The sequence below is a fragment of the Ruditapes philippinarum genome, unplaced genomic scaffold (assembly GCF_026571515.1).
Source record: "Ruditapes philippinarum isolate M1 unplaced genomic scaffold, ASM2657151v2 ctg900_1_1_1_1, whole genome shotgun sequence".
In the NCBI taxonomy this organism is placed as follows: domain Eukaryota; kingdom Metazoa; phylum Mollusca; class Bivalvia; order Venerida; family Veneridae; genus Ruditapes; species Ruditapes philippinarum.
Genome location: NW_026861770.1, coordinates 75,110 through 219,288, shown reverse-complemented (window position 1 = coordinate 219,288; position 144,179 = coordinate 75,110). Strand labels below are relative to the sequence as shown.

At 32.2% G+C, this 144,179-nt stretch overlaps 8 protein-coding genes across 9 annotated transcripts; 6 read left to right on the top strand and 2 right to left on the bottom strand.

Annotated features, from left to right (window-relative positions):
• Positions 1-44,230: 44,230 nt before the first annotated feature.
• LOC132716756 (vitelline membrane outer layer protein 1-like) lies at positions 44,231-47,128 on the top strand. The gene is made up of 3 exons (XM_060700085.1): positions 44,231-44,466; positions 45,568-45,771; positions 46,767-47,128. The coding sequence occupies exons 1-3, from the start codon at positions 44,281-44,283 to the stop codon at positions 47,040-47,042; spliced, it is 666 nt and encodes a 221-aa protein (XP_060556068.1). The 5' UTR covers positions 44,231-44,280; the 3' UTR covers positions 47,043-47,128.
• A 7,938-nt stretch (positions 47,129-55,066) lies between these two features.
• Positions 55,067-57,650, top strand: LOC132716755 (uncharacterized). The gene is made up of 2 exons (XM_060700084.1): positions 55,067-55,920; positions 56,444-57,650. Exons 1-2 carry the CDS (start codon positions 55,174-55,176, stop codon positions 57,158-57,160), a joined length of 1,464 nt encoding a protein of 487 aa, XP_060556067.1. The 5' UTR covers positions 55,067-55,173; the 3' UTR covers positions 57,161-57,650.
• Positions 57,651-62,745: 5,095 nt separating this feature from the next.
• On the bottom strand, positions 62,746-71,021 carry LOC132716762 (uncharacterized). The gene is made up of 6 exons (XM_060700097.1): positions 70,865-71,021; positions 69,530-69,717; positions 67,550-67,711; positions 66,161-66,362; positions 64,661-64,856; positions 62,746-63,946 (listed from the first exon to the last, which is right to left on the bottom strand). The coding sequence occupies exons 2-6, from the start codon at positions 69,698-69,700 to the stop codon at positions 63,730-63,732; spliced, it is 948 nt and encodes a 315-aa protein (XP_060556080.1). The 5' UTR covers positions 69,701-69,717; positions 70,865-71,021; the 3' UTR covers positions 62,746-63,729.
• Positions 71,022-71,275: 254 nt separating this feature from the next.
• On the top strand, positions 71,276-78,208 carry LOC132716761 (U11/U12 small nuclear ribonucleoprotein 25 kDa protein-like). Its single transcript, XM_060700096.1, has 5 exons — positions 71,276-71,651; positions 75,371-75,494; positions 75,662-75,767; positions 76,967-77,041; positions 77,662-78,208. Exons 1-5 carry the CDS (start codon positions 71,532-71,534, stop codon positions 77,717-77,719), a joined length of 483 nt encoding a protein of 160 aa, XP_060556079.1. The 5' UTR covers positions 71,276-71,531; the 3' UTR covers positions 77,720-78,208.
• Positions 78,209-79,778: 1,570 nt separating this feature from the next.
• Positions 79,779-112,333, bottom strand: LOC132716760 (translation initiation factor eIF-2B subunit delta-like). 2 transcript variants are annotated; one of them, XM_060700094.1, is made up of 12 exons: positions 112,186-112,333; positions 94,643-94,840; positions 90,954-91,078; positions 90,240-90,484; positions 89,485-89,599; positions 88,487-88,563; positions 86,634-86,736; positions 85,350-85,477; positions 84,639-84,730; positions 83,878-83,963; positions 81,611-81,791; positions 79,779-80,815 (listed from the first exon to the last, which is right to left on the bottom strand). In XM_060700094.1, exons 2-12 carry the CDS (start codon positions 94,836-94,838, stop codon positions 80,607-80,609), a joined length of 1,557 nt encoding a protein of 518 aa, XP_060556077.1. In that variant the 5' UTR covers positions 94,839-94,840; positions 112,186-112,333; the 3' UTR covers positions 79,779-80,606. The 2 variants fall into 2 exon arrangements, with proteins under 2 accessions (XP_060556077.1, XP_060556078.1); XM_060700095.1 differs by having other exon boundaries at positions 112,182-112,323.
• Positions 112,334-116,664: 4,331 nt separating this feature from the next.
• On the top strand, positions 116,665-124,288 carry LOC132716754 (sodium-coupled monocarboxylate transporter 1-like). Its single transcript, XM_060700083.1, has 2 exons — positions 116,665-117,356; positions 121,208-124,288. Exons 1-2 carry the CDS (start codon positions 116,747-116,749, stop codon positions 122,434-122,436), a joined length of 1,839 nt encoding a protein of 612 aa, XP_060556066.1. The 5' UTR covers positions 116,665-116,746; the 3' UTR covers positions 122,437-124,288.
• A 2,604-nt stretch (positions 124,289-126,892) lies between these two features.
• On the top strand, positions 126,893-128,564 carry LOC132716753 (acetylcholine receptor subunit alpha-1-A-like). The gene has a single exon (XM_060700082.1). The coding sequence runs from the start codon at positions 127,037-127,039 to the stop codon at positions 128,336-128,338; it is 1,302 nt and encodes a 433-aa protein (XP_060556065.1). The 5' UTR covers positions 126,893-127,036; the 3' UTR covers positions 128,339-128,564.
• Positions 128,565-140,835: 12,271 nt separating this feature from the next.
• On the top strand, positions 140,836-142,900 carry LOC132716752 (acetylcholine receptor subunit alpha-1-A-like). Its single transcript, XM_060700081.1, has one exon. The coding sequence runs from the start codon at positions 141,287-141,289 to the stop codon at positions 142,598-142,600; it is 1,314 nt and encodes a 437-aa protein (XP_060556064.1). The 5' UTR covers positions 140,836-141,286; the 3' UTR covers positions 142,601-142,900.
• The last annotated feature ends 1,279 nt before the right edge of the window (positions 142,901-144,179 follow it).

Genomic DNA, 144,179 nt, shown 5'->3' with positions numbered 1-144,179 from the left:
AAACACACGTAAAAGGGAAAATTTTTTATTTTTTTAAAAAGTGAGTTTTGGGTTTGCAAAAATTAAAACTTAAAATGATTAAGTTTCCCTTTACACCTTGTTTTTCAAATTTCAAAAATTTTTTTTAAGGGCCCAATTTTTCATTCCCTCATTTTTAAAAATCAGTATTCCTTGAAAAAAAATATAAAAAACTTTTTTGCCTTTTTGTATGTTTGACCTGTTTTTTCCTGGTTTTTCCACATTCCCATAACAAAAAACCCTTAATAAATGCAATATTGAACACTTTAAAACCCCCCAATAAGTTCTTGGGGATAATTTCTTTATTTCCCAGGGGTTGTTTATTGCGCTATATACAGCATGTTTAACGTTTATACTTTTTAAATTAAGGTTTTTTAACCCTTTTTTAAAATTTTAGTTCATCACCCCTCTCCCACAAACTGAGGATATACGTGTAAAAATTTTATCGAAAAAATGTTTGGTTTTTTTTTTTAGATAAAAAAGGGGGCCATTTTTAAGGGTTTTTATAAAATATTGAAACTTTTTTGGAACAAAGTTTTTGGTAAATTTATCCGGGTTAAAATTCTTTTTTTAATTATTGTAAAAGGTTAAAAAAAACAAACAAAAAATTAGCGGGGAATAATCTCCATCCTATTTTTCTAAAACTTTCAAACTTAAAAAAACCCTCAAATTCCGATCTCAAAGGAAAAAAATTTGGAGGCCCCCCCGGGGTTCGACCCAACTAAATTTGACAAAAATTATTGTTGTTTGGGTTAAACCCAGGGAGTAGCTGAAAAAACAACGGCACTTTCAGGCTTTTTTTGCTTTGGGGTTTAAGCCTAAATACTGCTAAATATCGGTGGACACTGAATAGTATTATAAATGTAGATGATAGTCTATAAACCTTTTCATCCGTTCCCAGACTTTTCGAAAAAAAACATCTATTTACCCAAATTTTAAAGTGAAAGGATGATTGAAATATATTTCAAAATGTTTACAATTTTAAATTGAATAAAAAAATTTGGTGCTTTAAACGTGCCGTGTTTTTAGTGCAAAAAACATATAAAAGAATTGGGCTTTCCCGGCCAATGACCCAAAGTTTTTATAAAAAGGAAACAGGGAAAAGATACGAACATAGTTTTCACTCTTTCCCTTGTTCAGTCAAAAATTCTTAAAAAAGGGAAAAAAAATTTTGATATTTATTTTTTTGGTTCTTGTTTTCATTTTAAACCACCACTTTTAAAATAATTATGAGGACCAAGATTTAAGCCATTTTTTAAAAATTTTAAAAAACATTAATCCCCAAAAAGGGTATCTAAAATATTTTAATCATCAGTATATAACAAAACAAACATTAAAATAAAAGTATTATTATAGTAAGTTTACATAAAATATATCTGCCAAAGCATGAGAATTGGAAAAGCATTATTTTGCAGATTTGGACTCGGGCAGATGCTAATTCAAGATTCAGATGAACATGAAATACGAAAGAACTTGATAAAATAGTAGCTTTGTATCGTGATATATTTTCAGAATTAACATTAATATTGTTAACATCTGCGTATCATGGTATGACTCTTATCACAGAATTTCGTTTGATTCACCATTTCTTATAATAAATAAATAACATCCTTAATTACCATTTTATTGCTTTGTTATAAAAATGTAAAAGGGGAAATCAAGGTACTAATAAATGCGTTGAGACACATGTCAATCACACTTTGCACTTAACTTCTCGAACGAACACGAACAATTTCAATCCCCATGATATAAAGGACTCTTTTATAAAGCCAAAATAAAGAGCCAATAATAAAGACTGGTGTAAGCATAATAATAATAATAATTTCAATAAACAGGGTTATCTTAAGTGTATGCTTTTGTTATAACGAAAGATAAGTTCAAACCATATTAAAAAGCATTCACTTATAGATTATCATATCAACTTTTTAAGTCAAATAATGAAATGTTGTTTTTAAAGTCATGCATCCCAACAGGAAAATACAGCCTGGTTTCAAATCAGGTATTCTTTTTGTAAGCAATAATATTAAAAAAAATATTTATCTTAAATAAAACAAGACGGGATATATAAATCATGAAAGAGATAAGTTAGTTAAAATTAATATTGTCTTTCAGGTACCAGTATTATAAGTTTTTTAAGTTATAAGTAATAAAACGTATTAATTGAACTCAGATTTGTTATATTTTTCTGGTCGTTCAGGTTCACTGATTCCAATTCTACCAGTGTTTACAATATTAAATACCATTTCAGGGACGGTGTTGGCATTTAGAGTTTGAAATTTAACTGTTTCCCCAATTTTGCGAAAAAATTTTAAAAAAACCCATTTATTTTTTTGAGCCCATTTTGTCTTTTTTGTTTTTTTTAACCCCTAAAGGGCCCCCCCTTTTTCCCCACAATTTTTTAACTTATTCAAAAGAAAATGCTTTTTTTGGTAAATGTCGAAATCCCTAGGGGTTTTAAAATTTTTTAAAGGGAATAAAAGGAAACATGACAAAAAAAACTTAAAGAATAAATTTAAATTTTACAAAAAAATGATAACAAATGGATGGGGGTAAACATTTATTTTTTTTTCAATTCAAAAAAAAAATTTTTTTAAAAATTTTTTGTTTGGGGAAAATTTTTAAATTCGGGCCAACGATTTCACAAAACGAAAAAGTTAAAGGGATTAGGGTTTTGGGATGGAAAAAAAAAATTTTTTTAAAATCCCCAAAAGGGCTGCTCCTTTTGAAAAGATCTGCGTATTGTTAAAATTAAAAATTTAAAATTTAAAAATTTTTGCTGGCAATTTTGGTTTTTATATTTATATATTTCCTTTTTTAAAAAAAAAAAAGTTTTTTTGAAACAAAAACCACCGAATGTTTAAAAAAATAAAAATTCAAATGAGAGAAAAATTTTAAAACCGGGAATACAGGCCCGGGGGAAAAAAAAGAAATAAAGGGGGAGGGGAAAGATCTTCATGTAGGGGGTCGCATTTTTAATCCGAAAAACACTTAAAAGGGTTATTTTGGTTAAGGCCCCGTGGGGGTTGGGGGTTGACCCTTACTTTTTAAAAGTAAAAACATGTTTTTTAAAATTAAAACATTACCCATTTGGTTATTTGTAGTAAAGGCCCTCGACAGTCGTTTAAAATTTTAATAAAATTTTTTTTCGTTGTTGTTTTTTTTTAAATAATTAAACAAAGACTAAAATCTTTGCATATGAAGATACATGTAACTGTAGCATGTGGGATTTCATTCCACCAAGTAATGTTTTTTAGGCTCTTATCTTAAGGACGGATTCAATACTGCCATGTTTCTAAATTCTTTATTTATCTATTATATTAGATACCTGTTTAGTGCCATTGAGTTTAATCCTTTAATATTATACAATTATTGACTAGTGAGCCATTGAATATGATGTGATATTCACCGGCAGGTGACATATTGACCGAAGCGATAGCGCATGATGAATATCGCATCACTTTCAATGGCTCACTAGTCAATAATTGTTTTATTATATGAATAGGCTAAGAATTTTTAAAAAAACACACAAAAGTACAACCTGGTACACATGTACAAATTTTGCCTCGTTGAAGCGCGGGGGAAAAAGACGCACGTGTTAGGCGTGCGACTACTCGAACGCTGCGCATTAAAATTATAAAGTAATTCAAGTTTATGCTCATCATTTCGGTGAAGCCTTTAAGTATAATAGTAAAGTAATGATATTTTAATCGAGATATATGCCATAAAGAACACAACGCAACAATTACTTTTAATTTACACGCCTAATTAAAAGTCTACGGGTGTATGGTCATTGGATATGAGTCTCAATCTATTTTTAGACTGGAAAAATCCAATTAGCAAGTGAATATATGATACTACACCAAATGAATATGATTTTATAAAAAATTCTGTTGACTACTGATTGTATCAATGAGATTGCAGTTATATTAGACCACATAATAAAATATGTTACATATGACTTTTACATATCCTCTAATAAACAGTGCGACTAAAGATATCCATTGTTTTAACATTAATAATCGTTGACGATTCAATTAATCTGTATTATTTTGTCTTCTAACATAAGTCAAACATTTTGTTTTATTACATTGTTATCAAATATACTCTGAGATTTTATATCATATTGTTTTTTAAATGCTTGGTTATATTTCAAAAATATATTGACATGTGGTCAAAAACAATATCTTGTTGGCTCAATTGTTATGAGTATGTATTGCTGCGTAATAAACATATGTAGGATATGAGTCCGTAGATAATTGAAAGGCTCCAAAAAGTTAAAAGATCATCTGGAAGTTAACAGCTTCTGTAAACACTGCCACAAAACACGCCAGCTGACGTCTTTATTGCAACAGATATCTTACCTAAATTTGTTCGCATCGTTATGTAAAAATTGATCTTGACACAATATTCTTTCTAGTGGTTCTTTTTAATTTTATTCATGCTAATTTTGTATACAGTGTCAAAATTTGTTAGAAACTATGTATTAGTTTTTATATCATTGTTTGTCAAGTACAACACGAATGAGACATAATTTCACTTACTTTCTTTTCTATTTGTTGGTCAAATATTTATTTGACAGCAAACATGAAGGCTCTCATCTCTTCAATTAGTTCTTGAAAATGACATATACATGTGATGTTAACCCAGGTATATATAGTAATGCATTTTACGATTATTTTCTAAACGTTTTTGGCATCTATTTATGAGAATTTCCTTATTTGGCATCATTTGTCGTTATAATGATTAAACAGTTCACCAGAGATTTTATGCTTAAATACAGATTAAAAAACTGCCATTGAACATTTCTTCTGGTATTTATAGACCAACAAGATTTTGCTAGGCACCAAGGTTTAATTCTGCTTATTTCGTGCTTCAAAGTGTCATAAACCCATTTATTTTATTATTTAAAACTATTTGTATAAATGAAAAAAAGTGTATAGTTTATTTTGTCACTTGTTGTTTTACTCTTTCTACGACTTTTCAGTGGTTCTTAATATGGGTGATTTATAAATGGTTGACGTCAGCACGACGCGAACGCGATCTCCCTAGTCCAAAAGCAAAACAAATAATCCAAAAGGTCATTGCTTTGCAATACAAAAAGAGAGACTGTAACAGCCTCACGGTTTACGCAATTGATTTATGTTTTGTTTGTGTTAAAACATACCATCGTCTCTAAGACTTGTTATCTCGAAGTAAAGTCGCTTAAATCCTCGAAAATAATTTTCTAGATGACGAAATTGCGAGATAAACGTTTATAAGATAAAGGAATAAAACATTGAGAAATTGAAATAAACAACCGTTTATTTTTAAACATAACATTATTAAATAAATGTAAAAAATGAATTACTAATTCATTGTCATTACTGGTTGAGGATCTCTGTTTATTAATTGTAATAGGTTTTATATGTTCTTGAACATGAACAATGACGATAAAAGATTTATACGAAACAAAAAGACCGTAATATACAGTTAAATTTATCATGTTTGTATAAATCTATTTCTGCTGTAATATGTTTGCAAATGGTTTGTTTTCAAATGATGTCTCACGATGTTCCTCAGCACAAATTCTAACGACACAAGTCAAATATTTTTTCTCTTTACATACCAAGCTGTATTATTACCCTCAATATTTTTTAAATGTTTTTTTTTTATTTCCCATGGGCCAGTGTTTTTTCCTCCTGTTTATTCAAGTGTAATATGTAATTAGAAGTTTTGTACTGTTACGTATGTAACAATACTTTTTTCACAGCAAAATTCTGAATATAATCTATAGAAATAGTATCCAAAAAAAGTATATGTGCAGGACAATAAGATACACATAGGTTTATGAGTAACAACATCAAAATCACCATCTGGAGTAACATTTCTAATTTATGTTGACTGTAATTCACGGACGTATGTGTGATTTATATTACTGTCGCCTCTTGTTTTTTTTATTTAATATTGTAAAAAATAGCATATTAATTGTTATAGAGTTGGCTTTACTGTGCATGTATTATATTTACATAATTGATGATAAGCTGTAAAAACTTTTAAATTAGTCAAAATAAATATTCTGTTCTGTTCTGTTCCTATCATGCATTGATGAAATGAATAGTAACAAAGTTCAAAATGATTCATTAGATTAGATTTCATTCGAAATAATGCACACTCAGTATGAAACATAAAATGATGAAAAAGTAACATGTACAGTGAAAACTTATTTTTAACACATAATTACGTAGAATTTACGAGACAGAAAACTTTATCTAGTAATTTTTACATAAACGTTGAAACTATTTTTCAAACATTAAATGGCAAACTGTAGATTGAGTGTATTTCTAAGAATTAACAAGACATTGAAATATTAATTTTTCTATGAATCCTTATTTAGGCTATTTAATCATAGATTCAGATAAAGTCTCTTTTAATTTAATAAGAGTTTGCCAAATATAAATCACTGGTAACATCATTTAACTTTACATCATAAATAGGAGAATGTCATTACTTTACGCTAATTGGATTAAACCATCATACGTTTGTGGAAGCTCTCTATTTGTCATGTTTCCATATTTGGTATTGCCATGTATCATCCCATTCATAGGGAAGCATGCTTGATTAATGTTCAATATCATATTTTAAATGATTAAAATGAGATTTTCACATTCCTTGGAAGCAAGTGTTCTAATATTGAATGGTTTGTGTGATATTTAAATGTATCTTTTCTTTGACACTTAACAAATAACGAAACATTCTAACAGTGTATTTATTAACTTCAGTCACTGTTCGCTACAGCATTCCTATATATAATTAGTAATATTTTTTACTACAATCGTTGCTTTTTTCAACCAGTGAAGATATTTTAGTTACTTATTTCACAAATTCACGTTATTGTGTATTTAAATTTGTCTACCGTAAAATTGATTTGAAACTTGGAAATTTAGGCTATACATGTCAGTAAAACAACATGGCACATTAAAAAAATCATGCGATTTTTCAAAAGAACTTAAGTTTGGTCCCTTCCCCTTTTTGGGAAAAGTTTATAAAAGAAATTTATAAATACTATTTTAAAACCCTTTCCTTTTCTCCTAAAAAGTTGAAAAGGAAAAAACACAAATTTAAATTTACTTTGAAACATTTTTAAGCTTTCAAATTTAAAAAAAAAAAAAATCAAAAAATTTAAATTTAAAAAGATTTTAAGAAAGGGGGAAATTTCATTTAGTCCCGATAAGTCTCGTATAAAAAAAAATTTAGTGAGTCACTTTTAATGGGGTGAAAAAATTTTTTGGAACCCTTTAAAAAAGTGCAGCAAAGATTTGTTTCCCCGATGATAAATTTAGCATTGTTTTTCCCATTTTTTGCTGGGTGAAAAATGACAAAAATGAATTTGGGTTTTTTAAACAGAACAAAAAAACCTTAAAGCGATTTTTGGAACAAACTATATTTTCAAACCCAACAGCCAGCTTATTGTCAAATACGCCTCAAACCTACTTTTACACATAAGTACAAATAAAAATGATACGAGTTTATTTGTACTAAAACAGTACAAATGTATTCACCAATCTAACTCAAAAATCTTTACGTTTTTTAAAATAATATATTATAGCTTCTCTTATAGTGACTTTTTCTCAATAACGACCTTAATATTTATTAAAAAAAAATTCAATGCTCAACCAGAAGGGAACAACAAAAATTCCAACTGGATGAATGTAAAAAAAATGTGCTTGAATATAATGTACTTTTGTAGTTGGAATAAAAGACATTTTATATAAAAACATGCTAACATTTTATCTTTCAAAAGCCTTTATAAGTAAATGTTCTTTTACAAATTATTTCAGCACGTTGGTTATCGTTGACCATACGGCCAAACCATTGTTTGATTTTGATCATAAAGTTAATTTGTTTGCAAGACAAAATACCACTTCACTTTTATGGCAAGTTATTTTACATTCAAAGCTCCTTTATCAACGTAATGTGCATCTAACATGCTGAAGAAACATTATTAAAGCATGATAAAACGCAGTTTTGCTTTTCTTCAAAGAAAAAGTTAAAATGTGCACTCTACACAATACAATCAATTACAAATTATTTATAGAATTTTAACTAGTGTGTTTCTTCTTGAACAAGAAAATTATTCTATACTTCAATCATTCTCAGTTTTCCTATTTCAACAAAAATAACTAGAGCTTGCATTTTTGTATCAACGCGATTAAGGCAAATAGCTTCTGTGTGTACCTTATCAAGATATAGAGGATATTTGTTTGTTTGTGTGTAAGATGAAATTTTATTTCATCGAGTGGGCTTTAAAAACAGTATTCTCACGAGTGGCGTAGCCACGAGTGAGAATACTGTTTTTAAAGTTCACGAGATGAAATAAAATTACATCTTATACAACAAACAAACAAATTTTCTTTTTATTTTATGCTTAAAAACAAGTTAAAACGAAATTTCCTTAATATTTACGTTAATATTGAAATCTGTTTTTCCCATTGAGAGCCTAAAAAAAGTCAAAATTTCTCATTAAATACAAGAAGTCATGGGCTGAAAAATAAGTTCCACAATCAACGTTAAATGGTGGTGATAGTATTCATTTTATTAAAAAAATAAGTCTGATTGCTTGTTTAAATAATAAAAACAAACAATTCTAGTAGGAAAGAAAGTCCAACCATCCATCCATATTTCTGTTACTGACTGCGAATTCATATTAGACCTGGCTTTGTTAAATGTAAACGGCTGCCATTTTTAAAGTTGTGTATTTCACTTGAGGAAAATAATTGTGTTTGATTCAGAGGGATATCATTTGGATTTCATAGTCATACACCTTTTTAAAAAGAAAGAAAACTTATTCTTATTTGAGGATTGTATAGACAATAAATAAGTGTTGACAGATGTGTAAACATTCAAAAAAGTGGATAGGAAATTGGAAAACTTGGAAGTCTTACGAACGCTGGGTTGTTTACATATTCTTCGACTGAAAGCTGCCATTGCTTTTCAAGTTTTCATAAAGCATACGGCAGTTATTGCTCGTAGGATACTTAAATATTCCCAAATGTCATCAAGAGCAGTTTTGCATGTGGAAGGAATGAATTTTTCAGACTGTAAAAATGAAACAAAAAATTAAAGAGACGATATTTGGTGATTGGTAATTTGATTGAATACAAGTAACTTACTGTAAGTTTTCTTCTTTTAATTACTTTTGATATATATTATCAATAGTTATTTATCAATTTCAGCTTTGCTTTTCTTTAAACAGCCTAACATTGTCGGAATAGTCAGCAAAAATAAAATTGAGGTACCACATGGGGAAAATCGGAAAAAAAGTAGTTTTGTCATTGAAAAGTGTGAAATTATATTTTGATAATTTTCACTGTGAAATTATCAAATATAATTTTCATAAATCAGTAATCCACTGAAAATCATAAAATAAACATATTTATTTGTTATTTTTACAATCAAACCACAATATAAATTCTTCATAAAAGGTATTGTTTGTCTAAATCAGTTAAATGTGAGAAGAAAGGGCGGCATTCCTTTAACTTTCAATAAAAACAAAACAAACAAAAATTAATGTTTGAGTGGAAGTGAAAACTCAAAAAATTATATAGATTATATATTATAATTAAAATAACTTACAATTTTAGTTCTTCTTTATTAGAAAATATGTAATTTGAAGAGACAATTTTCGTAAACAGATTTTCGTTACTATATTATAAATGACAATTCAAACAATTTCTTGTAAACAAAAATATAAAATAGGGCTGGTAAATTGTAAAACATAATTGTGTTATGTCAAGAAATTTACTTATATAGCAACATCTTAATTATTACATAAGTTTACATATGTAATAAATATGTTAGCTCGTTAAAAATAATTCAGCTAAAGGCTTACTTACTTTATTACTTAAAGATATACTATGCTCATCCTTGAGCATACACATTTATTAAAATATATTAAATTCCTGCTAAATATGTCTGATATAATAAAAGAATGAATTAACACTATGTATTGGAAGCTGCGTTCCCTATTACAGTAGAAATAAAGTTGGTAATTTCTTAAAAACAACAACCATTTAAACTGACAGTTTTTAATGACCCTGTAATTCATATTGTGACCACCTATAATGTGTGTGTATAATTTTAAACATAACATAACATAACTACTTGGTGTTTATATTATATTTACAAAGATACTATGTAGCAATTATCAATATTTTCTAATATCAAATTTGAGCATAGTGTATCGTTTTTAAACCTGAATATATTTTAGTCAGATGTAATAAGCTAACAATAGACCATAGTATCTTTAAGGTAGATACCTTTCTCTGTATTTATTTCTATAAAAGATAATATATACACATTGTATTCATCAATCCATTTTTAGTGTAAATAAGATTATCTCAAGCGTCTAGCACTAAATGCAAGATGCTATCTTATACTCATTTTTTAACACTGATCTGTCCTTATTTGTCAAATTTTCAAAACTACACAATACGGTGCGAGTACAATTGTAGTTACAATAATGCTTGGAAATGAAGTGTACACGGTTTACCCTTTTGTATTGTCAACAGGTGAATAATAAAACTTGCTGGTCTGAGACTAGTTTATCTTTCATTGGAAATACTGTATAAATGTTGATTGATATGGGTTAGACTTATCATTATGTGCACTGCATACCTCCTCAATTAAATACATTTACCTTTTATTTTTCTTGATATCATTAATAATTCGAGTCAGGTTTCAGATATAAAAATCCTGTCAATTTACCTATTAAAGACGGTTAACATCTCAAATACTTTTCAAGATACTTCGGACAATCTAGCATGCAAAGTAACAAAATAAACAATCATGATTAATATCAATGGGCAACACATTCACAATTATGAAAAGAAAATTACTGCGCACTGCATTCCTCGTTTCACCACGAAGTTTTAATGTTGATTTCTCAAATATTCCTTGAATAACGCTTCAGACAAAGATAAGAGATAAAAAATAACAATTGGCAATAGTATAATAATTAATAAACGTTGAGGTATCATTGTTATTTATCTTGCAACCTGCACTCCTCCTGGGTGAGATCTATCCACCTTATATCACGTTCGAAGTTGCTAACACATATACCTTTCAAGTTATGCTCCGGGAAAAAAATATAATCAATAACTAAAAATCGTGAACGATACAGTTTTACGAATGCATTTGAAAACACATAAAAGAAGAGATAAATTACATTAAGTAAAGGTCACCATGTTTATTTCAACTTGAAATGTATATTAATCAAATGCATAAAATATATCACAAAACATTGTCTTGGGACAGCTGTTGTAAATTGGTTTTGAAGTACGCGATGAAGTCTTAAATATAGTAAAGGTACGTTCGGAAGCAAAAGGACCGGGGATAGTGTAAAAAAAGTAATTATAGAAAGAGATATATAGTTTATATATAATATATTAGAATTACTTTTTTACACTATCCCAACACTGTGCCGGGTCCCTATGTTCGGAAGTCTGCTGCCATTTCCGGCCATATTACTTATTTCATCCACTTTTCATATCAATGGAATACGTCTGACTATTTGTCTTCACTCAAAGTGTCTGCTATGTATCGATATAAATTTCTGACAATTGCACTTACAAAACCATACTTTCTAACAAAAAAGTGAGAAAGAAAAATAATGTAAAAATAACAAATTATTAAACGCGTTTATGTGGAATTCTTAAGGATTGCAGACAGATCCATTTTCCTTACGATATGGTAGAATGAGACGTTACTCAAGTGTCTTAATTGGTTTGAAGCCTTTCAAATTACAGTATGTGATATTACAAAAGTTGGGTTTCTCTGTGATTGACGTTTGAGTATGGTGTTATTTAAGCCTTTGTTATGTTTAATAGAGTTTGGAACTTAAAATAATCATAATGTGAAATGTTTACTGATCAAAATGTTTCCGTGATTGCTTATTCATAAAAGATGATATCTTTTGCAAAGAAGTATTATTTAAAGAACATGCCTTAAATGATCATGTAAAGATCGTTTACGTAATCTTCGTGTGAATTAAAATAATCTTAACTAATCGCATCAGTCATTCGTTTCAATTATATCATCGCATACATAACATTCCTGACATTGTATTTTTATCAAGAATAAGCGAGGGGGTGATTTTTTATATGACTTAATTGTGTAAATTAAATTAGTATCTGTTGTAAAATATTATTTTGGACGGAAAGTTAATACTTTTGATAAAATACCTGTATTTTTAATCGAAAATTACTCCAATATTGGAACCATTTATTTACAATCCTTGAAATGTGCGAATCAAATTATATTAGAATATTTCTACAAAATGTGTGCGCATAAATATTGTTAGGAATATTGACCCGAGACTCATTTTTTCGGGGGGTTTTTTCCGTTAGTTCCCGTGATATGCGATATGATTTACGTTTAGCATTAAATAATAATAATACAGATTTCGATATTAAACCAATAAAACTGCTCGATGGCCCCGTGGTATGTTGATGGAGTTGTGATCACGTAGTTGCAATTTCAATTCTTGAACAAACCGTTTTGCAGTTTTCATAAACTGACTTTTTATAATTAATTTGCTTAATATTTAAAATACGAGTTGATAAATTGTTATTATAATCGAATTCATAAGTTAGAAAAATGAAAATAAATGATACAATAAAAAATTCATTTGACTCGAGCCTATAATCTTCAATTTGAAACTAACATCTTGTCATCGAGGCTAGTAATGGTTATACATATACTGTTGTACCATACATTAAAATCCGTATATTTCACTCAAGAATCCGATAATTACCCACTAAAGGTCATTGAATATTTAAATGTCTCTGGTCAACATTGCAAAACAATATGTTCTATGCATTTCACTAAATATTACAAAGTAATGAGTCCTGAAATATATTATAACTAGATCTCTGGGACGATAATATAGAAGTTTGACATAAAGTATGATCATTGAATCGTATCCACCAAATACATTTTGTTTAAAATAATGTTGCACAAAACAACACTAAATATAAACAATACCAAATCCAATTAACCCTTAATAGATGCTGGAATCGGATTACAGGTTTATTATTTTATATAATTCCAGACTTAAACCTGTATCTGTGTATTGTTTAATCTATGACATGTATGATATAGGTTAGAGTCAAATGTTTATTTTCAGGGGAAATTAATGTGCTGACGCTTCTATTGTTATTGGTTGATAACAATGTTATGCAGCAAACGTCCTCCTCTCAAATAGTGGAACAAGATTCCCATATTCGATATGAACATGTTATCATAGAGGAATACACGCACTGTGGTGTTACATAATATATTTGCTTTTCTAAAGACAATTTTCACTATTTTTCACCAACTGCAAAAAAATTAATTCTCACAAATACTATTAAGTCAGAGACTTCATTCCCGAGAAAAAAAATCTAGAAATTACTAATTTATTTCAAGTAAACTTACAATCTGCATTTCTCACAATAGTAAGTGTGTGAAAATATATATGGAAAAAACGCATTAAAAGTCGCTTCTGACTCCAGTTATGAGATTTAAACAGAAAGATAAGCGTTGATCTGCGTGAATATCCTATCCAGATATGAAGAGAGTTTCCATTGGTGATTAACAATTATTTATCTGGCAAGTTATAAAACAGTACTCTCTAGGATAGGGTGCCATATTTCTTACACTTAGTTGAATACTTGAAGTACTCCACCGGCTTTAAAGACATTTTTTAAAGTTTTAGAAAAAAAATAATCCTTTCATAGAATTGTCTAAATATTTTGTATGATAAGTAAAATTTAATGGTGAATTCATTTTAGATAGAAAAAAATATGTTAACGTGTTGGATTTATTGCAAAATGGCTGTTTCCATGGTAACCGTATATATAAAAAAAACTGTCAAAATAGCCACACTGTGTATTAAAAAAATAAAACATGACAGCTTAATACACACAACAAGCACAAATTTATACAAAGATAGCTTAATCTCATGATTTTGTATGAAACAAATGATAATCTGATAATATTCCTTTTTAATATGAGTTTTTCAAGCTTCTTACCTAAACAAGAAATGAGAAAAATAAACATGAATTCTGTAAATAATTAAAACTATCGGAAGATTTCTAACCGTAAATATCTCAAATGTGTCAAAATAGCCACACTGTTATAAAACAATATATTAGACAGCTTATTTCACACATCAAGCGCACTTTTATACAAATATAACTTTATCCAACAATTCTGTATGAAAGAAACGATATTCTGGACATATTTCTTTAGCAATGAGTTTTTCATGCTTTTTAATTAAACAAAAAATGATAAAAATTAACATGAATTTTGTAAATAATAAAAAAAATATTGAAACAGTTCTTTCATAGAATTTTCTACACTTTTGATATATCAAGTGAAATTGTATAGTGAATTAAAAAATAAAAATATATGTTGTCGTTTTAGATTTTTTGTAAACATGCAGTTCCCATGGTTACCGAATATGTCAACTGTCACAATAACCACTTTTTCCTAAGAAATGTCAGTGTTCTATCAGATGCATTTACAACAAAAACATGTCAATATATAAATTTCTATTTCTTTTGATGTTTGTATATAAAGTATAAAGTATATTATTCTTAAAATGTTTTTAAAACAAGTTAAATAAGGTCATATTATGTCTTTACTCGACTAACATACGAGAACAGTTAAATTGTATTCAGAAAAAAAAATAAAATGAAAATTGGAACATTTCGTAAATATTGTTTTTGTTTTTGTATTCAACTTTTGTTAAATAGTTATTTTAAACTTCTTTGTCTACTTGTCTGCTAGTAATCAAATGGCGACTCACTTTCGTCACTAACACTAGTGGGTGGGGTAACTCGCGCGGAATCGTCATCAATGTTGTCATACAAATGGTAGGATAACTCTTTTATCTGATAGTGTCTTAACGACCCTGTTATTCTTTTGACCTGATCTCCTCCTGAACATTTAGAAATATTTATTCTGTAGAAATTACTCATTATTTGTTTTGTAGCCGAAATTTAATACTGTTATCCGAGTTCTACTAAACTTTTTTTTTCTTTTTGAAAAGTAAATATTTGTGATTATCTCCATTGGATGCGCATTACGATGCGCACAAAATACTACCGAAACGTCTTTAATTATTAAGGTAGGTTCTACTAAGGCCATAATTTCTATGAAAGCTGTGATCAAACCCGTATATAAACGTTAAATCGTGTTACAGTATCTTATTCTTTATAGTTCTATTTTGTCAAGTGGTGTGGAAGGTAATTATTGTAAAAACGTTTTGTCTTAATCACACTTTTGTTAATATTTTCATTTACCTTTAAATTTTCATGGCCCGATTGTTTAATTTGTCCGATTTTATATATCGATATCATCCATGACTAAGTCATATATGTTCAAATGAGATAAGTTTATTAGATTAAGGCTTGCATTACCATGTCTGAAAATGTATAATAATAATGCATGCAAGTAACTTCAATGATACTTCGTAATTTAGAAATAGTATGATCACAAAATAATCAAGTAAACTTTGAAAATGAAATATTCAAATAGAAATGCGTGTTATTTCAGTTTCAAAGCTACCAAAGTGTGTTGTACTAAATCTTATTCATGAAATATAAGACTAAATACGATTACCTCAAATAACATATATCTTTTCTTTACTTGTGTTTCTCTTTGTGTCGATCAATGTCAAAAGAAAATGAATGTTCAGCCAAACTTACGTTAAGTGCATTATTTATCCTGCAACACACAAACTCATTTCTGAGAAAACAAGATTAATCATAAAGTTTAACCGATATCTCTCATAAAATGGCTTGTAACATGCTTATACCTAGACATAAATCATGAATATTTTGTATCAATGCTTAGAAAGCTCTGACACGTTAAACGCTTATAAAGTTTAATCAAAGCAGATATCTGACAAAACTGCCACCCATGGTGCTTGAATTTATTTCGGAACAACATTTTTAACGTGAAAAATAACATAATTTGTAGATTTGTTGCCTGTGCGTTGACTTAACTTCTGTGAGAGAAAAAGAGAAAATAAGGGTGTTATTCAGTGAAAAAGATTGCATTTTGAGCAGTTATTTACAAGTTTTGTAAGGAAAATCATAGATTTAGTTAAGCGTGAAGATTTTGATCTGCCAACTCTGCCCTTTTGTCACGTGAGCTTAAGATAAGAAAGTATTTTGTATTCGGACCGCACGGCAGGCTAAAGATGTATTCGGGGAAAATGTAGCATTAAAACAATCAAGGAAATAATGACACAATATTTTGATTAGCATGGGCACGTATTTCAAATGTCTACAAAATATGTGGATACCGTCCTTAAATGTCTGAAAGCCAATAAATGTGTTGAACGATCATATAGATTTGCCTTAAACCGATTTATCTTCCAATTTTGGTTACTTTTCACAGCATCGGCAATCTGTCAAAATAATGTTTATCAGATGCAGTATACAATATCTTAATTTATTTTATTTGTCACTTTTAGACTTTCGTAATTGTGGTTAAATTAAATTCATAATTTATTTTGTTTAAGGAAACAACGGCTTGTTGTCCCTGACGGAGTTTGATACCGCACAAATAGCGATACTGAAATTTCTAGTCCGACGCGTTAACCAATTGGCAATGCCGCCAGAGTATTTTTAGATTACAAAACTGAAATATTTTCAAATTTGATATAGTTCGGTATAAGGTCCTAGCAGGAACTTTTTTATTATAATTTTAAGTAAAACGATGGTAATGCCATAATTGTACGTGCACATTAACTGTGTTGCACTCTCACCGTTTTGCCTTGACCGCTACTTATATTTTCATCAATTAAATCGTTATGTTACAGTAGAGGAATCGAGACTGCAACAGAAACCGGAGAAATTAAATCCGATCTGATTTTCCAGAAAAGATCTTGAATTAGCGCTATTTCAACAGGAAAATACAAAATATGCATATTTGGTTGATCATGATGCATATCTAAATGTTTAAAAAATCAAATCAAAACGCCGATCATGAAAAAATGAGGGACAATATTCCGAAGCCCGGACCGCACTTATCCTAGCGAATTTCGCGAAAATCAAAACAGGCAAATTTTGTAAGACTACAGGTTTTTGGATAAATGATTATGAAGTTTGCACAAATTTCTTGGGATATTAATATTTTCGGTAGCTGTTTCATCTTGTTTCATTTTGCTATATGTCCACATGTATATGCAATCCTTGAAGAAAACCGAGTCTGTAATATTCATCAGCTTGCCTTGTTTCAATACTCGCGATAGATCAGCCCTCCTCAGATTTTTACACAGTTATTAAAAAATGAAAATACTTTCCGGTACATATTGTATATGATAATTATTTTGACAGGTTTTCATTTAAAGTTATTATCACTTAAAAATTAAATCCAGTACTTTTCATAAAAATACAATAAACAAAAACACAAAAACACACACAAAAATAGACAAGAAAAGATTGCAAAATATTGCCGTTCCGAAAATATTTAAAAAGTTAAAGACATTTCAACCACAAACTATGTGATTTGTTCCTATTTAACTTTGTGTATTACAAATGGTAACAAAAAGACATAAGTTTGAAAGCTATTTATGTAAAAGCAAATGTTTAATAACAATGCATTTGATAAACTCATCTTTGCTGGAAAATATGTCATACATTTTATACAGTCTTTTAAGGAAAAAATATACTGAGCCTTTTTCATTTGATTTGGCGAAGTCCCGTATAAATACGACATTTTATAATGGTATATGATAATTGTAACATAAGATAATTAGCATTTAAAATGTTATTTCTATAACCATTTTGTGTACTTGTAGGAATAAGTAAAGCACAAAACTAACAATACATTAATTGCATTTATTAGCCATTTTTTACTATAACAGCCAAAAATACCAATAAAACAGGAATTAGTCAAATATAGGTCTTCATCATTTACGACCATGAGGTAGTCTAAAACAATATATATTTCAAAATAGATCATACATTTTGAATATAAACCTATTTTTTAATAACAATAGTATAGAATTCAATGATAAAACGCTACAAAAAAGCAGAATGCCTCCAGGTTTATGCTAATTTTCATGAAAAGTCTTAAGATGTATTTTAAAGTAAAACATTATGAAGCAAGAAAGAAAGTAATTAACACATTTCAAACGGTACTAACAATCCACTTTAATTACCAAAAAGAGGTCAAAATACACAAAAATATTCCTTCTGCGTTAATTTCGCAATATAGTTGTGGTGATAAATACTGCAAAATCAGTCATTATTCAAACATAACATGTAAATTTTTACTTGGATCTTGAATAAGTGTTACTTTTCTTGAAATATTAGTACATTTTCTCAAGTTTTAAAATTTAAGAAATTTTGGAGGAATGAAGCTTTAAAATCTAGAACGATTTTGAAGCATTTAACACACTTTAGGGAAAAGGCCAAAGTCGAGTCTTAAACATTTGCGAAGCAATCCAGTGAGGCATTATACATTGTTTATAAACGATAATATGCACGCATCCAAACAATCCACATCGTTTTATTACAATGCTTTGCATATCAATTAACTCTATTTTAAAAGGTAACATTTTTTCAGATTACTTAAACCGTCGCAATTGCATTGAAGGGTGTAAAAATACACTTGTTTGCCTGAAAATGCACTAATTATTTTAGATAACAAAGAGGTAGGAAATGTTGTTTTAAATCCTACTAGGCCTTTAAATTAGTAAAATAACATGTTATGCATAGACTTTTGCCTTGTCTGAAATGTGTGAAACGTTACAAAGCGTTTCGATAGTGTGACACGTTTATTACGATATAACCAAATGCAACAGGATTGTTTTGAATTTCAAATTATTAGAAAAATGATTGATTTAATAAATCAATTTATAAAGTTTTATTCATTGAAAAAATATTATCCGATTTGAAGTTACCTAAGCAGCAAATGATTATTTTCAATGATTATAATAAAAGCAAAAGTTACACGTGATTTGAAATTAAAACATCCACTCAAAGACATTTTATTGCAAGAACGTAAAACATATATTAAGGAAAAATAATCAGAAAGCTATAAAACATTTTCTTATGTAGCTAATGAATTGGTGAAAATCATTTATTAAAATTGTTTCCAGTTCTTGAAAATAAATGTTTTACCAAAACAAACAAGTATACGAACAAAGAAACATATACATATTTATTTTCTCTATTATCATGTTGCATTTGTAGCAAGAGGCAATTGGATAATATAACCAATGTCATTTTGTCAGCATCATATTGTGTTATGTGTAATGTTATTTGAAAGACCGTACTAAAATCATTAGTAAAATTTGATTTTTATTTTCTGGAAAAAGCTGATTAAAATTATACTTATGATGTAAAATGTTTTTAGACGAACATTCATTTGTCGTTTGTTTCACATTAGCTTATTATGCGTTGTTATATAATGTTTTGTCAAATAAAAAATTAAATAAATGGATCAGCAAAATGAACACAATTTATTCGTTTTACTACATGTATCTTAGTGTGTTATTAAGCAGAAACATTATTAAAATCCCATTTATCTTGAAAATTGCTGTTTCTGCAGAGTAAAACTATGTTAAAACATTAATGTTCAGATAATTACTGCTTTAGAAATGACGTATGTAATAGACATAATGAATATGATGCACAATATCAACTTTGAAACATTGTTATCAATTTATCAACAGTATACATAATTGTCCTTTTTAAAACACCGGATATCTATGATACTGAACACTGTATCTTTATTCGCATTTTGTAACATTTTTGTGTTTGCGGAGGTTTTGCAGAATGTCAATACACTGGCTTTTTTAAGCATTGAGCTTTACTTCGTTTTTACAGAATTTATTTTAGTTCGATTGTGTAGGGAGGTTTCAGCTTATAGAAACACGTTCGAATAAGAGGTTAATCATTGAGCTTTACTCCTTTATACATAATTTAATTTAGTTCGATTGTGTAGGAATCTTTAAGCTTATAGACACACGTTCAAATTCGTTCCTGGAATCAACCAATACATAGAACGAATCTTAAGTAACATATTTTACCCTAAACAAACAGACATTTTCAAATAAGGGGACAATGAGGAACATTTTGAGTGTTTAATTCATTCCCTTGTGTTTCATGAAGTTATTTCATTAGAATTAATTCACACGTTTGATAAGAAAACATTTTTTAATATCTGACGTTATATAAATTTATTAAATTGCAATTAATAATGTTTCCTGTCGACGGTACTTTTTACTCGTTTTCTTATTTCATACTCTCGGATACCCCATTGATAGCTTGACAATATTTCACTTCTAGAAATATTACATCTATTCAGAAATGTTAATGAGCATAGTAAATCAGATATAAGAAGAACATTTCTGAATTTTATAATCGTTGTATTAAAACTATAATAGGAAATACATTGAATGCTTTGTTACATAAATATTAGGCCGGGTAGCATAGGTGTAAACCCGGGTTATAGTCGCACTGAATGTCGGGCGGCGGGCTGATGTGTAGGCGTCGGACGGGCGGGGGTATTTTTGTGACAGTTTTCTCAGCAACAACTTATCATAGCCTTTTGATATTTGGTATACATCATTTACATGTGGTCTCATACTGTGGTTTTCGATTTCAGATTTGTAGCATATCCACTTCCTGTTTACTGACTATGCGAAATGTTCGATATTAATGGTCAATGGTAGAAATTTTCGATACATCACAGCCTCGTTATATTTGTATACAAATGCAACCAGCTATTTCTGTCTTTTACACATTTTTAAATATATATTAAAGGCATTTATTTGATGAAGCATCTAAAATGATACCAACAGTAATAAATAAAACTTCCATACTGTCATAAAATGTTTATATGTTGAAATTTTACTTTGATATTCTAGGAGTTAATTGTCTTTGCGAAATTAAACATATTTTCTGTCTGAAATAACCTTCGGTAAACATGATTTACAAGCTTTCTGGAACTACAGATTCGTTTGATTTAATGTGCACAACGTAACTTCATGACTTTAAGCAATTCTGGAAACAAAAGTGATTTTTGGAATCTGTCTTCTCGCATGCTGTGAATGCTACGAAACACTTTATTACAAACTTGTAATAAATTCGGTAAAAGCGAACCTTTCCTAACATCATAAATATATCCACGCATCCTATTTTATAATTTTGTATTTATGAGCTGCGCAGTCTGCATCTTACTATTCTGTAGGTTTCTTGTCTCAAACGAATTAACTTTTTAGAATTCAACACAAAATGAAAAAGAGATCAAGAATTATATTATAAAAGTAGCATGTAAAACAAACGTTCGGTTATGAAATTGTTGACAATATATAAGTATTATATATTAATGAACGAATGAAATGTAAAGAAACGTTTTGAATTCTTCCTTAGTTATATCTGTCATTCTAACAAATTAATTCTCAAATAAAAATAAAAAAGGTATTAAGCAAATTCAAAACTATTTTGATTTTTCAAATATTTGCGACATAAATTTCAAAAGTATTCCCTGAATTTTTCAGGGTCCCGAAATTTCTCCTTCTGTTTTTTATGTAATGAATACCTCTGAAATCCGGAACGTCTAAATTCTGAATTCCGAACGATTTTCCGGTATGTATTTAATTAGAGAAGAATACCACAATTATGTTAAATTCAAAAAGGTACATGTATATATGATGAATGATGTTCCATAAAGTTTAAGCTACCTATGTTTGCTCGACTTGCCTGTTAATCCTTGAGTATAGAAGTCAAAAGGCCACTTTGTTTTCATTTTGCTACCTTCATAAAAATTCATTTCTTAAGCGTAATTATCTTCGGGTAATAAGGATCTCATCTCATGTGTGCTAACTCCATTATAACAACATTATAAAAAAAGAATATGTTCGCCCAATTTACTTGAAGACTATTGGAGTTATATTAACTCCAGATGAGTTGAAAGAAACTGTCTAGAATTGAATACAATCAATGACACAATTGTTCACACACACATGTACCTATCTGTATCTACGTTGTTGGTGAATTACAAAAAATGAACTTAATGTTGCTATTATTATGATTTCAAGTATAAACTCTCTGTTTTCAAAATGAAGCTTTACAAGAGTACTCAGAAAATTATTCATCTGTAACAATGCTAAATCTACCGCTTAGTTTTTGTACATTAAATACGCGTGCTTTTGTAATAACTATTCGTATGATAAACCTGAAATGTAATTACTGGAAAGTAAAAACAATAAGAATGTATCACATTATTACAATTTTATTCTTTTCTGTTCATTTTTCATTTGTGTTTTTGCTTTTTCCATGCTATTAAAACGTCATTATTATAGAAATTAAGTACAACATAATGGTTTAATCAGGTCCTTCTTATTACAGTTTTGACAAATAATGAGATTTTAATGATGTGAATTCACTAACATGATAATGACAGAATAATAAAGTTAACTAGAAACTTACGTTATAACGAGTTGGACGACTTTTTTCCATAAAGCACTTTAATTGACCTTGAACTAGTTAGAATATGAAAATGACATTTTTTGTGTGATAATTTCATTCAAAGCGGTATTGTTTTATTTTTGGCAGATTTATTTCAAAACATTATGTGACATTATAATTTTAGCGCGTCAGTGAAGAAAGAATCACAAATTGGCCAAAGATATGAAGCAGATAACATCAAAACATATGATTTCATCCAGAACCCTTTAAACTCTGAAATAATAATAAGATAGACTAACTGACGTTTATTTCTTACCAAATGAAAATAGTTCAAAGTATATGTATTTATCAGATCACTTTAAGATTTGTAAGCTAGTGATTTGATATCATACTTTGTCTTTACCTTACCATTATCTTAATTGTGTCTAGTCGAGACATGCATTAACCACTGGTTAAATTAAGTCCAGTCTGCAACATTTTTCAATTTGACGACATTTTTTGTTTCCATTCTTCTACTTTATGGTCACATTAGCGTTTTTGTGTTGGTTGAGAGGCTGTAACTGAGTCAGAGATATTAAATTTTCACACTTTTAAAACTTGAGGGTCACAGGAGGTATAGTAAAAATCCGGCCTGAAGCAATAGTTCCACAATTATGGCATACAATCTGATAAAATATACGACGATAAAAATAGAATAATACTCTTTGAGCTCCTATTAACATTTGAACTATTGGAACAAATATAATTCCATGGGCTTTTTGTTACACATACATGGTAGAGTGCTCGGGAAACTTTAGAACTGCCTATGACATCGTCGATAAAGTAATAAGTTTTTTTCTCTTTGGTTATGGGGTCATTAAAATAAGTCAGTTTAATGGTTCAAGACATGTATTCCCATCGTTACATACGATATAATTAACGTTTAATTGCCTTTAAGTGCGATAAACAATCGACACAAATATATATTATTAGTTTTCTCTATGTATCTAATACTATTCCGGCCTCCTACCGTCATACCGTTTTGGAAACCTGCGCGACGGAAATCGACGGAATATAACGAAATCAACGATTACCATAATGTGCCTCTTAAGCATAAAATTATTTTGTCATGTTCAACCTAAACTAAACTATTGAACATTCTTGTCAAAAGTTTGACAGAAAGGGCCAAGTTAAACCCTTTACCAAGAAAAAAAGAAAAGGTCCTGAAAATCTATTTTAATGTGTAAAATATGAGTATACAGGTTTTTTTCTAATGATTTAAAATATGAAACTGATTAATGAAAAATAACTTTGTAATTATTTATACAAAATTACAATGGTTTGCATCATATCAGCCGCCATACTTTTTTGCCAACCATTAACAAGTTACCTGTATGTCTTATCAGCAATCTGTTACTCTTAATAGATTTTATAACGATAACATACAACGTGTAGTCACGTGATTCCTACAAAATAGCAGGGAGGATTTGTTTATAATTAGATAAAATAATGAAATATAATAGATCTCATAAAATATAAACAACCAAGTTATTTAAAAGTGTCATTTCAAATATCATTTATGTATGATTTATACATAAAATAGCAATGCTTAACATAAAGGAAAAAGTAAAAGTATCCCTACATTCAATGGCTGATACCTAGGGATACATTATTGATTCATTTTATGAAAATTGTAATGTTGCTTTTTAAGATGTCAATATGTGTACATTTGTATATTTCATTTGATTGAGCAAAATTATCATATGTTTGAATTTTTGAGATTACTGAAAAATAATTGTGGTCTTTAATTGTTCAATAATTGGTATGCTTTTATTTTCAGATTTTAAGGGCTTTTCCTACCAAAGGTATAATATTAAACTTTTATATAGTAACATAGTTATATAGTAACATAGTAATAGACTAATAACTATTTAGTTCTTTTTAGAATGAACAGAGGTATGGTGCCCGTATTTGTCACATGCGATGAAAACTCTTTTATTAATGCATCATAAGTATCCTTATTACGTTCTAGCTGCAAACTTTGAAATTTAAAAACCAAATAATATCAAGTTAAATACAATAAAATATTTGAACGGCGTAAAACGCGAACGAAAGCGTTTGAATGCGAAACACAAATGCGTAATTTTTCGAAACAAGAATCGTAGCCACGCGAATAAAGCTGTAATAATGCAAAACAGAAACAAACGTTGTATTGCGAAATAAATCGCAAAATAACGCAAGGGGGTTATAATGCACTTCATAGCCCTTTAAAACTGTAAGGGAATAGTGTGAAACGTGTTTGAATTGACCTTTATTCACGTGACTACGCCTTTTGTTGTGCGTAAAAAATATGCTTTTTACTTATTCATTCATTTATTGTCATCTTTATATGAGAATAATAATAAAGATGTCAGTCAGGGAGGTAATACCTGCTTTGTGAAATAATTTATCGTTATCGTTGATGCTAGGTGTATTTGTTTAAAGCAAAACAAGAACCGGACAATATAAAATTGAAATTGAGGTAACTAGTCTGTTTCTCTTGACAAAGACTTGCTGCAATAAATTTGTTTTAACGCCAAACCTTAATCACACAGGTTTATAATTTGAAAGCATCCTATAATCCTATTTTATTTTTAAAAGACATGTGTTGTGGTAGGATATGCTTTATATCTTTAAATTATACAAAAATGTATTTAAATATGTTTAAGTTAAAGGTTACAATTCATGAGAAATTATTTTAATCAACGCTTTCTTTCAAACATAATATTTAAAAACTTAAGTGGAGAAGTTTTTGGTCAATTTATGTCATTAAAACGACAAAAAGCATAATTGAATATTTCTTAAATGACTTTTAATCTTTTAACACTGTAATTTTCAGCAATAAAATCTTAAAATATTCAAATGAGCATTTCATTTCTAAACGCTTTAATTTGCCTTGGTTGTTGGTCGCTTTCAATGCTGACTGGAAAGAAGAAAAACCATTACGACTTTTTGTCTGAAGTTTAAATTACCTTAAAATGAATGAATGGTTTATTTTGCATGAGAAAAAGAAGAGATTTATTTTTTAACTTTCTTTCTACACTACTATAGGTGATTGTTAAGGGTGCAGCAAATATGTTACGTTTTATCTAGTTAAAGGCACATATTTCAATGCAGAACTTATTCATGTATTAAGAAAAATATGGTATTTTAAAGTTAGAACTGTCCTTGCAAAGGACAAGGAACAAAAAATTAAGATATATTTGAGTATCATAGTTTAGAGACCTATAGAAAATGTGTTACAGTTAATGCACTGTGCGTTACCTCGAGTGGAGGTATTAATTACATGCGATGCCTGTCGGTGATAAAACTACAGCATGCTTGTTGATTGGCTACATTTTTTCTGGTGTTTACTTATTGTGACGACAGGTATATGAGTCATATTCAGATGCTCGTACATTGATTTCTTTTTCCTGATGTTTCATATTGTGACGACAGGGAATTCCCCATTAAACGTAATAAAAGGAGTATCGAAACACGGGGTAATGTGATTTGTACGAGGGGGCGTAGCCGCTAAGAAAAAGTCGGATTGCCGAGTGTTTTGAGTGTACGATTTAACTTTACTTAAAAAACATAATGGTTAATCAACATAAAATTTAACTATCATAGTAATCATTGCAAACACACAGTTTATATACATGGATAGAGTAGTCAATAAATAATTTTTTTTGAAGTAATATAATAGTCGTAGTTCAGTTTCAAGATTATACACAACGATGATGAAAATTACAAAAGTGATGAATTACGGTATTGCCACTAAAGATTCTTTAAATATATCTAAGTGACATGGGATTAAGACTTTTGTCACGTCTATGAATTGCAATTCTCATAAAACACATAATGCTTAAATCTCTTTTATTGTATTATACATTCATTTGTAAGTAATTTTAACACATTTTTAACGTTCGTTCATTTTAGTTTCATTCTACCTGTAAGTTTTGCTAGTATAGTGCTTCCTGACATGCTTTTAATTTGTACTTTTAAATTGTTAATACATGTAATAACATGGAAATGAAGCTCTTGAGAACAAAAAAAACAACAACTCATTGTTTCTTCAATTTTGCACAAAATACGAAATGAATGATACAACATATAACATGTGATGTCAAAATATCTTTAAGTTACCTGATAAATACCAAATGTTTTTTGGTCACGATTGCTGAGGAGTGGGTACAAATATCATGTAAATATATAAGGTAAACCATACACGTCCAATAATTTGTGAAATATTGTGCTTAAGAAGAATTGTTCCATTGTTCGGCACATTGTTCTGCTTTCGTCGGATATTAAAGGGTTAATGTACTTTTTGTCGTGCATTAATATCTTCAGAAGCACGAGAACGCAATATAACCTGAGTCTGCACTGTATTTGGTACAAAGAAGTCATAATTTCCATGTGCTAATGAGATAACTCGTTACAGTGACGATTTGATAATAAACATACTTTGGCATTAAGCTGTGTTTTCATTTCGCCCTGAGTTTTGCATATTATAAAGTGCAATATCGGCACGTGTGGTCAATAACGGCACGTGGTAATATTGAACCTTTTTTACCCTTTCTTGAAGTACATTTTTCTGAAGTTTGTTTTTGTATAACATTTTCGGCTTTTTTTTGGAGGAATGGAGCTTTAGAAACTTAATGATTTAGAAGCAGTCATCATCCACAAATGAAATTTATTCCCGTGAAAAAAAAACTGAATGTTTTGAGAAAAATATAAGATATGAAATATTATGTTAATTCTTTTTAGCTTAAAATTAGTAAAATAACCTGTTATGTATAAACTTGTATATGGTGTGATGCGTTTATTATAATAAGATACAACAGGAATGTTTCAAATTTCACATTATTTAGAAAAATGAATAGAAAGATATAATAAATACAATTTAGAAAGTTTTATTCATTGACGCAATAGGGTCCCATATAAATTGACTTAAACCGACAATGATTTTATTTCAAACACGATAAAAGCAAACGTTGTACATGCTTCGAAGCGCTCAGTTATTTTATTTTTTTATTGTGATTGTGTACAGATTGTTCAGATATTGAGAAAAATGTAAATGTCACTATAACAAATGAATAGTTAAAAATAATCAATTCAAGTGGTTTCAAGTTCATGAAAAGAACAGTTTAAACAAGACAACCGAGCAGTCAAACAAAGAAACAGACATATTTTTTTTCTCTATTCTGTTCCTTTTTTAAAAAGAAGTAACATACGTCGCTTTCTCAGCATAATATTGTTTTATATACGAGTAGTGTTATTTTAAAGACCTCACTAAAATTATGGCTAGTGTCTGTAATTATTGTGGATAAAGCTGATTTAAATTATACTTATAATGAAATGTTTTCAGACGAACATTTATTAACAGTTTGTTTCACATTAACTTATTAAATTTTCGTCAAACAAATACAAAAAAATAACAGTCAAAAGAACATCATTTATTTGTTTACATTTCTATCTCAGTGTGTTATTAAATTGTTACATCATTCAAATCTCATTTATCATGAGAATTGTTGTTTCTGCAGAGTAAAAACGATGTTGAAACACTTAAATTCAGAAAATTGCTGCTCTATAAATGACGTATCTAATAGACAGAATAAATACGATGGAATATTCACTTTTGAAATATTGTTATAAATCGAAAGTATATATTATTGTCCTTTTTAAAAAAAATGGAGATTAATAATATTGAACACCATAACTTTTTTCTAACACTCGATTGTTTAGTTTAACATGTTAATAAATAATTGTTTCATAGAAACACATTCTTATCAGCAATTGAAGTGCATGTTTTATCTTCAGTGATTCATTTTCACATCAGAAAATTGTTTTTATTTTAAACCTTGACATAAGGATGTCTCTAATTTTTTTCAGCTGAAAAAATGGATCAATTTTAAGTATTTTGCTGCAGAACTGGTATTATATAAATGGTTATCAATTGAAAATAAGTACAAATCCTGAAACCTGTTGCAATCAGCAATCTATTGAAAAAGAGTATAGAGGTTGCTCTATTGGTTAATATGTTTGCCTTTCAAACTCACCGAGAATCGTGGGTTCGAGCACATTTACATATTATTAAGTACGTAACAACGAAAAACGGGCCGCGGGCGCGGAGTTCTCACGTACGATTTTTACTTATTTATATTTTTTGGCTAGGGCTTGGAGACTTAAATTTCTGTAAAGGTGACTCTGCAAGCTTGTAGAAAATCGAATCTCTAACGAAATCGTACGGGCGGTGTCGAAGCAGTGGACTCTTTGTGTTTTGTACGTTCATTTTCATAATAAGGATGAAAAAACATAAAACGGGCCCGCCACGAGGAGTTTTCAGACGCTAGGACTTTAAGCCTTACATTTCTGTACAGGGGAGCTTTCACACTTGTACAAAGTAAATATATCATATTTATTCAGAAATGTAATAGAGCGTCGTATATTAGATATTAGAAGGAAATATCTGAATTATAAAATCATTTTGTTCATACTATCATAGGAAATATTTTGAATGCTTTGAACCATTGAATTTTTAATCATATATCAATATATATATATATATATGCTGAATCATCACAAATGGTGCCAACAGTAATAAATGAAACAACCATGCTGACATGAAATGATGATTTGTTGAAATTTTACTTTGGTATTCTAGGAGTTAATTGTCTTTGCGAAATTACGTATATTTTCTGTTTGAAAAAAAACCTAGGGTAAATATGATTTTTCAAGCTCTCTGATATAACAGCTTCATTTTAATTAAATAATTCAGAACAAAGACCGTGATCTTATGTCCACAAGGTGACTTTAAGCAACTCAAATTTTGAGGAAATGTCATCTCGCATGCTGTGAAACACTTTGTGAAAAAAGTGTAATAAATTATAATAATGATCAAGAACACTTCACCAGTAGGATCCTACTTGTGTGATCACATTAAATGTGTTGCGATTATAACAGATGATAAATAGCATACTACTTGTGCAAACCTCTGAGAGAGAACATACGATGCTGATGACACTTTGGATAAGAATCAACATCAGGAATGATTTGCAAAACATGTTGTTTAAAAATAAGGAGAAAATAATCTTCACAGGGAAAGTGTTGTAGCATTAAAAAAAACAATAAGTCATGTCGTTAAACCGATCCCTAAATGTATAACTTATTCATGGAATACAATAAAGATGCAACTAAGAAATTAGATGAAATACATTAAGGTGTATTTAATTCTTCCATCTGCTTTAGAATATGTTGGTATCTTAACAAATATGAAATTTGACGTTCTAAAATACATTCCATTTCTAAAAACAGAATCTTAAATATTTTACTACAGAATTTCATCAGGCCAAATCAAAACATTATATTATAACCGATTGTTTGAAGATGAATCTGCTTTGGTACAAACCTTGTTATAAAACTATATAAATCACCTTATATGAGTAGATCTAAATAAGAAACCAGAATATGTACTTTTCTGCATAGGTTCAACTTTCTTCTATCCAGTCAGGGGCTTTTCTTTCTAATGATTTTTGTAAAGTAATAATGGTTTAATCAAGTCATACTTGTAACAGTTTTTTTACAAATAATGAGATTTTAATAATGTGAATTCACTTACATTGTAATGACAGAATCATAAAATTAACTAGAAACTTACATTATAACGATTTGCAAAATCTTTTTTCATAAAAACTTCAATTGAGCTTGAAGTTGTAAAGAAAAAGAAATGACATTTAGTGTATGATAATTTCATTTAAAGCGATATAGTTTTATTTTCAATTGGCAGATATAATTCAAAACATGATAATTATATGCGTGTCATTTAATAAAGATGATAATTATATTTTTCATGTTTATATTGTAGCAGAAAACTATTGGTTTAAAGTATATATTCTATTCACATTAACTCCCATCTTCATAATCACTTGAAGTTGTTCAGAAAGATCAAGGTCAAAAGGAGAAATTATCTAAAGTCTGTAAACAGTGAAAGTAATGGCCATAACAAGTTTATCGTAAATCCGATGGCTAAAGTATGTCCTGCCTTTTAAGTATTATCTAAAACACCTCTTCAAATATTATTTACAAATTTATGAATTGTATTACCACAACTCTTATTATTAATGTAGTGAATGTAGTTATTAAGTATATTGAATATATGTTAATATATATACATTAGTATACGAATTGGCCATATATACGAGAGAGATACCAAACAAAAACATATGATATTATTTTATCCAGACCCCCTTGAAGTCTGAAATAATAATTAAATAGACTAAATGACGGTAAACCGTTATTATTAACCAAAGGGTGATCTGGTATCATACTTTGTCTTTACCTTACCATTCATTATCTTAATTGTTTTTAGTCGAGACAAGCATTAAGCGCTTGCTAAATTAAACCTAGTCTGCAACATATTTCAATTCGGAGAAATTTCATGTTTTCATTTTGTTTTACTTTTAAGTCACATAAGCGTAGTTTGTATGTGTTGGTTTGGAGTCTGTTAAAACGACCAGTAAACTTAAATACAATATATTTCCTATATTCGAAGGTCACACAAGGTATAGTTAAAAGCTCTCTGAAGTGATAGTTCCACAATTACGGCTCAGAATTTGATAAAAATATATGATAGTAATTTAAAAGATAAAATATTACTCTTAAAGCTGATATTAACATTTTAACTATTGAAATAAATATTATTTTACGTGGCTTATTGTTACACACACACATGTGAGGGTGCTCGGGAACTTTGGATATTAATTTGACGTTGTCGAAAAAGATAATAAGTCGTACTACACGTCTTTTTAAACTGTTAAGTATAATATGGTAGCCATTCCTTTTCATGTGTGGTAGAGACGAAATGTGTTTCCAAGCCTTAAATAATCTTTGGATTCGCGGTCATTAGAAGTAATCACAGTTTCGTTTGTTGTGATAATGTGTGCTAAGAATATCTCGCGGTCTTTCTATCACTTGAAGAATTCAGTCGAAACCCAAAACATTAAAGTATTTGCAATAGACCTTTTCATCACTTGTCAAAAGCCGATGAACTCACCAGGTGCACAATCTATTTAGAATACCATGTACGGCTATATTGACTCCATGACTGAAAACAAGAATGTCAGCAGTACCATCAAAACGTAGTCAATATTCTGAAATAACGTCGTTTACCCGCAAATCGTTGTTCCACTGCTTAGATCTGCCTGTTCTAGAATCGCCCACAATCATTTCTTTACCCTCGATGAACATTTATGTCAGCGGAAACAAACACAATTTTCACAGCAAAACAAGCGAGCATATGAAGAATGAAAAAGACACATACAATGTATTTTCTTTCTCTATTCCGTTGCATTTGTAGCAAGAGGCACTTAAAATAAAATAACAAACGTCGTTTTCTCAGCATCATATTGTTTTATATACGAGTAATGGTATTTTAAAGACCTCACTAAAATTATGGCTAAAGTCTGTAATTATTGTGGATAAAGCTGATTAAAAGTATACTTATAATAAAATGTTTTGAGACGAACATTTATTAACAGTTTGTTTCACATTAACTTAGTACCCTTTGTAATAGAAATTTTTGTCCAGAAAAAGGAAAAAGAAAAAAAGAAAAACTAAAAAAAAGAAAAAGTAAAAAAAAAACATCATTTATTCGTTTAATTTACAATTTCTATCTAAGTGTATTATTGAGTCGTTGTATTATTACAATCCCATTTATCATGAGAAATATGTTGAAACACTTATGTTCAGAAAATTGCTGCTGTAGAAATGACGTATGTTATAGACAGAATAGATATAATGTACAATGTCAACTTTTAAAATACAGTTATTAATTTATCAACAGTATAACTATGTTATTGTCCTTTTTTAAACATTGGATATCTATAATATTGAATACCGTATCTTTATTTTTATTATCTAACAATAAAATAGTAGTACTCGTTTTCGACAACAATCTTTTAAAAAAGATAGAGGTTGCCCTATTTGTTAATGTGTTTGCCATTCAAACTCACCTAGGATCGTGGGTTCGAGCAAACTATAGTCAAAATCATGTTTCCTCTTATGTCAACGGTACCGGTTTGTTCTTGGAGGCAGACTCGATAGTCGTTCAAATAAGATAGTATAATTATTTCTTCATTATTGGGTTTAATATATTAAACGTTATGTATCCTTATGAAATTCAGTAAGGTATTTTTCAATTGCCAGAGTATGATATTTATCTCTTCATTAGCGTTTCCGTGTAATCACTTTATTTAGTACTTTTTAAATATACTATTTTTCTTGTCTTTGAAATATTGTCATAACGTTTCATTAGAATTGATTCATGTGTTTGCTAAGTAAATCTTTTCCACTTTTGACGCAATATGATTAAATAGTCATGAAAAAGATATCCTGTCAACAGTTTCTTTTACTCGTTTTCTTCTTTCATTTTGTCGAATACCGCGCTGTAAGCTGGACAGTATTTCACCTCTAAATATACTTATTCAGAAATATTAGTGAACATAGTATATTAGATATAAGACGGAAATGTCTTATAAGAAGAAAATAATACAATCGTTTTGTTTAAACTATAATAGGAAACAGTTTGAATGCTTTGTACCATTGAATTTGCTTATGTATATAAACGGCATTTATCTGCTGAATCATCACAAATGATACCAACAATAATAAATAAAACAACCATGTTGACATGAAATGACATGAAATGATGATATGTTATAATTTCACTTAAGTTTGATTTTTGGTGAGTTACTTGTCTGTGCGAAATGGCGTAGATTTTGTGTCTGAAAATAACCTTCGGTATATATTATTTACAAGCCCTCTAGAATAACAGATTCCTTTTAATTAAATAATTCAGAACAAAGATTGTGATCCACTGTACAAAAGGTAACTTCATGACTTTAAGCAACACAATTTTGAGAATCTGTCTTCTTGCATGCTGTGAAAAACTGTGAGAAAATTGAAACAAATTTGGTAACAAGCAGATCTCGTCTAAATTCATAAACATATCAACAAAACCATTTTTATAGTTTTGTATTGACATGCTCCACAGTCGGCATCTTTCAATTTTAACATTTCTGTAGGTTTCCTGTCTCAAACGAATAAACTACATGTACTTGAAATTCAACGGAAATGAATAAGATATCAAGAATTATGTTATAGATGTAAAATGCATAACAAACTTTCGGTTTTGGTTATTGTTCTAATTGACTTATTGTTCTATTAATGAGAGCATTAAATATATCAAATAGTTTTGAATTATTCACTTGGGTATATCTGTCATTCTAACAACGGAAATGAATAAGATATCAAGAATTATGTTATAGATGTAAAATGCATAACAAACTTTTGGTTTAAGTTATTGTTCTAATTGACTTATCGTTCTATTTATGAGAGCATGAAATGTATAAAATCGTTTCGAATTCTTCCTTTGGGTATATCTGTCATTCTAAAAAATAATATCATAAGTAAAAATAAAAAGGGTATTAATCTAATTCAAAAAATAATAGCAACGATAACTTAGAAACATATAATAAAAAGCATATGTTAAGTAGACAATACAACAAACTTGAATTCAACTCTGTATATATGATGAATGATATGCAATAATATTTTTGTAACTAATAATAATGTTCAAGAACATTTTACTAGTAAGATCCTACTTGTGTGATGACATTAAATGTTTTGCGATTTTAACAGATGATAAACAGCATACTTCTTGTGCAAAACCTTTGAGAGAGAACATAAGATGCTTTTGTCACTTTAGATTAGAGCATCAGGAATGATTTGCAAAAAATGTTTGAAAGTAATTAAGAGACAATAATCTTCACACGAATTGTGTTGTAGCATTAAAAAAACAAAAGCCAGTTGAACTGGGTGATGCTCCCCGAATAGTTTTTGGATACAGAAAAGTATGCCTCTTTCAATTTTCAGAGTTATGATGCACTAATTAACTAATGCAATATTTCCAAAATAAGGCAAGGCAGAGTAACTGTTTCTTTTGCACTGCATTTATCTGTCCTGGACAATAAATAAAGTATAAAAATGAAAAAGGGCAATAACTCCAACATAAAGCAATGTTGATATCTCTTATAGTTGCAGAGTTATGTCAGGGAAAAAAGTTAAAAGTGTTTAAATGAACAAAGGCAATAACTCCAAACCTAGGCAAGGCAGAGTTATGGTTCTCTTGTACTGCACTTCAAGGCAATAAGATCTATCTACCTACAAAGTTTCATTTTGATATCTTTAATTGTTGTATGGTTATGTCCCGAAAAACGTTCACCGTGTAAAAATGAACAAGGGCAATAACTTCACACTGGGGTAAAGCAGAGTTACGGTTTTTTGCACTGAACATCTACCCAAGGACATCTAACTACCTATAGAGTTTCATGTTGATAGTCTCAGAGTTTTTTCCTGGACAAAGTTCAAAGTGTAAAAATGAACAAAGGCAATAACTCCAAAATTCGGCAAGGCATAGTTATGATTCTTTTGCTCTGTACTTCTACCTAATGAGATCTATCTACGTACAACGTCATGCTATTAAAAAGTCATTATAATAATTATAGAAATTAAGTGCAACAAAATGGTTTAATCAGGTCCTACTTGTAACACTCCTTACGAATAATGAGATTTTAAATATGTGAATTCAGTTACATAATAATGACAGAATCATAAAGCTAACTAGAAACTTACGTTATAATGATTTAGAAGATTTATGTTCCATAAAACACTTCAATTAAACTTGAACTAGTAAGGACATAGAAATGACATTTTTGTACAATAATTTCATTTAAAACGATATTGTGTAATTTTGGCAGATTTATTTCAAAACATGCGGTGACATGATAATTTAATGCTTGTCAGTCAATAAGGAATAATTATATGTTTCATGTTTTGTTGCAGTTAAAATATGTTTTTAACTCACATTAACTTCCGTCTTCATAATTTTTGATGGTTTATTTAAGGTTTGGCGAAATTTTGTCAATGGTTGGTGAAGAAGATAAGAATTAGAAATATGGGTACGAATTTGCGTATATGTTTCATGTATGCCCTGACATCGGCCACATAGTGTTATGGTAGAATATGCCTGAATCAAAAATAATATATTTATCACCAATATTTGAAGATAAATAATTATTGTTTGTTTTAACAGATAAAGTCAAAATCCAAATTTACGTGCACAACTGTCAAATTAAAAATCATAACGTGTTAAATTAACGTCAGCGCCGACAACGGAAGGTGACAATGTCTTTGGCTTTATAGTATGCACATTGGACTCGTTTTTAAGCTGAACATTACTTCTTTCACAAACACGAAATTTTCATTTGCAGCCATTGCGACCAACCTGAAACCTGAAAAATACACTTTCGGCAGCAACATCACTTACTTCTGGGAGAAATTGCGTGGTTATAATTGTATAAATGTAAAAATATATCTAGATAAAAACACCAATGAACAAATGTCGGCGTTTTCTATCAGAAAAAGGACAGATACCACGCCGCTCAGTTTCTTATATAGTTGCCAAAATTAACTCCTTTAAATTAAACCTTTAGCGATTGAACTGTATATTATATAGGAATTTTGCCGGGACTGAGCGATGACTTCGAGCGAAGAGAGGAATTCGAGCGATCCGAGTTCGAGCGAAGAAGTTTGACTTAAACTTGTAAAGAAATATCAAGGTGAAAGGACAAGTATCTGATGTCTGAAACAATGAGAGTGATGGTCATAACTAGTTTATCGAATGTCCGGCTGGTCAAGTCTGTCCTGCCTCTTAGGTTTGGTTACTAAAAGACCTCTAAAAATATATTGTACAAATTTATGAATGTTAACAAAACTCTTATTATAAATATATTGAATGTAGATATTCAGTACATTGAATATATATTAGTCTAAATATATTTACAGTATATACTTTCAGACAAATTGGCAATAGATATGAGAGAGATAACAAAATAACATATGATATTATTTGATCCAGAACCCAGAAGTCTGAAATAATAATATGATAGACTAACTGACGTATATTTCTTACCAAGAAGAGTTTTGATATCATACTTTGTCTTCACTTTACCATTAGCTTAAATTGTGTCTAGTTAAAACATGCATTTACCTTTTGTTCAATTAAACTTATTCTGCAACATGTTTCAATTTGGCGATATTTCATGTTTCCATATTTCTACTCTTTAGTCACATTAGCGTTGTTCATTTGGTTGAGAGGCTGTTATAAACTACCCATAAAATCTATTAGAGATATTATATTTTCGATACCTGAGGGTCACACGAAGTATAGTAAAAATTGGTCTGAAACGATAGTTCCACAAATATACACAAGAATTAATAAAAAGAAATATGAAAGTAAAGATAAACTATTGCCCATTTAGTTGCTATAAACATGTGAAAACAATGCATGGGTCTTAATATTACAAATACATGGTAGGATGCCTCGGGAATGTTTGAATATTCATTTGACGTCTTTAATAAAATAGTAAGTCGCCGACGTTACACTAACTTCAAGTATGTGTTACGTTCAAGGATGTCTAATTAGGCCTAGTGTTATGTTGTGGTTGAGACAACTTGTGTGTCTAAACTATAAATTCTCTTTGGGTTAGGGGTCATAAGTGTCGCGAGAACGCGCGTTAAGAACGCTCGACGTCCTTTTATCGCTTCAGTCGCAACTCTTACCCATAAAGTATTTGCAATAAACGTTTCATTACTTGTCAATAGTCGATGAACTCACTAGCTACATATATAATTTATTTAATTGTCATATACGGTTTCGTGTCTGAAGACAGGAATATAAGCAATGTCATCAAATGAAAGTCATTATTCATCTGAAATAACGTCGTTTACCATCGAATTGTTGTTCAACTTCCTAGATTAGTCTGTTACAAAATCGTTCATCCTCATGTCATCGAAATCATACTTGATTGCTATGTCCGCATTTATTATATTTTACAACGTATCTGTTTGTGTGTGATATCCATGTTTTCTATAAAATTGATTATCTTAGCGTTGTTCAAAATGCCCCGTGCGCGTCATTTTTTCAAACTATTTAGTTTTATGAGAAAGAATAGAGGTACGATAGAGGTATGGTGCCATTATTTGACATGTGCGTTGAAAGCACGTATATTTAACATCAAACGTAACTTAATTACATTTAGCTTAAAATAAGTCAAATATATCAAGTTAGATAATTCAAGATATCGGAAAGTCGTAAAAACGCAAATAAAAGTGTTTGAATACGAATAAAATCAATAAATCAATACATGCGTACATGCTCGCGTTATTTAACATAATATTCTAGTATGAATTTGTTTCTCGTGGCGGAATCCTTCTTTTGCATGGGATTATAAAATGAATTTCATCTTCAATATCATTACCGCAGAAATATCACCATCTTTCATTTCTTGGTTTCCGATTTCGCCCATGTGTAAAAGATTCTATGAAAGTATATGCGACAATAGCAGTCTTGTTATGCTATTACGTAATTGAAACGAATTATTTTAATTAAGTAATAGCGTGAAGCATGTTATAATATGCCTTTATTTGCGTGACTACGCCTTTTGTTTTGCGTAAAAAGATTATAAAAAATAAATACGCTTTTTTTTTTATTTATTTATTTATTTATTTATTTATTTATTTATTTATTTTCATCTTAATTTAAGAATAATAATAAATATTGCGACCATGAAAGGTAAATATTTTTAGCAAAACAAGAACTTGACACATTCAACCACACACACTTATCATTTGAAGCATGTTATTATCAAATTTGTTTTAAATGAAAATTGCTGTGGTAGAACAAGCTTTATATCTTTAAATTTAATGAAAATATTTAAATGTTTTTTAAGTTAACTACTTATTAAGAAAACATTCAATCACGGTGACCATGTATGAAAAGTGGCTTTATTCCGGATCTTTCAAATTCTATTTGAAAGGCCCTGTTTTATAAAACAACTAATTTCAAACACTTGATTGGAGACGGTCAAATTTTCTGTTATTTTAAAAGACAAAAAGCATTATTGGATATTTTAAAAATGACTTTTAATCTTTTAATGCTGTAATTTTGAGCAATAAAATCTAAAATATTCAAATGAGCGTTTCTAAACACTTTAATTTGCACTGATTGTTGGACACTTTCAATGCTAAAAAAATAAAACACTTGTTTTGTTTGAAGTTCAAAATAATTGAAAATGAAAGATTGATTTAGAATCTATTTGGTGTGAGAAAAGAAGAAAAGATTTTACTAACTGTTTATCTACACTGCTATATGTGATTATTAAAGATGCAGTAAATATGTAACGTTTTATCTAATTAAGTCATGTTTAAATGCAAAATGTGTTAAGAAATTAGACTGTTGAGGATTTTCACTATTTTGAAGATAGAACTGTTCCTGCAAAGGACAAAGAACAAAAACATGAATAAATACGAGTATCATAGTTTGGAGACCTATCTTTTGAAAGTGTGTCAGAGTTAAATGCACTATGCGTTAACTCGAATGGAAGTATTATAGCTACCTGCATTCAAGTTATCACACTGTCATCTGGGGATAAAACTATAGCATGCTCGTTAATTGAATATTTTCTCTGGGGTTTACTTATTGTGGCAACAGGGAATTCCCTATATTACGTAAAAGAAAGAGCATCGAAACACGAGGCAATGTCATTTGTACAAATTAGATTGCCGATTAAAGTGTTGATTAAAGTGATGAAATATTGTCAAAATATAAATTTAAAACTAAATAATAAACAATTTAGTGCTGCGAAAAATAATATGTTGTATAAAGTTTAGAAATTAACACATTTGTCACGTCTGTGATTTGCCATTTCATAAAATATATTATGCCTAAATCTCTTCATTATGTTATACATGCATTTGTTAATGATATTCTGCGTGCAAGTTAATGATAGTTTTGCTACTATGATATAGTATAATGCTTCCCTTTCACAAAAATGAATATCTAGAGATTTTGTTTTCTTTTCAATTTTGTTCGAATTAAATGATACAAAATAAAAAGAGAGATGTCGAGAATAACTTACTTGATAAAAACTAACTGTTTTGTACACAGTTACGATGGCTGAAGATGGAGTACATATATATTATGCAAAATATTTAAAGGAAACCATACACTTTCAATTATCTGTGAAAAGGTGTTCTAAAAGAGAATTGTTCCATTGTTCAACACATTGTTTTTCATTCTTCGGATAGTGGAGGCTTAATGTGCCTTTTTCGTACATTGATATCTTCAGAAGCTCGAGAACACATACTAAGTCCGAACCCGCATGGCGAGGGATTTAATATTAATGGCTCTATTCTTGCACAGAAATTTACCTTTCATTATCGGTAATTCCACGGTATTTCGTATAAAGAAACCATTTCTTGCACCATGCTTTCAACTAGCCAATGAGGTATTATTTGACTGTATGATTTCATAATAAACCTTCTGGTGCCATCATTGCATTAACCTGTTCTTACAATTGCGCTCTGAGTCAAGCATATTAAAAAGTGCAATATCGGCACGAGGTCAATAAAGGCACGTGGTCATTTTGAATAATTTTGTTTACATTTCTTGAAGTACATTTCTCTCAAGTTCGATTTTCTTAAAAAATGGCCCCTCTAAAGGAATACAACTTTAAAAACTAAAACGATTTAGAAGCAGTCATGACACGAAAATGCCAAAGTTGACGAATCAGTCAAGTGAAGAATTAAAAAAAATTATAACATGCACGCTTTCAAATAATCCCATTCGTTTTATTCAATGGGTTGCATGTCAATTTACTTAATTTTTTAAAAGTAACATTTTTCAGATTACTTTAACTCTCAGATTTAAATTGAAGTGTGTAAAAACACACTTGTTTGCGTGAAAAAAGACTGGCTTTATAGGAAGTGTGTGAAATTTTACAATACATGTCAATGCTGCGACGCGTTATTATGATATTATCAGATACAAAAAGAATATTTTTTTAGAAAAATGAATAGAAATGTATAATAAATAAAATGTAAAACGTTTTATTCATTGAAACAATAGGATTCCACATAAGCAAACGTTTTCGTGTTTTTAGGCGCTGATATTTTGTTTGCAAGATAAAAGTAGGTAAAATACATTGAGATTGTGTACAGATTGTTCAGATATTGAGGAAAATACACAGTCATTATCACAAATGAATAGTTGAAAACAATTTATTTAAGTGGTTCCCCGTTCACGAAAGTACAGATTTTAAAAGACAAGCAAGCAAACATAGTAACAGACATATATTTTCTTTCCCTATCCCGTTGCATTTGTAGCAAGAGGCATTTAGAACAAAATAACAAATGTCATTTTCTCAGCATCATATTGTTTTATATACTAGTAATGATATTTTAAAGACCTCACTAAAATTGTAGGTAAAATCTTTAATTATTGTGGATAAAGCTGATTTAAATTATACTTATAATAAAATGCTTTTAGACGAACATTTATTAACAGTTTGTTTCACATTAACGTATTACCCGTTGTAATTGAAATTTTCGTCCAAACAAAAATTAACAGTAAAAAGAATATCATTTATTCGTTTGCTTAACCATTTCTATCCCGGTGTGTTATGTTTCTTAACATTATTAAAATCCCATATATCATGAGAATCGTCGTCTCTGCAGGGTAAAAACTATGTTGAAACACTAATGTTTAGAAAAATGCTGCTGTAGAAATGACGTATGTTATAAACAGAGTGAATACTATGTACAAAAATTAACTTTTGAAACATTGTTATAAATGTATCAACAATTTAAAACATTTGATATATATAATATTGAACATCGTATCTTTCCTCGTATTTTCAATTATTATTCGATAGTTCCGTTTATTGTGAAAATATATGTAATGCTTTTACAGAAACAAATTCTATTCAGTAATTTCAGTGCATTTCTTATCGTCAGATTTTATTTTTCAAAAAACGGTTACATAACGAAGACATCTGTAATTTTTTCAGCTAATGAAATTGAATCATTTTCAAGTATATTGCAGCAGACCTGGTTTTATATAAATGATTATTAAAACATCAGTAAAAATTCTGAAAAATGTTGCAATCAAGTTGGAAGGTTATCTACTTAGAAAGAGTATAGAGGCTGCCCTAATTGGTTATTGTGTGTGCCATTCAAACTCACCTAGGATGGTAGGTTCGAGCAAACTGGAATCAAAGTTATGTTTCTTCATGTAAATATTTGTTTGACATACATTTGTCACCGGCTAGTTTCCGGAGGCATACTCAATAAACGTTAAAATTAAGTATAATTATTATTTCTTCATTATGGGTTTAATGTCCGAAATGGAATGTTTCCTTATGAAATTCCATAAGGGCAGAGTAAAATAATTTTACATCTTTTTTATGTTTACTTCTTCTAAATTAAGATTACTGTGTAACGTTATCACTTTATCTAGTACTTTTTAAATATATACGCAAAAATGAAAAGTAATTGTCGTTTTGTGGTTTGAAAAAATATTGTCGTTTTGTGGTTTGTCAGACTATCAATATACAGAAATGTGTTATTTAATTTGGGGTCATGCATTGAGCTTACTTAGAACAGATTTTAGAGATGTTTTCTTTTTCTTAACAATCCGACATTGTGGGGACAAAGAGGAATATTTTTGAAAGTGTTTGATTAAGTCCCTTTTCTTTGAAATAGTTTCATATTGTTCTTTCATTAGAATCAATACATATGTTAACTAAGTAACCTTTTCTACTTTTGACGCAATATGTATTGAATTGCAAAGAACTAAGTCTCCTGTCAACGGTTCCATTTACTTGCTAGATAACCCCATTGTTAGCTTGACAATATTTCACTTCTAAAAGTATCATATCTTTCAGACATTTTAAAGATCCTGTATGTTTTAATTAAGTATGTAACAACACCTACATGTAAATAATTATTTTTCTAAAACAATTTCCAAACATCATAGAAAATGTTAAATATATACTGCAAATGTTTATGAGCAGTATAAGTAATCATTAACATATAATTATTTTTAAAAATGACTTTGACTATATCGAAAACAAATTTCTAATTACCTCCCTTTATTTACTATAAATGTAAATTCGGTCATATCTTTGCAAATAATGCTTTTTTGAACTAACAATATTGATAAATATTCATTTTAGCATCTGATTTATAATCTAAAAACTATAAAAACATTTGACTAACAGGATCTTTAATGAGCATAGTATATCAGATATAAGAAGAAATGAGTCTGTATTTTACAATCTGTGTTGTCATATTATAATAGAAAATACCTTGAATGCTTTGTTACATTGATTTTTTTTAAATATTTACAAACGGCATTTATTTGCTTAAACATTCAATTGAAACCAACGGTAATAAATAAAAGAAGCATGCTGACATGAAATGATGATATGTTGAAATTTTACTTTGATATTCTATGAGTTAATTGTCTTTGCGAAATTATAAATATTTTCTGTGTGAAATAACCTTCGGTAAATATGAATTTACAAGCTCTCTGGAATTACATATTCCTTTTGAGTAAATAATTCAGAAAGAAGATTTTGATTTAATGTACACAAGGTAACTTCATGACTTTAAGCAACACAATTTTGAGAATATGTCTTCTCGCATGCTGTGAAACATTTTGTGAGGAAATTGTTATACTTTTGGTAAAAGCAGATTTTCTATCGCCGGATTCCCTGTTTCAGTCACAGCCCAGTTTTAGTGACTTTTATATAAAATGCTGCCAATTTGAAAAGCAATGTTTTAAATTGTTTAACTGAATCAAACCCAGTCTACAATTTTCATATAATTTTGTTGTGATTAATGCCTCCGAGGGATCACTTTGTTTCCAGATTCCTATAGTTCACAACAGCAGGTGTCAAGTACCGTGTGGCAGCTGTAAGAAGTTGCCCCGTACTTCACTTCAGTGTTGTTTTATTTTTCATGATCTTGTCCTTGTTCTGGTCCTTCGGGATCATTGATGCCAGCACTATTAAGTGTTGAGAATTGATAACCGTTCAAGCCGGTGCTAGGGGGCGTGAGGGATGTTGCACTTATTCATTATCCTGTATGTACAGACTCAATCAAACCGAGTCTGCAATTTTCAAATAATTTTATTGAAATTAATGCTTCCGAGGGATCACTTTGTTTCCAGATCTCAAAACTCTAAACTGAACAAAAAGTTAATGATATCTTACATCAACGAAAACATAATGCCAAATTTTACAAACTTACTTTCAGTTAATGAAAACGACCCAACTCTTTGCTTAGTTAGATGGACTCTACAATTTCCTCTTCTTACTGCATCTGACGGACCGAGTGGAAGAAACCATTTCCCGTATCAACCATTTTTATTTATCCAATTACAGTGTTAATTGTAGCTGTAAGTGACGTATCTCACCCCTTCTTACTCCGCCATTGTGTCTTCTCCATTTTTTGTAAGGAGCCCTGTGAGATACCTTGTCGGTGTTACTTGTTTTTATCTAACTATGGAGTGCCATTTGGGACCGTCTCTTTACTTTGTTGATTTTTGTCCTCGTTTGTTTACTTCAATTGGCATCTTGCAATCAGGAATGAGCAAATCTGCAACGAAATTAGAACACTGCGGGTTCCGAATGGCTCGGAGCAGCAAAACGAAAATGCTAGAAACTTCCTTAATAACTTAATAACTATACGAAAAGTAACGAAGTTTGCCGAATGTATATTTGTAGATATCATAACAATCTGCGGCATTACTGATAACCTAGTTGCTCTTTTGGTTCTTGATGTTTACGATAAGACAAAGCGAACTAAATAACCGATTCACTTACAAAGACTTGTGAATAATCCACTATAGAAAATGGGTTTGATTCTAGCTCTGTTTTTTGCTCTCGTGGCAGTATCGCATGGGGATCAGATCAGCGGAGTGACCACAAATCGGACAGTGGTCAAAGAGCTGACAGTGGGTAACGGAGGGAATTATGGCTATTGGACGGACCCGGAATTCTGCCCCAGGGGATCATTTGCCTCTGGTTACAATATGAAGGTAAGGCAGATATATTCAAAAACCCCTAATTATTACGTGATATTCTTCGGACATGCATAAGCTTTACGTTGTTAATATGTAAGGAAAGTTAACTTAAATTATACAGGTAAAATGTTAATCATTGATAGGTAAAGTGTTGTAGCAAAAAATGTCTCGCATCGAAATGAGACGGGTCTTGTTTACAACATATGGTTCTTCCCTTGATTTTAGGTTCGGTAAACGTTGACAAGGTCCATTTGATTATGACAGGACTTGTGTAGTGTAGAATCTAACGTTCATAATAAATTCACAACTCACTAAATTTTAAACTAAGACGTTTACCTTTCGAAATTATTTACCCTCTTAGCATAGTTGTTTTAGTATAGGATAGGTGTGATTAGGATTAGTACGAACTCGTGATTAAAACAAGACAATACGTTAATTAATTTTGAAAATTTATAGAGAACGTTCTTGACATGATTAAACCTTAAATTTCACTAAATATCCGCAAATAAACACAACAAACATGGGGATTTAGCATTTGAATTCATCTATTTATCAATCGAGTTAATTGATTATTCTATCTAGCTATGGACTAAAGGTATAAGTCAAAATATTATGTGTTATCCAGGAATAGGATTGGTATGAATCATATGCCAACATTTCATTGATTCTTTGAGCTATACAAGTTTAACAGATCAACTGGAAGTGAAACTAATGTTACTAACTTAGCGATAATGACCAGCATCTTAAAGGCCCATTAAGTCTCAGAAATGATATCATTTAAATTGTTCACAATTACGTTTTTACTTATCCTGTTACAGTTTCCAAAACGTTACTCTTTGGTCATATAGATACACTTTTAATCTTTTGCTCCTTTTCTCTTTGGCAATAGGAATAATAATAGTGTATGGAAGTAAAATACTACTTTGTTTAAATTTTGCTACCTTTTCGACACATTACTACATGTTCAGCGCTACTTCCACTTGTTTAACATCTTAATACTTTATAATTATATATTGTTAAAACATCACTAAAATATATTTGACTTTTCTAATGAATTAAAAAAAAATATATTGATTTCTGAGGCATGCTTAATGTGCCTTTAACTTTTACTCCCAGATTGAAGATAACCAATTCGCTGGCGACGACACAGCTCTTAATGCTATCAAGTTGATATGCACAGACAAAAGTGGACACCCGACAGGAAATGGCATCACTTCCGGTCAAGGTTCTTTTGGGGACTGGGGTAAAACGGAAACATGCAACCAGCCATATCATTCGGCAAATTTTCTGACGGCGTTTACCCTTCAGGTAGAAAAGCCGGTAAGTGTCAGTTATGAGAAGCAAAGCTTCCATACGCCTTTGAAACATACCATATTTATATCAATTGGCGTCAAAAGCCTAGTTGTTGATATAAGTGAGTTTGCATAACGTGCAGAATATAATGACGCTAGATTGTTTCTTATCTCAAAATGGCCTGGGAAATAACAGATTGTTTTAAAACGGAATTATTTCAAAATGCCGTCAAATAAGAATAACCGCACCCAAAAATAAAGTCTGTATGTAATACATCTCTAAGTTAGTCGACCCCATTTTGACGGTGATCATTATATGAACAGGAATTGTTTCAATAAATAACACACACGTAGCTTGCCTGTAGCTGGCTTTAACGCAAGATTCGCTATATGTAAATACACATTTGAGGACAATCATTACTCTTATCGGGTTTTTTTTTCTACTACGAATCTAGCTTATCAATGACAAGATTACAAAACGATAACAGTAATACGAAAACAAAAGAAGAAAAAAGAAACAAGAAAAAAAACAATTATGAACATTCAAGAATTACCCATATATTTTCCATATAAGACATGTTCAAATGTTATAAATAGAAACGCAAGACTGGTTGCAGGTTTTACAGAGCCGATACTTTGAGTAAGCTTAAATAACGTAGAAAATAAACGAAAAGGCCAGCATGATCAAAGTACACTATCTTATGCTTAAAGGTACTATGATATGTCAGATATGTATTGCAGCGGAACATTTATTAGTGAAAAAGGAGTCTGGTTCTCAGCTTAGAGATCACGGGTTCGAGCCCTACTCGGGTCCTCTCAAAGAATTTTTTTTTTCATAATGACACCAGTTTTTTTTTTTAGATAATTCCGGGAAGCGGACTGAAAGTGTTTCAAATAATCTTCAATGTGGTTTATAGAATTATAATTAATGTCAAGGTATGCCATGTTTTTATCAAAAACAATCAAATAATATGTAAACTTTGTCAGAAAATAATACAAACATAGAAGAAATTGTCATTCCAGCAAGGAGGTGGTGATGATACTTCCGCCAACTTCGTAAAGTTCTACTGTCGTGACCTCGCAGGCGAAAGGAATGAGACCGTTCTCTACCGGCCCCCGGGAACGGGACACTGGGGAACTTACGGTGAATGGAGCGAAAGCTGTGCAAACGGGACTGCTATATGTGGACTTACTACGAAAATAGAAAGTGTACAGAACTCTGGTGACGACACGTCGTTGAATGACGTAGTGTTCTATTGCTGTGAAGAATCCAGCCAAATCCCAGGCATAGTTGGATAAAAAATATATGCCTCATTTTTGCTCGTGTTCCATTCATATTGTATTTTGCCTAATTTTGAATACAGTAATACACTGAGTAAATACGATGTAATACCGAATAAATACGATTTTCAATAGAACTACTGTTTTAAGTAGCGTCATTAGTGTAACGTGCCCGTGGTTTGCCGACATTAGCGTTAAGCACACTATTATTTGTCTGAAAATGACATAAAGGGTGGAAAATTGCACATTTCGAATTTTGAAAAAAATTGATATTGATTGTTCTTGCTCGAATAACCATTTCCTTGGACACCTTAATCATCACTGCACCTCTCATAGTGATACTATCGAGAGGATTAAAATATCTGAAGCAAAAATTTTTGTTGTATACATCTAAAATGCTTGACTGAAATAAATATGGTAATTTATTGCCTTAAAAGCGAATGGCGCATACACAAAATCATTGCTAAATGGATAAAACCCTACTTAAAATTACAAAATAATATTTTGTTCCGGAACAATCTATTCAAATACATTATTCAAATAACAGAGACATTTTATGTTACAACTTTTTCTGGAACCAACCATATAATAATGGAACCAATATGATTTTACTGTTGATAAATTTTATTAAAATATTTCATAAGATATAGATTTATACCCTACTGATATTCTGGGTAGAAATGCTTTGTGCGCTTTTGACAAAAATATATCGGTTATTTAGATGTTTTCTCTGGAAACGCGCACAAAAGTAATATGTATTTCTATGGAACACTTAAACCTAAAAGTGATTTTGTAGGGAAAATTGATTGCTTTGTACATACAACGTTTTTATTATATAGTTATAGGCATTAAGTGTCGTCTTTTACCCTTACATATATACCCAACCCGTGCCCAGCCCCGAAACAAAACAAAATGTGCCGAGATGTTTTGTTTTGGGGCTGGGCGCGGGTTGGGTATATATGTAATAGTAAAAGACAACACTTAATGCCTTCCATAAATGGCTATCATTAAAAAGTGTAATACCAGTATTACTGGCATAGTTATTTAACGCGTTCTGTCGATCATGGTATGTTTGTATTTAAGGCATTATCTATAATGAAATGTACACGAAACAGATATTAGGAACGTCTCGTCGATTACCCATAATCCTCAGCCGAAGTGGAAAGTTGAATGTGTGAAAAATGATGCGATGATATATATAATAACTTGTAACATTCGTGACACGTTTTGTTATTATGTTGATTTGTACCGGTTTCAAGCACCTGGAGCAGCGTCCATCTTAGTGCTAATTTTATCGCTAGCCTGTCGCTTTGTATTGTTAGCGCGACAGCACTTCCTTTATGTTCCGTATGATCACGCCTGAAATGGATGTGAGAATACGCGCACCTATTCCGTGACCATCTGTAAAAGGTTTTATAGCAATTTGATTAATATTCGTGTACAAAATATTGCAAGAAGCGTTATATTTTTAGGAAAAAAAATGTATCGCATTTAACGAAGAAATAAACTATGATAATTGAATATAAAACTGAAGTTGTGTCAAAACTACTGTTGTCGCTTTTTCGCATTTTCTGTCGTTTTCTCCAAGCTTTGACACCTCGCTTTAATAGATGTCAAGAAATACATATGTAGGGTTATGAAAGGTTAAAAATACGGTAAAAGAACATCGAGTTGTACTTTCACGAGTTAAAGATTTAATATGCGTCAGTTTGGTAAAAGTTGTGAAGCTGTGAAATCGTCAGGTATATACAAAAAGCACATCACCATAGACTTTAAATAACTATGGAAAACCTATATCATCAAAATTTAATACTGCTAATAGGACAATATCATACAGTTGATGAAATTGGAAATTAAAGATGGTTATCGTCAACAACAACAGCAACAACAACAATGTGATCATCGTCATCAACAATGTGATCATTGTCATCAACATTGTCATACTCGTCATCTTTATCATCGTCATCATCATCATCGTCGTCGTCACCTGCGTAATCTTCATCGCTATTTACTACAACACCAACATAATTTATTAACTTACCTTTTTTAACAACCATGATATTTATTTAGCTAAAATTATTTATAGAGTCCTTCCAGGTTAGAAAATATACATGTTTATAGCTAGATAAAGATGACAAACTAACTTTAACTGTTATTTGCTTTTCCGTCAGAGTTTTACGAAATCGTAACTTTTCGGCCCTTTCCGTCAAACTGCGTTTGGTAACCAACAAGTTGTGCTGAATTCTGCACTTTATACTTCGGTAAAACAGCTTTTTATATCACTTTTTGTATAGTGGACATTGATAAGGTAAAAACTGCTTGTGCATCGGAGCAGAAGATTAAAACTTTGTGTTTGAAAGAACCTGATGAAAGGAACATCCTGTTTGTGTTGGAATATTCATCTTCTATCTGTATTCCATTACCCTGTCGTCTCACTCTTCTCATTCATTATTGAATCATATACTTAGTAAAATCTTTTTCTTTTTTTCTTTTTCATTTCTTCATTGTGTCATGTTGAAGGACCTTACTCCTTTCATATCAGAATTCGGCCAGACTAGCCTTATTCACGTGAACAAGAAATATTTAATAGCGAGCTTATCGCTAGCTATATGTGTGCAAAACGCCTTATGGTCATTTTAAAGTATTCCTGTATAAGGTTGGACTTTTCGAGAGAATCTACGTGTATCCACCCGTGATGGTACATATGTGTGTCATTTATCCGGATGTAATTAAAGAAACAGACTATACCTATACACACAACAGATGTTACAATATGCTGACGACCGCGCATTACTTCTGAAGTATGCATATATATTACAATTGGAATAGTTATGACGCATACGGCGTTCCATATAATCCCTGATATATTCTGTCTATAAAAGGGATTTGCGAAATGCTTCGATGTCAAAAGTTCCTTTATAGTTGAAAATGAATGCAAAATTGTACTTTGCAATACTTATATGTTTATTTGCTGTAATATCACCTAATCGGGATCTACCAGAGCTAAATTCCTTCTGCCCGTTTAATGACTTCTGTAACTCCAAGACTGAATTTGTGAGTATGCATTTTAAATTTATCTTGTGAGACAACCATATGGTTAGTTGAAACAGGTGCTTGTATTTTAAAAAATGTACAAATAATAACGTTGGATCGTTCTCCTTAACTTAATCAGAATAGTCAATTCAATATAACCTTGAAAACGAATTTCTCTTTTTCCCCGCTTTTCTTATTTAGTTTTTGTTTTATTAAAACTGTTCTTATTTGCTATTCATTATGATGATATAAATTGTTGAATGCTGTACTGCTAAAGTTGCGTGCCACCAAATGAGTCAAGATATTTCAAGAAAATCAAACTTAAAAATATCCAAGTGATAGTTCGCATGTTTTGTGCGATTAACTGATTTTGCAGTATATATCGCTGCATTTCTACTGTGTGAGGGCGATTTTAGCATATTTCTACCTCTATTTTTTCTTGGTTATTTGGGTGGATTGTTAGTGCCGTTTGCAATGTGTAAAAACATTTAACTTCTTAAATACACTTTTAAATTCTCATGAAAATAAACATGTACCTGAAGGCATGCCACTTTAACACTCTTGTGTTAATGATAAAGTGAATTGTATTGGACAAGATAATGTTTATCAATATTTTAATTTTGCTATTTATGCAAAGCACTAAACAGACGCAGTAGTGGATTGGCATACAACCTTAAACGGCTAGTGATGTTTTCTTCTTGCCTTTACATACACACACAAATTTCTTTCAGCCTGTAATGATATGCAATAGCTTTGAAGAGAGTTGCTCCCACTTAAAACCTTTCACACACCCTCTTTTAGAAAATACATTGTATATCTATGGATCAAAATGACAGATTTATTTTGTAGCAACCAGTATACTATCATAGGGCGTGATAAAACAATAACCAAAGATAAATAAAAGATAAACAATAAAATAAAACAAATTTATGTTTTAGTAGTAACCAGTGTATACTTAGGAAATAGATATCAATTCTGAGTGCATTGTTGTAGAATAATGCACGATTTGAGTTCAAATGCGTAGTAATATAATCACGAAGGCCGATAGGCCTGAGTGATTAATTACAAAGCATTTAAACGAAAAACGTGCATTATTATACAATAATGCACGAAGAATTTATATCTATTTCCATTCTAACACGTCAAGAAAAAGTATAATTATTATTATAAAGTTGGACTTTATGTTTGGCGGTTAAATTTGTTTTCGCCTCAGAGTTTCCAATAGAAACGTTCTTTAAAGGCCGTTCCAGTGGGTTGAAAAAAACTGTCGTTAAATCTACCATGTGTAGAAACATTTTGAGAATAACGAATTTTGAAAACGTTGATAAAACTTTGTTTGTTTATTTTATTTCAGTCTATAATTTTCCAAGCGAAATACAAATTATTAAAAGTGAAATAAATGTAAAACTTAACTCGTCTGCGACGTTAAAATAGCGTACTTGATTTTGATTGTTTTGCACGTGCTGTTTGGCGCTACATTGTGACGTCACGTAAACAACACTTTAAACGTCTGTACAGCGTTAACGACTGAATTAATGATATTGGTGTTCGGATTTATTTTCTTAGTTAGACCATTTTCTATCATTCTAGATAGTTTTCACAACAAAATTCGACAAAAAATTGTTTTACTTATCAGATTTTTCAAACAAAATGGCGCCCTCAAAGTGAAAATACACAGGGAGATAATAAGAACGGCGAGTGCATTGTTGCAGAATAATGCACGCTTCGGGCCTTCTTTGTTTATATAGAAACATTTCCGATAGTGTTAGAATATATGATATAGTTGAAATAGAGAGTTTCCGATGTTTAAAACGAAGCTTCTTTATAGTAACCAGTGTTTATTGTACGGCGATACAAAAGAATTGAGAGGTATCGACATTTAAAACAAATCTTATTAATCGACATTTAAAACAAATCTTATTATAGTAGTTACAAGGCGAGATAAATGATTGAAAAGATAATCGATGTTTGTTATAGGTATACTGCGAGATAACCGGTATTCGCAGCGAACTATTGATAATGGAACTAACAGTTCAAAGATAGCTTATATTTCTACAATAATAACGCAAGGGAAGATATAATTTGGACTAATAGAAGACAAAATGACAACAAAAGTAACGCAAAATATGTTAACAATAACCAGTGCTGGGAATCAAAACTGCGTCGTATCCCACAAAATGTAAACAAACGCCGCCATCTTGGAACGAAAAATGTATGTTTTTGTTTATAACTCTTTTTGTTGGAAATGACTGAAAACCAGATATATGTATTAACACGCTACACTATTTTCCGCTTCGTTCGGTATATGTTGCTTGCACAACTATTTTGTAAAACAAAAGTTATAGCGAACTTGCAACTCGAAGCGGAGCAGAATTTTTATGAAAATGTGTGTGGATACGACCCTAGCTTTACTAGGGGCGAGAACCTCAGGTGCGCCTTTGTGCATTATTTCATAGCAGTTCAGTTCAAGTGATTTGGATTCGGTAAACATAAACAGCTCGGCCTCGGTCGGACACACCTGTCTGATTTGTTTTTTCAACAAAATTTGTTAACGTCAGCTGTACATACATCTAAGCAGCTTTTTATTAACTTCTGGCATTAGGTTTTAAGATTATAAATATTTTAATTAATTATAAAGAGAATAACATTTACATTTCTTGTTTCGGTATGACTAGCAGAGAAATTTTCAATGTAAACAGGGGGTAATCCTCTGTGAAGTCATTTTCTGTAAGTTTTCAGGCAATTCATTATCAAATAAAAGTCACACTTAAGTATGAATGTATGTTAAGATGCCATGTCTCTAGCCTGTTGAAAATTCGATGCGATAATCTGACATAAATTTTCTGTTCAATATTGTGAAAACTTCTTCAATACTGTTGAAAGATCATTTTGAAATTTTTTTTTTTGAAGTTTTTTAATGGAGAAAAATGATATTTAAGTGCAAATATAGAAAATACATTCCGTAGACCTTTCCTTATCGGCGATAAAGAAATGCAATAAGACAAAATCAGCGGCAAAGTTCCGCGGCGCTGAACATAAAATGACTAAACTGAACGCATAACCTACTTGCAAAAATATATTGTAGCTTAACCATTTATAATATGATTTAAAAAAATTAAATGTTCAGTTTCAAATAATAAAGCTCATATGTTCTCACCGATTATTAAGAAAATGAATACAATAAAATCGGCACGTAAAAGACATAAGTAATAACGGAATTGACGGAAATTATTGCTAATTACAAGTAACAAAGGTAGGCATCCAATTTGCGCATAACTCTCTTCCGATAGCAAGAGACCTTTTCAAAAATGGTAATTCTTTCTCTTTTTTTTTTAAAAAAAAAGGTCATTCCTGATTAATACAGGGTCCAGGAGAGGTACACTGGAATATTGAATTTTGTATCAAAAATGGTAATCACTCCAATTTCAAACTCACGGGAACAATTTAAGAAGCACGCTAAGGCAAAACTGGAACATGTTGTCATATGGGTGTGCGATCACGTGTTTCAATGTATATTGCATTTGATACAGCTGATGCTTATGATAGGTACTAAAATGCGACCTAATAGAATTGTATTACATTTCCATTTTTATGGAACCATTGAGCGACCTCTGCTTTGTACTTAAGTTGTAAACAAGAAATGTTGTTGAACGTTATTAGCATATCTAGCACATAATTCCTCATCGCAGTGAAAAATTGTGCCGTTACCGAGGATGAGAAAATATTATTTAACATTTCAGGTTGACAATTAAATAATTTTCATTTTCATAGAAAAATTGTAGGTCACAGCTACACGGACTATAGCAAGCTACACATTCTTGCTTTGTGCTTAAGGGTGTAAAAAAAGATGCACTTTTAAACACCTCTCATAATCAGACCAAATTAAATTAAGTAGGGTGTCCGTGGCCCAGTGTTTAAGGCCGTTGAATTCGAACCACTTTCCTCTCACCACTGAAGGTTCGAGCCACGCAAGCGTCTTCGCAATCTTTCATGTGAGAAAGCTATCCATGCAGTTAGCTTACGGAACGTCGGTGGTTCTACTCATGTGCCCGTTCGTATCTGAAATTCTGTAATTAAGCTAAGAAAGGCACCTGAGGTCTTCCTTTACCAGTAAAGCTGGAAATTCGCCATGTGACCTGTACTGTGTTGGTGCGACGTAAAGCCCAACAAACAGAGTCTGAAATTTTCATATGAGCCGCGTCACGACAAAACCAACATAGTGCGTTTGCGACCAGCATAGATCCAGACCAGCCTGCGCATCCGTGCAGTCTGATCAGGATCCATGCTGTTCGCTTACCAACTCTATTTTAAGTAGAGAAACTGATAGCGAACAGCATGGGATCCTGATCAGACTGCGCAGATGCGCAGGCTGGTCTTGATCCATGCTGGTCGCAAACCCATTATGTTGCTTTTGGCGTGACACAGCTCATATAATATTGACGTTTTCATTTCTAACGAGGGATTTCTACTGTATGTTCAAAACAATCAGTATGTATCGCGAACACATTCTAACGTTTCGTAGTGAGGTGCATCTGTACTTCTCGTCCTTTGCTTTAACATTGAAATATTTCAACTATTAATTAACGCTTATGACATATCCACTGCATTAAGGATTTATATATAAAAACAACACCAACAACAACAACAAAAAGCAGCCACAACACATTTTTAAAGATAGAATTGCAATGTACACGTGTGAACTGTTATTACAGCGAAAGAACGACAAAAATGTTGATTGTCGTATTTTCGCATTTTCGCCCCCACGCAGATTGAAAATATCATACATTTTAGTAATGACAAAGCTTCTGCAGTGTGTTGACTTTTGTTTAAGTTTTAAACGCAATGAGTCTTTAACATAACACATTGGTAACGACTGCATCAATACCACTCAGCAGCAAAGTTCTTCTTCACCAAACGTGGTAAAATGGAGCAGACGTTATTTCAGCGTTTTAAATCGTTTCTGATATGTCCTTTAGAAAATATATCTCGTCTTGTATATTTCCAGATGCTTGAGTCAGATTACGTACCATGTTGCCAAAGGTGCTCGTGTTCACATTGGTGCAACGAAACGGGCACTTGCTGTTACGACTCGCATAACGTCAACAAGTATGGCAACATGCCATTACCGCCGCCGAAATCTATATGCACGGATACGGATTCAATACTGAACGAAAAACGACAAATACCCGTTTATACCACAAATATATATAGAAAAAGCTATAAAATTATTTCAACCTGTCCAGACGACCAGTCCTCATTACGTCATCCGCATTGTAGACATCCGAAAAACCTAGAGGATTATATTGTAGTTTCCGACAACCAATTTGAGGTAAACTTTATCAATCGTCATTGTGCAGCATGTAACGGTGTTTCAAACGTGACGAAGTGGCACCTCCATGCAGAATGTCCCGAGATAATGACAACGGAGTTTAACTCCTTTAAAGAGAGGAACAATTATATTCTTCGGAAATGTCATCTTAACATTGAGCCACCACATCGTAAGATAGCTGAACTGACACGGTGCTACAAAAATGATAACGTATATGTAAGCACTTGTCCATCCTATCAGCAATCAGAACATCAATTTAATGGTTATGATATGAAGAAATTAGAAAAAGCTTGCAGAAAGAGAAGGGTATCTCAGAACACTATTTTCAAAGATCCAATGACTGGAGAAGTGTATTCAAACGTCTATTGTTTCCTCTGCAATAACCCAGATCAGATAGAAATCCCTTGGATGTGTCAGGTTGAAGACATGTCGTCATCAGATGACGTCACATTTTCAGCTATGATTGGCGAGTTTTCTAATGGAGGGGTTAGAAATGGTCCATGCGAAGACACGGAAGTGCAAGATAAATTTACAGTAAGATTAGTTATAAATTATAAACCATTGCTCATGGGCGAGAACCATAACATTGATTTTCTAGTTTAATGATCTTATCCCGTCTTAGTTAAAGTGCACACCTTTTTAAAAATAAAAATAAAAAATGTGGTCTTACTAAGTAATATAATATTATATCGCCTAGCATACAAGAAAAAGTAAATTTGCAAGTTTCAGCTGCTTAAGTAAATCAGATTAATAGATTAGATCTACATAATTTTAGAGTGTTTGTCTTTACATGAGCATATTAATCTTTTGGTGGCTATCTGGTCAAACAATATTTTTTGTTGTTATTATTAATTATTAATGATGATGATGATGATTGTGGTCCCGTGAAAATAATTATGATCACGAATATTATATGACCGATGATGGTGTTGATGTAGGTGATGACTATTGCGACAGTGATGATAATAATGGTGGTGTTGGTGAAAAAACGAGATGATTATGATGATGACGATTTAAATAGATCTTAATATGATACTGATATAATTATGTATTGCAGGGTACTTGCAGACATTTACGTTGCCCAATGTCAACAATACCTGTGAGAGGTCAATGTGTGAGTACTGTCGAGTATTCCAATGGATTCACCCTCTATGTCCTTTTTAAAATCGAGTTCCTGGAAGGAAATGCTTCGTTCTCTCATGTAATAAGACGAAGTGTCGAGCGTTACATAGAAGAACTCCACAAAACTAGTAATACTGCATGTGGCTTGTGTGAGATGCAGTTTTTCCAATTTGAATCCACCCTTTTATACCGACTTCCTTTGTATACAACTAAAAGCTGCTCCGTTTTTGCGTTAATCGATTTCGTTCGATCCTTGGTTCTAAAAAATGCCAACAACTTACCACGCGTTTGCAAAGGGGAGAATGGGACGACTCGATTTGTTTTACGGTTATATCAGAATAAAATGCCCCGTGTGGATATTTACCACAGCACAAGTGAAATAGGAAAACGATGCATCCTCAAGCCACTTCAAATCGACAATGTGCTTTTACAAGACTGTCCACATTTCCGTATGGCTGTTGATGATTTGTTCCGATTGAACCCGGAAATGTCCGCGTTAGAGACGTACCTAAATCCACATGGATTCATATCCGTCTGCACGGATGCGTATTTTCAGATGTTTGGACTGTCGTCTGCTGCCGACAACGTAGAACTAATGCTACGGCAAGCAATTGAATTGGTTTTCATGACTCTCGTATTCACCTTACTCTAAAAACAATATAAATTTCAAGTTCACGGAAAATGCCGATGAGCAGCGAGTGTCTTTAAACGTCAGGTTCCGGCGTTGCAAAAAGATGCCCGATGTATCGCCACTTTCATTGAAGGTCAACACCCCTGCATTACTATTTGTTTAAAACTTATTCGACATAACCAGCGTACACGTTGTGTGACTTCTATAACGTTACATGCAAACCTTTCCTGTATTGGTAACTTTTTTTATTATTTATTTTTTGTTTCGGGTCCATAAGTGCGCAACTCCATTTACCAAAATTTGATACATGTAGCCTACATATACAATTATGGATACCATAAGAATTTCAAATATCTGATTATTGTATGTGTTGTTAGCGTAGCTTAAATTTGTGTGCATAAAAATTTCCATGAACGAACAGAAAGAGGGATAACTTATATAAAAAAATTAACCTACATGTTACGCATTTACTTCCCTTTACATCTTTCTTCTTGTTTTTTTTCTTGGTGTTAATAAAGACTTTGTCACAAATTTGACCAAGTTAGTATTTTTACTAACGCTCTTTGTATGAATATATGCCACACACATGCTTTTCTGTTTCTTTCTCAATAGTTCTGTTAGTTTTCATTGTTTGAGGTTACTGGTAGTTACATGTATTTGCCTTTGCAAAATAGCTAGGTGACATCTGAACATTAGTTGCATGTAGAGGATTGACCGAAATTATGCTTCTTTGTTTGACGTCAGTACAACATATGAGCCGCGTCATGAAATAACCAACATAGTGCGTTTGCAACCAGCATGGACCAAGACCAGCCTGCGCATCCGCGCAGTCTGATCAGGATCCATGCTGTTCGCTTACCAACTCTATTACAATTAGAGAAACTGATAGCGAACAGCATGGGTCCTGATCAGACTGCGCGGATGCGCAGGCTGGTCTGGATCCATGCTGGTCGCAAACGCATTACGTTGGTTTTGTAGTGACGCGGCTCATATAGATTTATCATGCCGTCTAGGCAAGTACCGCGGGATAAGCTTCACAAAACAGACGACACCTATGTTCAGGTCAGACGCCACAGACGAGATTCATAATCGAGAATCGGGCCGAGTTAGTTGAAACTTTGTCTGCGTGCGCCTTATCCGGTCATTAAAGGGCCTCTAAAAAACGTCTCACTTGAAACATCCAGCCGGGAAACGAACCAAGAACCTTCTTTCGACACCAAGATTAAGCTAAATATAGTACGAGTTATTGGTAAATTTAATATAAACGGGAGACGCTCTCAGAAAGATTATATCAACCTAGGTCACCATAGAACATTTTTGTATGTACCGGCCGTTGTCTGAGAATGATCATAAATATAAAGGTGAGCTTACCAATTATTTCAAAGTCACCATATTAAATAATACAAATACATATTGCATTTTATTCTTCTTTAATGATAATACATTAAGATATATGTACAATAAAAACACATTTAGCTACAACATTTGACAAGAAAACGGCTTATTGACATGATCCAAGATCTTATTTAACAATAACATTTTTTTAGAAATATAATGAAATCAGTCTTGTGTATGTGGAATACAATTTACATTTGAGCAGTTTTAATAATGAAAATATGTACATAAAGGGATATAATTCTTTTTTTTAATGGTGATCATTATAGTTCATCTGCATCGCATTTCCTTACACTGTTTTCTATTTATATTTGAAATTTCATCGAAACCTTTCTTATACTTTCGGAGTTGTTTTCTGGACAAAGTTAAATACAGACCATCTTATTGTGACCTTGTACTTAGTTAGACCTTGGAGGTAGTGGCCTGGGTCTGCATATATCACGTGAATAGTTGTGCAAATTTATTTGAAAATCATTTGATGTATGAAAAAGTTATGAACCGGGCATAAAGCAAGCCCTGTAACAGACCATGTTAAGCTTTGACCTCTAAATTTGACCTTCACCTTGGTAAGGGTTTGGGTGTAGCGAATGACATTTCTACTTATTATAAACATTTGTACCAAGTGATCTCACGATGACTTGACGGATGAAAAAGTAATTGAACCGGACACAAAATAAACCCTCTATCACACAATGTTGACCTTTGATCTCAAAATGTAACCTTGACCTTGGAGGTAGGCCCGGCTTAGGTATTGAGCATAGACAATGTTGAGCATAGACAATGTTGAAAGTGGTTATCTAAGTGTGACCTTGACCTAGGATGTAGGTGTCTGGGTGTTGTACATGACATGTCGTCTTATTTTGGTGAATATTTGTGCTAAGTTATTTTAAAATCCCTTGTTAAATGATTCGGTTATGGACTGGAAACAAGTGTAACGAACATACGAATGTATTTACAACATTTGGGGTCTATGCGTTTTTCTTTGATCCTTATGTGCCATTTTCTCTCATAAATCAGTAAAATTAGAACATACACGGACTGGTCTGTGGGGTTTCCTTCTTTTGTTAACCAAATTATGGACTAATGAAGCTCATAAACCATAAGCTCATCCAGTTGTTTCCCCTGATTTGACGTTATAGGGTTGGTTATTTCTTTGATCTTTTTTAATCTGTAAAGCCCCATAAACAACATATTTTCGCCACAAGTATAGTCTGTATGGAAAGAATACAGATACCCGTCCCATAATGTCACTTGGGGTTGTGCAGACGGACGGATAGAGCACACTTCTATATCCCCTTTATTCTTTAAAAAGCAGGAGAACATTCACACAACTCTAACGGTCCAGTGGTGACAGAACAACTGGGGGGTAAATGCACAACTTATCCCCCTTCTCATCTCTTTGTGGTGTAGAACAATGGAGTTACAAATAGATTGATGCATGAGCTTTTCAAAATTCAATTACATGTACATGTATAATAAACCCCAAGTGTACAGACAAGCCAAACTGTACTTTTATGCATTATGACCAGGCCTGAAATAATGTGCTGTCAGTTGTTTTTTGTTTGTTTGTTTTTGTTTTTTTTCCCTAATATCTGGCCATCCTTAGATTGTAGACAGACTTGAGTCCCAGATTCAAAGCAGGACTAATGTATTATCATAAAAATAACACATGTCTCTTAGGGTAATAGTGCACATTAGCAGTCCGAGATCTGAAATAACACCCGAGGCGGGGCTAATACATGTAATATAAGCACTATTACCCAAAGAGATGTTATTAAACTGAACCAACATTTTAATGTAATTTTTCACCGCTTTATCAGGGGAGGGAACTACAACATAACGTTTTCTTAAACCTATATAGATTACTCGCCCCTGGGGAATATTGCAAAAGAATATTGATATTCATTTCCAGGATGATAGATCGGAATAACACCATGTGACGTCACATTAGGCTATATAATAAAAGGTTTACGTGAGGTATAATGAACAATCTGGGACAGAAAGATACAAAGTTACATTATTAGTCCCAGAAACAATTTGGTAGTTTTAGGTTTAACTCTCAACCTACTGAAGTTATCCAGTGGATTTTCCCCACTTTGATTTTGGAATTTCAGGAATTTCAATATTAAATACCATCCATATATAACATGGCCATACTGCACAGATGTACAAGGCCACGCTGGCTCTAAACTGGTGACAGAGACTACAAGCAGGGTAAAAGTTTACAAATAACAATCTTGAGTATTGAAATACTACAACAAACAAATTTACATTTTGTATTTGTGTTTATGTACTAAATCAAGTACCAGAACATAGTAACACAATTGAAGATAAAAATGTAAAAGAAAATATATAGAATTTATAAAATGGCACCAACAGGTAGTTTGTTCAATGTAATTTTTGCTCCTGGTAAGGTCATCTCGTGATGCAATCATCCTCCCCTTCCCACAAACAACCCTCTTAAAAATTGTATCCCTGTGGCATTCACCATACACAGAGCAAAATAATGATGTCATGACTTCTATATCAAACAATAGGAAATTACTCAGTACATGTAATTCTTATTTTATATTTAGAACAACTAAATGCACGTGAAAAGTACACTTTACAAATCAATTAAGTGTATGTGTATTAGTACTCCAATGTGTGTCAATATTAGCAAGATTATGTCCAAATTTTTCAGAAAATACAGTTGAGAGACAATCTATACGCAAATTTAACACACATGCTAAATGAATGTGAAGGCGTATGAAAAGTCTATGTTCCATAATGATGATATCTTTGACAATAATTCTAAAATGGCATTGGCGTATGCAGTATGCCTATCACAGCCTTGCAGGATCTTCTCATTTATTGTTGTTATACATTGTCACATGTTTGGCAGTTTAATTAATTCCCTAAAATTCTTACGTGGCAGTTAAATTTATCCCCTATACATTCCTATTTGGCAGTTACTTTCATTCCTTATACATTCTTACGTGGCAGTTATTCTGGCTGTATAACTCATTTACGATACATTCAAATGGGACAGTTAAAATTCATTCCCTAAAGGTTATACATTCTTAATGATGTTTAAAGTAATTTCACATACAACACATGTACATTAGTCATACATAAAGTGGATTTTGGTTGTTCATGGTTCAACAAAATGTATAATTTAAAAAAAAAAACCTTCAGGCAAGAGGCCATGCTGGAAATGTAGTCAAATACCAGTACACAAATTTTTTATCTAAAATATTCATGAATAAGAAAGTCATTTCCATATGAAAGATGCACACTTATGAGATTTGTTAAGTCATCATATATAATTGTGTTTCAACTCTGAACAGAAGTGAGTGGAGTAAGCTGGTCTCCTTACCAACTTTGGACATAAATATTAAACAATCTTCACTTTGAATGATCGTAAAAAAATTCAATTACTATATGCATCAAATTACAATTGGCAGAGGATCAGTTTTACACATACCAACATTTATAAAATATTTTATTTCTTTGTAGAAGAAATACTGCCAACTTGATATCACTTAATATTAATAAGAAATATATTTGTAAACAGCAGTCTGAGGTAGATAATTATAATCAGGGAAGAGGGAGTTATAAGTTGTATAATGGAACATACATTGTTGAGAAAGGCACAACATCTTCTATATAATAATAAAATCTTTACAAGAGCACTGCATGAGGTGTTAACAATTGTCTGTTTAAATAACCACTTTTGACAAAACTTCAAAGTTAGAAAGAAGATAACTCCAAAAATATAGTTACAAATGCACCTTGTCAAGACAAGCAAGTATTCCAAGTTTCATGTTGATTACTTTTAAAATGTTTGAACAATTGGCTACATTAAAGTTTTTGCTTGACAACAACTATGACGACATGGTGACCAGAACAGTTTGACTTTTCTATGAAACAGCCAAGCTACAAAATCCATAAACATGTATATCTAGAGCAGTAAGACTCCAAATGCATGATTTTTTTCTCTGAAAATTTCAAAGATTGTTCTTAACAATAAAAATAAATTACATTAATACATAATTAATGAATGTTGACATGGACATGGACTAGCTTCTCTGAGGTCCATTTACATTGTATATTGGTTGGTGAGGTTAAAAAACGTTAGAATATATAACTGTACTACACAGAGGTCCATATATTGAAAAAAAACATTAATTTTATCTAACAAACAGAAACTATGTGTAATAAAAGCATATGATATATGCTGTATGAACAAAATACAAAAGCTACATCCCAGAATGGTTAAACACACAGAATAATAATGTGACTACAGCAAATGTGATCTATATTATTAGCACTTCAAGTCAAAACATACAAAAAGTCTGATAACATAAAACACACTATTGTATTATCAATTTCATCTTTTGACAGTTACAAAAGAGACAAGTAACACATAGGTTATAAAAACCTAACAGAATGCTACAAATATCTTGACCTTGCTCATCCTCCCGGTTCTATATGTAATTGAAGCTACCAATATTTATAATGTCAAATTTATAACTCAAATTTCCATTGAAATATGCAACCAGGAGTAAGATATTTACAACTATCCAAACAGAAAATTGTCATCAAATTAACAAGAAACAATAAGTATCAATAGCTAATCTTGCAACAACAAAAAAAAGTTTCTCAACTATTAATCAATATAAAAGGAAACAAAACCAAGTAATCTATATTCTATGTTAAATAAATTAACATAATTATGGTTTTCATTTTATCTACAATATATATATGCTTTCATAACGTCATAAGACATGTATAGGTAGATACACAAGTCTATGTTTTCATGATGCTGTAAGACATGTGTAGTTTAATATACATGTCTATGTTTGCATAATAACATAAGACAAGTGTAACAGCTAAACAAAATATATCATGTCCATAAAACATGATATTTATAGTTAAATAACTTAAACAAACAACATAGCCAAATAAATAGGATTCAAAAGGCCCTCATGGCTTTATGCTATAAGCACATATTACAAGGCAATGGTACCTTTTATTATCAATTTTGGCATTTAAATCTCTTCAACACTCAAAACTTGACCTGCTGATATAAAAAACTTTTGATTAATTAGAAACTAGCACAATTTTGTGCAATTTAAGAAACCCTGGCATGATCTGGCATTCCAAAACAGGGCATCACCAACCCAAAATCAAATTCTATCATTTTTTTGCCATCACACATTGTTAGCTGAATTAGATTCATTTCTATTTGTGCCTGCTTCCAAGTCTTTTGTAACGGTTATCTTTTCCGTCTCTTCTGCTAGATGATCATACAGCGGGAACTCGCAGCAACAGAGACATTTGATTGGATAAGGGAGACAACCATAGCATGCTGGAGGAAGTGGAATTAATGGACTTGTTCTCTTCTTGTACCTTCTATACTCTTCATTTCTGAAAACAAAAAAGTTTGTGTCAAAAAATAGAAAATAAATAACTTAAATTTAACATACATTATTAGTAAACAATGAGCATCAAAGATTTGAAAGCATTTTTTCTCCCATTAAAATATAATGGCTTCAAAAGTAATTATCTGACTTCTTAAAATTCCCTTTAATATTACCAACGTTTTGGCAGGACAGCCTTCTTCAGAGTACATAAATAAATAATAAATAGTAAACTGGAAATTATGTCAGCATCACATGACATGAATAGGGACTACGTCAAAACGTTACACAGAGTTTGGTGTAATAATCATGTACAGGATCAACTTGATGCATTATACTAGTGAAGAAAGCAGTTAAAGTGCAAAAATTAAGTAAAAACACCAAAAAAACTTGACTAAAATATATACACAAAATGAATATTAGTAATTGACAGTTATAGAGACAAAGACAAAGTACATGAGTGGTACTCAAGTATATGAGCCACGTCACGACAAAACCAACATAGTGCATTTTGCATTCAGCACGAATCCACACCAGCCTATGTTGGTTTTGTCGTGATGCTGCTCATATTATGATTTTGTACTTTCTCAATTGAGAAATGAGTATTTGTCCAGCTCTCATGTGTGCTTCTATAATTCCCATGACCTTTTTGAACTGGTCATTAAATTCAAACAGTTTCAGTGATTTTATAAATGGTATAGAATTTTTTATGTGAACTTACTTGAAATATCGCTCATCGGCCTTCTTTTCTAATAGTGGTATTCCACTGAGGAAAAGTAATATAGCTGAGATAAATATCGGTGACAGTACGGCCGCCCACTCCCCATTCTGTAGTACACTTGTACTGATGATAAATACACCAATCCACAACTGTATCTCACCATAGTAGTTAGGATGTCTCGAAACTTTCCAAAAACCTGAATAATTTTAACATATTTAATAATCTATAAGACCAATCATTACAAAGCTAGGGTCTATCCAACTTGAATCAATTGTTAAAAAGTCAATGTCCTTAAATTTAAAAAAAGTAAGGAAGGAACTAAAAAAGGAAACCAACAAAAAATTTTGTCACTCTCCTATACGGTTGGATTTTCCCGGTTTCCCCAAACTTTATAAGGGTTTTTGTTCCATGACTCTTTTTAAAACCCGTTTTCAATTTTTTTCATTTAGGAGCAAACCCTTAACTTATTCTTACATACATGTATTTATGTTCATTCTACAAACAATTTGAGTAAGAAAATAAAACATTTTAACTTTAAATGTATTTATCATAAGCTAAAATGAATTTTAGGAACATGTGATGCTTTTTTAAAATTATTATGACCATATACAATCTTGTCCATCTGTTTTCAACCCTCACTGAATTCTACTATATTAGGGTTGTATTGTAAATACATTTTCTTTCAATTACCTATCTATATTCTTGCTTGCCTTTCAGACTTTCCCTTAACTTACATTGTCAGGGACAGCACCCTTGATAACCTGCTTTTAGTGATTAATTGATAAATCACTTATCAGGCTTGCGTATATCAAGATATAAATTTTGAGCTAGTCAGGAAACAGCATAGAATCAGGTGAGTCTGTGTATATGTGCAGACTGGCCTGGCTCTATACCAGTGGCAAGCTCATGTAACTTTTGTAGGGTAAGCATAAATAATTGATAGGAATGATAAGGATTACCTATTTAAAGTTTCAAACATCAGATCTTTTTTTAAAAAAAGTAGAAAGCAACAATTTATACATAAAACTTTACATTAGAAGGGAGACAAGTCTTACATATTATGCTACTGTTATGAACCACATATATGAGGCTGGATTAGTGATACATATTTAAGGATAAGGAAGAATTATTTTAGTTCTAAAGTAATCTTACGTAGATATAAAAAAATTAATATTGGAAGAGTTAAAAGTATTTTACAACAAAAACTTTTTTAGGAACCTGGATGTGAAAACAGCATTGGCAATGGTTGAGTAGGATAGCTATCTTTTTACTTGATCTAGCTAAACTAAATATCAAGTCAATTAACTATTCTTGAAACGAATTCAGAAACACTATTGGAGCTTCCCTTAAATTATTTACAGACAAAAAACCTTCACAAACACAACTGAAATTATCAAAATGTATACAGTCAGTGTAATAAAAATTATAAATAATTAAAAATTAAACATTTTCTAACCTTACACAATTATATCCTGGTAACAAATTAATTTTTTTCAATACCTGTATCACACCATTTGCCTTTGTTGGCGGGGTTATTCCTGAACATAAACTTTGTCTGGTCCGATATAGCTTCACACAGAAGGCCGATAGTGAATAAAGTCAGGCCAACAATATCCATCACAGTCCAATAATCTCTTCTATCTGCACTGACTGGTGCATTGATAAATATAACAGGCAGACTAACTGTGAACACCCAAACTGCCTAGTATAAGAAAACACAAAAGAAAATACAGATATAAAATGTGTTTTTCAAAAGCTGAAAATTAAAGAAATATCATGGGAGATAACTTCAATATCATAAATAATTGGTATTATAAAATATTATTAAATTTAAAGTTCAGACACAGGTAAAGTGTTAAAACATGAAAAGGAATTTAACTGGATATTCTAGCACTATAATTCTGCATAAGAGAGAAATGATGGACATCTCCCCGACCTGACCAGGCACCTTATAAATTAGTGTGAAATATTCTTATCAACAGATGAAATTATAAGACTCCTTTCAAAATGTCTAAATAAACATAAAAAGTCCAAACAAAAGCATGAATTTTTTGTCTTCAAAATTTATTAAACTAAAATTAAATTTATTACTTATTTAAACTGCTCTATAGTTTAGTATTCAAAAACTTAAATATGAATCTTCATTTTCACGTTTATACACTGTTCATTGAATGACCTTAGCTACTTCAATATTCATTATTTGAGCCGCATCACGACAAAACCAACATAATGGGTTTGGGACCAGCATGGATCCAGACCAGCTTGCGCATCCGCGCAGTCAGATCAGGATCCATGCTATTCGCTTACAAACCCTTTAGCTAGTAGAGAAACTGATAGTGAACAGCATGGATCCTGATCAGAATGCGGGGATGCGCACGCTGGTCTGGATCCATGCTGGTCGCAAACCCATTATGTTGGTTTTGTCATTGCGCGGCTCATTTATTGCTCATGAAACATGGTCATTAATTTTGTTATAACTGCTGATAAAACACAGATCTGTAAACATTTACTCAGAGAACTTTATTTTGTGACCTGAATCTGAATTACAAATATTGAAATATCCAAGAAATCTATAATACTCATTTAAACATATAAATTTAGCTCAATTTTGAAGAGAACCTGAACTTTACAAGTCCACTTACTGAAACTAACCAGTAATTATGTAATATGAAAGGAACATGGAAAGTGACTCCATCAAGCCACAGACACTTTGGGTGTGGAGCTTCAAACACCTTAAAGCCCCAATCCCAGCATACACATGTCCACTTATCACATCATCAATAAAACTTAATAAGCACTATTTCGAAAAAAAAATCATATTTCACTTCTATAATCTATCATAGACGATGAAGTTTTTACTTCGAAACATACAGGATTGAACAGTGTTACCTGAAATGTCCAGAAGCCAGCAAATGCCAGACAGTTGTCTCGTTTATCATCAAAGCGTTTATCTTCTCCGATCTTGATTATTCGATACAATAAATACCCGGACAACCTCGCTCCCCATACACATATACATACAGTCACCATTATCTGCCTTGTTGCGTATGTCTGAAAAATAAATGACACATAAGACTGCAAAGTAAATTTTCTCGTTCTTAAGTCATTTTTAGTAATTGTTCACATTATGCCAATCTCAATTTAAAATCATAACCTAACACTCTACTTCCTTTCACCTCCTAAATATGAAAAATGATGATCAAATTTTCATAAAATTTTAAACATTATCTACTTTTTTCCACAGAATGTTGTCAAAGTCAGGCCAATGACTATGAACATATTTGATTGGGCATTTCAAATGAATCATACATGTATATAGTGAAAGTTATAATTTCCAATAAGTCAGATCTGGATCTGTTGCAAAAAGGTGAAAAAGTAAAAAACAAACACAGATGCCATAATTTATGCATCACAGTAACCAATTAGAATATTTTCTGTAACATTGTGTAAGCATGTAGATTGATGTAGATCTTTACTAATGGCATACAAGTAGGTCTGTACATTTTCTTACTTTCCTAGTAGTCTGCTAAAAGGGCCTATGTGACATACAGATTAATTAGGCTAATTAAGGCTTCTGCCATTAAATCATTATTGCCTAACTGAATCTGGCCTTTAAAAAGACACTAAGTTTATAATTAATATACATACATAACCAATAAAGACTGGTGATTGAAATAATATATGGAGTGGCATAGATTTGAGCTCTTGACTTGGCATTTATGCACTGGAGTTTTAAAAATCTCCATAGTACCAAAATATTGTAACTGTATAATGTATATGTATGGTAACTTAGATGTCAACCCTTCATAATTATAGTAAAAGAATACAGTTAATTTAGTAAAGGTATGACAGTCATAATGTCATCAAAATAAATTTACTGTACAATTAAAGCATTTGGTCATGTCCAAGATTCAAGTACCTGCCACTTATCATTAATACTATGGTCAAGTACTGGGCCAGTCAATTGCAGCCTCTTAAAAATAAAATTGAAACCAATTCATCCTGGTCACATGATAGGTCAGTAGTACATGTAGTAGATGTCTGATAATTGATGATTACAATTACAATGTATAAAGGAAATTACTCATTCAATATAGTTATTCATTACCATTATCATATACTTAATGTCTCTGTGGATGAGGTCAAAGTTCATGATCATGTGAGAAGTACAAAGCTACAACGGCAGAGGAAAATATTGCCTTACTTCCATATTAAGCTCAATGTTTGACCCTTCGTAGGAAAGAACACAATACTATGACCCACAATGCTTAACAACAAGGTTAAAACCAGCAGACAAAAGCAAGTAATGTAACCATTCATAATTTGTTTGTGCGACTATATTGCAAGTCCATTTTTCATTATTATGATATAAAAGAGCAATGATTGAGTTTCCTCCCTCTATCTGTCCCCTTCTATCAATGCTGTGCAGTGTGGTACATAATGATGCCAAAACTTTGGTTATATAATTATGTTCCTTTTTCTAAGGTGTAAAGAGCCAATACTACAACCAACTATCTAATGCTGCATTCTTATAATATTAAATAAATCAGTTAAAGTTCCTATTAACAATTTCAATTAATTAATTGAAATTGTTTATAGGAACTTTAACTGATTTATGTTTTTTAAGTCACACCAATACTGCTATAGGGTCATATGGTGACTTTCCACCTTTACTGATAGAGAAAACCTCAGGTACCCCTCCATGCATTAATATAATACATGCATAATTAAACTGGCAACTGAGTAGAACCACCAACCTTGTGTTATGAAGCTTCATTATTTTCAGTGAGACATGAAAATATTGAAAGCCAGTGAGCTGCTTTTAACAATTTTTAGTTCAGAAATGATTTTAATAACAATAAAGCATACCTGTGCGAGTAAGAATGTTAATAGAGCCAATACAACAAAGTTTGTGCCTCCAGCAAAGTCTGTCACTTTGTCAAACTTGCATGAACAAGCAATCAGGAAAAATGTGAACTGCATGGCCACAGTTACTATAGCACATAGTGTTATGTTATAGTCATCAATTATTGACACCATCCTTGCAATTAATATATCTGAAAAATAAAGTAACAATGAATAATTAAACCCTAACTGACTTATTTGCTAAAGTATAATATATTCTAATACTACCCGCATTGTTTCCCTACTGAACATCGATATTATAGAAGGACCGAACATGTGCGTTATTATGCAATAAAGGTCACTGAGCATTGACAATCTATATTAAGACATATGACGTAACCATGAGAAATGCAAAACACTGAAAGAGCAATTTAGCTTAATATCAGGGACAGCAGCATTTATTTGTTGAGGTCAAGTTATCTAATTGAAATTATTATGCAAATCTATAATGATTTTATTGTATGATAAATAATAATATTAAGTGTGTCATAAGGATGAATATCATAATATCACGAGGGCGTAACTTATATAAATTATCCCTCACATCAACTCCAAACAGTGAATTTATTGAGCGGTTAGATCACTGTTTGGGATATGTTACTTCTTAAATACGGGTAATCTGGAATTAACATGCTAAATATCCTATAAAATGTGCTAATCCATCTTCCATTGCTGACAAAACCTTTTGTCATTTTTCATAATAATTTATTGTATCTTTCATATTTCACCTGTATACGGATATTTTCCCCCACTCTAAAAGTTAATCACTTAAGGTCTTTAGTGTACTTGTTTATATAATATGACATGACATGAACGCCGCATCAGATGAAAAACAAAAATATCAAAAAGCGGCTTATGAAGTTTTAGAAGCAAGAACTAGGGACATTTGCCCCCCTGTTTGGACATTTGCTTAATGCATATAAAATCAAATGCACTCTTAATTAAGTTAATGTTTAAATTATAATGCACAAGTTTATCAATTTATATCAATAATAATTCATTAATTAATCAGTTACAGTAATCATAATCTGTTAATTGTTGCATTTTTATTTAAACATGATATATTATACTGTTATAAGCTTTAAAGACAGCATTTGACATGGGATAAAGGGGCGGGGCAGGGGCAATGTCCCAGAGATGGGGATGTGCTAAAGCCTAAATGATCTTGGAATCTTGGTCTTCACTGGTTGCATAGGACGCAGTCTACTCTGGTTACTGTACAATACAGAATTAGCCTTGCCTTATCGTTTTAAAAATAATTCAAAATTTAAATGCAAAAGACACAAAAAATGCACTCACCTTTAGTAAATGAATTTTCTTCTTTTCTCGTTACTGGGTCTTTCTCATTTGTATGAAAAAATCTGAGTTTGCGTAATCATTCAACTTTAAGATGTAAACAAAGATTTAGAACATACATCTATATGCAAACCGTTTGGGCTATAAATAGAAAATTCACGTTTTCGTGTCACATGTACACAGATTACGCAACGAAAATTGGCCGCTTGTAACATTAAAGAAAATTACTGTATTAAACTTCTTATAAACAAATAACTCTTTAGTGTTGAAATTTTACATAATCTTCAATATTTATGAAAAGTCACAAATGTTATTATTTGACAAGCGTTATTATCAATTTATCCAAAAAAAAATGTCCTTTGGTGTAATTAGGTTTGGATACACTGTTTTGATCTCAAGAGTTATGTCCCTTTAATTTAAGCACACCATTGTATGGACAATTATATATGATGATAACATATGTTATTTTAGACTCTCAAGATTCCCAGAGAGTGTTTAACAACAATTTAATGTGTAAATGATGAACCCTTTTATACTTTGAGCATTAGATACAACTAAATATCAATACAATACGTTTGCCATTGAACCTATATCGTTCATTCGTTGAGAATTTAACTGGTCAAGTTGATGATATTGTACTTTACACGTTATTACTCTCTTACTTAATGGTATGGAATCTGAGGTCCAGCAGGATAAGATTCGCACGGAAATTGCAAACAATGACGATCAGAACTTGTCACATACTGAAGCTATGTCCAAAGTGAAGAAAGGTTTAGCTGATATTATACAGGTATGATACTCACCTTTATAATATATATATACGATGCTGTCCGGTAATCTTGCGCACCTAAGCACTTATCGGCTAATTTACTACGATTCAAATAAATACAAAAAAAATCATAATTATTTTCCTATTTGCAAAAATCTTAAAGACATATAATAACACAAATATTTTTTGGAAATAACTCATTGAACTGCAAGAGTGCAACAATGTAAACACTTAACACCATGTTTAATCCCAACATTCAATTGTCCGGTGATCTTGCGCATGTGTTATGAATGACGTCACGGTAGCTCGTTTTTAAAGTATGGTGTCCCAGTAGTACTATCAATATAAAGTTTGTGAGTCCAGTTAATGAAAAGTTAATTTAAACTGTTCAAACTGTTCAAACAAAACTGTAACACAAACTTATTTACATCAAGGGTTTGTTATTTTTCTGTTCACTACTACACCTGGGACACCTGAAATCATCACCACCATCTTACTTTTTAAATTTTATTTTTATGATTGAAATCGTTGTTCTGTTTAAGTCATTCATTTTCTTTTCAAATTTTGTAAAAGATGACCCTTTTACGGAGAAAAAAAATTGAAAAGCGCGGGAGGGGCTTTCCATTTTTGACAAGATGGCGGGAATCGGCAGAAGATAACAACTGAATACACCATTATTTGCAAAGGGAAAAAAGGAAATTTACAAGGCTTTATCGGTGCAATACCGTTTTCAAATCTGTGATACTGATTTTCATTCTTGCTGGACGTACAATTTTGAAACTGGATTAATAGACAGGAATATAATGGAAAAATAGGTCAGTGGGCGTGTCTATGAATAGATAATTAGGATGACGAATTAATGTAAACAAACATGTTTGGGCCATCCTTAAAAAAATGTTTGTTTGCAGTAACACGACCGACTCGAAAAAATTGCCCATACTCAAAATTTTTTTTCATGGTCTGGATAAAAAAAATAATTTTTGAATCAGAAAATTATGCCTTGTGCTTTGTTTTCAAATGTAGGTCTTATTAAATTAGAATTCAGTTATCAATTTATTAATTGTTACCAGATTATCAAAGCATATATTGTCCAGCATTTTGAAATTCCATGTTTATTTGGGAGTACTACTACTACTAATCCTCTTCGCTCCAGGTGGAGCATAAGGCACCAACAAATCTCCTCCAGCCATCCCTGTCCTGAGCTAACCAGTTCAGCTCGTTCCAGGTCTTGCCTGCTGCCTTCATCTCTTCCTCGATGGTTCTCCTCCAGGTGCCTAGTGGACGACCTCTCTTCCTCTGGCCTTGTGGTGTCCATCTCAGTACTTTGTGAGGATGTCTCTGCTTCTTCATCCTCAGAACATGACCCAGCCATCTCCATCGTCTGGACTTGACCTCTTGAACAATGTTGGTGATCCCGGAGCGTCTGTTGACCTCTACGTTAGTGACATGTTGTTGCCAGCGGATCTTAAGAATGCGTCGTAGACAGCGACTCTTGAAGCCTCTTAGCCTACTCTCAACCTTGGTGTTGGTTCTCCAGGTCTCAGACGCATACAGAAGGACTGAGCAGACATTGGATGTGTAGATCTTCAGTTTTGTTTTGGTATGCAGGGCTGTAGACTTCCATAAAGTACAGTTCAGTAAAAAAAAAAAAAATCAGCCTACCTACCCACCTTGAAAATTCTGGGTCGGGTTACTGCAAACAAACATTTTTTATGCTCCCCGAAAAAATTTCGGGGGAGCATATAGTCGCCGCCTTGTCCGTCCGTCCGTCCGTCTGTCCGTCCGTCCCCTTTTCTTGTCCGGGACATAACTTTGAAACAACAAGAGGTATCAACATGAAACTTTGTAGGTAGATAGATCTCATTGAGTAGGTGTGCAGTGCACAAGAACCGTAACTCTGCCTTGCCTAATTTTTGAATTATTCCCCTTTGTTTATTTTTACACTTTGAACTTTGTCCGGGACATAACTCTAAAAGTATAAGAGGTATCAACATGAAACTTTGTAGGTAGATATATCTCATTGAGTAGGTGTGCAGTGCACAAGAACCGTAACTCTGCCTTGCCTAATTTTTGAATTATTCCCCTTTGTTTATTTTTACACTTTGAACTTTGTCCGGGACATAACTCTAAAAGTATAAGAGGTATCAACATGAAACTTTGTAGGTAGATAGATCTCATTGAGTAGAAGTGCAGTGCACAAGAACCGTAACTCTGCCTTGCCTAATTTTTGAATTATCCCCCTTTGTTTATTTTACACTTTGAACTTTGTCCGGGACATAACTCTAAAAGTATAAGAGGTATCAACATGAAACTTTGTAGGTAGATAGATCTCATTGAGTAGAAGTGCAGTGCACAAGAACCGTAACTCTGCCTTGCCTAATTTTTGAATTATCCCCCTTTGTTTATTTTACACTTTGAACTTTGTCCGGGACATAACTCTAAAAGTATAAGAGGTATCAACATGAAACTTTGTAGGTAGATAGATCTCATTGAGTAGGTGTGCAGTGCACAAGAACTGTAACTCTGCCTCGTCTAATTTTTGAATTATCCCCCTTTGTTTATTTTTACACTTTGAACTTTGTCCGGGACATATTTCTTAATGTATAAGAGATATCAACATGAAACTTTGTAGGTAGATAGATCTCATTGAGTAAGTTTGCAGTGCACAAGAACTGTAACACTGTCTTGCCTACTTTTGGAGTTATTGCCCTTTGTTCATTTTGACACTTTGAACTTTGTCTGGGACATTACTCTAAAATTATAAGAGATATTAACATGAAACTTTGTAGATAGATAGGTCTCATTGGGTGGAAGTGCAGTGCTTAAGAATCATTACTCTGCCTTGCCTTATTTTGAAGTAATTGCCCTTTGTTTATTTTTACTTTTTGACTTTTGTCCTGGACATTACTTTAAAACTATTAGAGATATCAACATGAAACTTTGTAGGTAGCTAGATGTAATTGGATAGAACTGCAACGCTTCAAGAACCTAAACAAAGCCTGGTCTAATTTTGGAGTTATTGCCCTTTGTTCATTTTTTTATACTTTCCTGTGTCCAGAACCTTCTCGGGGAGCATCACCCGGTTCAACCGGTTCTTGTTTAAGGATGGCCTTGACAGATATTTTTTTAACTTTCTTACTTTGTTTAAGTCCAAGTCACAAGTTTTGGCTGAAAATTTCTAGCAAAAGCATAAACAAACAACCAAACAAAAGGAAATATACTTCCGGTGCCAAGTGTGCAAGATCACCGGCCGCACAAGATCACTGGACATGACTGTATTTTATAATTTGGGATGGTGAGAAAACTAATTTTACCCAATGTTTCTCAGTGTTTGTATTGATTGAGGGTTCATTTTTTAAATTTTTACCTGAATAACACATTTTTGTTACACCTTAGTTTTCATATCTAGAGGGCATGCAACATGTTAAAAGTCCTATCCCTTTTTATCAGAATCATCTGCAAAACTAAATGTTTATAGTTACATACATTTTGTATAAAAAATATTTACTTGCATACAAGTTATATCTAATTGTTCTTTATTTAAGTTTCATTAAAAAAATCACTGAATAGGTTATAATGTGACCTTCACAAAGTTGTATATGATTATTTTCTTTTAATTTTTTGTACCAGAATCCTTTGCCAAATACAATTTACCAGTAATATCTAATTGTTCTTTGATTCCATAATCACTCGGTTATAATGTGATCTCCATAAAATTGGATGCTTCTTTTCATTTTCAGAATGACCCTCTGTTGTGTGACTTACCACCAGAGATTACACTTGATGAGATAAACTCACAAGTTGCACTCGAGTATGGCCAGGCAATGGTTGTGAATATCAGAAGAGCAGATGATCAAGTCATGGGTAATCATTAGTAAATTTTTTTTCCATAATTTATTTCTCTCAGGGTTAAATCATGGACAGAAATCAGATATAACTAGGTTTTTCTCATTTTTTCACTGTCATACATATCTTATACTTAACAAATTATCTCATCCCTGTAAAAATTATTGTTTTAATTTTTCTTTCAGCTGTTGTTGTGACACAGAATGCAACAGTGTTAGATTTGAAGCATGCAATTAAACGTCATTTTCTACTGAAGCAGTCTCGTGAAGGTGGGACTACACATCTAAGCTGGTACATACACTAATATTTCTTGTTTAAGATGCATTATTATTTGTTATCAGGGATTGCATCACTTTAAATTTCCAGGGGTTCAATGGATGCAGGTTCAACCACTTATTTAAGGGTTACCACCTCTTATTCATGGTGACAAACACTTAATTTAAAAGCAGTCCAAGATCCTTACTTAACTAAAGTTTTTACTTCAGTTGTCTGAAAAAACACAAACTTGCTTATTACAAAGGTTTTTATTATGTTAAAGACAATTTATTAACTCAGTAATATATCTTTTATTCATCCATTTGGATGCAAAAGCTTAAGAAGTAGGGTTTTAAGGGGTATATTGATGCAGGTTTATTATTGTGCACCCAGTGTAATATCATCTGATTGGTGGAAAAGTAAGTAATTATAAATTATGACATAGTCAGGCTTTTTCCAGCATCAATTGTTTTAAAGGTCTTATGACAATTTTCTGTCTTTTTTTTATCAGTAAATATATTCAGGTGTAGTTGGGCTCCTTTGTAGAACATGAAACTGAGCTGATAATCTAGCCAGATTGTTTTCTAACATAAAATTTAGTATTACAAAAATGTATAAAGCCTATAGATGTATTGGTTGCCCTGCAATTAAAAAAAAACAAAAACAGAAAGGCAGGGTTATTGCATAGTAAAACATGCAACAACATTTTTTCTTCATTCTGCAGAAATCAATTTCTACCATATAGTGTTAATCTTTCCTCAATTTAGTGGAGTTGAATACTGAAAGCTGATGGAGTTATTTAAAATCATTGCAAGAGGCAATATTCTATAACTTTTAAGGATCCCTTTTTGGGAATCATAAATGCTTGCAGACAGGGCTGGCATTACATAACACTTCTTAATGAAAGAATTTTTATTCAAATCAAATTTATAGAGGCTTCCATGGCCAAGTGATTAAGACCATTAACTTAAAACCACTTGCCCCTCACCATTATAGGTTCAAATCCCGCCAGGGATTCTTTCACATGAGGAAGCTATCCAACTAGCTTACAGAACGTTGTTGGTTTCACTCAGGTGCCCTGTCATGCCTGAAATTATGCACAGAAGGGCAGCTGAGGTCTTTCTCCACCAGTAAAGCATGTCGATTTTGACCTCTACTGTGTTGGTGGGACAAAAAACCCAACCCCCCAAAATATCATATTTATTTAAATGTTTTCTATTGTTATAAAATTTCAGGAGATATGTATGGAAGAGACATTGGTTATATTTTGATGGGCAGAAACTCACAGAAGATAACAAAAAATTGAAAGAGTAAATATGAATATTCATAAATTGATCATTTTAATCAAATTTACCTGTGACATGATTCTGCTAATGAACATAGATAAATTATAACTTATATGTCATCTTTACTATACAAAATGGAGGACCCTAGAGGGTTCTCGGGGACGCTAATTTCGGCGTCCCGGTACGCATGTTTATTACAGCTGGACGCAAATATTTCAGAGCAAGGATTCCACGTACGCTTAATTTTGCCTGGGGACGCATAAACATTACCGATTGTTTACAACCCCAAATACACAAATACGTCAGCGCGTGTCAGTCTATAGGTCCTATGATTATAAACCGACTGTAGTTCATTTTACATGGTCAGTTTGCTTGTAATGGTCACTTATAGTGGTCTTTTACTAATTTGTAAGTTAATACTTAAAGGAATTTAGTTGGCATTGCTTATTAAGCTGTACTTTGTAACTACAAGATGTTGTTGAATATTGAACTTTAATATATTAAAGTAAATCCAACACAATCCCTGAAATCTTATACCTCAGTTCATGTCACTCAGTCATGAAAATTCTATTTTATTAGATATTCATAGATGAGAATATTTAAGATATTCATAATTTTGTGAGGTCTTTTCTTTCGTCTTTTAGGTACAATATAAGAAATAAAGATGAAGTTACATTTGTGAAGAGATTAAAGGAGAAATGATCATGATAGGCGTAAAGTTTATGGATTGAAATTAAATTCAACAACAAAGTGCAGTGGCTTCATGGAATTGGATATATGTAGCAGAATATGAATCTGTTTGAATTTTGAAAAAGAATACAAAAGAAATATGTATATTTCTGTATGCAGAAAATCGTTGCTAAGCAGTTAAAACCCTACTTAAAATAATTTGTTCCGGAATATCATTTACTTTGTACATACTATATTCATGTGTGTTAAATTAACAGAGAAATTCTGTGTTACAATTCCTTCAAAAAATGGACCAAAAGATCATGGAAATAGCAGAGCTTTAGCTGTTTATGAATTTTATAAAAAATATTTCCATAAGATATACATATGATGTGACAGAAGTTGTCAAGTTCAGGAAAATGTTGTTGTGTCATAGTTTGGAGACATTTCTGTTGAAAACAAGTTCAATCATATATCCATAAATGCACAGTGTGTTAACTGGAGTGCAGGTATTAGGTATAGGTTAGAGTGCATATTGGGTGTTCTTCGTAAATAAGAAAGCTAAAAAGGAGCGGAGCTTGCGAAGCAACTGTAGCTTTCTTATTTACGAAGAACATCCAATATGCACTCTAACCGGCTTAGTGCTCCGCCCATTTTTTCCGCCCAACACACTGCGTGACGTCACATGATAGCCTAAATGTGTATAACCATATTTGGAAGAGGTAGCGGTACACATTTTCGGGTTACGTATTTTGCATAGCTTATTCCCGCATTCTGCATAGCTTATTCCCGCATTCTGTCTAGGTAAATCAGACAATATCACGGTGCATATCCATATCGGTACCCTCTTTGCGAAATATTCTCAAACGGTACCCTCTTTGAACATGCACAGGTCATTCTCTGCAAAAAACAAACCAGCGATGGATAACAATGCAGTAAAGTTTCATTGTAATAAGGAAAGGAGGTATGACACGTAGAAAAGATGTATACCACGGAACACTAGAATGTTTTATTTATGTGCTGAATTGTCATGTGCCCGATTTCCATGTACTGCAACTTCACAATAAGCTACAAAAAGTCGACATGTCTTGCCTCGCCCGTCACCTCGACATATTTTTCGGGCTGAAATGAACCTGTGGCTTGATTATATATGCATCATACATATTTATTATGTTCATATACATGTCATCTTCGGACAAATGGCAGTATATTGTCAAAAATAAAATTTAATGTAAAATTCATAAAAACACCCTACTTTCGGTTTTGCAGCGACACAGGCTGTAATATTTACATAAAAAGTAAGAAATATTACATACATACTTTGTTGGAATAAAGTTTTTATTTGGAATCTATAAAATGATACTGGTTCCGTAAGTAATAAAACATTTTTTACTGTTATTTTGCCTGTTTTCATTTCAATGAACCTCTTTTTTTTAATTATATGCCATAGTGACGATATACATGTGCGTGTACGGAAAAAACATGATGCATAAATATTGATTAGTAGGAGTAAACTTCAAGATCTCTGCACATGCGTATATTTCACTTTAGCGCTCTTCGAAACTTAGCTCCGCCCACTTGCGTTTTATAATATAAAATGTCCAGTTTAAATAGAATCTGTTCTATTAAGATTTGAAACCTGAAAATTTGAAAAATCCTCGTTGGTGATTGGCTTAAAAAAATTGGCGAGCACTAATTACATTTTAGAATTCTTGTTGATTGTGGTTAACTTATTGTATAAACAGGGAAATGGATACTGATAGAAAGTCACATTCATTTATTTAGGTTTCATTTTGTGGTGACAGGATGTGTTTTTATTTTTGCCCAGGGCTAGCACTGGCAGATTTTTTCTTTGAGCCAATTTTAAAATACTAATTCACTGTAATTATACTAATTGCCAACAGAGCAGAAGAAGCAACAGATAGTTCAATTATGTGGCAAATGTGATTTCTTTTTGAAACTGTAACAAGATACCAAAAATAAAAACGTATCTGATTAATGGACATGATTGCATTTCTGATGCATACCGGTAATGGGCCTTTAATGTTAAAAATATGGTTCTTGGACCGGAATTGAAAATAAACAAATAAAATTTTAGTTCGTTTTTCTTTACTACTTTTGCGACATTGGATAAACGATAGCCAGCTTTTGAATTTGATTTTACAGTAAACTCTGTATATAACCATATTCAGGGGACTGTCAAATTTAAATTGTTATATCCAGATATCGTTATATACCAGAGACAACCAGTTTGAAAACAAGAGTCGGCACCACAACAACATCATCCTTATAAACTGTACATCATTATAAGAGATATTGCTACAATAAGTGCGGTTGACTGTATAATAAATCTGCAGTTCAACAACAGATAATAGAATATTAACTAAGATTTTCACTAGATGATGTGTATCAAAAAAAGAATTATTATATCATTTTCCTTTCTTTTCAAACACTTGTTTTTCAACTTTTTTCCCTCATAAATCCAATGGTTTGAAGAAACAGCTATCATTATGCAAATTTTATATCTGTATTTTTATACAAAGTTAATTCACAAATATTTTATCATAATTGTTATCATAATATCACTGTATGACTGTCACTTCAGAATTACACCATTATTAGAAGTGTCACAAAGAATTTTACACAGCAAAATTTGTGTCACTTTGTTAATGTTTATTTCAATAATATTTAGAATTCATACCCTGTGTCACAAGATTTTTTTTTTTACATATTAAGAACTTAAACTCACAGCCTGCTTCTGGAATTAATTTTCATTTAGCATTTAATGTCACAAATTATGTCATTTTATATTTAGCACTTAATAAAAGTTCCGCAACCTGTGTCACAACTGATCTTTTTTTATTACAACACTGATTTATTTTCGCATATTTTAAATTTCGGATATATCTTGCACCTTTATTTAAGTTTCATTTGTCTCGGCCTGCCTCATTCTGAGAACCACGGGAACCGACGTGCAGGGAATCATTCCGAGCTCTGTGATCACCATGGAGACAAACTCGGGTGGGGTAAAGTCAAACACGAGATTAAGCAATGTCAATGAATTATAATCTCTCCAGTCCCACAGATACGGCGCTGATTTCCCAATATCAACAATGTCATCTGGATCACCTAATAACAATACAGAAAATTTGGTTATATTCAGAGACAATATTTTCAGTAATTTCAAAATCACTTTGGTCTTTGGTATATAAATGAAAACCATGATATTTTAAATGACCAATTAATGTTTTAAATCCATTCAAATACACATTGGTAATATCAGTTATATTAAATAGAAGATAAACTCGCATGAAAAATATTGTTTTAAAAATACACCAAGTGAAATACTAGGTTTCTTCTGAAAATAAACAAGTTGAAGATCAAGGTTTGTTTGTATTTTTTCATTCTATTTTTCTTTTACGTACGTTTGGTTATATAGGTCCTATAACAATTTAATAATGATGTATTCATCCAAAAGTAATGAAATAAACATAAATAGCCTCGGCAGTGTCATACCGAATTCATGTGTTAAAGTCATATTTGTACACTGATACTAAAAAGATATGTCAACATCCGATGAAAACTGTATATTGTTCCCTTAGTGCAATAACTGGTTAACTCCTATTAGATTTAGAAGAACTTAATCCATTACTGCACTAAGGCGACAATATACGTTTGGGTGCATTATTTCAGACATGAGCAGGCATCAGACCTGAACCACCGACCTTCCTTATACTTGCTGAAAAACTTCCTTTTTCCTCTAAGAACCCAAATTTTACTGGCATGTTATAAAACCTCAAGTGGTAAGGTGCAAATTTTATGTAAACACATGGAGGCCGCATTATAACTCATATAAGAGATTATTAAAACAAAAACGTCTCTTAAAACACAATGACTTCTTAAAACACAAAATTTGATACATACCTAATTCATTAAATACAAAAGAGTCTGTCTGTACTCGTTCACAGAATTTGTACGTCTCACAACATACCAGTACTGGTACATTACTGGCCTTAGCTATCAGTGATACTAGACCACTACCAACTCTCGACATCACAAAACCATTGGCCAGTAGACCATGAGCACCAAGGAAAACTTTGGTTGCCTAATAAAATAATATTTTTTCTAATTGTTAAATCTGAGAATTTTTCATATGTTAAAGGGACTCCATTCAGGTTTTATTTAACATGCCAGGACAGAAAATAATTTTTTGTTTTTTGGCTATAGTACCTCAGTGGAGTTCCTTTAAGTTATAAGTAACATTCAAACAATATAAAGTTCTTTACCTCACCTTTTTCATCACATTTTTTTTAAACCTTTGGTCTGAATTTACAAACATATCAACTATACATCTTTTGACACAAAAATGCCTTAGACAGCATGATAAGTACTTCAAAACATAATAAAGCCAAGTAAAAATGGGTGAATTAATGTAAATAGAAGTAATTGGCAGACTCTCCTTAATAATGAATAAATACTTCAAGTTTGAAGAGAATATCATTGAAAGCTTTTTAACTTGAATGTGAACCACGGAACAAATTCTAAGTTAACAAGAGCCCGGTTTGAGCCGGGTGATGCTCCCCGAACAGGAAAGTACACCTCTTGTAGTTTCAGAGTTATGTCCCTGGAAAAAGTTCAAAGTGCAATAATTCCAAAATTAGAAAAGGCAGGGTTACTGTTCTTTCCACTGCACTTCTAATCACTGTTATCTATCAACTTACAAAGTTTCTTGTTGATATCTCTTATGATTTCCGAGTTATGTTCCGGACAACTTCAAAAAGTAAAAATAAACAAATGGCAATAACTCCAGAATTAGGCAAGGCAGAGTTATGATTCTCGTGCACTGCACATCTACCTATTGAGATACATCTACCTACAAAGTTTCATCTTGATATCTCTTATAGTTTAACAGCTATGTCCTGTACAAGATTTTTCTAAAAGGGGAGATAATTCAAAAATGAGGTTTAACAGAGTTATGGTTTTTTTTAACTGCACTTCTACTCAATGAGATCTATCTACCTACAATGTTTCATCTTGATATCTCTTATAATTTTAGAGTTATGTTCCGGACAAGTTCAGTGTTAAAATTAACAAAAGGCAATAACTCCAAAATTAGGACAAAAAGTTATTGTTCTTATGCACTGCACATCTACCCATTGAGATCTATGCACCTACAAAGTTTCATGTGGATATCTCTTATAGTTTTAGAGTTATGCCCCGGACAAGATTTTTCTATAAGGGGAGATAATTAAAAAATGAGGCTTAACAGAGTTATGGTTCTTTTGCACTGCACTTCTACTCAATGAGATCTATCAACCTACAATGTTTCATCTTGATATTTCTTATAGTTTTAGAGTTATGTTCCAGACAAAGTTCAAAGTGTTGAAATTAACAAAGGGCAATAACTCCAAAATTAGGACAAAAAGAGTTATTCTTCTTATTCACTGTACATCTACCCATTGAGATCTATTCACCTACAAAGTTTCATGTTGATATCTCTTATAGTTTTAGAGTTATGCCCCGGACAAGATTTTTCTTTAAGGGGAGATAATTCAAAAACCGGGCAAAATAGAGTTATGGTTCTTTGACACTGCACTCCCCCTCAATGCTCTCTACCACTGTACAAGTTTAAACAAATTATCTCCAAGGGTTTTCAAGTTATGCTCCGGACAAGAAAACGGACGGACAGACAGACGGACAGACGGACAAGGCGCCGACTATATGCTCCCCCGAAATTTTTTGGGGAGCATAAAAATGCAATGTTAGAATTATTCACCATTTTCACATGATGACAGTGAACAAGTATACAAACTTTGAAGACATCAGATAATTTCTGAGAAAATTCTAATGAAAAAAGTAACCAAAGTCAACGAGAGGTTTATGACAATAGCTCCACTTTTTCTGTTAAAAATTTCGATTAATAATCAGACATGACAGCAACATACAATTAGTGATTCAGATATTAACACTTAGCCTGCTAAATTTGTGTAATAGATCTGACTTGTTGTTAATTTGAAAAATTCCATTCAATGTTTAAGGGATTTCAATATCAAAATACAAAAACTGAGCTTCCTACAGTAAAAAGCCTGGTCAGACTACACGGACAAGCAAGCTGGTCTGATTCTATACTGGTGTGGAAAAGGTTAATCACTTTTCATTCAAGCATGGTACGTGTTAAAGTAAGTCCTTACCTCAGACATGACATAAGAGACAGCATTTATAAGAACATATGAACATTTAATTCCTTCTTTCACCAATCTTCGCAAACATTCTTTACCTGAAACAAAATTATATTAATTACATTGAAGCAGCTGGCATGCTTCCAAGTTTGTATAAACTTTTATGAAAACCTAAAAAAATGATCTGTTGAGTAAAACTGTTGTCAACTGTACAAATTAAGAGATTTAACTTAGCCTTAATGCTTCCTATCTACAGAAATGACTCATAACATGTCAATAAACAGAAACTTATTTTACCCTTAAGAAAAGGGACATAACTCTGTAAAAAGATATGGGACTTGTGCCCTACATGACAGATAATCACAGATAACAAGTGTGTGAAGTTACAACCTATTTAGTAGTTTTGAATATACTAATTTGCACACCAAAACTAACAAAATGAGACAGTGATTGCAACACTGGGGCAAGTACAACAGCCCTCTCTATTGCTTGAATAGTCAAGCTAAAAAATGCTTGATTTTTATCATTGAATGTTGTCTGTACCCTGAATTGTTGAAAACACTGTGACCATATCAAGTAACTTGAATTGTTCTGATAACCTATACTATAAGTAAAATAGTCCTTTGAGAATATTGTGTATTAATCCACACTTTAAATGACTTAACTACAATGTCTTATACATGCATGCATACATTTAATATATAAAGGATAGCTTTATTTATCTAACGAAGTTAATTGTAAAGCATGAAATAACAACATTTTTCATGAATTACCCTCCATTTTAGGTCGACTGTCAGCAACTATCACCCTGAATTGTTTCCCTTGTTTATGCGCATCACATAGTATTCTTCTTACTAATGATGAACTGAAAGAAATAACATGGAAATTATATGAAATAAACTGGTTGTGAAAAATGAGGCCAAACATTAATTATTATGAGTTACTAAAGACAAGCAAGAAAAGAAGTATTTGTACACATATTAGATCTAGCATTTATTTGCAACGTTACAGTATTTCAGTTCCAGGTTTAACTTTTCATTCATTTTTTCCCCCTAACCCACTGAACTGCTGAAATGGACTTGCCCGCTTTGAATTTGGGTGGTGGTCCATTTGACACCTTATTTATACACATATTAGATCTAGCATTTATTTGCAATGTTACAGTATTTCAGTTCCAGGTTTAACTTTTCATTCATTTTTTTCCCCTAACCCACTGAACTGCTGAAATGGACTTGCCCGCTTTGAATTTGGGTGGTGGTCCATTTGAATTTTAAGGGGGTTTCATTAACAAAATACAAAAATTGAGCTGCTAGAAGTATAAAGCCTGGTCAGACTCTATGGAGGTTCATTCTCCATTGGTGGCAATGGCTAATCACTACCAGTTTCAGTAGGTACAGTGTAGGTACAGGGTTAAGGAAAAACCGTTATAACTGACACAAATCCTGAAACAATACACCAATTAAACAGTATAATCTTCAACAAACCATGAATAGACTAGAATGACATCCCCGTCAGATATTTTAGACGAAGCTTCTGTAGAAATGGCTTGGGCTGCCAGTATGATTCTCTCCCTTAGAAAATCATCTATCACATCATACAGCTGCTGCTTAGCCTGTAAAACAACAACAAAATATGATACTAATTAGGTCAAAAATATTTGAGCCTCGTCACGACAAAACCAACATAGTGCATTTGCGACCAACATGGATCCAGACCAGCCTGCACATCCGCGCAGTCTGATCAGGATCCATGATGTTGGCTAACCAACTCTATTACAAGTAGAGAAACTGATAGCGAACAGCATGAATCCTGATCAGACTGCGCAGGCTGGTTTGGATCCCAGCTGGTTGCAAACGCATTACGTTGGTTTTGTCATGACGCGGCTCCTTTGTTGAAGCCCAATTGTGAAGCAAGCACCTCTATAGTGATATTTTGTCAGGCATATTAGTAACATAAAGAAGGTATTCCAAAAGGAATATATTAATTCAAAATACAACTTTCTAAAAAAACAGAATTGTACCTTTCTAAAATTCAATGCATTTTAAATTTTTAAAGGTTTGATAAGTAATGTTATGAAACAAACCTTATTTCTTATTTATCAGGGGGGTCAAAGCATAACATTCAAACATTAAAGGGACCTCTCTCAGGTTTTTTGACATGACAGAAAATATTTTTGCTGAGGTTTGTGTTTCCCTTGATGTAGGTCTGAGTGGACAAATAACTTATGTGCAAATTGTCAGATCATTCTTTCAGTCCATTTTTCAGAATCCTCAATTTTATTGTACAAAATGACCCAAAAATGGGTCAAAGCCAGAAATGGCCAGGTTACATTTGTATACCAAATATCATGATGCTGTGATGTTTACCATTAAACATTAATATCACCATTAATGTCAAAAATTTGTCGGAAATTTAACTAAGTTGGTAAACAGGAAGTGGAATAGCGACAGACCTGAAATTGAATATTACGGTATGGGACCAAGTGTAAATGCTGTATACCAAACATCAAGAGGCTGTGATAATTAGTTGCTAAGAAAACTGTTACGAAAACATTACAAAGCTTTTCACTCAAATTGGGTCAAGAATTACACACATAAAAAAAAACTGATTTTCATTTAATTCTGTACATACATGTATTTCTTTACTTCCTTTTGCATAATTTTCAATTTTGTAAGCTTCACTTGATCTATATAAGAATTTTTAAATTTTATGTTTTCAGGATTTTTGACCTCAGTGGAGCTCCTTTAAGAGTATTCATATAAATTTACCTCTCTATCAGTCAGAGTACCAGATGTGTGTGCTATATGCCACTTTACATACTTGATAGCATTTCCCATACTCACAGACAGTGGGCGACACTGGTTAAGGAAACTGAAATATCAATCCATATGTCACATAACAATAATCCATATGTCACATAACATTGATCCATATGTCACATAACATTGATCCATATGTCACATAACATTAATTCATATGTCACATAACATTAATTCATATGTCACATAACATTAATCCATATGTCACATAACATTAATTCATATGTCACATAACATTAATCCATATGTCACATAACATTAATCCATATGTCACATAACATTAATCCATATGTCACATAACATTAATTCATATGTCACATAACATGTATTCATATGTCACATAACATTTATTCATATGTCACATAACATTAATTCATATGTCACATAACATTAATTCATATGTCACATAACATTAATCCATGTCACATAACATTAATCCATGTCACATAACATTAATTCATATGTCACATAACATTAATTCATATGTAACATAACATTAATTCTTATGTCACATAACATTAATTCATATGTCACATAACATTTATTCATATGTCACATAACATTAATCCATGTCACATAACATTAATTCATATGTCACACAACATTTATCCATATGTCACATAACATTAATCCATATGTCACATAACAACATCAATCCATATGTCACATAACAACATCAATCTATATGTCACATAACAACATCACTTATTGACCTGATGATATTACCAAATGGTCCCTTACATGTGCATAGGCTACTGATGTTTAGTGTTTACATATATTTATCATGTACCCGTGCCGATTTTGCGACTCCGTAAATATGGTATTTGCACCACTACGTCTTTTGCATTATATAAACATAACGTCAAGACACACTAAATGTTAGTCAATGAAAAATGGTTCTCTTTTACTTTAAACAATCTTTGTTTTTGGTATGTGAAATAAAGAATATTAAATTTGTGTAAGTTTAATACTACATTTATTGAACTCCTTCAATAAAATAATATTATGCTTGCCAGAGGCTTGCATAATACTTTATTCAACTTGTTCAATAAATTTAGTATTAAACTTACACTCATTCAATGTCCTCTATATATATACACTGTATATGTAATGTTTGAGATGTTTATCTTAAATATTGATTATATTTGTATAATAAAATGAATATTAAATCTCATTGCAGGTGATAGACAAAATGTTAACTACAATTATCATTAACCAAATTTAAGAAATGTGAAATGAGTTTCTTAAGCTTATTTTAGGCCAAATTTAAGAAATGGCAATTTAGTTTTCTTATTAAGCTTAATCTATGCAAAATAAAAGAGAATCAAATTCATTTTTCCTACTCAAAGCCATGGACGTCATGCCTTTTCCTTTCATTATTATTTTCAATATGTGAAAAATTACATGTAAACTTTTGTTAAAGAAGGTTATATAAAGTATGTGATATAAATTATAAATTATATTTCACAGATAACATTGTATTTTCAATGGTTGGTTGGGTTTCATATCGTACCAACACTATAAAGATCATAATATTGCAACTTTCAAGCTTTTACTGATGGAGGTAGTTGTCAGGTTCCCCTCCAAGCATCATTCCATGCACAAGCAGGCACCTGAGTAGAACCACTCACATGAAAGAATCTAAAAGTCCCTTGCTGGATTAAAACCCACAGCAGTGAGAAGCTAATGGTTTGAAGTCAACACCACTTTACCACTTGGCCAAAGATACCCCTCCATATAATGATAAAGACTAAATAACAATAAAGAGTATAAGATAATAAGTATAATGATAAAGGGCGTACCTTATGTATGGTTTGATTTTAGTTCCCAGATCTCTACACAGCTCTTCTTTTGGAGGTGTACTATAGTCATTTATAACCTAAGAAAACGAAACAAAACATCATAGGTTCAGTTAAAACAAGATTTATTTGAAGAAAGTTTTCATCTTATTGGAACAACTCTAAAGTCGGCTTCCTGGAACAAACAAGTACTGGTTACATAATTATGAAGCAGCCATTGGGTTTAAACCCATTGGCCTGGGGTTAAGTAAATAATCTTGATAGCAAAGAAAAATTATCAGAAACTTGTAATTTATCAAGTATTTTACAAATAGACTTGAGGGGCTCTATACTGGTTACAAAGGCTCATTACTACCTGGATCAAGCAGGTTACAGAACATTTTCACCCTATCATCAGAAGCCATATATAAGGCCCAATTCCCAAACCAAATTAGCCTAGCCTTCCAGTTAGCTCAATAGGTAGAGTGTTGGACTGTGAATCGGGTGACCTAGGTTTCCGTACGGCGAAGGTCACTTTCGTTGTGATTGATCATGAAATCCTTTCTATGATAATTTACACTGTACCTCTGCTCTGGCATGTACAGAAATTTCAGTTCCTTGCCAAAGTGAAGGCAACTAGTACTGGTAAACTGCTTGACAGCCTGCCTAGGAACAATGCGGTGGTTGAACTGGTGAATTCAATGTGGCTTACTGTCGTGATCCGGAATGAAAACTACCAACACCACCACCACCACACCAAAATAGCCTCTTCACAACTCCAAAAACAAATTCCAAACAGCAGCCTCAGTTTTGAGAATAACTAATTGTTTACTTTTTTTAGAGAGAAGTGACAGATTATATGCACATAAACATGTTAAAAATCTAAAAAGTCATGAATATGGTAGATTTTCAACTTTTCAAATTTCCAAAGATGTCAAATAATTTTTCCAAATTTATGCAGAATATTCCTCAAAATAGCTGGAAAAGGCGCTGGCTTAAGTGTTAAAGACAGAGGAACTAACCATTTTGAGAGCTGCTAAGAGAGCTATACATCTTGCATTTGATCCACTGATAACTCCCTCAGCATACTGTAGACCTAAACGTATAATTGCTGGATGAATTCCCCCACTTGAAAATCTGTCAAAAGAAAATAACTTTTACTACAATACATCTTTGTCTAGCCTCAGTTTTACAGAATCACATACATGTATATGAACTGGATTCATAACATTTTTAGTTAATCATGCAATTTTGCAATGCAAGACTTGTTTTACAAAAAATTGTCAAAGAGATTGTCTTTAGTTTAAACAAAGGTCTGTATATTAAATACTAGCAAAAGTTTAAAGATATATGTTGAAGATACTGCACGTTTGTATTGTCAATTTTCATTGAGGTAATCAAGACATCTATATAAACTATATACATGTTGATTTATAAATCAAAATACTTTTTTTCTCAAATAAAGGAAGTTTCCTGTATGATGAATTTTCATTTAATTTAATTTCTGATTCTTGGCTGTATATAAAGGGCTGTTTGTAATATAACCTTCATGACGTAGGTTAAATATACAAACAACCATTTATGTCACCAGTCAAAAATGTTTTCAACAAATAATATACAATGTAGGTATCTAATATAAACTAATCAAATAAATCGGAGTCTTAACTTAACATAAAAGTTAGATACTTAATTATTTTTATTTTAAGAGTATCATGTGTTTAACATTAGTTTCAATATATTCAGTTTAAACACATGAAAAATTTAAAAAAAAACCTACTGTAGTGACTGTGTAAGAGAAACTTCCCTTTCATACTGCTGTAGATGATTAAACAGGCGGACTTTCCTCTGTGCCGACGTTCTTTTTGGAATTTGTTGTTTCTCAAGCTTTTTTGCAACACGTTTCTGTGTTTCTGGAACATCTGCCTTAACATTGTCTGGTACACGCACAGCTTGCTCTTTCTTCTGGGCAGCAGCTGTGGTCTTCTCATCTTTGGCTTTATTCTTTGCTGCCCTTTGTGCTTCCTTAAAAGGTAAAACTTTAATTACTATAGGTAGAGGCAGTGGTTGAACTGTGCTCCGGAATATTCAGAGTGGCTTATGGTCATCATCTAGTTGATATTCAGTGAACTATAAAAACTACCACCAGTACAGATAGTTCAATATAGAATGAAACCTCTAGTACTCATACATATAGAACTTTTCGCAATATATAAACATAATTCCAAGTGGCCAATTGTAAGGGTATATGGTAATATAACCCAGGGCACTCATTTTACCAAAGGTCAGCACAATTGGCCTTGAAAATTAAACAATTTGTAACAGACTATCACACCCTATCAATGCAAAATTACTTTTTATCTATCTACCCTATAGTTCTTGCTTTGTACTGCACAACATACCACAATAGTTTCAAGTACAGAAAATATCTGAAATAAAAGCAGCCTGGTGTTTTGCAGGACCTCCAGGGACTTAAATAAGGAGAATACAGTACCTGTTTTTCTCTTCTCATAGCTTTAAGTTGAGCTTTACTAAGTTGTTGACTGCCATCACCACTGCTAGCCACACTTCCTTCCTTTGATTCATTACCTTGCTTAGATTCAATACCCTGCTTAGCTCCTTTTAAACAATAAAACATATACATTTAAAAACATCACATTTAAAAACAAGAACGTGTTTGTTAAACACAAATGCCCCCGGCTCAGATTCTTGTCAGTAGCAATATTTCAAAAAATGTTTACCCATTCACTCAGTTAAGGACAGAAAAATTGCCAAAAAATTGTAAAACACAAGTAATATAGCTAATGACAAAGTCATAGCATTTTGTAATTGTGAAAAATATAAGTTGCCAAGTCATTGCTCTGACTTGTGAAGATGAAAAATATTCAACTTAATGCATGTTATCTTCCTACAGAATATGAAATACATCTGTCATTAAATAAAGGCTGTATGGGCAAAAGTGTAAAAATCTATTTTTAGCACTCAGGTGACCTTAACCAAACTGACCCCTAACTCTATCCAAAAGAAGAATACCATGTAAGTTATCTTCCTACCAAATATGAAATACATCTGTCAATAAATAAAAGCTGTATGGGCAAAAGTGTAAAAATCTATTTTTAGCACTGGTGACCTTGACCCAACTGACCCCTTACTCCATCCAAAGGAAGAATACCATGCAAGTTATCTTCCTACCAAATACGAAATACATCTGTCAATAAATAAAAGCTGTATGGGCAAAAGTGTAAAAATCTATTTTTAGCACAAGTGACCTTGAGCCACTGATCCCTACCCCAATCAAAACTAGACCTATCACTGAAGGTGATTAATACCCCCACCCGCAACTTGAACTTTTTGAAAAATAAGTAGTCTGAAGAAAAATTTGAACACAAACTATCAACTGTGTACACAGAAATATTTCAATTAATTGTAATCGCAACTTGGGTCTCGAAATAAGCTTGCTATACACCAAGTTTGATTACAATATCTCATTCCTAACTCTAGTTATTGTCCAGAAACCATTTTTCTATTTTTAGTAACACTGTAACAGTGACCTTGACCCTAGGGGGTCCAAATGCAATACCAACCCAGGTCTTCATATCAGCTTCCTATACACCAAATTAGATTACAATATCTCATTCCAAACTCTAGTTATTGTCCGAAAACCATTTGTCTATTTTTCTTAACGGTGACCTTGACATTGACCCAAGGGGGCCCAAATGCAATACCAACCAAGGTCTTCATATAAGCTTGCTATACACCAAGTTTGATAACAATATCTCATTCCTAACTCTAGTTATTGTCCGGAAACCATTTTTCTATTTTTCTTAATGGTGACCTTGACCCCAGGGGGTCCAAATGCAATACCAACCCAGGTCTTCATATTAGCTTGCTATACACAAAGTTTGATTACAGTATCTCATTCCTAAGTCAAGTTACTGTCTGGAAACCATTTTTCTATTTTTCGTAACGGTGACCTTGACCTTGACCCCAGGGGGCCCAAATGCAATACCAACCAGGGTCTTCATAGAAGTTTGCTTATATACGCCAAGTTTGATAACAATATCTCATTCCTAACTCTAGTTATTGTCCGAAAACCATTTTTCTATTTTTCTTAATGGTGACCTTGACCTTGACCCAGGGGGTCCAAATGCAATACCAACCCAGGTCTTCATATTAGCTTGCTATACACAAAGTTTGATTACAGTATCTCATTCCTAAGTCAAGTTATTGTCTGGAAACCATTTTTCTATTTTTCGTAACGGTGACCTTGACCTTGACCCCAGGGGGCCCAAATGCAATACCAACCAGGGTCTTCATAGAAGTTTGCTTATATACGCCAAGTTTGATAACAATATCTCATTCCTAACTTTAGTTATTGTCTGGAAACCATTTTTCTATTTTTAGTAACAGTGACCTTGACCTTGACCCCAGGGGGTCCAAATGCATTACCAACCCAGGTCTTCATATAAGCTTGCTATACACCAAGTTTGATTACAGTATCTCATTCCTAATTCAAGTTATTGTCCGGAAACCATTTTTTCTATTTTTAGTAACGGTGACCTTGACCTTGACCCAAGGGGGCCCAAATGCAATACCAACCCAGGTCTTCATATAAGCTTGCTATATGTTAAGTTTGATATCAATATCTCATTCCTAACTCTAGTTATTGTCCGGAAACCATTTTTCTATTTTTAGTAACAGTGACCTTGACCCCAGGGGGTCCAAATGCAATACCAACCAGAGTTTCCACATAAGGTTGCTATATACCAAGTTTGATTACAATACCTCATTCCAAACTCTAGTTATCGTCCGGAAACCATGATGTGGACCGACCGACCGACAAGCTGACTCCTATATACCCCCCTAAACTTCGTTTGTGGGGGTATAATGATGACCATGCAAGTTATCTTCCTACCAAATATAAAATATATATCTTCCTACCAAATATAAAATATATTTGTCACTTAATAAAGGCTGTATGAGCAAATGTGTAAAAATCTATTTTTAGAACTGGTGACCTTGACCCAACTGACCACTAACTCCATCAAAGTTTATGTTTCTATCAATTATAAATAACATCTGTCTATAGAATAAGGTCAATACATCTGTAAAAATGTAAAAATCAATTTTAACATTGGTGACCTTGACATTGGTAACATTGACCTTGACCCAAATGACCCCTTACTACACCCAAAGAAGGAGGACCTCCCATGTTTGTATTAAACTAAAACATCAACTAAAATATAAAGGCTGTATGAGCAAAAATGTTTATATTTATTTTTTAAACCAGTGACCTTGACCTTGACCCTAGAGACCGCTTACTCCACAAAAAATTAGAGGACCATCAAAGGTATCCACCTACTAAATATGAAAGATATCATTAAAGAAATTAAGCAATTAGGAGAAATTTAAGATAAATCCAACTTGCCGAAATAGGTTAACCAGACAATTTTCAAAGTTAAATAACTGGGAAATATGGATGACACAGTTATATAACTTGGCAATATCATGTACTTTGTATTGATAAGTAAGTGTGGAAATTATAAAGCCATTAGTATAGATAGAACTTAAGATATTTCCAACTTGCCGTTTTAGGTTAACCATTATTCATTTTCTAAGTGCTGAAAAGGGCCATAACTTGGTAAATATGAAAGCCAGAGTTATGTAACTTGCCCAGATCATGTACTTTGTATCGATTAGTAAGTGTGTAAACTTAGAAGCCATTGGTACAGGTAGAACTTAAGAAAAATCCAACTTGCCGTTCTAGGTTAACCTCGTACGGACAGACGAACAGACGGTTCAATCACTATATGCTCGGGGGCATAAAAAGAATAGTATCTATTGAATAATATATTTTCCTTTTAAACATTTCATACATAAATACATGGGCCATTCATAATGATAAAGTTCCCAAATTGAGGCCTTTTGTTTTGTTAAAAATTCAATATACATGCACTACATAGTACATGTGTGCACTCCTAGTAGGAAATTGCTTTATATTGTTTTCAATTACATAAAAATATAAATTTTACTCTTTTATTTACATTCGCTTAAAACTGAAGAACTCTTAACCCTGGTTACGCGCTCTCGAGGCTTGACTGAAATTCAATGCAGGATTCATCATAGAGAAATAAGAAGGGATTCAATCCACAAAGCAATGATTGGAGAAAGCTGATGACTTACCTTTGGGTGTTGATTGTTGTTTTGATGCTTTTCCAACTGATTCTTCTTTATTCTTTTCAGACTTCTGTGCACTAGCCTGATTTTCTTTTTTCTTGCTCGACTCTTGAGATTTTCCTTGTGATTTCCCAGGTTTTTGTGAAGAACTTTTTTCCGGCTTCACAGCAACCGAGCCCTGATCTGCTGCCTCAGCTTCCATGCCTGAATAGGTGAAAGTAATAAGACAGATATGATAGGACATAAGCTATGGGACGGAAGTGTGCTGTAAAAAATACTGATAACTTTGCTTCATTATGAAGTGAACTTGCACTTTAGTCATAATTTTCTATGGTCATTTTCAACAAAGGGGAATAAAACTGTTACAATCTCATTATTGATTATTCTATGGGACCTCATACTAGGTAACTTTGTGTCCTATTATGAATACTCACTTTCATTTTTTAAATCCTTTTATCATATGATTCGTGAACGTAAACATTTCGTCATTAAAAGTTCCAAATCATACCTTTAAAAATGCTTTTCAGTTAAAGTTATAGGGGATTTAAGTTTGACTATCATCAAAATTATAGTAACGTCATCAGCCGTTCACCTCTTTTTAATGATAACATCAACAATGATTAACGCTGAAAGTCGTTCAAGGAAACAATTTTCAGCGCTTAGTGATACATTGGGGAAAGAAGGAGAACTTATGGTAGTCTGATGTAACCTGTATTTTCCTAAAGGAAAGAGAGGGGATGCATATGTCTAGTAAGCCTAGATTTAGTTTTAATGTAGGTGGGAAGGCTTATGGCTACTAGATTATGGTAAATTTAAAAAAAAACGTAATAAGTCTAAATCTAGTCTGAGATGCTCGAGAGAACGCCAGCCAAGATCTTTCTGTAACTGATGACTGGGGAGTAATCCTGTTTTACCCAGTGTATCGCTCATCTTTGGACCATCTCTAATTTTTGGATGTTTGATTGTGTGTAGAGGCTCTAAACAGTTGATGCATATCCTAGCTGGGGTCTTGCTAGGGATTTATAAGCTAAGTTGTTTTACTTTTTCATTTTTTGTATTAATATTTCGTTTTATGAATCCTAGGGTTTTATTTGCATAATATATAATTCTTAAGATATGTGTGTTGTAGTTTATGTCTGTGGACAAGTCAAGGCCAAGGTATTTTGAGCTAGGAAATGATGTTAAAGCTTGGCCATGAAGGAAGTACTTGTTGTTGATGACTTTTTTATTTTTAGTGATGTGAAGGACTTGATATTTTGAGGGGTTGAATTCCATGTCCCACTCCCTTTCCCAGATTTGCATCTTTTTGAGATCCTCCTGAAGGAATTGTGAGTCTTAGGACAAGTTTATAGTAATGTAAACCACAGTGTCATCAGCAAAGAGGCAAATCTGAGACTTGGAGACAGAAGATGAAAGTTCATTCATGTAGATCAGAAAGCAGAGTGGGCCAAGGATGGAGCCTTGGGGGACGCCAGAATTTACAGGGACTTCTGTAGAGTGTTCATCTTCATGTACAACAGTTTGGCTCCGATCTATCAGGAAGGAGGAACATGTCCAATTGAGAATTTGTGTGGAGACACCGTTTTCTTGAAGGGTAAGGAGAAGTTTACGATGATTTACTTTATCAAAGGCTTTGCTAAAGTCAAGGAGAATAAGATCTGTTTTTTTGCCTGCTGAGATGTTGTTGACAAGGGAGTCTGTTAGTTCAATAAGCTGTGTTTCACATGAGCGTTTTTCTCTAAAGCCATGTTGAAGGTGGAAGAGAATGTTGTGATTACTGAAGTGTGAAGAGAGATCAGGGCTGGGAATCAAAACTGCGTCGTATCCTACAAAATGTAAACAAACGCCGCCATCTTGGAGCGAAAATGTATGTTTTTGTTAATAACGCTTTTTGTTGGAAATGACTGAAAACCAGATATATGTATTAAAACGCTACACTATTTTCCGCTTCGTTCGGTATATGTTGCTTGCACAACTATTTTGTAAAACAAAAGTTATAGCGAACTTGCAACTCGAAGCGGGGGAGAATTTTTATAAAAATGTATGGATACGACGCAGTTCATATTGCTTTATCTATCGTTTTTTCCTTCAAATCAATTATATACTTGTTTTCAGAGTTCACCATAAACTTCCAAACATAATTTTGGATCATTTACTAAACTTTCATTAAAAAGAGATGTTTATTTTTCAAGAAATTAATGATTTTTACGAAATGATACGACGCAGTTGAAATTAAAATATGATACGACGCAGTTGTATTTTCATTGCAGACTGCATATTGGTAAACTATTTAAATTATGTGCTAGGTATGCTAATAACGTCCAACCACATTTCTTGTTTACGACTTAAGTCAAATGCAGAGGTCACTCATTGGTTTCATAAAAATGGAAATGTAATACAATTCTATTAAGGCTACGTTTTTTCGGTCGCATTTTATTACCTATCATAAGCATCTACAAATTCCGAAAAGCTGTATCAAATATTTAATGCAATATACCGGTACATTGAAACACGTGATCGCACAACCATATGACAACGTTTTCTAGTGTTGCCTTAACCTCAGATCCCCTTTCAAAATTCTATTTTATTTAGTTCCGCCCATTGTTTTCTCGTTTAGGGCAAAAGCATTCTTTTACTTGGGGACCATACGCCGCTTTTCATGGAATGGCACTACTGTGTCACATTGAAGGTTCCATGGTAACCGCCGTATGAACACATCTGCGGATGTTTCTAAATTCAAAATTTCACCATTTTCGTGTTAAATGTTGAATTCTGCTTAAGCCGGTGCTAGGGGGCGTGGACGGTAACTTGCACTTTCCAGTACCGTCCATGAACAGGCTCAATCAAACCGAGCCTGCAACATTTTCAATTGTGTTGTGTTGGACCTTCTTTAGGGATTCTGTTTTTCTCTATTCTATTAGCATGCTTATAAACTTGTTCCCATGAGTTCGAAATGGGAGTGATTACTATTTTTGATACAAAATTCAATATTCCCGTGTAACCTCTCCTGGACCCTGTATTAATCAGGAATGACCTTTTTTTTTAAAAAAAAAGAGAAAGAATTACAAATTTTGAAAAGGTCTCTCGCTATCGGGAGAGAGCTATGCCTTAGCTACCTTTGTTACTTGTAATTAGCAATAATTTCAGTCAATTCCGTTATTAGTTTATTACTTATGTCTTTTACGTGCCGATTTTATTGTATTCATTTTCTTAATAATCGGTGAGGACAGATGAGATTGATTATTTGAAACTGAACATTAAATTTTTAAAATCATATTATAAATGGTTAAGCTACAATATATTTTTGCAATTATTATCATTCTTTTCCATCAAAAACTTTAAATTTTCAAAATCGAGTTACATATATGATACAACTACAAATTATTTTGTAAAGAAGGTGTCCGTTTTGCAAAAGTATTTTTACGCTGTGCACCGATAAATTTGATACAGATAGAGGCAGACATGATCTTACAACAGTATTGAAGAAGTACAGAAAATTTAGACTGGACTAGAGACATGACATCTTAACATACCTTCATACTAAAGTGTGATTTTTATTTGATAATATTATACCTCATTTGCATACGCCCTTCTATATTTAATATGACGTCACCCGGTCCATAAACCGCATACAGACCGGGGGCGGTCCATAATTCTTATGAAGACCGTTTAATCGTAACTTTTACGACGTGCGAATTTCACGACGACACAAACAGATAACTGTCAAAATGGCTAGGCGATTCGCCATTTTATCAGAGACATGTTTATCAAAACTCATGATTTGTCTTTAACTTAATTATAAATCTTATTTATACAGTTTGTGAAATTCTTTAAAGTCCGGGTTTTTTTGCCTAGTAAAAAATTAAAAATTTAATTTGATTAACAAAGATGGAATATTAAAGAAGCATTACTTTGCATCGTCGGATACCCACGATTGATAAACATGTCACATAACTTGCATGTTTATGGCCGTGGGTATCCGACGATGGCTTGTTTCCTGCATCGCATAAAAATAATAAAACAAAATCCAACAAGGGTTTGAGATATTTCACACACTGAACAAGTTAAATTATTATTTAAAAGCAAATTATACTAAAAAATGACTGCAAACAACCAGGGGGTGATAGGATTTAGATTTCGGTATAATATAACAAATAAAACATGGCCTTTCGGGCAAAATGCAAGTTTACGGACTGGTTGGTCAGACTGAGGAAGGTTTATGTCCCTCAGCTGCGCTTCGGGCCATATACCTTCCTCAGTCTGACCAACCAGTCCGTAAACTTGCATATTGCCCTCAAGGTCATGTTTTATTTGTTAAATGAATTGCCTGAAAACTTAAGCAAAAGTTTTCAGAAAATGACTTCACGGAGGATTACCCCCTGTTTACATTGAAAATTTCTCTGTTAGTCATACCCAAATAAGAAATTTAAATGTTATTCTCTTTATAATTAATTCAAATATTTATAATCTTAAAACTTCACACCAGAAGTTAATAAAAAAAACTGCTTATTTGTACAGCTGACGTTAACAATTTTTTTTGAAAAAAGAAATCAGACAGGTGTGTCCGACCGAGGCCGAGCTGATTATGTTTACTGAATTCAAATCACTTGAACTGAACTGCTATGAATTTGAAAACCACCAGGGACTTTTTATTCTTTCATGTGGAAAACCTATCAAGCTAGTTTCAAAATGTCGATGGTTCTCTGCAGGTGAAGCATTTTGCCTGAAATAATGCACAATTTTCAAAGGCGCACCTGAGGTCCTCGCCCCTTGTAAAGCTAATGTGTAGAGTGAAAGTTTGAAAAGAAAACCACGAAAAAAGCAATCATTACCCAGAACATGCAGAACCACAGTTAACTTAGAGCGTAGCTAGCCAAAATGAATTCAAGTTAATAGATTTCTACATTTTTTTGCGAAAAAAAATTAGGGATAATATTGAACATACAGGAAAATATAAGAAATTATTTCAGATATTATGATCAATTAGGTAACATCTTCATGTTTAACTGAAAAGTAGCTTCCGCAATGTAAACTATCAAATTATATGTTATATTGGACATGACACAATGTATTCTTAATAATCAAAAGCAACATAACATTGCTATACACCGCAAATAATCTGGGTTCTTTTTTATCTAGCGCAAGTGATTATTCCATAAAATAGAAATAATTTGCCAAAATTATCCCTGTTGAAAATACTGCCAAAAATACAACTGCGTCGTATCATATTTTATTTACAACTGCGTCGTATCATTTCGTAAAAATCATTATTTTCTTAGAAAATAAACATCTCTTTTTAATGAAATTTTAGTAAATGATATTTCGAAGTTTATGGTGAACTCGAAAACAAATATATAATTGATTTGAAGGAAAAAACGATAGATAAAGCAATATGAACTGCGTCGTATCCACACATTTTCATAAAAATTCTCCCCCGCTTCGAGTTGCAAGTTCGCTATAACTTTTGTTTTACAAAATAGTTGTGCAAGCAACATATACCGAACGAAGCGGAAAATAGTGTAGCGTGTTAATACATATATCTGGTTTTCAGTCAATTCCAACAAAAAGAGTTATAAACAAAAACATACGTTTTTCGTTCCAAGATGGCGGCGTTTGTTTACATTTTATAGGATACGACGCAGTTTTGATTCCCAGCCCTGAGAGATGTGAGGCGACAATGTGTTCGAGCGTTTTGCAAAGGATACAAGTTAATGAAATCGGTCGATAATTGGCTGGATCTGTGCTGTCACCTATTTTGTAAATAATGCAAACATAGGCTTTGGTCCAGTCAGAGGGAATTATACCAGAGGATAAAGATTTTTGGAACAGAATTGTGATGATATCTTTAATTTCATTCCTCAGTTCGCCTAACAAGGTCTGGGCCTGCATATGTATCTATCTTTAGGTTGGCAAGAAGTTTCAGCACCCCATTTTTGCTGACAGATATATCATCCATTTGAGGGTATTTACAGTATTTTTTGGGGTCAAGGTAATAGAGTTTTTGCATGCAAGTTTGTTTAAGAGACAGTCAAGAGGCACTGGAGAAAACTGATTGGAACTGTGTGTTCAATTTATTGGCCTTGTCGCAGTTGTTTGATTTTAGATTCTAAAGATAGCCTGTTGTTTGGTCTTTGAGAGTTGTTACATTTAGAGAATCTTGTTTGGATTTTTTTTAAGTCAGAGTACAGTTTTTTAGTAGAAAATTTAGTTTGGGTGTTTGTGGGATCATTGTGTTTGATGAGAAATTTGACTAATTAATACATGTACATAATAGAGGCTACCAGTGGGGAAAAAAGATTTTAATATTAAAGTTAATACCAAGGAAATTTCGTTTTAACTTGTTTTTAAGCATAAAATTAAACAAAAACTTGTTTGTTTGTTGTGTAAGATGTAATTTTATTTCATCTCGTGGCAGGGCTCTCGTTAGCATTTTGAGACTGGGGGCAGGGTCAATGCAGGGGGGGAATTTTGCATGATAATTGATTTCCAAATATTTTTCATTCAAGAGGGAATTTTTCGGTAAGACTTGAAATTATGCGATATTTTGTAATGCTAAACTGTCCAGAACGTCTTATTTATATAAACGTACTAATTTCCGATTGCCGTTCGTTGAATACGTACTAATTTCCGGTTGCTGTTCGCGGAATATATATTCGCCGATCGGTGTTTTCTATGCCCGTTAAATATTAATTTCAAGGGGGATTTTTTTTCAGTTTTAGGGTAAAAAAAACCCTTTTTTTCGGTGGGGGAATGGGGCCGATATTCGGCCTCAAATTTTACCAAATGAGAGCCCTGCATGGCTACGTCCCTCGTGAGAATACTATTTTGAAAGCTCACGCGATGAAATAAAATTTCATCATACACACAAACAAACAAATATCCTTATACGGGGAAGTCAAAAGACCAGGCCCGCGTAGCGGGTCCGGGCTTTGGCTTGCCCGGCTATAGACTACACATGAATATTTAAAAGAAAATCAAATAAAAAACAATTAAAATATATATAGAATTCTATACCTATCAATGAAATTTTCAGTGTCAGTTCTAGTTGGGCGCTGCCATTTACAATGTATGTCAATGATAATAGGCGGGGTATTCCGATAACGGAACAAATCTCAACTTTTTGGATTAGTAATAATCATCGAGTGTTCCGAGTGAAAACGGAAGCGGTATATGTAATATCGAATGACACCTTTAAAACGGAAAGAATGAAAGGATTTTTTTAACGACTTCCCCGTTCATAGGCTTTGCCTAATTTCATATTATGATATGCCAGGTACGTATATACGTACCTGGATATGCCATGGTCTCAATCTGGGATGTACTATAACGTATCGTATGTTCCAGACTCAATTTACTTCTTTTTCCAAACCATAAAATTCTGTGTTTTTTTTTGCGGTTTGTGCTTGGTGATTTTATTTCCTTGTATCAACACATTGAATCCTATTGCCTAAGCATATGTATTTATGTCACCAAAATTATTATTTGACAGCAACTTGAAGCTCTGCCTCTGGTGCAAGTGAACTGGTGTGAGGTTTCATCATCGGGGTCCTACTAAACACTGCTAAGGACCGCTAAGGACCGCTAAGGACTGCTAAGGAGCCACAAAGGACTACTAGGGAGGCACAAAGGACCTTAAAATACCTCCTAGGGCATTCTTATAATACATGGTAGTATGTTTAGTGAAAAAAAAATTATAATTTTAAGAAAAAATATTATTTTGGTGAAAATTTTATGAGTTGCCGGACCGCTAAGGACTGCTCAGATACACAAAAGACTGCTAGGGAGGCACAAAGGACCTTAAAATACCTCCTAGGGCATTCTTGTAATACAAGGTAGTATGTTTAGTGACAAAAAAATGTATTATTTTAAGAAAAAATATCATTTTAGTGGTAAAATTTATGTTTTTGAAGAGTTGCTGGACCGCTAAGGACTGCTCAGGTGCACTAACAACTGCTAGGGAGGCACAAAGGACCTTAAAATCCCTCCTAGAACATTCTTATAATATATGGTAGTAAGTTAATAGACAAAAATGTATTATTGTAAATGTAAGAAAAAATATAATTTTTGTGATAGAATTTATGCTTTCGATGAGTTGCCGGACCGCTAAGGACTGCTCAGATACACAAAAGACTGCTAGGGAGGCACAAAGGACCTTAAAATACCTCCTAGGGCATTCTTATAATACAAGGTAGTATATTTAGTGACAAAAAATGTATTATTTTAAGAAAAAATATCATTTTAGTGGTAAAATTTATGTTTTTGAAGAGTTGAGGTGCAGGACTGCTAAGGACTGCTCAAGTAAGCAAAGGACTGCTAGGGAGGCACAAAAGACCTTAAAATATTTCCTAGGGAGGTACAAAGGGCCTTAAAATACCTGTGAGGGCATACCTATAATACATAGTAGTATGTTTAGTGACAAAAAATGTATAATTTTAAGAAAAAATTAAATTTTGTGATAGAATTTATGCCTTCCATGAGTTGCCGGACCGCTAAGGACTGCCTAGGTGCACTAACAACTGCTAGGGAGGCACAAAGGACCTTAAAATCCCTCCTAGAACATTCTTATAATATATGGTAGTAAGTTAATAGACAAAAATGTATTATTGTAAGAAAATTTATAATTTTTGTGATAGAATTTATGCTTTCGATGAGGTGCAGGACTGCTAAGGACTGCTCAGGTGCGCAAAGGACTGCTAGGGAGGCACAAAAGACCTTAAAATATTTCCTAGGGAGGCACAAAGGGCCTTAAAATACCTGTGAGGGCACACCTATAATACATGGTATTATGTTTAGTGACAAAAAATGTATAATTTTAAGAAAAAATATAATTTTGGTGATAGAATTTATGCTTTCGATGAGTTGCCGGACCGCTAAGGACTGCTCAGGTGCACTAACAACTGCTAGGGAGGCACAAAGGACCTTAAAATATTTCCTTGGGAGGCACAAAGGACCTTAAAATACCTCCTAGGGCATTTTTATAATACATGGTAGTATGTTTAGTGACAAAAAATGTATTATGTTAAGAAAAAATATAATTTTAATGATAAAATTTATGTTTTCGAGGAGTTGCCACACCGCTAAGGACTGCTCAGGTGCACTAACAACTGCTAGGGAGGCACAAAGGACCTTAAAATCCCTCCTAGAACATTCTTATAATATATGGTAGTAAGTTAATAGACAAAAATGTATTATTGTAAGAAAAAATATAATTTTTGTGATAGAATTTATGCTTTCGATGAGGTGCAGGACCGCTAAGGACTGCTCAGGTGCGCAAAGGACTGCTAGGGAGGCACAAAAGACCTTAAAATATTTCCTAGGGAGGCACAAAGGACCTTAAAATACCTGTGAGGGCATTCCTATAATACATGGTAGTATGTTTAGTGACAAAAAATGTATAATTTTAAGAAAAAATATAATTTTGGTGATAGAATTTATGCTTTCGATGAGTTGCCGGACCGCTAAGGACTGCTCAGGTGCACTAACAACTGCTAGGGAGGCACAAAGGACCTTAAAATCCCTCCTAGAACATTCTTATAATATATGGTAGTAAGTTAATAGACAAAAATGTATTATTTTAAGAAAAAATATCATTTTAGTGGTAAAATTTATGTTTTTGAAGAGTTGAGGTGCAGGACTGCTAAGGACTGCTCAAGTAAGCAAAGGACTGCTAGGGAGGCACAAAAGACCTTAAAATATTTCCTAGGGAGGTACAAAGGGCCTTAAAATACCTGTGAGGGCATACCTATAATACATAGTAGTATGTTTAGTGACAAAAAATGTATAATTTTAAGAAAAAATTAAATTTTGTGATAGAATTTATGCCTTCCATGAGTTGCCGGACCGCTAAGGACTGCCTAGGTGCACTAACAACTGCTAGGGAGGCACAAAGGACCTTAAAATCCCTCCTAGAACATTCTTATAATATATGGTAGTAAGTTAATAGACAAAAATGTATTATTGTAAGAAAATTTATAATTTTTGTGATAGAATTTATGCTTTCGATGAGGTGCAGGACTGCTAAGGACTGCTCAGGTGCGCAAAGGACTGCTAGGGAGGCACAAAAGACCTTAAAATATTTCCTAGGGAGGCACAAAGGGCCTTAAAATACCTGTGAGGGCACACCTATAATACATGGTATTATGTTTAGTGACAAAAAATGTATAATTTTAAGAAAAAATATAATTTTGGTGATAGAATTTATGCTTTCGATGAGTTGCCGGACCGCTAAGGACTGCTCAGGTGCACTAACAACTGCTAGGGAGGCACAAAGGACCTTAAAATATTTCCTTGGGAGGCACAAAGGACCTTAAAATACCTCCTAGGGCATTTTTATAATACATGGTAGTATGTTTAGTGACAAAAAATGTATTATGTTAAGACAAAATATAATTTTAATGATAAAATTTATGTTTTCGAGGAGTTGCCACACCGCTAAGGACTGCTCAGGTGCACTAACAACTGCTAGGGAGGCACAAAGGACCTTAAAATCCCTCCTAGAACATTCTTATAATATATGGTAGTAAGTTAATAGACAAAAATGTATTATTGTAAGAAAAAATATAATTTTTGTGATAGAATTTATGCTTTCGATGAGGTGCAGGACCGCTAAGGACTGCTCAGGTGCGCAAAGGACTGCTAGGGAGGCACAAAAGACCTTAAAATATTTCCTAGGGAGGCACAAAGGACCTTAAAATACCTGTGAGGGCATTCCTATAATACATGGTAGTATGTTTAGTGACAAAAAATGTATAATTTTAAGAAAAAATATAATTTTGGTGATAGAATTTATGCTTTCGATGAGTTGCCGGACCGCTAAGGACTGCTCAGGTGCAATAACAACTGCTAGGGAGGCACAAAGGACCTTAAAATCCCTCCTAGAACATTCTTATAATATATGGTAGTAAGTTAATAGACAAAAATGTATTATTGTAAGAAAAATTTATAATTTTTGTCATATTTTGTGATAGAATTTATGCTTTCGATGAGGTGCAGGACTGCTAAGGACTGCTCAGGTGCGCAAAGGACTGCTAGGGAGGCACAAAAGACCTTAAAATATTTCCTAGGGAGGCACAAAGGACCTTAAAATACCTGTGAGGGCATACCTTTAAATTGCTTTAATACATGGTAGTATGTTTAGTGACAAAAAATGTATAATTTTAAGAAAAAATATAATTTTGGTGATAGAATTTATGCTTTCGATGAGTTGCTGGACCGCTAAGGACTGCTCAGGTGCGCTAACAACTGCTAGGGAGGCACAAAGGACCTTAAAATTCCTCCTAGAACATTCTTATAATATATGGTAGTAAGTTAATAGACAAAAATGTATTATTGTAAGAAAAAATATAATTTTTGTGATAGAATTTATGCTTTCGATGAGGTGCAGGACCGCTAAGGACTGCTCAGGTGCGCAAAGGACTGCTAGGGAGGCACAAAAGACCTTAAAATATTTCCTAGGGAGGTACAAAGGGCCTTAAAATACCTGTGAGGGCATACCTATAATACATGGTAGTATGTTTAATGAAAAAAAATGTATAATTTAAAAAAAAAATATAATTTTGGTGATAGAATTATGCTTTATGATTTTAAACACATACCAAAACATCTATATATAAACATATATTATTACAAAATAAATGCAAGTACACATATTTATGTTTAAGCATATATCACTTATGAAGCCGGTCTCTAACACACATCATAACATCTATATACAAAGACATACCCTGACAAAAATGCAAGTATACATATTTATATACAAGCAAGTACATATCAATAATAAAGCCAGTCTTAAACACGTATCAAAACATCTATATACATGAACACAGATCCTGACAAAACAAATTCAAGTTTACATATTATAAATGTACAAGCACATATAAAAAGAATATATATATACAAACACATATCTTTATGAATCACATTTTTTCATATACATGTATGTTGAAAATGTGTATATTGGCTGAACAAATTGTCCCTTCTGCACAGTAAATGGACCATCTATGTCAAATAATAAAGTTAATTAAGGCCATGTTTGTTGTTTTAATGTACCTTATTGTCAGAAAGGATAACTTTTTGGACATTTTTTTTTCAAAATATTACAGAAAGGATAACTATTTGGACGAATATTCTGCAAATTGTCAATCTTAAAAAAAGATACATACACCAAATCATTCTTAAATCAAATATGCAAACACATTTCCTAAAAAAAACATCAAAAATTCTATGACTTTCTAATTATTTTTTGTTAGAAAACCCAGAAATTACAAATTACATGCTGCAGGGAGGCGTTTGTTACATTTTTTTTTTGGGGGGGGGGAATGAAATACACTAGATGTTCAAATCTCATAGTTCCTGGGGTTTTGGTTTTAATATAATGATAATAGCTTTATATGCTTTAAATAGTACATAATGTACAATTAATGTAAACAAATAGAACAAATTTCAGGAAAAATATATAGAATTAAGCTCCTTGATCAAGGAGTTTCTTTCTTTTTGTATTTCAAAATGAAAAGTTGCATAGACATTTGAATGAACTGTTCTGAATTAAATAAGAACATTGATAATGAAAGGAAGATTCTTTATTTTCAGATAATGTATTTCCATTGTGTTAAAGAAAATTATCATACAGACAGTACCTTTCTATATATATTTACAAAATAATATATAGTGATGTAATCAGATTTATCTTTTTAATAGATATTATACAGACTGAAGTAAATTATGAGTTTTCATAAGCTTGAATTTCTAATTACTAAATACCAACAAATAAAATTTTCATTTAATAAATTACAGATCTGCTTTTAAATTGTTGTAATTAATTACTACCAATTGATGAAATTTTAAGTTTATTTATGTGAAATGTCAGTAACATTATTATCTGAAGATGTTATTATGATTCAGTGTTATAAGTTCATTATTTCTCAGTATTGATAGTTCTCTATGTTAATGTTTCAGTATAAATGGACTGCTGATCATTCATTAAAATTTACAGATTCAAAATATTTTTTTAGGACTTTGTTTACAAACAAATTTTGATTATTATCACTTTTTCATTACTGAGGTCATAACCATATATAAAAATCATTTTTCTTATGATCTTCTTCCATTTCTTATAATAATTAAATTGGTCAAATGATATGACCATGTGCTGGAATATGGAGACAAATACTTTATTCAGGGTGGTGAAATATATTTGTTTTTTGGGTTGTTTTTTTTCATTGACTATATATTTGGCCAATAAAAAAATGCTGTTCAATAGATCCTTAGACTTAATTGATTTACAGCTTACTTAATAATAGGCATTCTCTAACAGAAAGTCCCTCCCACTGTTTTGAAGTATATCACCCTATATTGGCACCCCCACTGGTTTGTAATATATCACACATCCCAATATACAATACACAGCTCCCAATATACAGCTTGTTAACTTCCAATAATGTGCCAGCCCCATCTGTTTGTATATAGTTAGGATCCATATCCCACTGTTTTATGAGGGGCTGAAATTGGTCTGTATCCAACTGTTTTATGAGGGGCTGGGATAGATGATTTGTTTATTATTGAAGTAAAAAGAATGATCTTAAAGAATCTATGTTTTAACAATTGACTAATTTTAACCACAATGTCACTTCAACATTCTATATATCCTATTTTAATAGTTTTCTGTGAATATATATCCTGATAAGATTATTTTGATTTAATTTTAGTGTGAAATATTTCTATGTACAGTTGCAAAGCTAACTACTTCCATATCACACAACATAAGAACAAGATAAGTTTAGTGTTTTTGTAAAATTAAAAAAGAATCATTTGCTCATTTCTGTTACATCTGTCCACTTCAGTACCTTATTTTGAAAACACCAAAAAAAATAAAAATATAATATATATATATTTATATTTGTCCGATTTTCATTTTAGCTTTAATATTATGTTGATAAATTGTTGGTCCACTGAAGGTTAGAGTAACATATAATCTATTTCATGTAAATAATTTTCGTAGAAAAAAATAATATCAGTTGCTTTGGAGATTTAGCGTAAAACTCCCTTTGTGAGATTTAGTAAGCACCATATGAGCCGCGTCATGACAAAACCAACATAATGGCTTTGCGACCAGCATGGATCCAGACCAGCCTGCGCATCCACGCAGTCTGATCAAGATCCATGCTGTTTGCTTACAAACCCTATTACAAGTAGAGAAATTGATAGCGAACAGCATGGATCCTGATCAGACTGCGCGGATACGCAGGCTGGTCTGGATCCATGCTGGTCACAAACGCACTATGTTGGTTTTGTCGTGACGCGGCTCATATAAATTTAATACTGATGATAGGGACGGATGTTACAGACAACTGTTACATAATTGCCGGAAAAAATGGCAATTTTTGTAACATTTTCATAGTTAGACTATCAATAAGCACCAGTAACATGGTAAATTTATTTATTTGATCATTTATTACATCTGATTTCCTTTGAACTTAAAATTGTTCTTCTTCAATTCTTCATAATATAATTTCATTCACTACAGTGATATTCTTTATACATTTGATTACCACTTAACATAAGAGCATTTACTTAAAGACCTAGTCAATTTTCACATCTTATGCAGTCCTGTTACTCATCCAAAACATAATAATCAACACCAAAATACATAAAAAAAAGAAAGATCACTAAACAAAATTAAATAGAATTATTACACTCTAATTATTATTAATTTAAGGTCTTTTGTGCCTCCCTAGCAGTCCTTTGTGCCCCTTAGCAGTCCTAAGTGGTCCAGCAACTCATCGAAAACATAAATTCTATCACCAAAATTATATTTTTTCTTAAAGTAATACATTTTTTGTCATTAAACATACTACCATATATTACAAGAATTTCTTTGGAGGTCCTTTAATGCCCTTTGTGCCTCCCTAGCGGTCCATAGCGGTCCGGCAACTCATCGAAAGCATAAATTCTATCACTAAAATGATATTTTTTCTTAAAATTATACATAAGAATGCCCTAGGAGGTATTTTAAGGTCCTTTGTGCCTCCCTAGCAGTCCTTTGTGCCTCCCTAGCAGTCCTTAGCTGTCCTGCAACTCATCAAAAGCATAATTCTATCACCAAAATTTAATTTTTTCTTAAAATTATACATTTTTTGTCATTAAACATACTAACATGTATTAAAACAATGCTTTAGGAGGTATTTTAAGGTCCTTTGTGCCTCCCTAACATTCCTTAGCGGTCCTGCAACTCATCGAAGACATAAATTCTATCACCAAAATTATATTTTTTCTTAAAATAATACATCTTTTTATCTATTAACTTACTACAATATAATATAAAAATGCCCTAGGAAGTAATTTAAGGTCCTTTGTGCCTTGCTAGTAGTCTTTTGTGTACCTGAGCAGTCCTTAGCGGTCTGGCAACTCATCGAAAAAACATAAATTCTATCACCAAAATTTTATTTTTTCTTAAAATTATACATTTTTTCTCACTAAACATACTACCAAATATTATAAGAATGCCCTAGGAGGTATATAAATGTCCTTTGTGCCTCCCTAGCAGTCCTTTGTGACCCTAGGAGGTATTTTAAGGTCATTAGTGCCTCCCAAGCAGTCCTTAGCGGTCCTCCAATTCATCGAAAACATAAATTCTATCACGAAAATTATATTTTTTTCTTAAAATAATACATTTTTTTATCTATTAACTTACTACAATATAATATAAAAATGCCCTAGGAAGTTATTTAAGGTCCTTTGTGCCTCGCTAGTAGTCTTTTGTGTACCTGAGCAGTCCTTAGCTGTCTGGCAACTCATCGAAAAAACATAAAGTCTATTACCAAAATTATATTTTTTTTCTTAAAATTATACATTTTTTCTCACTAAACATACTACTATATATTATAAGAATGCCCTAGGAGGTATATAAATGTCCTTTGTGCCTCCCTAGCAGTTCTTTGCGCCCCTAGGAGGTATTTTAAGATTCTTTGTAACTCCCTAGCAGTCCTTTGCGGTCCTGCAACTCATCGAAAACATAAATTCTATCACTAAAATTATATTTTTTCTTACAATAATACATTTTTGTCTATCAACTTACTACCATATATTATCAGAATGTTCTAGGAGGTATTTTAAGGTCCTTTGTGCCTCCCTAGCAGTCTTTTGTGTATCTGAGCAGTCCTTAGCGGTCGGGCAACTCATCGAAAGCATAAATTCTATCACCAAAATTATATTTTTTCTTAAAATTATACATTTTTTGTCACTAAACATACTACCATGTATTATAAGAATGCCCTCACAGGTATTTTAAGGTCCTTTGTGCCTCCCTAGGAAATATTTTAAGGTCCTTTGTGCCTCCCTAGCAGTCCTTTGTGCACCTTAGCGGTCCGGCAACTCATCGAAAACATAAATTCTATCACTAAAATTATATTTTTTCTTACAATAATACATTTTTGTCTATTAACTTACTACCATATATTATAAGAATGTTCTAGGAGGGATTTTAAGGTCCTTTGTGCCTCCCTAGCAGTTGTTAGTGCACCTGAGCAGTCCTTAGCGGTCCGGCAACTCTTCAAAAAACATAAATTTTATCACTAAAATGATATTTTTTCTTAAATAATACATTTTTTGTCACTAAACATACTACCTTGTATTATAAGAATGCCCTAGGAGGTATTTTAAGGTCCTTTGTGCCTCCCTAGCAATCTTTTGTGTATCTGAGCAGTCCTTAGCGGTCCGGCAACTCATCGAAAGCATAAATTCTATCACAAAATTATATTTTTTCTTAAAATTATACATTTTTTGTCACTAAACATACTACCATGTATTATAGGTATGCCCTCACAGGTATTTTAAGGCCCTTTGTGCCTCCATAGGAAAATTTTTAAGGTCTTTTGTGCCTCCCTAGCAGTCCTTTGCGCACCTGAGCAGTCCTTAGCAGTCCTGCACCTCATCGAAAGCATAAATTCTATCACAAAAATTATATTTTTTCTTACAATAATACATTTTTGTCTATTAACTTACTACCATATATTATAAGAATGTTTGAGAAGGGATTTTAAGGTCCTTTGTGCCTCCCTAGCAGTTGTTAGTGCACCTGAACAGTCCTTAGCAGTCCAGCAACTCTTCAAAAACATAAATTTTTCCACTGAAATGATATTTTTTCTTAAAATAATACATTTTTTGTCACTAAACATACTACCTTGTATTACAAGAATGCCCTAGGAGGTATTTTAAGGTCCTTTGTGCCTCCCTAGCAGTCTTTTGTGTATCTGAGCAGTCCTTAGCGGTCCGGCAACTCATAAAATTTTCACCAAAATAATATTTTTTCTTAAAATTATAATTTTTTTTTCACTAAACATACTACCATGTATTATAAGAATGCCCTAGGAGGTATTTTAAGGTCCTTTGTGCCTTCCTAGTAGTCCTTCGTGGTTCCTTAGCAGTCCTTAGCAGTCCTTAGGCTTAGCAGTGTTTAGTAGGACCGTCATCATCGGTCTTTGTTTATCCTTACAACACATTTATTCAATAATTGCAAAGATATCAAATAGTGCTCAATAAAGCAACATACTTGCCTTTATTTCTTTCAATTTTTGTGGTATTATTCTTTTCTTTCGTCTTGAAATACTGAAAAATATGTAAAAATGATGCAAGTTTAAGAAAAAATAAATGACGATTTGGCGAGCTTGATTAGTAAAATCAGCACTAAATTCCGTTGTAAAAAAAATCTGCGTATTTAAGATTTAATCGAACATTTGTTGCGAGATTTAGGCCTACAAATTTCTCAAAAGATTCCATGCATTTAAAATACTCAAATGAGAAGGAATTCTAGATAATTTATGTAAATTATCATAATTTATGTAAATTATCACACGAAATATATTTTATTATAAAGATAATGCATGGATTGTCGTTCTTGAATGCTCTGTATCTATCCTAAGGTGCTAGTGGCATTGATTTGACCTAAAATGTGTTTGACCTTGTTATTTATACAATAAAATATCAATATATTAAAAAAAAAAAATTAAAAAAAATAATTTTTTTCACTGTTATATTATTATAGATATAGATAATAATATAACAGTGAAAAAAAAATTTTTTTTTTTAATTTTTTTTTTAATATATTGATATTTTATTGTATAAATAACAAGGTCAAACACATTTTAGGTCAAATCAATGCCACTAGCACCTGTGTATCTATCGACCTTCTTGATTATATTCCTGCGCATTTGAACACAAAACAGTTCATTATTCTACAACAGTGCTCTCAAAATTGATATAATTTCCTAAACAAATTTTATACCTGATATTGTCAAAGTCTAATAAAAAAACTACATGGAAATATGTATTTAATATTTGACAAGATCAACCAACATATAAGTACACAGGCCATGACCGATCGGTCCAGTCATGGTAAAGCTTCTACATAAATGATTATGTGGCCAGCACATTTTTTCCCTTGGAATTGTAAATGTGCTTTGAAAGCTGGTTAATCTATAAGTTTATTGCACCGGCTGCCGTAATATACCGTTATATCTCGAGGGTTACTGTTTCAAATGAGCAGACAGCAGTTCAGGCGTCGACAGCTGCACCGGAATATACATGTCGGCGCAGAAAACACAATCGACGGACGGTAAGTATTCATCTATTTTTAACATATCCCAACTGTGTTCGAGTAAATCAATGTTATGGATTCATAGTCCTCGCAAATTAGCGTGTTTTCGCTGCGCGCCATCGCCATTTCTATGTCAAGTTTGAATATGGGTCATCTGAAGTCAAAAACTAGTTGACGCAGCCAAGATACGAGCTCGTATGGAGAAAAAAAACACAACATTTTCAACATTTGCATTACTTAAGTTAATTCAGATGTAGATATAAACGTTATCATATAAGGTTATGACATTGCATCTGCTTTTCATTCATAGTTAACAATATAACTTGTTCATTGTTATTAATTATTTGTAAGAGACTTGATAATAAGGTGAGCGATACAAGGGTCTACACGACCCTCTTGTTTTCGAGGGTTAAACGACCATCTGAGTAACGCTTTTACAAATGGACGTCCTTGTTGAAAATCACCACATTAAACGAAATTTATAAATTGTTTTGCGGCGTTACAAAGCATTCACAATTACATATGTAAAGTATAATTGGTTTTATTATACACTTATGAATGAAATATTGTAATGAGAAATATTCATCAAATAAAATGCGTATTTTCATTTTTCGTATTTTCATTATAAAAAAAAAATATTTTCACTGCAGCGAAACATATTTTCCATATTTTCACTGGTGTATTGCCGGACTACTACCTCTAAAAGTACAGGATTTATTTTCATCTTGTGGTATGAAAGTTATTATATTTCATTACCGCTACTCATGAAATATTCATTTTCATACCACTCGATAAAGATAAATCCTGTATTTATAGAAAAAACTTAAATATCCTCTATGAATTCAAACAGTAATATGTGATACATAATGATACAAAAGTTATCCAGCCATTAAATTATATATGTTCCCTCATTTTATCATTAAAAAAACATAATTTACATGTTTTTAAATTTTAATGTTAAAGTTTGATCAGTATGAATGTACCTTCCAGTAAAGAATGTTTTCAGCTCCCCAATGTATAAAACATAAATAAGATAATGTTACAAACTTTGAACTTGAAGTGTAAAGTGCTAGTTGACTTTAACATCTGGGTTAGTATGCCAGTATCATCATAACTTTTCCACCATGTGGTATCTAGGTGATATACAACACGCGCGTGTAACCTGTCTAGCTACCTTGTCTACTTTTTTCAAATCTGCGGCACTATGAAACTACTCGATCAAGTTTTCTGACTGGAATTCCCTATCTTATCTTACATAACACTCAGTCTGTCAGATACATTTATTGTATAATGGCTGTTTTTGCAATTTTATTTTCATTTCAATATACAATGAATATTCTACATATCGGCTCTCTGTGTAGCAACAACGTCCGCACGTGAACAGTCCTTCCCAAAGTTAACTTTCCGCAAGAAATTTATTTAACCGCTTAAAAGAAGTATATTTTAGCAAAATTAGAGGATTTTTCTGTGATCCCCGATGTAAAATCCATTTTGAGTTGCGCGTGATCTGACGAATAGTTAAAAGTAAAAACATATTGTTGATTGCGTATATTTTTGTTCGGCAACACCGTAAAGCCTTTTGGTGGGGGAAGACTCAAGGTGCCTCCACGTTCATTATTACAGCCTGAAATACTCTCATTAACACTAATTTTAACTAAGTTTGGTCATTATTCGGCGGTCAATCCATGTAACTGGGTATCCTGGATATCTAATCAATAATAAAAAAAATGCAATTGACCGTCTGTAAACTAATCTCATATGATTTCTGAACAAATGACTTCAACGCTAAGTAGAAATTTCGCCTCGTGCGAGGATCGAGCCAGCAGCCCTAGGATCACTTCTCCTATACTCTCCTTATTGAGCCAAGCGGACGGATTATAATAGATGAAATAAGGGAAATAATCCGGTTTGAAAACACACACATAAAACAAAAAAAAACAACAACAAAAAACAAAAAAACCCAAAAAAAACAAAAAAACTCAACATATTATAAGTAAGTAAAATCTTTGTTATAGTGACATGTGTTATACGTATATATTTACACATAAATACACAAAGATGAACACCCGGCCCATAGGACCTATAAGTCACCTTAACAAAAGATCATAATTTGAGCATGTGTTATAGTTTTAACATGTTATTAACATAATTGTATTATAAAGAAGCTTTCAGTGATTTATTTTATGGCAGTAAGACCCAATTTGTATATGACTAAACGTGTAATTATCCAGGTCAGTTAGAGTTCATATAATTAATTGTATTGTTTTTCGGTTTGTTACAGTGACAAATATTAATAAGTATACGCAAAATGTTCACTTTATATCCATGGTCTTTATATTGTTTCATTTGTTTAAGTTTATTTTGTTCAGCTTCTAATGCCTCACAATACAGTTTTAGTTTTGATAATTTCAAATTAAACAAGAAATTAATATAAAAAAGCATCAAAGAAAAAGAAAAAGAAAACAAGATAGAAATAAAATACTACTACTGCTACTGCTGCTGCTACTGCTACTGCTACTGCTTCTGCTACTGCTTCTGCTGCTGCTGCTACTACTACTACTACTACTACTACTTGCTGCTTGCTGCTGCTGCTGCTACTGCTACTGCTTCAGCTGCTGCTGCTGCTTCTGCTGATGCTGCTGCTACTACTACTACTTACTACTTACTACTACTACCTCTACTACTACTACTACTACTACTACTACTACTACTACTACTACTACTACTACTACTACTACTACTACTACTACTACTACGTGCTGCTTGCTGCTTGCTGCTGCTGCTGCTGCTGCTGCTTGCTGCTGCTGCTACTACTACTACTACTACTACTGCTTGCTACTTGCTGCTGCTGCTGCTGCTGCTGCTGCTGCTACTGCTACTGCTACTGCTGCTGCTGCTGCTGCTTCTGCTGCTGCTACTACTACTACTTACTACTTACTACTGCTACTGCTACTGCTACTGCTACTGCTACTGCTACTGCTACTGCTACTGCTACTACTACTACTACTACTACTACTACTACTACTACTACTACTACTACTACTACTACTACTACTACTACTACTACTAATAATAATAATAATAATAATGATGTTGATAAACAGAAACAAAGAAATAAAAGTTGAACATCCAAGACATTGATTTGTGTTGCATTTAATTGTTATCTTAAATATTTTTTTCAGCTTCGGAAAGGGGTTGTTAGGATTAAACGAGATCTATATTGTTGCGACTTAACAATCTTTATAACTAGACAAAAGAAAAAAAAACAAAAACAAAAAACAACAACAACAAAAAACAACAACTTAGGTTAATTAGCGTCTACCTCCATAACAACACATTTGGATTTTGTGAACCTTCAATAATATTTAGTGGAATAGGAACCAAACATATGATTAGCCTGAAATTTGTCTAGCTTGACGTATATTGTGTTATTCAGATCTAAGGACGCTTCTAAAGACGGAGGTTGTATATAAGTGGGAGATTTCGCGTATTTTTTTTACAAAGTTCATTATAAAGGCAGTATGGAGGACAGTACAGTTCTCAGAGTTTTTGGAATAGCGGATTATCTTGTGTTTGGCGCCCTGATTACAATTTCTATCGCAATAGGAATATTCTTTGCCATTAAGGACAAGAAACATATTTCGTCAGCGAACTACTTTCTAGGAGACCGGAAGTTAAAGGCAATTCCCCTTGGCTTATCGTATGTAGTGACATTCCAATCCTCAATTATTTTGTTAGGGTCTCCTGCAGAAGTCTATGTTTATGGTCTGCAATATGCTATACAAATGATTGGAGTATTGGCGGCATTTTACCTTGCTGCCGTAATCGTGGTGCCGCTGTTTCATCCATTGAAGATTACAAGCGTGTATGAATATTATCAGCTTCGATACGGGACTAAATCTGTACGATATCTTGGCGTGATTCTGGGAGTTTTGTATTACACTCTTTATATGGGTGTAGTGTTATTTGGAACTGCATTAGCTCTTGAGTCGACTACAGGTCTACCTATTTGGATTTCAATCGTGACATTTTCTGCCGCCGCTTCTTTATACACGTCTATTGGTGGGATAAAAGCCGTCGTTTGGACCGACGTGTTTCAGTCAATAGTGATGTTTAGCGGCATTCTTGCAGGTTTGTCTTTTAAAATAAATAAATAAATAAATAAAAAAATAAAAAAATCAATCAATCAATCAATCAATTTATTAATTAATAAATAAAGAAAGAAATATTTATAAATCAATCAATCAATCAATTAATTAATAAAAAATGAATGAATAAATAAATAAATATTTATAATAAATAAATCAATCAATCAATCAATCAATCAACCAATCAATCAATCAATTTTTTAATAAATAATGAATAAATAAATAAATAAATGGGGGCAGATTCGTCATCACAGATTATATTACTCCAGTATACACGTATCTTTGTTACATAATAAAAATATTTTCATTCAAAATAATTCAGTTTAATTCCGAGAAGGAAAATGTCCGTGTCAGTAGCAATACTAGTTCCAGTTTACTAATGTCATTGTAATTTATCTTAAGCCAGACGTAAGCTAGTTATTCGTGTACAATCCATTATCGTATATATAGATAGTGAAACCCGCGCTTTTCCCGCGCACAAGGACATCACTTTAAATCTTAGTTCTAAAAAGTATTGCTCTCAGCCTATTACGGCCAAGCACAATACAGTAATTTTAAAAAGACTAGAGGCCGTAAAGATCGGCCATCAAGACATAGGACGGAAGAATATTGCAAAACGGCACGTGTATGTCAAATATTTTTGACCTGTAACATTTATTCATGATTATTCATGATTCGTTAATTTTCCCAACTAACCTAACATTTTTAAGATGTTGTGTGTACAGTACATTAAAATACCTGCGTTCGATGTAGCACGAGTTCACGCGTCTTGGGTTTCGCTATGGTATTATTTTGTACAGCAAACCCACTGTGGCGAAAACGAAATGTCGGTATTTGGTTTCAAAGAGTCCCATAAAAAAACAACTAAAAATGTAATGCCAAGTTTCAAAATTGAAACTTTTTAAAGATAAGCAAACAGAAAAAAGGTTACTGTAATTTAAGCCTTGGATAAGACTAAGTTAAATCCGAAGGGTGTCATGCACACCGTCAAAATATAAACAATGCGATCATAGCCGATTTATTATGCCACAGAGATACTTTTAGCGTTCTGCTGTAGTTTTCTTAAGTTATCCATTGCAAGTCATCTGAGCCATTCCTTGATTTTTTTTATTTAAACATATTTTATTGCTCTTTTTACACATTTATAACATTATATTATCACAATATAAACACAAAAATAGCAAAAGGGTTGAACCACGAGTTCTTACAACATCAGCAAACGGTTCTGAATTATCTAATAATAATAAGACAGTTACAAACCAAATTGAATGATAGTAGAGCAGTTGGGGGACATATAGACAAGGAGAAAGAAAAAAAACAAGAAAAATAAATAAAAATAAAATAAAAAAGGGGATAGAGTTCAGCATGTAGGGATATCAATGAAATAATCCGATTGCCGCCCGATATGAATTTCATTTGAATATTTAAGCAGGTCACACTATTGTAAACATGACAGCAATACAAACGTAAACTGAGTATACAGTCTAAATAACCCTAACAAACTGAACTCTATAGGATAGAAAAGAAAGATAAAAAGAAAAAGTGACAACTTATGTCAGAAGTATAAATGTTGTAGAAAACATAATGGAATAGCCATTTCTTCTTTCAATTAATTATTTAATAGTGACTGAGTAGTTTATGTTGAAGCCATAATACTGCTTTCTTAAAATTGTTTATTCCCTGCAGGTATATTTAACAGGGGTTAAGCAATAAAACTTATATTTGTTTATTGTTCATGACGTTTTAAAACGAAATGCGAACAGCTCCGGGGAGAGTCGTTTGCTTAGTTCGGTTGCAGTCTAAATCATCAAACAATTTCAATGTGGGACTGGACCGTTTAAGATATTTTTAAAGGTTTAAATTCATCCGAATTAGAAGTACCTTTTGAAATGCTTATTTAATTAATGATAGACTCATGCGGCGTTTTTTGTATGGCACAGTAAAGCTCATATTTATTTAATCTTGTTTTGTTTGCTTAGAAACTGAGGATGGTTCGACTGAGGATATGTATAACTTTGATCGAGGAAGACTGTAAATATATTTGTATCATAGTTTGGGACCTTTCTCAGAGATAAATCGTATACATATACATGCACAGTGCGTTAACTGGAGTGCAGGTATTACTCCAGAGCATGCCCATTGATTGGTTCATTTTTGCTGGGGTTTACATATTGTGACGGCAGAGAAAGGGAAAGAGACAGAAATATCATATTCAGATGTTCGTTCATTGGTTTCTTTTTGCCGGGGTTTCATATTGTGACAACAGGGAACGTGTTTTTATGTTGGACTATGAAACAAAAGAAAAAGAACATCAAAACACTCGGCAATCTGATTAATACTTGAGGGCTACGCCCCCTCGTACACATCAGATAGCCCTTGTGTTTCGATGCTCTTTCTATTACATATTTAATCGAATATAATACCAATTAAATGGTTTATAAAGCTGTACTCAAATCTTCATTGATGTAGATAAAAGACGAAGCTTTGAGCATCAGCTTTAAATATATAGGCACAAATGTCCAGCGTGACCATGTGTTAATTTGCACATACTAATGTGAATTGAGGAAACAAATTATTAAACACTCCCTCGTACACATCAGATAGCCTCGTGTTTCGATGCTCTTTCTATTATTTAAATATGTTTCGGTAGTACATTTGTCAGTTTGAAATGAAATATTTAGCGTGAAACGTTTGGTGTCATTGGTGTTTGTAGGACTCTGGCGAGATACCTCGCCACGTTAGTCAGAGCGGCCTATACATCCAACATAAAATACTCAATTACTTAAATAGAAACTTTATTTTACGATTTCATTTGGTTATTCTACAATGGTGATGCACGAAATAAAATGAGTGGTTTAGCTAATTATGCATTCAGTTTTTCTTTCGTATAGTAAAATAAACAGAAAATAGGAAATAGATATCTATTTTGAGCGCGTTGTTGTTATCATTTCTCTTTCTTGCCGTGTATATATCGTGCTATAATGCACTTGATATTCCTATCTGTTTCAGCTAGGGAATAATTTGAAGCCTGTAAGAATAATTTGTAATATCTGGTACTAGCATTGCATGTCGATAATTTTAACAAAATGTTTATTTTTTAAGATTATTCGTAAAAATGACGACCTGACTAGCGTATTGATGGCGAATTTTTGTTTCGCTGTTATATGTAAATACAATAACATATACATGTATATAACTTTTTTTTATATTCGGTGTACCTTAGGTATTTTCGAATCTTCTCGTGACATATTACACTTTATTTAGCAGGTAAAACGTAACTGAGACCAATTTTACGAGGTAACGCCAGCAACGTTTTTTTAATCTCATTTAAAGGAGCTAAATCTTATTTTACCGGCTTCCTTGTATTGTTATACGACGTTTGTAGTTTGACAAATGTCTTAGGTATGCATAATATGAAAAAAAATAGCTTTAAATGTGTTAAATGAACATATTTATTTGAACAAAACACAAACTTCACCCTTGAAAGGTAATCAGGTTGTCTTTCTCACGAATGAACTAAAACAAGTAAACATATTGTAATCGTAATGCTGGTTAAAGTATAATGTCGTAGCAGCCGTATGCGCTAATTCATTTCTTATAATTTGATTCAGAATATGATATTTTGGCTCGTTTACTTACTGTGTAATTTGCCAAAAGCGTTACACAGATTCGGTGTTATTATTTGCACATTCCTGCGTTGCTTGATATGCACGGTGAATTTGCAAAGCAGTGTAATACTGAAAACTGTGTTTGGCAATAATTCAAACATATGCAAGCGAAGTAGAGAAAAATCCCTAATGGTTATTGTAAAGCTACTTCTATCTTTAATTTCAGTTATCATTAAAAGCACCATTAGCGCTGGAGGGCCATCTCAAGTTGCACACATCAGTAAAGATCGCATAAACCTGTTCAACTTTAACCCAGATCCGACCATTCGACATACATTCTGGACATTGGTTATAGGCACTATACCCCAATTCTTTTATCCAGCAGTAACGCAGGCCGGGGTACAGCGAATAATTTCCACACCGCACGTGAATGTGGCAAAAAGAATGTTATACATTGCTGCTCCTATCTACTGCATTGTCTGGGTAGTTGTTATGTTTGAGGGCATATCAGTATACGCATATCACAGTTTGAAAGGCTGTGACCCTTTGGCGTCTGGTCAAATAACCAACCCGAATCAAATTATCCCATTTACAATACTAGAAATGTTTCATGATTTTCACGGAATGTCCGGCTTATTTATAGCAGCTCTTGCAGCGGCTTCTCTCAGCACGATTTCATCGGGATTAAGCGGTCTCGCGGCGGTTACGTGCGTAGATGTGTTAAGGGTTCTTAAGCCAAGTATCGACGACCGGAAAGCCACAAACATATCAAAACTGTTTGTTTTAATGTATGGAATAATATCAGCCTGTCTTGCCTTTTTCTTGTCGAACGTAAAAGGTCCACTGGGTGAAATAATGGCTGGATTCACTGGGGCTGTTGCTGGACCGGAAACAGGAATGTTTCTTGTCTCCGTGTTCTTCCGACGAGCCCGGCATCAAGCCGTTTTCTTTGCGACTTGTGTTGGGTTAATATTTAGTCTATGGCTTATATTTGGACAAACGTTCTCTTCAGACTTAGCCAGAACGCCGTATTTGCCTTTGGGACCAACGGACCAGTGTCCTATCAGAACAAAAAATGCCTCGTATTTTAATTTTGAAAATTCACAAGTTGCTAATATCACGACATCGGCAGCAACTTTCTCTCCGGAGGCTTCCGAGACGAAACCGTTGTCCTCCATCAGCATGTTCTATTCAATATCATATATGTATTTTCATTTAATCGGAACAATTTTAACAATATTTGTTGCAGTTATTGGAAGTATTCTACCTTTACCAATCTACCAGCCTATACAAAAAGTCAACGAAAGCTGTGTCTTGCCGTTCTCCATATTTGTTCCATCGTTCCTAAAGAAGTGTTATGATAATTGCAGGGGGGATAATCAAGTTAAGAAGACTAGCGATTATGCGGGTGAAAATGAGAATATGTTAAGAAAAGAAGAAAGTACAAATATATAACATTATTAAGCCGCGTTTTTTTTTATAAATTTTAGATCATTTTTTTTCTCTAAAGTTTTGAAATTTCTTTTCATGAAATGCTTATAGGTTCTGCACATTTTTGTAATATTTGTTTTGTAAGTTGTTTAGGCATTGTTTCTCCAAAATAGTTTGTTTATTTTCACGGAATATATTTTGATATTTGGTCTTGGAGTTGCTCACTGTCATTTTTATGTTCACCGTGAAATCATTTTTTCGTTTGATATGTTTGTATCTTTTAAATGTTTATATTTGTTTTGTAAAGTGTTTGTTCTTTAGGTCTCTTAAAACGTTTCATTTTTTCCACATGAAATGTTAATATATTCAGTTTACGAATTGTTGGTAAAATATCAAGACATATGTTATACAGTGTAACTTCGGAAAACCGAACACTTGTGGGACTAGCCAAAAAGTGGAAGTTTCCGAATTCAGAAGTTCTGATTTATCTAAAGAAGTAAAAACATTAACCATCAATTGTTTTATTAAGACATGATAAATGATAAAATTAATAAAATGGCAAAATTATAGAACTGTTAAAACGTTTATAATTATATCAAATTTCATTATCACCTATAACAGACTTTGTTTATGAAATAGCACAATGTTTTGTATCACAGTTTATCCCTAAGTATATTTCATGTTGTACTGGCTATTAAAGCGGCACGCCTCCATATTCATGCTAATTTTCATGAAAAATTTGAAAATGTTTTTAAAAGTAAATTATTATGAAATGAACAAAGAAAGTAATAAACACATTGGAATCGGCACTTACAATCAGAGTAAATTACCACAAAGAAATAAAAATATGCAAAAATAGCCTCTACTGCGTTAGTAACGCAGTAGAAATACAGTGATAAATAATCAGTCATTAATTGCACATAAGATATATATTAAAAGTTGAATCATTAATATAATCACTTAAAATCTTAGTACATTTATCCAAAGTTTAATTTTCTTGAAATAGTTGGGCTCATCTGGAGGCATGCACCTTTAACCTGTCATCGTTGTTTTCCATCACAAATGATTCATAGGTTGTGATTCTAATATGACTGTGTCAAGATAAATGGTAAATGCTAATTGGAAGATACTATGGCATGTTAAACGTTGCAAAATTCAATAAATCTTTTTTTTGTCTATAACCAATATTTTATATTGTATAACTAAAATCTATATTCTATACCATAATATTTATTCAATCCTACTGAATATTTGTTCAACATGAAACTATTTGTATGCGATAATTGTCTATATGTAATATAATTGAAAATATATATTGTACAATTAAAAATATTTATTGTATCAATACTGAAAAATATTTATTCGATAATTTGAATCATAAGATAGACCACTCAGCATATTTGCATATTTTGCATTTTGCAACGTTTAACAGGCCATAAGATACTGCCATTTGAAGGTTTACAACCGCAAGTATAATATTCCTTCAAATCCTTTCGATTTCCGAATTTTTGAAGTAAACTTGACTTGATATAAGCAAAATTTGAGTAGAAATTTGTTCGGAATTCAGAAGTTCCTTAATTAAAAGGTGTTTATTATATAGAAAACATATGAAAAAAATTTGGAACCCTGAACAATGTTCGGGTTTAGGAAGTTTCCGAATTTATAAGTTCCGAATTTCGAAGTTACACTGTAATGTGAAATATTTAAAGAAAGCTAAGAAATGTTCAAACATGATCTCTTTAAAATCTCTCTCTTCTTATATTTGATTTTTACAGGTATTTTTCTACTTGTATCAATGTATGAATTATTGTGAACTATTTATATACATGTATATGTATCACTTCTTGTAGACTGATATAATAATAAAAATATTTTGAATTTGACATTGACTTGACAGCCATTCGTATTAAATACCCTTTCTCTCTGGCAACAAATATCAAAATAATAAGCACAGTACTGAATTTATTATATAAGTTGAATAAATTTAGTTCCATTTCATAGGAGCTTCTGGTGAGCAATTTTGTCTCGATTTTCATGAATTTATTATTATTAGGCTAATCGAAGCAATGGCTTAAGATATATAGTAATAATGCAATCTGAGATCAGGTTAGGCACAACCGGCTGTTTTTCTTGTATGCTCTATGTGTTTAACAAACACCATTTTGAGACCACGTTAATATCCTAACTTTACCTTCCAGCGCTTGAAATGTACTCATTTAACCAGAGTGTGCACTGTGTTAAATGTTGTTGTTAAATTTGATGCCAAGAAAGGATATATACTTGGTGTTGTATCTAGCAAAGAAAATTTGTTCTTTAAAAAGAGTAAGTTGTTAAAGTAATGACATTACGCCTAGTAGAATATGTGTTAATGTGTTAAGAACATCGTGACTTTGATAAGGTAGTATTTAAGCATAATGACCCTTTCTACTAAAACACAATCTGCAAAGAACATGTGTGAAGGATAATACTTCGGCCCTTTTGTTTTGTTTTTTAGTTTTTTATTCCCGTGTTGCGATACTTTTGCTAGAGACCCAATAATAATTGGGATTCGAAACAGGATTCGAAACAGGTCTAGTGACGGTCTCAATTCAAAGGTGGCTGAACGGGGTACCTGAGATCTTCCTCCATCAGTAAAGCTGGAACGTCGCCATATGACCATATCAGTATCGGTGATAAAATCAACCAAAAAGATAAACGAACTAAGTCCTGAACAGAACAAATAAGCTTGAATAGGAAAAAACGGCATGATAAACTAAGGTTACACAAACAGAGAGTCATAATTGTTACTGTAACAATTTTCATACGAATTGATATAATTTATTTTTATTCGGTAACGAAATCCAACAACTTACCTATGGTGTATTTCCTCGAGACATTTCAAGCACCTCTCATCACAATTATAACATAAGATCAATTAAATATTATTACACTCTTTCTATATTACATTTTTCTTACTGAAACATAAAACCAAGAAGGGATTTTGGAATTTTTTTACATGTGAGGAAGATATTCGGCATAAGTCCGGTTCGTCGGTGGTTCTACTCGGGTTCCCCCGTTCGTGTCTGAAATAATGCAAAGAAGGGCACCTGAGGTCTTCTTTCACCAGTAAAGCAGAAAAGTTGCCATATGATCTATACTGCTTCGATGCAACGTAAAAACAACTGAGAAAATGGTATAATTAGCATGTTTTATCACGCGAATTTGAGCAGGTCCTGAAAAGTAAACTCATCAATGAAGTTAGAAGTATTTGCATACAGAGGTAACATTTCATTAAGAAATAGTACAGTTTGATTTTTTAATACTTTATATATTACACATACATACTTATTTTTTCAATATTACCCATGGGACGTTCTTGTAATTGTTGTACCATGAAGTATATAATATGCACTTTTATATTGCATTTGTGCAAAGTGTAGTGTTTGAACTTAGGATGATATGTTTTGAATTCATGCACTCTTTGACATATTGCAAATCTTGACATGACGGGAGAATGAGATTTTTCCACCTTACAACCAGTTTATAAATCAAAATAAAACATCGCTTTAAACACAATAAATCAGATGTGTATACAAGTTATCAAAAGGGTTTTATTCTAGAGTCGAGCCTTCACTGTATTTAACTTATCGAAGTTAGATAATTAAAATGTTTGGTGTAAGATAATTGTTGATGTTATAAACTGGCGGTTGACGACGTTTAATTACAGCCTTAATTTGGTACAATCAGCTCTTTCGATTGATTTCCATTTAAATAAAGAGAACTGTTAATCAATGCGGTACGTTACACATAGGAAATGGAAATTAATAGAAGTTGTTCCGTTTGAAAGCAGAACTGAATTGATGGCAAGGGTTTCATGATCAAATGCATAAAATATGAATATGCTTTGAAATAGATTACATTAAATGAATTGCTTTATTTGATGATCGTTTTGCCATGACAGTCATATTATATCGGGTAGAACGAACGCATTAATAACATTCGTTATTATAGTGGGGGATTATTAAGCAGCATTGTTTTTTTTTCTGGACACATATGGAAATAAAAGGTATAAAAAGATATTAAAACATGTATGTGAGTTATCTATTAAAGATATACTATGCTCAAATTTGATATTTGAAAAACATAAACAGATTGTTAATTTGAAACGTAAAATAATCACAAAATGATTACATAGTTTTATTAAAGAAGACTGTCAGTTTTTATAAAAATAGACCAAATTAATTTGACAAGTAACAGGCAGGGAATGCAGCTTTCCATTCATAGTTTATACATTCATTTATTAAAATTAGAGATGTTCATGAAGAATAAACTGGATTTCGATAAATTTCTGCAATAAATATATTGTACATAAAGATGAGCATAGTATACCTTTAACATACTGAAGTAAAAGTACTAATACATATTCTCATATAAAATCTTTTAGTTTGAGTGTGAAAAACGTTGCAACGCTTTTCATCTTTTGTGTATTTCGCACAATAAAAATACTTATTCTGGGAAAACGGAGTGAGGGAATGTAATGAAAATCTTCAAACAAGTTATTAGCCCATACTTAAAGCAAACAGTATGAGTCCCTTCAATACATAAACTATTTCTTTCTAGGATAAAAGCAACATGCTGTAGTAACATGAACGGCAGGTGTTATTTCCAAGTAACGTGTTTTGCGTGCTTCTCTATGTTTATTTGTGCTGTGACATCCCACAGTATGAATGATTCAAAGAAATTACTTAATGATAGAATGCTTACATACGAGAAGACTTTTAGACCAGTAGAGAACCAGTCCGAGCCGATAGAGGTATATATTGGTTTTGAACTTGTTTCAATTCAAGAATTCAAAGAGGTTAAGGAACAGCAAACAGTAGCTGCAATTATAAGAGCTCATTGGATAGACGAATATATGACATGGGATCCAACAGACTATGGAGGTCTTGATCAATTAGTCATCGAAAGCGACAATGTTTGGACACCGAATTTAGTTTTATTAAACACTGTTGAAAAACTCAAGAAAATAGGTGATTCATGGCAGCTAATTCGCTTTTTACCGGACGGATTTGCATATTATTTTCCTGGAGACGTTTTCTCTGCGACATGTCAAGTGGATGTTACTTACTATCCCTGGGACAGACATAAATGTAGTTTTTCTTTTGCTCCGTGGGCACAGAGTGAAACCGAAATAATCTTTAGTCCTATTGGAGATAAAGTGTTCACAACATACTTTTCAGAAAACGGGATATGGCATTTTTACAATTCTAGCATTGGGCATACTCCAGGGAGCTTCTTTATAGATTTTACACTTTACCTCAAACGGAAACCTGTGTTTGTTCTCCTAAATGTCGTTTTACCTATAATATTTATGGCTTTTTTAAATACACTGGTTTTTGCCATTCCAGTGGAAAGTGGAGAACGGATTTCTTACAGCATCACGGTCCTCCTGGCACTTGCTGTTTTTCTTACCTTCGTTGGTGACAACCTCCCCAAAACGTCAAGTCCTATGTCTTTGTTCGGATATTACCTATTGATAGTTCTTATCATAAGCATAAGTATCACACTTACAACAATATTCAATATGCGCTTATATCACAAAGATGAAAACATACCTATTCCTGACTGGATTGTACCCTTTGTTATGTGTTTAAAATGTGAATGTAGAAATATAAAAAACAAACGAAAGTGCAGGTCATTAGAAAACAAAAAAGAAACAATGGACACAGAAAACGAACATCGTTCAAAGAATGAAAATGCCGTAGATAGTTTTAATGGGAGAAAAGCAGAGTTAGAACATAAAAATGATTCGAAAATTTTATGGAGGGATGTCGGTTCTGCGTTCGATAAGATTTTTTTTGTATTTTATTTTATTACAGTATCGGTAGCAACCATTTGGTTTTTCATAAAAGTTTCCGGAAACAACGAAAATGACGTTCATGATTAAAAGAAAGAAAAGAAAGAAAGGACATAACACTCCAAAACCCAACAAATACTTGGATAAATAAATTTATGCAACATTATCATTATCTTCATACACATATTCAACCAAGCGTCGCTGGAGGTATGCTCTATGCGATAATCATGTGGAATGTTATAGTAATTATGAAATAATAATTAAAAAATGTTAAAGATGTGCAATAACACAAATAATTTTCTTTGACAAAGTATATCATTGCTATCATACCATCGTTATTTAGAGTAATTTGATATTTCTTTTCTATCGTTAATGTTTAATAAAAATTGCATATTGAATAGTGAATTTGCCGTTTTGTGTTACCTCGATACTTTGAATCATAGTACATGTATGTTAAAAATACGGACTTTTACACATGCTTGCTTATCGCTGATATACTTAATTATTATTTGACTCGTAAAATATGTATTAAATGCAATGGCGAGCTTTTTTATGTAACGTATTAACCTAATTATAAACTACCATATATGAATAGAAGAATCATACATCGTTTAATTACAATGACAGATAATTCTAAAATACTAAAACAAAAATAAAAATCAAAGAAAGGGGGCATTTATTTATAATTTATTTATCTTAATCATAAATCAAGTATGTTTAACTTAATATCAAAATCACAAAAACAAACAAACAAAATGAGTATCTCATATTATTTTGTTTTACTAGATTATGATATAATATTAGCTATAGTATATCGAGAAGAATGTTACATCGAAGCATCATAGACAAATCAACGCATCATGCGATAACAGCACTTTTTAAAATATTTATTTAAAAGCAATGAAAAAAAAATACAACAGCAAAAACAACAACAACAACAACAATATGTTATGAAGAATGCAGACTTTGTTTGATTGAGTCTGTTCATGAGAGATAATATATAAGTGCAACATTTACGTGTCATACTCCCTAGCACCGGATTTAGCGATGTTCATTTTTTAATAGAAAAACCAAGACAATATCACAATTCTATAATGTTAATACTGTCATATTAGCCATCAGGATAATTGGATCAAAAACCAACACAAATTAAGTATCAAAACATGTTTCGCTTTATTAAGCTTCCTCAGTTGATACATAATTATATAAAAATGACGTAAACGTACAAAACAAACGTCTACGTTAATAGACGTTACATTTGGCGCGTAAAAGGAACGTGATAATATTACAATAAGTATTACAATAAAACATGTGCATATGTATGTATAAATATACTTTTTTAAAAAAACAGCATAATTATATAATTTTCGAAAGGAATTACATAAAATAACTGGATCAAAAGATACATATATTTTCATAGGGAAACTAGGCTAGTAAATAATTACAACAAGTATGAAAACAACAGTTACTTATGTGAAAGTTTAGAAATCGAAAAAAAATGTGCTTTAATCACATGTTGAAAATTGTATAAAAGGGGAGATAATAATTTAGAAACATATTTATCAATCAGTATATTTTATTAAAAGCTATCAAATAAAATGAAAAATGATCTATCTATTATCTATTCAAAATATGGTATTATGCTCAAAATCAATTTATGTTATATGAAATAATGAAAAACCATATGAATACATTACGAATAATGTAGTATATAAATGTAACAATCAAAATTATGCGTGAATAAAGGGAGGTAATTAAATACTTATATCATCGACATAAATAATGTATTTGTATAGATTTAAATAAATTAATAACATTTTTAGATACAGTGAATGACTACTAAAATAGAACAGTCTTTTTATGCCGATATGTACTAAAAAAAATATTGACGAGTTTGTAAAAAGTTGCAAGTATATTTAGATCTACTTGAAAACTGATTTTTAAAATTTGTAAAGCACTTTTGCATTCAAACCCTTCGGGCAAAATGTTTCTAACTTATGTATCCAGTATGTCTCTTTCAAAAGTCTCCCCATATTATCATGAAGTTTATCAATCGGCATAAAGGAAAAAGTCATCAAGTGAGTGATCTTCGGAATTGAAATGAATTGCAACATTAGAAGAAAAATTGGGATGATTATTACTTCTTATATCAAATTTATGGCTGTTCATTCTTTTTTGATACCTGTTGATGGGTTTGGCCGACATACTGTATTTTACATTTTTTACAAGTAATTAAATAAATCACGTCACTAGAAGTACAATTTCCATCAAAATGCATTTCGAATGTTTTCTCCAGTATTTGTACTTGTGAATTTACTATTTTCTTCAATATTTTTACAGTGAGTACATCTTTTTCTATTACACTTATTAGTTTTACCGTTCATATTCCGTTTATTTAGAGTTGAATGGGTAAGGGAATCTTGAAGATTTTTGGGACGACTGTATGCTAAGATTGGTTTATGATTATGTAAATTTTTAACACTGTCATTTTCTGACAACATTAAAAGATCCCAGTATTTATTTATGATAAGACCAAGATGGGGAAGAGACGGATTATATGGGATAACAAATGGTATGATTTTTTTTGCTGCTCTGTTATATATTTTGGTTATTTTCCAGAGCTTCTTCTTGGGTTGAAATATTTTACTTTTGCAAAAGCAGATTTCAGCTTGCTATCAGGATAATTTCTGATCTTGAAAAAAGATTCTAAATTTATTAGACATTCATGAAATTTATCATTGTCTGAAATGATACGTCTGTAACGTTTGGCTTGGCTGTATGGTATACCCTCTTTACATTTATTAGGGTGGCATGAGTTATACTCCAGATATTGATGGACATCTGTAGGTTTTATATGAATTTCCGTTGATAAAGTGCAATTTTCATTTTTAAGAATCTTAACATCAAGAAATGACACATTTTCTTTCGACATATTATATGTAAATTTAATTGTTGGGTGACATGTATTTAATTTGTTTATGAAATCATGTAAGGCACTTATAGAATGATCCCATATCATAAATATATCATCTAGAAAGCGGAGCCAAGTCGTAGGTTTAAGGTCATAACTGTTTAAAAAATCAGATTCTAATTTACCATGAATAGCGATGCGTATGTAGGGGCCATAGAACTACCCATAGCGGTACCTAAAATTTGTAAATAATTTTCATTATTAAATTGAAAATGATTACTTTTAAGTGTCAATTTAAGAAGAGTGCATATTTCCTCCGTTGATAATTTACTACCACATTTTTCATTATCAAGAAAGTATTTACAAGCAGCTATCCCATCTTCATGTGGGATATTTGTATACAGTGAAGTTACATCCAAAAGTAACAAGTACTGAATCTTTTGAAAGTTTAGGTAAAGATTTTAATTTACGCAAAAAATCAGAGGTATCTTTCACATACGACGGTAATAATTTCATATATGGTTGTAATATAAAGTCAAGGTATTTTGAAATATTTTCTGTAAAACTATTGCATGCAGAAACAATTGGTCTGCCTGGATATCCTATGGGTAGACTTTCATTATAATCTTTATGAATTTTGGGCAAGATATAAAATTGGGGCGTTCTTATGATGTCTGGAAAAATGTCAAATTCGCTAGTTATGTTACTGTTTATTTCCGATATCTCGTTTATACAGTTTTGAATATTAAGTTTTATTTCCTGAGACGGGTTATTGTCTAATTTTGAGTAATATTTATTATTATTCAATTGGCGTTCCACTTCATGAATATAGTCAATTTTGTTCATTATAACTATCATATTTGATTTATCTGCTTTTTTAATAATGATAGATTCATCTTTGCAAAGTGAACGTAGTGAGTTCAATTCTTCTTTAGAAATATTTGTGCGGTATAGTTTCTTGTCATTACTTTTAAGAATTTCTTGTGTAATAGCTTCTATATAAAAGTCTAAATAAGTATCACGGCCGTTAGGGGGAATAAATGTAGACTTACGTTTATTAAAGAATGGCATTTGTTTGAATTCCTTATGTTCACTTTTATCATTATTTTCATAAAAGTATTCTTTTAGTCTAAGCCGTCTTGCAAAATTATAAGTTTCTTCAGCAAGTTTAATTTTATCATGTGATTTGGGTTTTGGGCAAAATTTCAATCCTTTACCTAACAGAATGTAATCAGTTTGTGTTAATTTTCTAGAAGAAAGATTTAATACCGTTTCTTTCCCTCGTTTGATTTTCTGAATTCTTTTCTTTTCTCGTTTCCATTTATTCTTGTCTGTTGTTCTAATAAATCGTCTGTTTCGTTTTGTATAGTGTTTTTCTCCAGGAGTGTTTGAATAGTTGATAGAAGACTCAAAAGGGTTTTGTGCATCGTTGTTGTTGATGTTGTTGCTAATGTCGATGTTGTTTTCCCCATTTTTACGGCTTCCGCATATGTGTGGTTCTTTGTGCCCGGGGATGAAGAGTTTTTTGGATTTTCATTGTTGATGTCATTCGGTGATATTCTTTTGGTGACTTTTTTTGGACCATTTTGTTCGTGATTATCATCGGATGTGGCATTAGGATTTGAGGCTTCGGAGATTCGACGATTTTCTTTTTTCTTTTCTTGTCTCTTGTTGTTTTTGACAGCTTTTTGCTTCTTTTTACTCATATTGTTGTTCTTTTTATCAATTTTGTTTTCAAGAACAGTTTCCTTAGCCATCGGCATTCGGTCTAAGGCTAATAAGTCATTCTTCAGCCCGATAAGCAGACCATTATGAAAACACATAATTATTGACATTTATTAATTAACTACAGATAAACTAAAAAGATAATTACTTAGTGAACAAAAATAACTAATGTGAAATTCCGTTGTTGTGAGGTATTGCAAATGAGATTCTTGTTTGAAAAAATGTCTCGGAAACCTACCTTGCAGCAATACAAAATGACGACTTTTTCAATAAAAAAATATCATAACTGCTGGAGTGCCAATCAAGTCCTCCAATCTCATTATAGCCGAGTTTTCTCATAAATGCCGTTCTTTTTGTATAATGGTTTTCTTTTTTGTTATAATGTTATGGTGAACTTTATATTAGCCTTACATTTGAAGTGAAAACGTGCCTTATATCGAAAAGTTAATTAATAATGAAGTACATAAATCAGATTTGAGAAAGAGATTCATTGGAAGCAGTTAAAATAACAACAATACCAAGAAAAATTATTGTACTTAGTCAGTTACTTAGGTTGAATGCGCAATTTGTCTGAAAATATTACCTCCATTCAAAATAATTATAACAGATATGGCAAGTAATATTATAATTTAGGCCCACTGAAACTTCCCTTTGGACAATTTTAAATTGAAAAAAAAATCTAATAAAAAGGATTACTTACGCTTTATTAACTATTCAAAATATTAAACAACTCAGCTTAATTGAAAAAGCGGAGATCCTCTCATTGTAGATTCTTTCATTAAAAATTTGGTCATGCATGAAAAGTTTTTTTTCCTGAACTAGAAAAAAATATCGTTAATAGCCATGTACACAACTTATCAAGCGAAGAAAATCCATTGTTATGACAAGGTAGAAAGTGAGTTTCACGCTGTAATGGAATGTTTTATGTATGAATATACATTCTGGACATTGGTTATTTGCACTACCACAATACTTTTACATAGCAGTAACGCAGGCCGGGGTGCAACGAATAATTTGACATCGCACGTAAACATGGCAATAAGAATGTTATACATTGCTGCCCCTATCTACTGCATCGCCTGGATAGTTGTTATATTCGAGGGCAATTCCGTATACGCTTATCAAAGTTTAAAAGGCTGGAACCCTTAGACGTCTGGTCAAATAACCAATCCGAATCAAATTATCCCAATAACAATACTTAAAATGATCCATGATTTTTACGGAATGCCTGGTCTATTTATATCAGCTCTTACAGCGGCTTTTCATCGGGACAAAGTGGTCTCGCGGTGGTTACATACGTAGATGTTTTAATGGTTCTTAATCAAAGTATCGACGACCGAAAGCTACAAACATATCAAAACTGTTTGTTTTAATGTATGGAATAGTATCAGCCTGTCTTGCCTTTTTCTTGTCGAACATAAAAGGCCCACTCGGTGAAAAAATGGCCGAATTCACTGGGGCTGTTGCTGGACCGTAAACCGGAATGTTTCTTGTCATCGTGTTCTTTCGACGAGCCCGGCATCAAGCCGTTTTCTTTGCGACTTGAGTTGGTTGCTATTCAGTCTATGGCTTATATTGGGACAAATTTTCTCTTAAACACCGTATTTGCCTTTGGGACCAACGGACAAGCGTCTTTTCAGCACAAAAATGTCTCGTATTTTAATTTGGAAAATTCACACGACACCAGCAGCAACTTTCTCTCCGGAAGCTTCCGAGACGAAACCATTGTCCTCCGTTAACATGTTCTATTTAGTATCATATATGTTTTTTCGTTTAATTTGAACAATTTTAACTATATTTGTTGCAGTTATTGGAAGTATTCTACCGTTACCAATCTATCAGCCTTTACAAAATGTCATCAAAAGCTGTGTGTTGCCGTTCTCCATATTTTTTCCATCGTTACTAAAGAAGTATTATGATAACTGCAGCGGGCATAATCGAGTTCATAAGACGATTATGCATGTGAAAATGAGAATATGTTGAGAAACTAAGAATGTTTAGGCGCGTTTTCTTGTAAAATTTAAATAATTTGTTTTGTCAAATGTTTCGAAAGTTATTTTCATGAAATGTCTATTGGTTCTGAGCATTTTTTGTAACAGTTGTTTTGTAAAGTTGTTTTGATTAGGCATTTTTTCTTTAAAATGATTAATTGTTTAATTTGTTCATTTTTACAAGAATATATTTTGATGTTTGGTCTTGGAGTTGCTCACTGTCATTTGTCATGTTCACCGTGAAATCATTTTTTTTCATTTGAAATGTTTGTATCCTTGAAATGTTAATAATTGTTTTGTAAAGTGTTTGTTCATAAGGTCTCTTAAAACATTTCATTTTTCCCCACATGAAATGTCAATATATTCAGTTTACGAATTGTTTGTAAACTATCAAGACATATGTTATACAGTGTAACTTCGGAAAACCGAACACATGTGGGACTAGCAAAAAGGCTCGTTATTTGGAAGTTTCCGTATTCGGACGTTTGGAATTATCTAATCAATTGTTTAATTAAGACATGCTGCATGATTTAAATATATAAAGCTGAATTAATTCAAAACATGGCAAATTTATTGAACTTTTAAAAAAGATTATAACTAAATTATATTTCATTATCTATATTATGTTATCTATAACTGAATTTGTTGATACAAAAGCATAATGTTTTGTGTCACATTTTATCTTTTAGTATATTTCATGAAGTACTTATTGTCTAGCTACTTACCTGTAATCTTTGTTTTTTATCATAAGTGCTTCAAAGGTTGTGATTCTAGTAGGTGTCAAGATATATGAGTACTGCTAATTGGTAGATACTGATATTTTGAAGGTTTTACAATCCCAAGTATAATATTCGTTCACATCTTTTTCAATTTCTGGATTTTGGAACTAACTTTGACTTTGGGTCATGGTAATTTTTCTGCTATTTTTACTAAAATCATTAAACGTTTTATTAAAAGAGGTTATGACCCTACTATTTTAAGACACACTGCATGTTTAGTGTTCAACCCTTTTACAGTTGGACACTACGCTTTCCTCTTTTGATTACATCTGACGGACCAAGTGGGAGACTCTATGATGGATAGTTCTTAAAGCCCTTTGGGACTAAATTGTCTTAATGTTCGTCCTCCGCCTTGCTTCGTCGGGCCCTTGTAGGTGATTTTCTTGTTGCTCTGTCTTCCTTTAGGACATTGAGTACTTTTGTTATGGTCATTGGGTTTACTTTTGTATGTTTCTACATGATCATTTTAGTGTCTTACTTATTTAACCTTTTGTAACCATGAAAACTGTTACACTTTTTCACTTGGCGGGGATTCGTTTTATTTACACTGTCTCGTTTATAGGAACATGGTGGGGCTAAGAGCGAGGTTTGGTGCACAATTAACCGGTTTAAACTCCCCAGCAGTCATTATTATGCTGCTGACCGTTCCAAGGCGGCGCCCCTCTGTGTTCCTCAGATGTATGTCTATGTTGTTTCATACTGTTTTGGTGACACTTTTGATTGTGTCCCTTGTTGTTTTCTCGTCTACGGTAAGTATCTTCCCCATAACCTCTAGTTTTTATTTCTTTGATTAACCCCCCTTTCCCCGGTCTCCTGTCCCCTTCCCCTTTGTGGGCCTATTGTTCTTTTCTTTGAATTCCTAATCAGTTACAAATTATTTATCATTTAATGATTAACCTGTCCGTGCTCTGTCTTTGCCCTGCCCTGTTTTTTGTTTGGGGTCCACCTTGGCTCCTTGCCACTGGTTCTTGTTGTTGGGTCATATGGGGGTTGCGTTCATTGAACGCCGCCTTTCCTTGTTGATCTTGTTTATCATATTTTGATTTAATCTAAATTTTGACCAGAAAATTGTTCGAAATTCAGAATGTAGAAGTTTCTTTATTTAGAGGTATTTATAACATAGAAAACAGAAGAGGAAAATTGGGACCCTGAAAAATGTTCGGATTTCGGAAGTTTCCGGAATTTAGATGTTCCGAATTTCAAAGTTATACTGTAATGTGAAATATTTAAACATTTTTGTTGTGAAAAACTTAGTCCTTATATTTAAGAAATGTTCAAACATGATTGATCTTTTTAGAACCTCCTTCTTGTTAAATTGGATTTTTACTGTTACTTTTTTCTACTTTTATCAAATGTTGTGAAGTATTTTTATATATGTATTTGTATAATGAAGTCACTTCTTGTAGACTGATATAATAATAAAGATATTTTGAATTTGACATTGACTTGACTGCAATTCGTATTTTAAACCCTTTCATTATGTCAACAGTAAAAATAATTCAGAAATTATTGTACAAGTTGAATAAATTAAATTCAATTTTGTAGGAGCTTCTTGCGAGTTATTTTTTCAGGTATTTATTTTTTAGGCTAAATAAAAGCAATGTTATAGATTTGAAATACAAAACAAGTTATCACGCAATTTTTCTGTAATGAAGGAAACCTCAATCGTCAGCTTTTTCATGTCTTCCCCATATACATGTTAGAGCAATAGAAAGAAACACCACTTTGAGACCACTTTGATGACCTAACATTACCTTCCAGCGCTTGCAGTGTACTCCTATAGCTAGCTGTGTATGCTGATGTTAAAAGGAATGCTATCTAACACCAGAGTGTGCACTGTTTGAAATTTTGATTCCAATTTTGATACTATAAATAGGTATAAATCTGGACAGGTGTAATAACTAGCAAAGACACATTGTTCTTTAAAGGGACTCCACTGAGGTTTAAAAGCCTAAAACATAACATTTGAATTTCTTACATAAATGAGCAAGGGCCTTTTAAGCAGAAATATATGCAAAGCTAGTTAAGAAATATACTTTGAAATATATTGAAAATCGTATTTTTATGCTTTTCGTAGCCCGATTTGTGTGAAAAGTGTTTAAACGTTTTTCACTTTGGGTCATATTTATACAATTTGAATAATTTTTCTGGAAAAAACGAAGTGCGCAAATGAGCTGAAATTTCGCAGAAAGATTAGTGGCTAAACCTACATGAAATGGATTATTAATCTGGATTTTTCTTTCAGTCCCATTATGTCAAAAAAAACATCAGTGGAGTCCCTTTAAAAAAAAGTAAGTTGTAAAAGAAATAACTGTCTGGTACATTGTATGTTTATGTGTTAAGAACATCGTGATTTTAATTGGGTAGCATAATTATACATTCTATTCAAACACAATCTGCCAAGGACATATTTGTGAAAGGCAATACTTCGGACCTTTTGTCTATTTCCATTTTTGTGTGGTAGTCCATATGCATGGAACTCAATAACAATAACAAAACTTTACAGGTTCCAAAGAGGTCTATTGACCGTCTCAATACAAAGGTGGCTGAATAAGCTGGAACGTCGCCATATGACCTTATCAGTGTCGGTATTACTTAAAATCAATTAATCAATCAAACAGACACATAAATAAAGTGCTGTAGCTCTGAATTGAAATTAAGAAAAATTTTGTGTTTAACCTAGATCACACAGGAAGACAATCATTATTGTTATATTTTTTCATACGACTTGTTATTGTTTGACAATATTGACCTGATACATTTATATATTCAATAACGTTTTGTCGGTAATTATCAGATTCCGAAGTAAATCATACGTATTTATAAGTATGGCATAACGGTATACATGTACATCATTTTGTTACCAACTTAAGATTCTAGTTTCAAATTGAACGTTGTAAGTTCGACTCTAAATAAAACGTTGTTTTTTGTTTTTTGTTGTTGTTGTTTTTATAATCATATTTTGCGAAACTTGGCTACTAAGTTTGTGTGCATGCGAATCACACATTGTACGAGTTACAAATTGATATTATGAAAATTTACATATAACATCTATAGATCAAAGTTATGTTTTCTTTGAGTAAAAAAAAAACACTGGAAATAAAAGAAATGATTCATCTGCTAACGCTGCTTATAATAAAAAAAACTAAAGTAACCTGAAAAACAGTTTGTTGAGGATTCGAACATGCAACTCACAATTAGAACATCGGGACGATAGTATTGAATAGATGTTGTGTGTGTTTATTTAAGTTTATTTTTTCTGGGCAGCCATATGCCCCATACTGTCTGCTTCCGTTACGTCGCTGGTCGTAGAGCCGCTACATAGACTTAATCGCCTCTATTCGTCGCTGATCGTTGAGCCGTACAATCTGTCTGTCCTCAAAAAGAGATATTCTCCCCATGACCAGATTCTTCGCATCGTTGAACGCAGAAAGACAAAAGGTAGAAAGGCACCTCTTCCAGGAGGCAGCAACATCTTTTGAGAGCCACACCCTCCGCCGTTAGTTAGGCCACACCAGCAAAATGATATAACTATGTCTAACGTCTGGTGCTCCGAGGGACGTGCACGCCGCAAAGGTATGTCGGAGTAAGAAATAGAGTATCGAGAACTCTCAATCATTTAAATTCAATTAGTTAATCTTAATAAATTCGGAAACTAGCCAAAAGGTCAATATTGCCAAAGAATATAATTATTTTTTAATCCATACTTAATCATAATTTATTACTCAGAGACATTTCAAGCTCCTCTTATCACAACACTAACATAAGGTCAATTAAGATATTAATAAATACTTTCAATATTAAATATTTTCTTACTGAAACTTAAAACCACCAGGTCACGTCAGGGACTTTGGATTTTTTTAACGCGAGGAAGCTATCCAGCTAGCTTACAAGACGTCGGTGGTTCTACTCAGGTACCACCGTTCGTGTCTGAAATAATGCACAGAATGGTACCAGATGTCTTCCGCCTCCAGTAAAGCTATAAAGTCAACATATGTCCTATACTGTGTTTGTGCAACGTAAAACCAAACTTAAAGAAATAAAGATAAAAGAAAAAAGATCTAATTAACATGTTTAACTATGCGAATATAAGCATCTCCTGTAAAGAGAAGAGAACTCTGGTCATAAATGTAGTTAGAATATTGGCATACAAAACTAAATGTTCATAAATAATTAGTACACTTTGCTTTTCAAATATCAACATAAATATATTTAATACATAACACATAAGTACCTTTTTATTCATTATGATCACATGGAAGTTTGTTTAACATTTACAGCATGATTTTAATAATATACATTGTTATATTGTATTAATGTGTTGTATAGTGAACATACCTTCTGCTTGAACTTAGATGACATGCTTTTAATTACTTTTACTGTTTGACATATTGTCAATCTTGACGAGACGTAGAGAATGAGAATACTTTCCACCTTGCAACATGTTTGATAATTTAAAACAAAATACAAAATCAACAACAACATAAAAAACAACAACAACGAACATTGCTTGAAACACAATACAACAGAATTGTACACAAATTGCCAATGAGTTTTATTCTAGATCCGAGCCATCACTACAATTAAAAAGTTATCGTCGTACGATAATTAAGATGTGAGGTCTATGATAACTGTTGTCCAAGAAAATAAACTGTTATATACTGGCGGTTGGTATGACGTTTAATTTCAGGCTTTGACAAATCAACTCTTTCGATTGATTTTTTATTAAAATAAAGAGAACTGTAAATCAATGCGGTACCTGACACATAGCAAATAGAAATTAATTGAAGTTTTTCCGTTTGAAAGCAGAACTGAATTGATGGTAATGATTTATTAATGAAAGGCATACAATATTAAGATTGCTTTAAAAATCTATTACATTAAATGAATTGCTTTAGTTGATGATCGTTTTGCCGTGACAGTCATATTATGTGGGGTAGTACGAACAAAGTAATAACATTCGTTCATATAGTAGGGGATCATTAAGCAGCACAGTGGTTTGTTCTGGACATATGGAAATAAATGTATGTGAGTTATCTATTGAACATAGGAGTAAAAGTACTGATAAATATTGATTATCATTATAAAAATTATGGAGAGAAAATTGAATCATTTTTATAAAACTGTTAAAGACCATCATTTCATCTTGGTAAAATTCTGCTGGAATGATTTCAAAAGCAAAACAGAATATTGTTGGATGGGTGTTCAGTATTAAATGTTTAATTCTTTGATTAATTACTTTTATTTGTACGTTTCCGTTAAACTCTCTATTAAAAAAAACTCCGCTGAGGTCAAAAGTTTGGAAACATGAGGTTTGAAATTCTTGCAAAGATCAATTAATATTAAAATGGAAAATTGTGCAAAACAATAGAAATAATTAAATACAGAGTTATATTGCAAATCGAGTTTTGCATGGCCTTTTATTTTGCTCAATAAAATACTTATTCTGGAAAAACGGGTGAGGGACTGAACTGACAATTTCATACAAGTTACTAGTCCATCTATACTTTAATCAAAAGGTATGCACGTTTCGAAAACAATATGTCAAATCTCTTGAAGTTGAACAACTCAGTGGCGTTCCTGTAAAACTTTAGATACATAAACTATTTGTATATTCCAGGATAAAAGCAAAATGCATTATAACATGAATGTCAAGTGTTATTCTCAAGTAAGGTGTTTTGTGTGCTTCTCTATGTTTATCTGTGTTGTAACATCCCACAGTATGAATGATTCAAAGAAATTGCTTCATGATAAAATGCTTACATACGAGAAGACTTTTAGACCAGTAGAGAACCAGTCCGAGCCACTAGAGGTATTTATTGGTTTTGAACTTGTTTCAATTCAAGAATTCAACGAGGTAAAGGAAAAACTTTCAGTAGCTACAATTATAAGAGCTTATTGGATAGACGAATATATGGCATGGGATCCGGCAGATTATGGAGGTCTTGATCAATTAGTCATTGAAAGCGACAATGTTTGGACACCGAATTTAGCTTTAGTAAACACTGTTGAAAAACTGGAGAAGATAGGTGATGCTTGGCAACTCATTCGCTTTACACCGAACGGATTTGCTCATTATTTTCCTGGAGACGTTTTATCTGCGGCATGTCAAGTTGATGTTACTTACTATCCCTGGGACAGACATAAATGTAGTTTTTCTTTTGCCCCATGGGCACAGAGTGAAACCGAAATAATCTTTAGTCCGTTTGGAGATAAAGTGTTTACAACATACTTTTCAGAAAATGGGATATGGCATTTTTACAATTCAAGCATTGAGTATACTCCAGGGAGCGTCTTTATAGATTTTACTCTTTATCTCAAACGGAAACCTATGTTTGTTCTCCTAAATGTCGTTTTGCCTATAATCTTTATGGCCTTTTTAAATACAGTGGTGTTCGCTATTCCAGTTGAAAGTGGTGAACGGATTACTTACAGCATCACGGTTCTCCTGGCACTTGCTGTTTTTCTTACCTTCGTTGGTGACAACCTCCCCAAAACGTCAAGTCCTATGTCTTTGTTCGGATATTACCTATTGATAGTTCTTATCATAAGCATGGGTATCACACTTGCAACAATATTCAATATGCGCTTATATCACAAAGATGAAAACATACCTATTCCTGACTGGATTGTACGCTTTGTTATGTGCTTACAATGTGAATGTAGCAATGTACTAAACAAACGAAAGTGCAGTTCATTAGAATGCAAAAAGGAAACAATGGACACAGAAAGCGAACATCGTTCGAAGAATGAAAATGCCGAAGATAGTTTAAATGGAAGAAAAACAAAGTTAGAAAATAAAAATGATTCGAAAATTATATGGAGGGATGTCAGTTCTGCGTTCGATAAGATTTTCTTTGTCTTTTGCTTCATTACAGTATCGGTGGCAACCATTTGGTTTTTCATAAAAGTTTCCGGAAACAACGGAAATGACTTTCATGATTAAAATAAAGAAAAAAGAAAGAAAGGAAAAACCCAAAAACCCAACTAATAAATACTTGCATAAATACATTAATTCTCTAAGCAAACATTAAAATGATCTTTATACACATATACAAGCAAGCGTCGATGGCGGAATTATGCCCTATGCAATATAACCATGCGGAAATATTATATTAATATTGAAACAATAATATTGTCGGACAAAGTATATCATTGCTATCATACCATCGTTGTTTTAGTGTAGTTTGATATTTCTTTCTATCGTTAATGTTTAAGAGGTAATAAAAATTGCATGTTTAATAGCGAATTTGCCGTTTCGTGTTTCCTTTATAGTTAATCATAGTAGAATAAAAAAAAGTATCGAATTTTACACATGCTTGCTTATCACTGACATATTAAATTATATGATCAATTACTTGGCTCGTTAAATATGTTTTAATGCAATGACGACAGAGTTGTTTTGTTTTCGTTTTTTAACGTAATGTATTAACGTTACTATTAACTATCATAGGTATATGAATAATTATAATCATACATTGTTTAATCAGACTTATAGATATTTCTAAAATATGAAAACAAAAATCAACAAAGAAGTGTGACAATCAGTGAACCATTAACCATTAATATCTAAATAGTACTGTAGTTTTAATGTCAATAATTATTATGTACATGTATGTTAATATTAATTTCACAACAAACATAATGAGGGTCTCATGATATGATTTTGTTACTATAATGTAAATTGAAATAGATATTAAGCTATAGTATAGCGACGAGGCTTTCATATAAAACAAGCAAATCACGACATCATATTATGACAACATTCTTAAATATGTATTTAATAATCTCGAAAAGGAGCAATCTTTCATGAGAGATAATATACAAGTGCAACATGTATCACACACCCTAACACAGGATTAATCTATGTTCAATTTTCAATACTAATGTGCCCTTGAAAGACCAGGAAATATCACAATAAATTTTAAAAATGAATAAACTATTTTCCCATTTATATCAAATACAGCAGAAAAATAAACTTACACCCAGAACAGTTTCTGTATGTTTTTCTTAGAATTTCAATGAGAAAATGTGACGTGAATGGAAAGTTCGGCCAATTTTGAAAAAAAAAATCCTGAAAATGTTGAGTAAAGTTTTCTACAGTATTTAAAGATTGCAGAAATGTGCTCAAATTGTAATTTATAGATTTTATATAATTTAAAACAAAGTTTGCTTTAAAATTCGAGCTGAAAATCGGTTTAATATTTCGCAATATTGTTTAAAATTTTAAGCACAAATTTGAAAGCATTGTTTCCATCTGAGAATAGAATAGAATCAGTTTCTAGTGTTTCTAAAGTAAGCAAATTTAAACATTTCAATTGTAACGATAACATAAACAATTAAAGGCGTATCTCTGAATGTTAAACGCTAATGTCATCGTCAAAAATATAATAAACTATATCTCACGGAAAAGCGGCGTCCAATGAACGCAACCCAAACACGAACCAGCAACAACAACCAGCGACAAGGAGTCCAGGAGCCCCCATCGCCCCACACACACACCAAAAAAAATAAAATAAAAAAAA

Coding starts and splice junctions, on each gene's coding strand:
- LOC132716756 (XM_060700085.1), top strand. CDS start 44,281: ATGGGTTTGATTCTAGCTCTGTTTTTTGCTCTCGTGGCAGTATCGCAT. Junction 44,467..45,567: donor CCTCTGGTTACAATATGAAG/GTAAGGCAGATA, acceptor TTTTACTCCCAG/ATTGAAGATAACCAATTCGC. Junction 45,772..46,766: donor CCCTTCAGGTAGAAAAGCCG/GTAAGTGTCAGT, acceptor TTGTCATTCCAG/CAAGGAGGTGGTGATGATAC.
- LOC132716755 (XM_060700084.1), top strand. CDS start 55,174: ATGCCATTACCGCCGCCGAAATCTATATGCACGGATACGGATTCAATA. Junction 55,921..56,443: donor AAGTGCAAGATAAATTTACA/GTAAGATTAGTT, acceptor TATGTATTGCAG/GGTACTTGCAGACATTTACG.
- LOC132716762 (XM_060700097.1), bottom strand. CDS start 69,700: ATGGTGTCAATAATTGATGACTATAACATAACACTATGTGCTATAGTA. Junction 66,363..67,549: donor CTGGCTTCTGGACATTTCAG/GTAACACTGTTC, acceptor TTCTTATACTAG/GCAGTTTGGGTGTTCACAGT. Junction 63,947..64,660: donor GCCGATGAGCGATATTTCAA/GTAAGTTCACAT, acceptor TTTTGTTTTCAG/AAATGAAGAGTATAGAAGGT.
- LOC132716761 (XM_060700096.1), top strand. CDS start 71,532: ATGGAATCTGAGGTCCAGCAGGATAAGATTCGCACGGAAATTGCAAAC. Junction 75,495..75,661: donor AGCAGATGATCAAGTCATGG/GTAATCATTAGT, acceptor TTTTTCTTTCAG/CTGTTGTTGTGACACAGAAT. Junction 77,042..77,661: donor GATAACAAAAAATTGAAAGA/GTAAATATGAAT, acceptor TTCGTCTTTTAG/GTACAATATAAGAAATAAAG.
- LOC132716760 (XM_060700094.1), bottom strand. CDS start 94,838: ATGGAAGCTGAGGCAGCAGATCAGGGCTCGGTTGCTGTGAAGCCGGAA. Junction 88,564..89,484: donor TCTTAGCAGCTCTCAAAATG/GTTAGTTCCTCT, acceptor TCGTTTTCTTAG/GTTATAAATGACTATAGTAC. Junction 81,792..83,877: donor TCTCTTATGTCATGTCTGAG/GTAAGGACTTAC, acceptor TTATTTTATTAG/GCAACCAAAGTTTTCCTTGG.
- LOC132716754 (XM_060700083.1), top strand. CDS start 116,747: ATGGAGGACAGTACAGTTCTCAGAGTTTTTGGAATAGCGGATTATCTT. Junction 117,357..121,207: donor GTTTAGCGGCATTCTTGCAG/GTTTGTCTTTTA, acceptor CTTTAATTTCAG/TTATCATTAAAAGCACCATT.
- LOC132716753 (XM_060700082.1), top strand. CDS start 127,037: ATGAACGGCAGGTGTTATTTCCAAGTAACGTGTTTTGCGTGCTTCTCT.
- LOC132716752 (XM_060700081.1), top strand. CDS start 141,287: ATGCATTATAACATGAATGTCAAGTGTTATTCTCAAGTAAGGTGTTTT.